Genomic DNA, 144,179 nt, shown 5'->3' with positions numbered 1-144,179 from the left:
TCTCTCAAGAGCCATACACCATTGCAGTCCTGTGGACTGGCATCTCTGACTTACACAAGTAAACAAAGGAATGCTGAAGCCCAAAGCCTGCAAACCCAAAATACACATATTCCTCAGCAAAGGTGCCAGGATGTTTCAAATGACCTGCTTCTTCAAAACCTTTCTTGTCTTGCTCCAGTCCACATGTTATGGTAAGAATGAGCATCAATATATCTTCATTTCAACAGCTTCATGGGGAGTGGCCTTGAAAGCAAATTATTTTTGCAACAAAATGAGAAATAATTGGATTAAAGAAGCAGTGTAATTGAAACACACACACAAAAAATATTCCATCACCTCTGGAATATCTTTTCAAATGGAATAGATGAAATTATATGCCCAGAAGTTCCTTTTTCCTTATATGATGAGTGGACTCTGGGATTTTTCTTTGGTTCTTAGCCAAATAAGCAACAATTCAAGATACTCTGATAAAATATGGCATTATTTCTAGGTGAAAAATTACTTTAAAGATGAAACTGAAATGTCTCTTTTACTGCATAAATCATTATAGTTCAGCATCCTGAATTTATCTTTTCCATGGAGAGGTTGGAGAGTCAGGCTCATTTTTAAAATAATCCTGGTCAAATGACGAATCCCAGAGGTTTAATGCTGTATTTCCTTAACGTCATTGGAATCTGGACCAAGCTCTATCCTAGATGAACTGTGGAAGTAGACCATCCTCAAATGCTTGTGCCTCCAAGAGAAGCCTGGAGTGAGCTTCTTAATGCAACAGACAATACCTGGAGTATCACAGCAGCAACTTGAGCACAGAGAAATCCTGGATGTAGCTGGAGATATTTTTACAATACAAATTAATGACTTTTTTTGCAAAGCACCTATAGAGTCTTGTCTTTCAGCAGATGTTCAGGTTCACTCGGTGATACTCGTCAAACGTTCCAAAGATTTTTAAGGGGCCAACATGTTTTTTGTTGTTTTGTCTTGTTTTCACAAGATTAATAGCTAGCTATCTGTTGGACTATGTATACCAATATGTTGGACTGGCAGCAGTGCACTAGGGAAGCCTACCTAGACTGACTGAACAAGCACTTTCCCAGGCTGTAGCATAAAAAATGAAAGTAAATTGTGTCTACAGCAAATGTGCCCTCTGACATACCAAACCTTCAAATTGAAGAATTTTACTTGCTTTATTTTCTTGCATCAGGCTGCCACTCCAGAAAAGGTGTATTGTAATTAAGGCAAAATCTGAGCAGAATTGAGCCTGTGCTGATTCAATACCACTCCACTTTGAAAATATTGTAGCCGTTATCACTGCAGCACCAGCTTTGTCAGGACATGGTGGATAATAAAAGACATAAGGTCCATCTTAGTGCCCTGCTGTAGTTTCCAGGGTGGTCTATCTGGCATTGGGCTGCCTTGGTGTGTGGGTAGGATGGGCACCTGACAATGCTCATGCAGGTAAGGTGTTCATGTACATCACCTCAGAGGCCTCTGGCAAGGCTGGCACAAGAAGTTGAGAAGACTAATTTCTATCTTTAAGGGATCAACTCCTGACTTCTTAGTCTAACACGGGAGAGGAGTGCAGCAAGGGCAGTAAAATGGCTCCTGCATAAGCCTATTCAACTGACATCATAGTACAACTAACAATATCTGGAACAGGTGTGTATGATTTTCAAGGCAGAAACAAGAGAAAATACAACACAGAGGAGCATATGACATATCCATTAAAAAACAATAAGTGGTAAACCTTTTACTAATAATGTTTTGTATCAATCTGCACATTTAGACATCTGAGAAGTAAAATGAGAGGCCAAAGTTTTGATTACATCTTAAGGCCCATCAGTTTTCTTAATTTACCAAAAACAAAAGGAACTTAGAATGCCTCAGACAACACTGTATATAGGTTGCAATACTTCCTTATTTTGTGTCATTGGGTTGTTTACCTTCCCATTATCAATGATTTTTACACTTGATATTCTACCATATAATATTACTCTCTTTTTTAAGTTTCATGCTTGCTTGTCACTGTTCATTCTCTGTTCAAAAGTAAATATCTGTTTTCTGACTACCTCGTTCCTTTGTACTTTTAAAGAAGGAAAATCTGTGGTTAAGTCATTTATAAGCAAAGTGGAAAGACTGCCTAGGGAACACACTTAAAATTATTATTTTTTAACCAAGAGGCTGCTCTTCATCAATCTGAAATACTGACTCAGAAATACGTGATTCATGCCATAATTTCAACACACCAGTGGTCCAAAGAGAAAGTGTCCTGAAGACATCCTATCCAACTCACAAGATCCCCTGGTTCACTGTGATTGGTACTATCATTAAGTCACCATACTGTGTCTTAGTAAACTGACCTCCGGAAGAAATACAATAAATGTCACTATGAAGTACTGTTTTTTTTATAGCAAAATTTTGAAAATGTCTGGATTCAACAGAGTCTGCTCCTCGTATACACTACCTACAGTTGTAAATTTTAGTCAGACAAAGAACTTCTGTGAGTGAACACGTACTGAAAAATGGTAACCACCATCCTACTACCCATATGTCCTCTTTTGCATTATTCCATATAAAAATTTTGCAAGGAGCAGTCTTTGCTTCAAACTAGCCACTGACATTTGTGTAATGCGTGTAATCTATCATTTCTATTTGCAAGACCACAGTCTTGCAAAAGAGTGAAAACAAACTCCTAAGTCTCCAACAGAAAGTTCTAATACAAATCTCCATGGATGCTTAAGTTCTGTTCATTACAAAAACTATTTCAGAGGACAGAGCAAATGCTTTACTTTATCAAAACTCAGCAGAAATAAGAAAAAAAAAATACAATCCGGTAAACAGGTTTTTTAATAGCCCTGATTCTTCTGGGTTGTCACTAGATTCACCTATTTCTGAGAGCCTATGAATGCCATAAATACTTCATAAATACTGATAATTTCCTTCGGAATTGCACACTAATCACAGTACCTTTTTTAATGCTTTGAAGATTTTTAACTGAATACTACTAATTATTGCATAATGATTTTTTTATTGACAAAGTATGTCTAAGAATCAATGCCATGTATTAGTAAATCATTAGACTACTCAACTGCCAATTGCAGCATTACATTGATTAAACTAACTCCTTGATATTTTCACTAAGTGTTTGTACCTAGAATCTCGACCCGTACGTTCTTGTTGTAATTTATTTTTTAAATTATTAAACCACATGTGTATACATGTTTGTATTTCTGCCCATAACACTTCAGTGATTAGGACTGTCACAATTAATATTCTGCAGTGACAGCTCACAGGAAAGAAATAGATAAACCTCTATTACACAGGACTGGAGCACCTCTCTTGTGAGGACAGTCTGAGCAAGTTGGGGTTCAGCCTGGAGAAGTCTCTGAACAGACCTTACAGCAGCCTTCTAGTACCTACAGGGGCCTACAAGAAAGCCAGAGAGTGACTTTTTATAAGTGTATGTAATGATAGGATAAGGGGTTATGGCTCCAAACTGAAAGAGGGTAGATTTAGATTAGATGCCAAGAAGAAGCTCTTCTCCATGAGAGTGGTAAGCCATCGGAACAGGTTGCCCAGAGAGGCTGTGGTTGCCCCATCCCTGGGAGTGTTCAAGGAGGTTGGATGGGGCTTTGAGCAACCATTAGAAAGTGTCCCTGCCCATGGCAGGGGACTTGGAAGTAGGGGATCTTTGAAGTCCCCTCCAATACAAACCATTCTATGATTCTATATTTCCGTGACATACATCATAAAAGCAATCACTTGGGCAAACTTGTGGCAATCAAAGGACAGATCAACCACTGACCAAATAAAGCCCCAAGAAAATAAAAATCCAGACAAAACAGTGACATTGTCTATCTTTAACGAGGTCTTAGGAGAAGTCAAACAAGTCAGAATGAGAGCTATTGCATTCCTGACAGCAGGAGGGGAACATTAACAATTTGTCACTCCTTCTACAGGAATCACTGGAGATGGATTTCTGTGGTTCATGTGGAGCCATCAGCAGCATTCCCAGATGAACACGGCTTTGGCAGACAGTTTCTGAAAAACACTTTGCAGGAGAAAAGGATGTAAACAGGAAAATGAGAACCAGTGGGGGCAGAGGAGAAGGCATAGTCACACTCCCCCAAGAAAAAGAAAAAAGCAAGCAGATCCCAACAACTGGCTGAACACTGGTCTTTCTAGAAGCAAGTTAATTACAGCAATTTTTTATTAATGTCATAAATAGCAACACTGACAGAATCAATCCTTACTGGAGGATTTTTTGTGTATTTTACATAAAAAATAAGGTTTCTAAAACTAATTTCAGTGAAAGCCTGTTGCTGAAAGCAATCTTTCCAGTTAAAAAAATAGGAAGTCAGATGTGAGAAGAGGAAAACAGAATGCTTACTATACCCTTGTGTTTCTCCTGGTTATTAAACTCCTTACAGACTCCAGTGCCAGGCAATTTCTGGCTGAGGTTTTTTACCTTTTACGTTTATCAATTGCGCTCATGTGAGGACCAACAAAAGATCTAATAGCAGAGTACTCAAAGGATGCTTAAAAACATAGTATAGGAGTTTTGAAAAGGTTTGTCTGTTGTTTGGCTGTCTCTGGGGTTGTGGGACTGTGCCCTGTCTGGCCTTGCTTGCCCCTACCTGGCTTGCCATATATCTACCCTCACCTCCTGGCTCTCCCTTCCCTGAGGAGCAGCCCATCTCTTGCTGTTCCTGAACAGAACTGTGTATGAGATTATTTTAAATATCCCTTTAAATGCCAAAGCATGTTCCCCAGCTGAACATGTTACATGTTCATGGTAATGCATTATTTCTTGGCCCTTGATTCAAGGCCAGATAGCACATTTTTATGGCCACTGTGGGAAAAGCAGCAAGAATTTTTTTTCCTGTTTTTTTCTCAGGTCTCTTTGCTCTGTAAAAAGAGCAATTACTGTCGTGCACCAGAGAGACCTCCCAGCTGTGGAAAGTCCCCCATGAGAATTTCTGAGGAAGAAAATGCCTCTGGAGTATTCTGCTAGAGGGCTGTTTTCTGCCCACTGCACTGCCAAGCATTTCTTGCTTCATGAAAGACACTACAGCACTGAACTCCAGATGTGACAGCTAGAAGGACATGGTAGCTTTTGTGCCATTCACATGCTATTCAATAAATGACCCTCAGGAATCTGATCTATCCCTGTATCTACATGGTACCAGGCCTGGCCACACCCATCTCAAGGAGGTCCAAATATAGGAGAAAAAAAGGCATGCTGCTAAAATGTTGAAAAAAGTCCCAAAGATGTTTCCAAGAAACCCATTAAATGCACAAGATGTATTAGGCTTCTGACAGCAGCCATCAGCATCAAGATGAAATAGGAGTGCAACTGTGCGCTGCTTTTGGCGGGGATAGAGTTAATTTTCTTCACAATAGCTAGGATGGGGCTCTGTTTTGGGTTTGTGCTAGAAACAGTCTTGGTAACACAGGGATGTTAACGCTGGGCAGTGCTTATACAGAATCAAGGCCTTCTCTGCTTCTCACACTGTCCTGACAGCAGATGAGCTGGGGGGGCCAAAGAAGTTGGGAGGTGACATAGCCAGGACAGCTGACCCTGACTGACCTAAGGGTTGTTACAGAAAATATGACATCAAGCTCAGCATATACAGCTGGGGGAAGAAGGAGGAAGTGTGGGACACTCAGAGTCATGGCGTTTGTCTCCCAAAATACCGTTTATGCAAGATGTAGCCATGCTGTCTTGGAGATGGCTGAGCCCCTTGCCTGCCCATGGGAAATGGCGAATGAATTCCTTGGTTTGCTTTGCTTGCATGTACAGTCTTTGCTTTACTGATTCAACTGTCTTTATCTCAGCCCAGGAGTTTTCTCACGTTTATTCCACTGGTTTTCTCCCCACCATCTCACCCCACTCTGTCCCCCATCAGGGACCTTATCCTACTGGGGTGCAGTAAGCAAGCAGCTGTGTGGTGCTTGTTTGTTGTCTGGGGTTAAACTACAACAAACCACTAGAATATTGGGATTGTATGACTTACAGAATGGTTTGGGGAATGTTCCAGCCTTGCATTCCATATTGATTTGTTGCCTGGCCAAAGAGTGGTGATCAGAGCAACAATTGACGTGTTTTTCTGAAGGCGTCTTGCTGTGGGACCATGACAACTCTTAATTAGGAGGTTTCCAGTGGGATTTGCCCAAAGTCCCTGTCAAAATATCTTGGCATTGCTCTATATAATGTTTAGTGGTATTGCAATGCTTTTTCATGCATCTACAGATAGATATATTCAGAAATATAGATATATCATCCAAATTTCTGGTGCTTGTAGCTTTGGTATCGATTGCAAAGCCTAGTGATAACATTAGATAGATATAATTTGTCACTCAACTCTTCACCCTGTACCTGCACTCAGATCGCTAACCCATCTGCCAGGGACACCACTAAGAGTTTCAAACCACTCAACAAACTCTAGCAGCTCCCATCCTTTCCAGAAACCCAGTTTGGAGAATCATGTTTTCTCCTGCTTCTCCAACTGTGCAATTCACACTCATCTACAGACTTGCTTTCCCTCAAAATCTCCTGGCACAAAGGCTGGATTCCATCCAGAAGCAACAGGAGGAGGAAGAATTACTGACCAAAGTGCAATTTTCTTGAAGTTTTCCATGCCCCTTAATTCCAACTGAGACTATGTGTCCTGTTATTTAGCAAAGGATGGCAGCAAAGGCAGTGAAATACTGGCAAGAGGAGAGAAAGGCAAGGGAAGGGCAATGGTACAACAAAAGCAATGATGCGATGAAGAGACCTAGCTCCTACTTTCCCTTTCTGTCTCCAGACACAGCCTCAAAACCTCTAAAGCAGCAGGACAAATGAAGTCCAGCAGTAATTTGCAAGGGAAATGCAATTAGTGCTTTAGGGTTATTTCAATAAATAATCCCTTTTGCTCCATCACAATAGTGCCTTCTGCTGAGCAGGACTGTAAACTCCACAGGAGACAGACTGAAAACCACCACTGACAGATACTCAAGGGCTGTTTTTCTGCACAGAAGCTCTGTTGGAGTACGGTGTCTTTGGAGTAAAAGAGGTGCACAGCTACCAGCCTTTTAACCTTTCAGAGAGGCTGTGGAGAAGGAAAGGCTGCCAGTAGGATATCTGAGCACTTTTCCACATCCCAAGGATACTGAGAATATTTTTTGCTGTTGGGAGTTCTTTTGGCTGTTTGTGGTTTGGGTTTGTTGGTTTTTTTTTTTCAAACTAAATTACTGCTAGATCTTTTATTTTGAGCTGGTAGCATGACCACAATTTACCTGACTTCGCCATCTAGTGCCCAAGTTCACAGCATGTGCTAACAGCAGCAAAAAGCGAGGGAGACACTAGAGCATACAACATTTAACAAAGAGAATACTACATCAAATTTGTGTTGTTTTGCACATCAAATCCATGTTGTCTTAAGACAACTTTGTCCTTGAGTTTATTGGCATAATCCAGAGATACTCCACTAGCTTTGTTGGAATAATTGTTCTAGAGGCAGTATCGATTTTTGAGAATTAAAATAATTGAATCTCACGTCTAGTGCACAGAAAGTTTCAGACTTTGTATGGGCATTTGACACTTTTTAAGGGAGTGTTCAAGAAGCGACTATGACCTTGAAAAGAGGTTGATGATAATACCTTTCCTCATACTACAGATACCAAAGATGATTATTTTCTTGTTGATAATTCTTTTTCACAAAAACATGGGAGGAATCAAAGAAGAAACTCTCTGAAGAAGTTCATTTGCAGATACTATCACTGTAAATACCAGTTCAGCTGTTGCTTATAGGATGCTACATACTATGTCTTTTTGTGACTGATGTCTGAACTTGCCACCAACTGCAAGTTTTCTACATGACTTTTTGAATTATCAGTTTACCTTATAAGAACTTTCAGAGTAAGATTTATTAAATCAACTTCATGAGAATTGATTTATCATAGCTACCTACCACCACTTCCTCTGCTGAAACACTGAAAAGGAGGAGAAAAACATTACAAATTCCAGCAGAAAGAATGTGAAAGCAGAAAACAAGCTGTCCTCAGTCACAGGAGTCCAACTGTGGTTGGTACAAAACCTTAGTATTTAATACATTCACTAAAGTTTTATGTTTGCTTACATTTTATACTGCTATTTAGTTAAATGTTAGTATTTTAAAACTGTATATTTACTTAATCTTTATTATTTAGCATATTTAGTATATTTATTTATTTAGTACAAGGTACAAAAGCTTAGTATTTCTGAGCTACAGTGAAAACTATTCCATTTTGTTACATAATTTCTATCGCAACCAAAGTAAAACTTATGAGTGACAATGCAGTCCCTTCCTACAACCCAATGCCAAAGAATCCATTCATCCATCCATCCATCCATCCACCCATCCATAGGTCCTTGCAAAAGCACGTTAACCCTCCCACTGGTTTCATGTTATGAATGCGTTACCTGGAAGGGCTGAGATACTAAATCCCAGATAACAACAAAACTTTAAGGGCAAAGAATATAAACTTCCCACAAAACTGAGTAAAGACTGGCATCAGTGACTACATGAATGCACCAATTCTTAACCTAAGGGAAATTTGAGAGAAAAGGAGTAAGGAGCAGTCTTCCCATCTTGTGTGTACTGCTGACTACAGGAGCATACTCAAATACTTACCAGGAAATTGTTAGCGTACTGCAGAGCTGCCTTTTTGTTTAGTTTATGGTTACTACTCACATAATCAAGCCATATGATAAATAGACCTGATGTTAACTCAAAGAAAATAGTTTACAACTAGTGTAAGACAAATAAAGGGGTCTCAGGTTTGCCTATACCTTGGGCTAGGACTCTAAAGCCCTTTGCTTTCTTACAGAATATGGTATTAAAAGGCTTTCTATGAGACAAAAAATTCATACTACATTTATTTTCATATTCATATTGTTTATATAGTACCTTAAAAAAATAGCACTTTAAGATTTTCCACAACAGAATCCTGAGAACTTACAGTACCTGTCAATACACAGTCCAATGCTGTACTGAACTGTTCAATGGGGACCTAAGAGGAGTCAGCCTTTCCCCAAGCTGTAAGATACTCTTTGTTTTTTAATTCCATGAAATTCTGGGAGGATACAGGGAACAAATGTAAGCTTCCTCTGTATTTCTTTCTCCAAATGTTTGAAGGAATAAATTGTGAATACTCATCCAAACACTACAGACACTAGAGGTCACTGGGTTTGCCATGGTAATGATATGGTAATTGCACAGTATGGTATGGCAATGAACACATGTGACCGTGGCTATAAACACTGAGATCACAGACACAGCTATACACATGGCCAAAGCAGCAAATCTTTGAAAATAGATCATTAACTTATCAATATAGACAACAAATAAATAATTTTCAGATATTTGAATAGAAATATTGATGGTGTTATAAGGCTTAATGTTTTCTATATTTATCAATAGTTTGTTCCAAGAGCCCAGAACAAATCTTTCATTACAGCAATGAACACAACACTAGAAAACTCCCCTAACAATGTACTTTAATGAATAGATATCACATGTTAAGAAGACAGAAAATAGCCAAAACTATATGCCAGATCAGTCTTTCAGATTTTGTAAGTTGTGATTGGTGATGTTCACTGAGCACAATCTCTGTGCAAGTAGTTGTTGAGAACTGCACCAATGAGAGATGTGTGCTGAGTAGACAGGAAAAGAACATAGATTAAAAAAGAAGAAAAAAAAATTAAAAGTAATACCTCACCTGACTTTAAGAGTTTTCTTATTGGCTCAGCTAGACAGTTCTAGCAATGAAAACCCAAAATTCATAAGCAACTTCCCCGGTCACTGAAATTTTAGGGTCAGGCCTGTTGCTGGGGTGAATTTGTCTCATTTGGATCACTCAAGGGAGGAACTACGTCGTTGCAAACCAGTGAGTCTCTTCCACTTAATGGAGTGGCAACAAGTCTCAGCTGCCAAAGCATTTTTTAATCTCTAATTGTTGGGTGAATTTTACAGAGGAGACGTCAGACTGCCTGGATTCCAGCAAACTTTCCCATATACTACTGAGTCCAACACTTGGGCCACAACAAACCTGTGCAATGATACAGGCTTGGGGAAAAGTGACTGGAAAGCTGTCTGGATGAAAAAGATCTGGGCTGTTAATCAACAGTCAACCTGAAGATGAGCCAGCAGTGTGCCCAAGTGGTCAAAAAGGCCAATGGTATTCCGACTTGTATCAGAAATAGTGTGACCAGTATGACCGGGGAAGTGATCATGTCACTCTACTCACCACTAGTGAGGCTGTACCTCAAATACTGTGTTCAATTTTGGGCCTCTCACTACAAGAATGACATTGAGGTGATGGAGCATGTCCAGAGATGTGCAACAAAGCTGGTGAAGGTTCTGGAGCACAAGTCTGATGAGGAGAAGTTGAGGGATCTGGGTATGTTTAGCCTGGAGAAGAGGAGGCTGAGAGGAGACCTGATTACTCTATACATTGAAATGAGGTTGTAGTGAGGTGGGGGGTCGATCTCTTCTCCCAAGTAACAAGTGATAGGGTAGGAAGAAATGGCCTCAAATTGCACCAGGGGAGGTTTAGACTGGAGATTAGGAAGAACTTTTTCATCGAGAGGGTTGTTAGATGTTGGAACAGGCTGCCCAGGGACGTGGTGGCGTGTTCATTCCTGGAGATATTTAAAAGCCATGTAGACAAAGTGCTGAGATATATGGTTTAGTGATGCGCCTGGCAGTGTGAGGTTAGTGGTTGGACTTGATGATCTTAAAGCTCTTTTCCTACCAAAACAATTCCATGATTTTAACTCAGTCAGAGTGCAGCTCAAGATAAAGGCACAGCAGCAGCCGTTATGATGTGATCCACAGTACCTGCAGCTCCTTCGCAGAGCTCTGGCAGTCAGGATCCATTTTGGGCTCTTAAGGCAAACTGAAAATGGACTAAAATGCATTTGGAGTCAACCCCAACCTTTTGCTCAGCCTGAAAATAAATATTTCACACCATTCTTTATACCTCATGTTTCAATCTTTCTTCCTGCACTTTTCTTCATGGAACTGAATAAAGTACACAAATATTTATAGATAAAATTTGTAAAGAAATATTTTTGTGTCCTCATTTTGGCCTTACTACATATTAATTTGAAGGAATTCAAAATTGCATTCTGATAATATGGTGAGTTGACCCGGCTCGATGCCAAGTGCCCACCAAAGGTGCTCTGTCACTTCCCCTCCTCAGCTGGATGGGAGAGAGAAAATATAATGAATGGCTCATGAGTCAAGATAAGGTGAGTGAGAGATCAGCAATTTGTCATGAGCAAGAGATTCGATTTGGGGAAAATTAATTTCATTTATTAGTAATTGAATCAGAGAACGTTAATAAGAAATAGGATGGGATACATCCTAGAGTGCTGAGGGAACTGGCAGGGGTGCTTGCCAAGCCACTGTTCATCATTTAGCAAAAATCCTGACTGACTGGAGAGGACCCATCTGATTGGAAGTCAGTCAATGTAACATCCATATATAAGAAGGGATGGATGGATGATTTGGGAAATTACAGGCCTGTCAGTTTGACTTCAGTGCCCGGGAAGCTGTGGAGCAAGATCATCAAAAGTTCTATTACGCAGCACATGCAGGACAACCAGGTGATCAGGCCCAGCATGGCTTTACGAAGGGCAGGTCCTGTTTAACAGACCTGATCTCCTTCTATGACAGGGTGACCCGCTTGTTCAATGAAGAAAAGGCTGTAGATGTTGTCTACCTTGACTTTAGTAAGGCATTTGACATTGTTTCCCACAGCATTCTCTTAGGGAAATTGTCTGTTCTTGGCTTGGATGGGCATACACTTTCCTGGGGGAAAAACTGGTTAGATGGTCGAGTCCAAAGAACTGTGGTCAATGGAGTTAAATCCAGTTGACAGCCAGTCACGAGTGGTGTCCCCCAGGGCTCAGTACTGGGGCCACTCCTGTTTAACATCTTTATTAATGATCTGGACAAGGGGATAGAGTGCAGCCTTAGTAAGTTTGCAGATGACAGCAAGCTGTGTGGAAGTGTTGATCTGCTTGAGAGTAGGGAAGCTTTACAGAGAGATCTAGACAGGCTGGATGGCTGGGCCAAGGCCAATGCCATGAGTTTCAATAAGGCCAAGTGCTGGGTCCTGCACTTGGGATACAACAACCTCCAGCAGTGCTACAGGCTTGGGGAGGAGTGGCTGGAAAGCTGTCAGGCAGAGAGGTGCCTGAGAGTGTTGGTTGACAGAGGCTGAACATGAGCCAGTAGTGTGCCCAGGAGGCCAAGAAGGCCGATGGCATCTTGGCCTGTATCAGAAATAGTGTTAGAACCAGGGAAGTGATTGTCCTCTGGTATTCAGCACTGGTGAGGCTGCACCCTGACTACTGTGTCAGTTCTAGGCCTCTCAAGGACACTGAGTTGCTGGAGTGTGTCCAAAGACAGGCAACAAAGCTGGTGAAGGGTCTTGAGAACAAGTCTGATGAGGAGTAGCTGAGTGATCTGGGGATGTTTAGCCTGGAGAAAAGAAGGCTCAGGGGAGACCTTATCACTCTTCACAACTACCTGAAAGGACACTGTAGCGAGGCAGGGGTCAGTCTGTTCTCTCTAGTAACAAACAATAGAACAAGAGGAAACAGTCTCAAGTTGCACGAGGAGAGGTTCAGGCTGGATATAAGGAGGAATTTCTTTACTGAAAGGGTTGTCAGGCATTGGAATGGGACGCCCAGGGAGGTGGTGGAGTCATCGTCCCTGAAGGTGTTAAAGAGACGAGTGGATATTGCATTTAGGGAAATGGTCTAGTGGTTGACAAGGCTAGGACAAAGACTGGACTTGATCTTAAAGGTCTCTTCCAGCTGAAACGATTTTACGATTTTAAGAAATAAAAAACCTTCCCTAAACCCCTGCCTTTTTCCCAGGCTTAACTTAACTCCTGAATTCTCTACATCCTCCCTGCCAGTGGCACATGGGAATGGGGAATGGTGGTTATGGTCAGTTTATCACACATTGTCTATGATGCTCCTTCCTCTCAGGGATTCCTCACATTTTTCTCCTGCTCCAGCAAGAGGTCCCTCCCGCAGGAGACAGTTCTCCATGAACTTCTCCAATATGGGTCCTTCCGACAGACTACGGTCCTTCACAAACTTCTCTAGCATAGGTCTCATCCACAGGGGAAACAGTCCTTCAGGAACAAACTGCTCCAGCATGTGTCCACCACGGGATCACAAGTCCTGACAGCAAACCTACTCCAGCACGGGTTTCTGTCTCCACAGGTTCACAGGTTTTGTCAGGATCTTGCTCTAGCATGGGCTTCCCACAGGGTCACAACCTCCTTTGGGTGTCCACCTGCTCCATCATGGGGTCCTCTCTGGTCTGTAGGTGGGTATCTGCTCATCTGACTTTGGTTCCATTGGATATAGGAGAAACTTCCATCAGATTCCCATTGAAGCCAGCTCCCGTAGCCTCTCCACTACCAAAACTTTGCCAGACAAACCCAATACAGATAACAAAAGTTTACATCTAGCACATTTTAACCAAGCTTATTAAAACCAGTCTTACTTGTGTACTAATCCTGATTTTTCTATAAATATATCATTTAAAATTTAAACTTAGAATTTTTTTCCTACTGCATCAAAAAAAAAAATGGTGAGGCTTTCTCTCCCAGAGAAACTAAAACATTTTTTTTGTATTATTTAAATAAATTATACAACTGTAGAAATTTTATTATGTTACAGTTTGGGAAGAAAGCAAGAAATACTGAAACCTCAAGGGAAATGCAGGTAGTGGAATGTATTTAGTTGCATTAGTGTCTGGCCAAAAGATGAGATTTTATATCTATACAATTACTAAAAGTTTTACTAAGTGATAGCAACTGGCAAAGATTTTCTAATTTTATCTAAAAGACAATCATTAAGACAATTGGTTATTGCATAATACTTTATACCAGGCACTGTATTTCTGAAATGCTGAGGAGACTTTGTGATGGGTCTCAAGTTAGGTCTTTGGAGCCAAAGCATCCTTTGAAAATCCAGGATTTATTCTTGAGCCACTCTGTTCTTCAGCAATAGTCTGATTTGTGATATCTGATGCACATGTGTAACTAACTCATAGGGAAGAAAAAAAAAAAAAGCCTTGTCCCAAAAAGAAACCCAAACCAAACCAAAAAGAATACTGTTCAAAACTTGTTTCCAATAAAGATACACAACACCCTACAACTGACCTCTGTTTATACCCATCACCACTCATTGCTTCTTCAGGAACTTCATTTCAACTGAGTGTAACAAACCACTAGAGAAGTAACCCTCACAGGTCATTTGCAGATAGACTTCAGACATTGCCTGCTAGTGATTATGTCCAAGTGTCACCTTGGCTCTTCCTCAGACCTCTTCTCCTGAAGGGAAGCTTTCATATTTACACCTTGGCAGACCACAGCAGTTCACACACGCTCATGGTCCAGCTGCATAAGGCTGTGGGAACTTTTCACCATGTGCTGGAAGGTCTTTCAGACACAGCATAGAGCTACCAAAACCCCTGCAGCTGCCTGTAGAGGTGTGATGGTCCTGAACACATTTTGAAAATATTTCTCAGCCTTATTCCCTGAACAGGATTGGAGAGCACTGGCAGAGTTCATTACAGAGCTGGCAAACAGCTTACACTCATAAAGTTTTTCTTTCCAAATTTCTTTCCAAATTTTGCTTTCATAGATTTCTCAATTTTCATTTATCCTGGTACATTAAGACCCAGTCTTAGGCAAATGTTTTGTTCTTGAACAGATGCCAGGAAGATACAGTAACTATTGGTAAGAAAGCCCTGCACAGAAAGAGACCTTTATTTTTTCATCATCCAAAGACTACAGGTCCACTTACCTGCTGAGTCTTCATCAGACCTGGATGGTACAGCTTTGTAGACTTTGAATTATTTGGAATAGCAGACGATTATTTTATAGACCTTTCTTCAAACTATAATAAATGTATAATGTATAATAAATGTGCTGAATGCAAAGGCAACCTTTGTAACTGGAGGTAAATGCTATTTAAAGTTGTACTATGAAGAAATATACAGTCAGTGTTGCTATCACTATTAAAAACATATGTATGACTCTCAATTGGAAAGAAATCAAATGAAAATTTATTTATGGTGTTTTAAGTATTGTAAGGATAAATTACCACAGCGTGTAAGACTAGTTTAGGCATTCAGACATTGATGCATTGTCTTGTCTTTTTTCAGAAATACAAGTTAAAAGAACAGCCTTAATAAATGCCAAACAATGAGTGCCCTACCAGAATTTCTTGAAATGCTATTGCATAGAATAATCAGATTGCCCTTATCTATTTGAAGAAAGTAAATTTCCTCCCCTGTGAGCAGAAGCTTAGAGGTGTTTTGTAGTCAGTATTAGAGTTCCCAAACAAATTACCAAGAGCAGCTATTCCTGCTGTATAACTCTCTGGCTTTTCCATGAACGTAGACAAAAATCCACGGTTAAGTCACCATTTCCCCAACTCATAGCTCTAGGCAGCAGTACTAAAATGAACTAATTTGAGCTAACTCTGTTACAGTATTTCAAGAAGAGAGGCTAAACTTTTTCCTCCTTTAGCAGGTTATTTTAAGGTGTCAATTAAAATTTTTGGAACCAACATCAAATCTTTCTGCAGAAAAGCTGTTCCTATTCTCCACAGGGCTCTTAAATGTAAAAGAAATAGACTTCACTCTTCACTAACTGCTATCCTATTACTATAATTTTCCAGCATGTTCTTGACAGCCTTGTTGGTTTCTGCCTTACCAGAAGAAAGGGGTCTATTTAGCTTGTTTTGTCTTGATGACATTTTATTCACAAAGGAGGAGGTGGTCTTCATTATGCAAGGCTTGCTTTGAAGCAGAGAGGAGTGGTAGCCATGGCTGTAACGTGAAAACATGTCTAGGTCCCAGCTGTATATTTCATGGGAAGAATAAATCTAATGACAGCAGTAGTAGTAGTAGTAGTAATAATAATAGTAATGATGACAATGCAGTAGGTTTTCCAGACCACTCTTGACTACAAGCATCCCTGCATGACACCAAAAAATGCCCCTGAATGGACCCTATCTAGAAATATCCTCCAAAGATGAATGAGGACTTTTCACAGACAGCTGTCTTACTGCAACAAATTCCTCTGTTTCACCATGTCTCTTTGTACAATAAGATGCTGCCAAACAGCAGTCACACTTCATAAGCTCAGGAAAGTAAGAGTAGTAATATATCAACATAAAGCAATTCACTGGAAAAATGCACAACGCATCAAAAACCTGTTCTTCATGTTTAAATGCCTCACTTCTCCTTAGTGCCTTACCCCAAGAACTGAACTGCAGTGGTACTTCAGGTAATCCCAGCAGGAGCAAGGCACTTGGGCACTTACCTTCCCTAAGGTAAGACTTCTGGCTTGAGCTGCACAGGATTCAGGCTCTGTGTCCAGCAACATTTCCTGTGCAGTATAAGTTATTCCTATTGTACGAGCTCAGGATGGTGGGAAAGCAAAATATGTAGAAAGAGGATGTCATTGTTAACTTTCCATCTTAAATATTTGGGAGGAAACAGCCAACTGCTCTGCTTTTTCTGTTCAGACAGAAATGAACTTGCCATTTGGTATTTTAAAAACCAATTAGTCATGGCTCCAATCAGTTTTGATCAGTAAGCAAATGTCTAATTCTGTTCCATCCATTGTATTACATTATAAAACAGGAAGCTGATGTTTAAGGTTATTTTGTTGGTTGGATGTTTGGTTTCTGTAGCCAGAGCCTTCCAGAGACAGCTGTGTTAGAGATTCACAGTGTGCTGACAAGGTTGAGCACAGTGAAGCTCACAGACAGTGAACTGCAACACCTGTCTAGGGAGGTGGTTGCTCTCCTAACCAAGCAGATCACTCTACCATTGTTTTTCTCAGATTGCCAGTCCTAGATAAAACCCTGAACTGTGGCCCTAAAAGAGGGCATCCTTCATCAGATGGCATTGGGACATATTACAGGAGAGATGGGACTGGTTTAACCTCAGACTCCTCAGCAAGGCAGTTTGAAAGATATTTGCAGAACTTTCTACAACTAGCAGCTCACAGCTAGTTCTTGTGTAAGGAGAACATTTTAACTTGTTTCCTTGCCTCTACATATGGCCAGGATTCAGAGCAGCTGGTAAGATTGCATACTTACCATTCCTTTCTTGCTACATCAACAGTTTTAGCCATCTATAGTGAGCTGCCTTAGCTTTACAACCTTCAGTATTATAGTTGTCTCTGGGAGCTGAGAGCAAGTGAAATGGTAGCCTTTACAAATGAGCATTTTCCAAATCACCATGCCATGAAACAGTTACTTAAGGTAACTAGGGGGGAAAAAGAATGGAAAAAAAATACCAATTCAGAAGTTCAGGTGAATCTAACAATGAAAGAGTAGATGAGAGGTCACACAATTATGTTGCAAATGGATCATTATATTCTATTGAACCCACACTTCAGTAGGACAAAAGGCTCAAAACTGTGCTAAAAAGCCTCACAAGAACCCATAATCTGTTCCAGATTCAGTTTATACTCATACTGAGCCTGATGAGAGTTTGCCTAAGCAATTAGCGCAGGGCCTCTTCAGTGGGCAGCTGCCTGGGAGGTCCTGCAACAGGGAAAGGGTGTTAGGCCAGCTTGAGAATAAGCTGCATGGAGAGCAGGACAGGTGGCAGCTCCACAGAAAGAGGCTTGCAACATTAATGGAAGATGGGAGTGCTCAGTTTTGACTTGTGTTTATAGCATAGTCAGTCAGCTCCCTTTTAAGGTCTGAAATAGCCATGCAAGATTGTAGAGTATTTAGTAAGACTGCTGTAAGAAGTAATGCTGTCACAACCTTTGAACAGCTTCATCTGTTCTTCTCATTCTTCTTGCTTTGAAAGAGGTCTGTGACAAGCAGAGGATGAGGCACCCTACATTTTGAAGCTGCAACTCAATTATCTGTGAAGCTTTTCAGAAATTGTCAGTGCTGCCACAAAATTGAGTGTGGATTAGCTTCCAACTGAGAAAATTATAGGTGGAAGTTTTGTTCCTTTATATATGGAAGAATAACTACACAGGTATTTCTACGTGAAACAGTAGCAGTTTCTTTTCTGTATATTAGCAGTTGCTGGTAACTTGATCTAAGGGAAGGAGCTAATGATTTTGCAACTCAGCCCTGTATCTACAACACTGGAAGCCTAAACTTTTGGCCTTGTTCACATTACTCCTTCAACTTTGAACCCTTTCTTGTTTACTGAGATTACGGACTAGAAGAGCAGAGAAGCAATTACAGTGAGCATTTTCTTTTGAAATCTCATTTCCAGGTTGCTGCAATAATTGCAGCACTATAACATTAGAAAGCACAATAAAGGCTTGGTGTTAAATTCCATGGCCTATTTCAGTCTTAGTAAAAAATAACTGAAGGTTAAAAAATGCTATGAATTACACTGTAAACATGGAAAAACAGCAAACTACCTTCCTCAGAAATTTGAAGTTGCATATAACACTGTCCTCTCACAAAGCTCTGAGAACTTTGTAGTAACCTCAAGGGTGTGATCCTTTTCCAAGATAAAACAGAAGAACAGCATGCAAGGTCATGAGCACCAAAGAAGTTTTACCTGTTGCTGTCAGTTGCAGCTTGGAGCAAATTAAGATTGGGGCAGGGGCCTTGCAGGTCCAACAATTTACAGCTGAGCAGGGGTTGAGTGGGACCCTGCACTGAGCTGCTTTGTTCTTTCAGCAAAAGAAGTCACAGAACCATATTTTCTTGTTGCACTTAGGGGGATGTATCATGGGTGTGTGCTGTTGAAAGCTTGGTCAGGTAAGGGAACACAATTTTTCTGTGACTTTTTTGGGTTTTAGTTGGGTTTGCAATCTTTGTAGCATGCTGATATACTTTAAGAGTCCTAACTTCTTGTGATGTCTGGGTTTTAGTGGTGTTCTAAGTGATATTCATATTGCTTACCAGCAAGTCAGTTTTACCTACCAATTGCCAGTGAGGAGCATTTTAAGTGATGTTCTGGGTCATTATATGATCAAGCTGGTGATTAAATTCTGGTTGCAGAAATCTTGTCAAGATGGTGATGAGGAAGGGGTGCAAAACAGCTTGGTTGTTGCTGAATGCTTAAGCACAGGTTTACTTGTTATGTAACCTGAGAATCACAGAATTATTTTGGTTGGAAAAGGCCTTTTAGATTTTAGGGTCCAATCAGTAACCTCACACTGCCAAGCCCACTGTAAACCACGTCCCTCAGCGCTTCTTCTATGCATCCTTTAAATATCTCTAGAGATGGTAACTCTACCACTTACCTGGGCAGCCCATTCCAATGCTTAACTACCTTCCTAGTGAAAATGTTCTTCCTAATCACCAATTGAAACCTTCCCTGGCACAACTTGAGGCCATTTCCTCTTGTCCTATCATTCATTACTGGAGAGATCAACCACCACCTCAGTACCTCCTTTCAGGTAACTGTAGAGAGTGATCATATCTCCTCTCAGCCTCCTCTTCTCCAGGCTAAATATCCCCAGCTCCCTCAGCTGCTCCTCATAAGACTTGTTCTCCAGACTTTTCATCAGCTTTGTTTCCAATCTCTGGACATGCTGCAGCACCTCAATGTCCTTCTTGTAGTGGGGAGTCCAAAGCTGAAATATTAATTTAGCTGAGAAAGGTGAAATGACCATGCTCTGCTTTTTATTTTAATGATTGTACTTTTTAAGCTGTTTTCCCAAGCTATTATGCTTGCACATGAAAGGTCGTGCTCTGCAGCAGGAGGCAGCTATAGGGAGAAAGAGGTCTGAAACATAATCCCCCTCTGTCAACACCTACAAGTTCTTTCAGTAGTTACAGAGAGCTCTACTACTGGGATTGAGAATTTTTTGTCAAACTGGGGTGAACACTGGAAAAAATAAAGTATCTGTGCAGAGAGAGGGGGAAAAGTAGTGAGTGAAACAATCCTTATATTTAAATTCTGAGACGAGGAAATGAATTATATTCTCCTATACCCTAGTTGATAGCAACACAGTGGTAGCTGATTAGAAGAGGAAACATCTATGCTAATGATCTTATTTTGTGATTCAATTTTCTTTCAACTTCTACAATCTGTTTTAAAATACATGTTTCTATTAGGACACTAACACATACATGTGGTATAATGCTGCATGCTAGTCACCAGTAGCTTTTACTGATTTAAATGCAAATTGTATTTTGCCTGGATTTGCTTTGCTAGATCTGGTCCCAGTTTGAATTACAGTTTCTGGGAAATGCTGAAGAAAGGGAAATATTTATGTAAATAAATGTCTCTTCTGCTTTATTTAGAAAAATATAGCTGAAGTTTATAATGTTTGGAATTATGTTTTGGGCCAGGGAAGTCCTTTTATAGCAGGCAAATGTCTGGCTGTCTTCATCAGTTGCTGCATGGCATTTTTCATCACTAAAGGTGGCACTGTTTGGGCACCTCTCTCAGTTATAAGTGACATTCATCTGGCTATAACTAAATACAAGACTTCTAACAAGGGGAGTTAATTTGGTGTAGTGTGAAGTTTCCTCCCAAGAAAAGAAGAAAGTCAGTGGTTTTGAACAGCTCAGTGAAGCTCTTATCAAAGGAGGAACAGTGAATGCTTTGCATTCAGGATTCATATGAAACTTTTAATACCTAAAACCTTCAAGGGCTGCGGCACAAAATTAGTCTGACAGTAGAAGTTTTCACACTTCTTCCCTCAAACTTGCGTGTTTACTATTTCATGTGACCCATTTCTGCTTCTTAATAGAAGAGCTTGTGTGAATGTGTTGTGTAAAGCATTCATTTATGTGTTTGTTCAAACTGATGGCATGTAATAGGCAGAGGAAAAGGGCAAATGTGGAGTCCTCAGCTCAGCCACAAAATGAAGATTTCTTTTTGCTGTTGTTGTTTCATCCATGTACAAGACCATTACTTTCCTCCCAGAGCCCATAAGAAGAAAACAACACAGACGAATGTTGAATTTGGCTGGATCCTGGCAATCTGTATGACTCACCTCTACTAAAATTAGCTAAGCTGAATTTGTAACTTGTTGCTCAGTGAATTAAATAAAAAAAAAAGAAAAACCCTAAAAGAACAATCAGGATCCAAGGGATGGGGTTGATTTTGCTTTCTCAAAGAAAAACTTGAAAATTAATACCACTCGCTGGTATTTCTGATCATGTGTATTCAGAGTATTGTGATGAATAATCACAGGATTAATTGTGAATGTATGAATTGTTGCAGTATTTTTCCGTTTCCCTGGTCTCACCTTAGCCTCACTGCTGCTGAGCAATGTGTGAGAATATAAATAGAAGTTAGTGTTGCAGGTTGGACTCTCACTAGAAAATATATTCTTGTTTTATAGCAGATGCTGGCCAGTGTAAAAAAGGGGAGTTAACATTAACCTTGCCATTTAAGCTTTGCCTTAGTGCCAGAGACATTATAGTCATTTTTACTTTAAATGAATTTAGCAAACTTCAATAAATCTATACTTTCAGTGTTAAGATCTTTATTGTGGTTGTTTTCTTGTGCAGTCTTTATTTCTTTGAAGATGGCTGGTAAGATGACAGTGTCTTCATCTGAAATGACAGCTGCACTAGCCAGGAGAATTATAACAGGTTTTGTGCTACCGAAAAATAGATACATCTTCCCAAAGTGGGGATTTTTTTTTCCTAAGAGATTGACCCTTAACTCAATTTTAAGTTGTTTGATTTTGCAGATGGGCATTAATACTAAACACATTAAGAATCCCTCTGGATTTGCATTTTTATATCTTTTTAGTTAAAAAAAATCATTATGACTAAGTTCATTTTTAGTGCAGTAATGAAACTTAATCAGAAATTACTGTCTTTTAATTCTAAATGTTATAAATCAAGTTTCATGTCTTAAAAATTTTATTTCCAAAGAGGATTAGACGAGATCTTCTAATCCTCATTCCATTTCATCTGTTTCACTAATAAACTATAAATACTTATTCTAATTATGTCATACTTGCCATGGGCCTGATCCTGAGAGATGATGAGTATCTGGACCACCATCAACACCCTGCTCCAGTATCCCTCCTGCTTTCTCATCAGCCTGCTTTAGCAAGAGCTGTTTTGTCCCCTCTGGTTCTGACTTTGGTTATTGTGCTGGTTTTGGCTGGTTGGACTAGATGATCTCTAAAGGTACCTTCCAACCCCTACCATTCTATGATTCTATGATTATCTTCACAGTAGTTTGTATGCTGCTATGTTTTTTATTCTTGGTGGAAGCAGTGTTGATAACACAGGGATGTTTTAATCACTGCTGAGCAGCACTTACACAGAGTCAAGGCCTTTTCTGCCTCTCATCCCACCCCACTGGCGAGTGGGCTGGAGGGCCAGCTGACCCCCACTGACCAAAGGCATATTCCACACCATATGGTGTCATGCTCAGCATATAAAGTTGTCAGAAGAAGAAAGAGGGGATGTTCAGTGTCATGGTGTTTGTCTCCCGAAGTACCTGCCATGTGTGATGGAGCCCTGCTGTTCTGGAGATGGCTGAGCGCTTTCCTGCCCATGGGAAGTGGTGAATGGATTCCTTGTTTTGCTTTGCTTGCATGTACAGTCTTTGCTTTACCTATTCAACTGTTTTCTCACTTTTACCCTTCTGATTCTCTCCCCTGTCCCACTGGGGGAAAGTGAGCAAGCGGCTGCATGGTGCTGAGCTGACAGCTGAGGTTAAACCACGACACTTACAGGCAGTCAGCGTTTCTCTCAGGCAGGATACCAGCATATTGCAATTCTTTAGTTGTCTATTCTAGAACAGGATGGTGTGGCTGCAGCAGATTTCACAGGACATCAAGCCTGCAGAGACATGCCTGTACTTATATTGTGTATTCCACTGGGCCTTACACATGTGCAAGTAATTGCATGGCTCGGGAAACATAATATTACATGGAGTAAGATAAAAATTGCTGGTGTTCATGTCCCTCTGGTTTATGGGGGTGATTACGTTGGGCAGGATGTGCTTGCACGCACAAGAGAAGAATGTGGAATTTTAACACTAGTATTGAGACATGCAAAGTTAAAATTTGTCCACTTGAGCTGTCATGACCCCCTGCCATTTAAGAATATATCATGTTGGTGAAATTGGTAAGAATTTTGCTTTTGCATTTGGCATGGTCAAGGGTTTGCACATCATTACTAATAATACTGTTATGAGGTGAGAGAGACTTGAAATGGACACAGGTGAGGAAATAGAGAAAAGGGACAATATATTGGGGACATCTAGCACAAATAGGAAAGCAATGGCATAAAATTACAATCCATTCATGCAGTTAACAGGAGTATTGAAACAAGCTGAACAGCACATTTCAGTAACTTCATCAAAGCGATTTTCCTTTTCCTGCTTTTTACAGTCCTACTGTGCAACATTATACAAATCAATTAGGCTGATAGCAGGTCTCCTGGGATCAGGGTGTCTCAGTAGTTATCCAGGACATCTTGCCTGTTTTCTTGGGATCTTCCAGGAGCAAGCTATGAGCCAGATGTGACTTCTTTGGTAGCAGCAGTATACTCCAGACCCTGGGGGGCTTCTGACTGGGCAGAAATGGGGGCACATCCAGTAATGGAGTGAGGAAGCTTGGGAAAGTCATGCTAGAAGAAGATGGTCAGAAGCTGTTTGCACTGAAGAACAGTTCACCAGATCTGTTATCTCCTATCTGTTCTCCAGTTGTCCCTGAGAAACTGGGAGCCATTGCTTGAGATGAGATGGACAGAATCACATGAGAAGTTGTGGTGATGGTCAATGGCTCTTTCTCGGGAACAAACTAGAGGTAGTCATAGGCTTGGTAAGTCTGAAGCTGTGCCCTCATTGACTGAAGCAGGTTGAATGAAATGGGACGGGGATCTTCCCTGTGTTCACATGTCTCTGCTGCTACATTTGACGGAATAGCTCTGCTCATACAACTCGTAAAGAGAAAGAGAGATGATCTTGGGAAGGTGGGAGGAGAACTAAATGGATGAAAAACACTGAGCCAGTCACATGTTTGTTAAACCATGCAATTTCTAACTTTCAACAACTACTTAAAGAAAACCCTGAAGCTTTCATTAACCCTCAAAATTGTGTACTTACCACAGTGTTACCAAACTCTTGAGACAGACACCTCAAAAAGCACTAAAATAACACACAGCGTGTTTTGTAGGGCTTGTTAAAAATGTATTGTCTCCTGGTTTTTGAGATGCCAGAGTTCCCCTGAGTCATACTTGCACATTTTCCTTTGAACTAGCGTCAGAAGAAAAACATCACTTCATTGGTTAGACTATTTTTTTCTTCCTCCAGCAGCTGGAGCTCAAAGTAAACCATATGACAAAAAGTTTCAACAAATTGATAAAAGCTGGTGGTGGTGGGATTTTAATCAGTGATGAATGCATTGGATAATACAAAGGTTAGCTCTTTCTTTTAGTAAAGTGGGGGAGGCAAGATTACTGCCTGTGAACTTCAGTGAATAAACAGCAGTGTAACTCAGAGAGTGACATCAGGAAAAGCACAGGAGCAGAACTGGTCACGAGTGAACCTTAGTTGGAAAATTTGAGAAAGCCCTAACTCAGAAGAACACAGCTCTGGGACAAGCCCTTGTCATACTAATGGGAGCAGCAGTGATGACCTTATAAAAGGAAGATGACCTGACTCACAGAAGGAATGAAGTTGGGTGCTCGTTTTTGTCTGTGAGCATCTTAAGTCTTTCTGGTCTTCCTAAAAAGAGAAACCTCTACTGTGGCAGCTCCTAGTGGTGCTTATCTGAAAAAAACAAAGTACTTCTAAAGCAAGTACAAAATGTTTTAACTATCTAATTTTAACTCCACAGTAAGAAATTGTAAAATTTTCTTTGAGGTATAAACCAATAACAACCTATACAGTACTTAATTATGTATCCAACAAAAGATCTAATTATCTATGTTAGATTGAGTCTTTTTGCTAACATCTCATAGCTTATACTGGCCAGGCATGATTTCAGGAGATGGAAAAAGGACCAAAGAAAAGTACATTGTTTAATTCTAACTTGTGGTTTTGATGTTGTTCTGTGTACAAAACATTAAATACTTCACGCTCTTTTTTTCCCCCTTTTCTGGTTACTTCAAACAAATTTTCTTTCTAACTTGTGAGAGAAGAAACAGGATTTGAACTGTGCCCTTTAAATGAAGACTTGTACAATCATTTCTTACAAATTGTAGTGGAGTAAAATGCAATTAATATTTTGATGTGACTCGAAAGTGACCTTTCCCAGTTTCCATCAGCAGGCTTGCTCTCACAAATGTACTGCTCTGAAAAGCTGATGTGTGTGCTGGGCATACTAAAATGAAAAATATGACTCTATTTCTCCCCCTCACCTGGTTCTCACTTCAGGTAGGTTTGACTAGATGATTTCTAAAGGTCCCTTCCAACCCCGACCATTCTGTGATTCTATGAAAAATACTGCAGGTCCTCAGACCTTCAGGATGAGGTGCACCGCTTGCTTGTGTACCGGCCTGCTGCAAGCCCACCCGGACACCTTTCTGCATTACACTCTTAGCTGGTAACTCTTCCACACAGACACCAACAGCACCATGTTACCAACTCTATCCCCTAGAGCAGTTAGGTAGGAATGACATTTTTAACTTTTTGGGTATATTAGAAGCAGTACACAGATGGGATTTTTACATGCTGTCTTTAGTTTGTATGTTATGAGACTCGTTTTAGTTCAAGCCAGGTTAAGATTAAAGCAAACAAAAAAATTTTATTTATGGACTTCAAACAGAGTTTACAGACATTTTTGAAGATATAGGACAGAAACAGAAGGAAACTGCATGAAATCAAGATGTTACATGATAGAACACTTAAAGGCTTCTCTTCCCATAGCCCAGTGAGAAGCAGACTTACCTGACATGCATTGCTGGAACTCCCACCATGATGAACATTCTCAGTCCTTGGGTAGCAACTACAGGAGATGTGTTCACATGTGCCTAATAGTTTCCCATGTCTTTGGTTCCTGGCTTGATGGGAGGGAGGAATGCAAGGGTGTCCTGCAATCTCAGGCCTTCCCGCTCTCACACGTTACGTATCCCAACCTAGTTACCCTCTGGAAATGCTGGTGAGGCCAGGCACAGACAGCCTTTATCGTCTCCTATCCATGCAAGTAATGGATTTTTGTTTGGCTTGCCCTGTGTTCTTTCTAGTTTCATAGCCTCATTCAAGTTGGATGAGACCTCTGGTGTTGTCTAGTCCAACCTTTGCTCCAGTGAGACCGGCATCTAAGTCAGATCAGACACTGGGGATTTCACCAAGGGGCATTTTAATGTCTGCAAATCAGAGATCTGACATCCTCTCCAGGCATCCTTTTGCAATGTTTATCCATCTTCATTTTGAGGAGGAGGAAAAGGAAAGGTCAGAATTTCCCTTGCTCCCACCCATGAGCATTGCTTCTTATGCTTTCACTGTGCACCTCTGTGAAGGATCTGCCTTCTGCTCAGCCCTCCCCACCACAGTGGTAGCAGCAGCCATTGGTTAGATCTTCCATCAGCCTCTACTTCTGGAGGCTGAGTATGCTCAGCTTCCTCTGTGTCTCATCCTGCATCACCTGCTCCAGACCATCACAGTACCTCTCCAATGAGCTCTTGTTCTCCTGTAATGGGGAAAACAACACTGTTTCAGGCTTTGAGTATTGGGTAGGCAGGCAAAAAACCTTTCCCTTGACTTGTTGGCTGTCACCTAAGCCCATATGCATCCTTCATCCCCACGAGCATGTACTGCTGACCTGTCTGCCTGACTGCGCTCCTCTGCAGAGATGGTCCCCAGCAAGTCCTGTGCTGCTTGCACAGCCAGCGTGCTGCAGCTACCCAGCAGGACAGTTTGTCTTCCAGTTTACCACAGAATCCTTTTACTCCCATGGTGAAGCCCATTTTGCATGAACTGCATTTTCACTAGTCACATATTACAATGCTGTGTAGATGAGATTAGTGCTGAGCTGTTGATAAAGATGACACTGGACAGTAAAGAAGTACAGTACAGAGTACTCCATCCTCTTGTTGGCATGCTATGTGTAAATAACATATATTATGTGTAAATAACATGTATTTGACATAGTATTCTTGTATACACTGGTTTGATAATGTTCCCCCAGTTGAATCACAGAATGGTAGGGGTTGGAAGGGACCTTTACAGATCATCCAGTCCAACACCTCTGTTAAAGCAAGTCCAGCTCAACCAGGTCACACAGGAACACGTCTAGGTGGATTTTCAAAAAAACCTCTAGAGAAGGAAACTCAAAAAGCTGTGACTAATCAAAAGCTGTGACCAAAAGCTGTGATCAAAAGCTAATTGAAAAGCTGCATCTCCTTCCACAGGTGTGTCTCCTTCCAGAGAAGAAGACTCAAAAAGCTGAGACTTAAACAAAAGGCTGATCAAAAAGCTGTGACTCAATCCTTTTCCAATTGTACTGAACCTTTGATAAGTTATGGATGAAGCTGAGCACTATTTATAGTTTGTTTCACTATGTAGATCTGAACTCCTGCCAACTAATGACAACACTGATACTGTACAACCATCTAGTACTTTTAAATACTATCTGGTAGGTCTCTCCTAACACTTTGACCTTTTTTTTTTTCATGAAGTAGTAAGAGGGAAGTTTAAAACAGTTGTTTCTTTCCCTTTTTTGGGGAAAAAATGCAAACCAAAACAAATACTGAAGAGCTTATTTCTAATCCAATGCCTGTTTAAAAAAGTGCTGCATAATAACAATTCCATATTAAAATATCAGCTCACTGGGATTTTTGTAAGCAATGTTGCTGAGCTTTCTTTACACCTTTCTTCTGCTGAAGGAAGAAGGTTAAATCAGTCACAATGGGAGTGCATTGTCTGTGGGAAATTCTGCTTATTATAATTCAGTGAAATTCTTCCTCAAGAACAAATTTCTGATTGTCTTGTCTCCTGTTTAAACACAATTTTTAGCCTATTTTAATTGCATACATAGACTGAAGTTGTGCAGGTGTGATACCAGAGGAATGCCTCCAGAGTAGCAATATTCCTTAGACCATAGGATGCTTCCACCAGTAAAAACCATTGTCACCACCGATGACACCTGATTGCTGTAACCCATTTCCTTAATAAGTTAGCAGCAGGTAGAGAAATACCACAGGATGAACCCAGCACTAGAAAGCAATGTCACTCCCTTTTCCTTGCCACTCACATCTCACAAGTGAACTCCTCCATGCTGCTGCAGTATCTGTCCTCTTCCACAACTGGAGGTACTGCAAGCCTGACAAGGCTGGACTAAGAAACAGGGAAAGGAAAAGAAGCAGGGAGATGCTTTGCCCCTCAGGGTACAACAGCTTGGATGGGTCTCCAGTAATCCATTTATGTCAGACTAAATGTGTAGGAGGGGAGGCAAGTTATCAAGGCCACTCAGCCAGCACTCACCAAGGTTACCTACATCAAAAGGCAGAATTTGCAACACCTGTGCTAAAACCTATTGATCAAATCTTTTTGGCTTGTGTAAGTATTCCTGATGAAATTTGAGAGGCAAGAGAAGCAGGAGATGGTGCCAACACTGTAGGGCTGCCCCTCTGGAGCTGCTGCATCCTCCTGCCAAAGGCAAGCTGGCACTCTGAGCCCAAGGGTGCCCCACAGCACTCACTAGTGCCTTGTTCTTCACATCACAGCCTGCTGAGGAATTATAGTTCATCTGTCTGGACTAATTAAGTCAAATAATTAAAATGGAGGATTTTTCCCTCTGACAGATTAATCTCTTAGCCATGGTGTTAGAATTATGACTTGTTTTATTAATCTTTTAAAAACTCATTTTCTGTGCCCATGTGTTGAGACTCTGGTTCAAAGTAACAGCAGTGTAACACAAAAAAAAAGGCAAGCTGTTCCTGTTGGAGAGAAGCCAGAGGAGCTATTCAAAATATACTGAGAACTGATAGGATCTGGCTGCCTCAGGGCCTTGAAAGGCAGTCTTCATTTCTTTTAAAACTGCCAAATCCCTGCCTCTGGAGCATGCTGTAGCTTATTGTATGGCTGGAAGAGGAGGTTTTGCATATTTACAGCCCTTTGTTGCCTGTGGTTCCCACTAAGGCAGGCTTTCCTGCAGAGTGGCCTTGGCTGCCTCAGAGACCTGGTGAGGACAGCACCCCCAGAACCTGCTCAGGAGGGCAGCCTCCTATTTCATGCCCTGGTTTTCACTTGTGTAGGTTAGGATGTTACTGGTAGTGTCCTGTCCATCAGCTATCTCTGTTAAACTTGCTTTCAACCAGCAGCAAAATAAATAAACTCCTCAAGCCAAGCCTTACTTCTTTCCCCTTTTCCTTAACCTGCCTGGGTACTTCAGGATATGAAAAGATAAGCATATGTCTGAGGTTTATTAGGTATGCACACCTTTCAAAGCCAGCTGCTATTTTAAACATTTGATACTGAGTTTTGTCTGTGGAGATGTCGTACTGAATGCAAGCTATGGTCCATCAGAGCTGAACAAAGCCAAGGGAGACTCAAGACTGATCTGTTTGTTGCTCTGTGATACCCATTCACTTGTAAAAAAACAATGAATTAGTTGCAGAACAGAGACTTTGTTCAGACAAAAATCTATTCTAAAAAGTTGTTATCACAGTGAGTGCCTTTGATTATGATAGCATGAATAAGTGCTTTGGAAAAAAAAAATACTAAATAAGAAGTTCATATTCAGACAAGAAATTGTGCCTTGAAAGCCTCTAAAATTCTTCACTTATTATGAGGTATTGCAAAGTTGGAGATAAAAGTAACTAATGTTAAAAAAAAAGAGTATCTTTCATTTTAAAAAGCTGTAAGTTAATTTCATAATCAGAGCCTTCATTTTCTCAATAATGTAAATTACCATTAGTTGTCTTGTAATCATCAGCTGATACGAGCAACAACTGTTACATATTGCTCTTAGCCTGGTACCTTGCACATACAAGGATTTACCGTGATACCACGTTTCACCTTTTATGTAACTGCTCTTATTAGTGCAATTATTGAGCTCAGCTGCCTTCAAAGCCTAACTTGAGCTACTGACTTTATTCCCTTGATTTCCAACAGGGAAATAGGGATAGCACAATGGTATCAGATATTCAGTTTCATGCCAATCACATTCTGAAAGCAGTGTTGACTGAAAAGTAGATGGGTTTTTCTCTTGTCAGGCTTCTGCTCGTGTTCTCCTCAGCTGAAGGGTAACATGCCTTACTCATGCAAGTCAGCATGTGGTGTGAAACTTCCAGTACCAATAAAACCTCACCAGGCACAGAAATTTCTAGAACAACCCAATCACAGAGATCACAAGCAAACTTTCACTTTTCCCTCCCTTGTTGTAGTTTAATTACTCAAGACTTTAAGGTCCTATTTAGATAGGATTTGATTGAGAACTGGCTTTAATGTTTTGATGGGATGTTTAAGAAATCGATGTCTTCATTTTGCTCTCCAAAATTCTGATGTGGATCTACTGGAGAATAAATTTCTTGGTGCTTTAAAAAATAACATTAACATTCTGTGAATTATATAGTTGTAGATTTATCTCTGGATCCCTTATTAAATTAGTCCTTTACCAAATATTCATATTTAGCTTTAATAATCCCATCTCAAGCACTTGTTTCTCCAGAACTACAGTCCCTTTGATGCTTTTCTGTGAGCTCCGTGTGAATGTCTTTGGCTTGGATTATTTTTCACATTTCCAAGCCAAAAAATCATGTTACTGTCTGTCCTGGAACTGTCCATGTCTCTCATCAGTCACTGGAATGTTTCCAGACTGAGGGCATTTTGCAACTCTAATTTATTTTTCAATATAGGTCAGGATTTAAGACACATATGTTGGCAAATACATGCACCAAATATTTATTCCTGGTTTGGTGTGGTGTTTGCTTTAAATGTTACTTGTTTACAGCCCTTTTGGTTCTCCACTCCTAACTTACTTGGTGGAAAATTACAGAGGCCAATCTACCTTGAAGGCTGATAAGGGCTTTGCAGACCCTCTGTTATCTCCTTCAGCAGGAGATCTGGGATTATTCCATCTCCTCGGCACCCTGCCTTTCCTGCAGTCAGATGTTTGAAACCTCTCTCTCCCATTCTTTGAATTCAATGCATATCAGGGACTGTGTCCAACCAGGTCCAGGTAACCTAACTTAATGCCTCTGGGTCTCAGCGAGAATCAGACAAATCCAAAAAGATTGGAAGCTAAAAATTAAAATGTAGAGGCAAACAAATGTGTGTCTCAGTGTATATTGACTTCTCAATTTGTACTTTAAAAATAAATAATCCTACTCTAATTGTCCATCGTGCAGGAATGTAAATGACATACTGTGGAGGAGAACACTGCTGCCCTTGACCCGGCTAAGCAAGAGGCTGGCAGAGGCTTTTACAATGTGGTAGGGACAGCTCTGGCAGCTGAAACGCTGCAGGATGGAAGGGAAATCACCACTATGCTTTCCCTCTTCCATGAACAAGAAAGATCCAGCCCTATGGTTATAACCCTCTGTCTGCTTTTAAAGAACTTCAATTGACTACCACTTAGACACTAGTTATACAGGAATGAAGTTTCCAATACCAAAACTAACCTTTTTTTTTCTGTTACAAGTTTTATTAAGATGGATAGTCCTGAGAGTTCACTGAAAGTTCTTCAAGTACTTAGTGAACTGTGTTTGCACACTTGAAGTGATTCTACGAAGATACTGTACTACTACAGTACCTCTTTATTAGATGTATTAACATAAAATATATGCAAGGATCACGTGGGACCATTTTACCACTGAGTAGGTATCTTCTTGCCAAAGAATTGGAGATGTGGTAGAAATACTGATCTCCCTCTGTAAAACAACATCTATAACAGATTACTTATCATTATAAGAACTGAGATAATGTAACTAGTCACAGCAACAGCTGAGCTGGCAGAAGCCCGTGTGCTAGTGATGCTGAATCCATACTCAAGGTGATATTCTGGCATCTTGTCTCAAAAGCACCCTTAAAGATAGACATAGTCTACTTGGAAATAGTCCAGAAATACACAAGAGGATAATATTTTAATATCCAACACTGCAACTGAGAGCAGTCATCACTTTTTAAAGTAAAAGAACCAGAACAGACATGCTTGAGGGGTTTGCTGGGTTTTTGATTTCTTTTTAAAGAAAAACAAAGTGAGCTGACAAGGGAAAAACAGGTAATAGTTTTTGCTTAAAATAAATAGTAGTAGACTAAAGCCTACTGTAGAAGAATAATCGATGACCAAGGTCAGGTTGGACGGGGCTCAGAGCAACCTGATCTAGTTGAAGATGTCTGCGTTCATTTCATGGGGGCTGCCAACTATATGACCTTGAAAGGTCCTTTCCAACCCAAACTATTCTATGTTCCTACAACATTAGAAAAATATTTGAGGATGGAAAAATGCCACGCATGGGTCACAAAATGATGAAGTAGCAATGAAGCGAGAAGAATCTAAAGAAAGATGATAGGAAAGGCAGTAGTGTGAGATACAGCTTGCTGAACTGTCTTGGAAATTAGGCCAAAAAGAGCAAACATACAATATAGTGAAAAAGTTTACTTTCAGGAGCTGTACTCCATCTAAGTCTTATCTACAGAGACTAAGATTGTTTAGGTAGGATATTCCCATTTACAGTCAAATATCTGCTTACCCTAGCTTTATGAATTCTAATAATCCAACAAGTTTTTAAAAGTTATAAAAGTTATCCACATAATGCTATCAAAAATGTCTGCTGGTACTTAGATCTTTATCCCTACCTTTCTCATCTTCTCTGCAACTCCCTCCCATGCTACAGTAATAAAATTGTCCTATTATTTTTTTAAGGAACTATTAAATTGGTGAGAGTCAGAATAAATGTAAAGTGAATTTTTACAAACATTTCCTAAAAGTTCTTTATAAACCTTCAAACATGATACTGACTGATAGCTTCCTCAAGTTATGGTGGTTTTCAGGCTGCTGGTACATTCTTCCTTAGTTAGACGCCTCCTATCTCTGCTGGCTCCTGTTTGACAAACAGTGCACTAGGATGTGAGCACATAAAATCTCTCTACTCTGTCTTTTAAATTACTACTGGCTAGCTTGCAATAATGAGCCTGTGGAAACTCTGGGAGAGTTATCAGGTTATGCTCTGCGCAGAGGGCTATCCCTATGTAGAATTTTCTAATGTCCTGGAACTTCAACACATATTCACTTCTGTCTGAAGCAGGAAAACTGCAGAAGTAGTATAGCACAAGGAAGCGATGCGGAAGGCTTAGCTTCCCCCCTACACTAGAAAAAGAACCCTCAAATATGCTTATTTTTTTTTCCTGTTTTCTTGCCATGATGTGTTATTATCCCTGTCCCAGTGAACTGTTGAAAAGTTAAGGAAGAATAGCTTTGAAAAAGTCAAGTCATACCTATACAACAGAACAGCTTCTTTCCATTTTGAAATACTGGTATGTCATGCAACTGAAATAGATTTTACAAGCACAAATCCAGCAGAGAAAAACTGGATTTTCTGGCAAACAACTCTAGAGTGGGACAGCAAAACTTTGTCAGATGCTCTACTACTGTAGGATTCTTGTGATAGCTTTTCATCAGTACCTATAAAAGCAGTTAGGCCTGCTTGTTTTTATCAGGGTTTGAAATATGAGGGAGGAAAACAGGAAGCTGAGCTTCCAAAAAGCCATAGCATGAATCCATTAGCTAGCTTTGTGCAAAAACACTTGAGACTTCACTACATGCCTGCCCTCACTAGTATAGCATGCTCTGTACATCCTTTACCCCTAGTGTCAGTAGAATTGTTTCCAAAAATGACAAGATCTGATGCTCCTAAAGATCTCCAGTTATACTTTAGGATTAAAATATTTCACATATTGTTAGATTTATATTTGGCCAGATGATCCCTGAAAGACTTTCTCTGACAGACACACAATCCTTCTGTGAATACTTGTATCCGCATTTGCCTCTAAACACCCCCATGAGAGCGTCTCACTTTAGCTATTCTCAGAATCTCGAGACCTGTGGTTCAGCAGCAGCTCAGCTCCAAGGGCCCTGTGTATTGAAGTCCTTGTCTCTCCTCCACATCACATAAACCAAAATTGGGGGAGTGAGGTCAGCTGTGGAACAGGAGCAGCTCATGGGCTCTGTTACACAGGTTCACCAGAGAGAGCTGAACTCCACATGCTTCACAGCTCCCTGGAGTCCTCCTATAATGTCATTCATACAGTTACTCAGTAGTTGTTGAAATATTACACATGAGGTCGTGAAAGAGAAGCAGGGAAATACAGATGATAATTATTAATAGGGACAAGCTGTTACCAGTATGTAGAGCCGGTAGGTAGCTTTGCAAATTCCTTGAGCTCAAAGCAAGATGAGACATAAAGAGCTTAGGAAATACCCTTTATATGTGGTTTTTTGCAATAAAGCACTGTGTCTGTTTAAGGTTAGGAAACACTGATCCAATTAAGTTGCAAGATTTGACACCTTGTGGACTTTGATGCCTTTCTGGAAGATGTGTTTTCGCCAGCTGTTATTGGGCTTGCTTCAGGGACATGTAACGAAATTCAGTGATGTGTTTGGACTGCTGGACAACACAGTATGATATTACTGTTTCCTTTGGTCTTAACCTACCACTTTTGGAGCTTAAATCCATGACTAGGACAAATGGACAAAATAAATAGGATTTCAATGTAGCTGAAAACCATATGCTTTTTAAGGAAAAATACGTAGTCAAAGTTTCATCAAAAGATATGTCATAGTGTTAAAGACAGTTCAGGTACCTTTGTCTCTTGAATGTTGCTTTAGATAGTAGAGGTGGGGTTTTGGCAGGTGGTTTGTCTAGTTTAAGAAAAAAAACCAAAGCTTTCAGTCTTTCAGTGTTCCTATGATCAGTTTTCACTATTAGACCTCATGTGTGAGTGCTGCTCTCCACCCCTCCTTAGAAAGCTCATGCAAACAAGCTGTCATCCATTTTCATCCATTTTCTGAACCACCTCTACTCTCTGCATAAAAAGAACATATTAAAAAACAAACATCTCCCTGGATTTCATTAAGAATTTGAACTTTAGCTATAATTCTGTACAAGAAGAGTGAATTGACATTGGGCATTTTGACCTTGTTGAGTGGTCCTCAAAATTTTGTGTCACCCTAGGGACATATTGAGTTGATTTAGGGTTTTGTTGGGCACTTACCCAGCCCCTTTGCTGCTACTGAAGTTTCTGAAGCATCTCCTCTTCATATAGAGCCACTTAATTCCTGAAAGGTCATGACAGCTTCCTGCCCTGAGCAGACACAGATCTCCCCAATATATAATTCTGCCTCATCTTCCCGAGCATCTTGAACTATGCTAAAGCTGCGTATGTTAAAGTATGTACTTAAAAACAACACAATGAACCTTGTCACTTAAAAAGAAAATGGGGAGTAGGAGAGGGTCAAAAGTATCATCCCTCATCTGTCTGAATCCAACCTACTACTCTGTCTTCTCTAGGAGTGTGTTGCAAATACTGTCTATGAAAAGGTACTGGAAAAGAGAACTAATTGTTCTTCTCCTCCCTTGCTGTTGAATCTGTAAAGCAGAGCAAGGGAGACATCAGGATTTGGGACAGAAAGGCTATTTTACTGCAGGCAGCAGCCGAGGCACTCGGCACAGGTAGGGAAGGTCCAAGATGCTACTTCAGGAATGCCTGCCCACGTCAGAACAGCCTGGGATCCAGGATAGCCCAGGAGTTACCTCTTCAAATACAAGAGACAAATCAGTTTTGGTAGAAGGAATACAGAGCTGAGATGGAAGCTCTGCACCACAGAAAAACAGGAACCTCCAGAGCCATTCTTCTTTAAATATACTTTTTTCTTCTCCATTAAAGTAACCTCAGCACTGCAGCCCAGAGGCAAGCTCCTAAATCATAAAGGGGTGAGATTTAGGATGCTTCTTTTATACTTCCCATTGATTTGATAAGCTCCTTTTGCTCAGAGAGCTATTTTATCACTTGAAATATTCTGACTCCTCCTAAAAAACTGCATATACCATTCAGACATTCTAAGTCTTTTGCTCTTTGCTCACACATAGAGACATGTCCAGCTCTGATAAAGATCATTTCACTCAGCAGTTCTTTGTTATGCACAGTAAAGGTGCTAAGAGATTCACTGTAAGAGGAGAGGTTAACAGCTGACTTCCTGGGAACTGCTTTTACCTCAACAGTATGTTAACCTAGTAACTCCCACCTGACTTGATCTTCAATACTGTTTCCTAGTAAGGGAAACTCCCATTACTTAGTAACTCTTGCTTGTACTGTTACATAGGATGCCAGCTCTTGGTGACAAACAGCCTTAGTTCCCCCCATCTCATCTCCTGCTTTTTCCCCCATGAAAAAACAGGGGTTGGAGGACAATTCATAACATGCCTCCTTCCTAACGCTGGCTTTAGCACCTGTCACCAACCACAACGTAGTAAAAGGCAAGCAAAGAGATGGAAAATGTAACTGTAAGAATATGGACCACCTTTTCTTATTTAGGACGAGGTTTTAGTACAGTAGGTTTAGTGCAAGGGAACAAAATGCTGCTTCACTGCTTCCTCTACTTTCAGCAGGATGTGTAGTTTCTAAACCAATTACAGAGTATATGGATTAACTTTTATCAATTATACAGCAGTACTGTAAAAAACACACAACATCTTCTCTGTCACAACATTTTAAGAAGAAATACATGGTTTGGGTTCGTTGGTTAGTTGGGTTTTTTTCAAAGGTTAACAAGCTCCAGTGAGACTTTGGTAAATATGAAAAATATGCTTGCAATTTTTCACACTGATTGGAAATTTTTTAATGATGTGTTCTAAATAAACTTCAAAACCCCTGAATTACAGCTACAGAGAATTACTGCTGCTTCAGCTGCTTATTCCTTACACCTTTGTTCTTATCTGCAAAACAAAGATAAAACAAAGAGTTGCTAGTTTGCAGCACAACTGCTTTTTGCACAAGACTGCTTCAAAGATGGGAGCCCAGTTTGAAATCTGAACAAGAAGGAAGTTATGCATCTGAAGACCACAACCCCGTGGCCTTCTGCAGTACCAATCAGGTCAGGGCCTCCTTTTGCTCCCTGGGCCAATTAGTTCTGCCACACCTGTGCATTTGAATGCTACACCATCAGTGTGCTGCCTTGAAGTAGTAACACCACCAATTCTACCCAGGTTTGGTTGGCCCAGATTTTCATTAGAAGTATTACAGAATATTGCTTTACCAAGTCCTCCTTGCTCATGCAAAAAAGTCTACCATATTCTCGAGGAGTCAATAAAAGTGTCTACACACATATTAAAACAAATTAAAATCTTTCATTAAAAATTGGGTCTTGATGAAGACACCTGAAAAATAAAGCTCATTTCAGCAGTCTGTAATCTAGAGTTGTCATGCTGCCAGGCACTAATACTTTTTAATTAGTTCCCCCATATCTTATCGGCATTATACTGTACTATTTCATCTCAAAACACTGATTTTTGTCTTGGCCTCAGGGACCACTTTGTTTAAACCTGAAGTAAAGCTAACTTCCTCTTCCTTCCTCCCAACAGTTTCTTAGGAAATCGTAACAGTTCAACAACTTTCAAACGTGACAGAAGCTACTAAGCAAATTTGCTTTTTAAAAGTGACTTTTCTTTCTACAAGTTTTAACTAAGACATTCAATTACGCTGCCTCTGTTCAGCAAAGCACCTGCATTGGAGCCTCTGGCTAAAGCTTGCTACTAGAGAAAGCAAATGAATCCTGCAAAATTAGGTTTGTGAAGATACCACATGTAAAATAATTAAGTTGGGGGGTTTTGGAGGGGGGGGAAGTTGTTTGTTTGGTTTTTTACACACACCAAATAGTAACAGCATAACTTTAATACAAATGTCATTCAAGTACAGAAGTCAAACACATGATTTCAACATTAAATAATAAAATATTTAAAACAATTACTATGTAGCTAGTATCAAATTCAAATAAAATCAAACTCTTATAACTGCACTTAACAACAAAAAAAAATATGGTGATGAAACATGAATTAAAACATGTAATAGATCACAATAGTGACTGCTTTTAAGAAAAATTATTCAGCTTTACATTTGTCTAATGCATCGTTTTCTGTGTACATAATATTCCTTTTCTGACAAACACTTTTCAGACAAAAAGCTTACAACCACTGCTTTAATAGGTGAGGCCTTCAGACTCTAACATATGCTAACTGGCCTACTCCTTGACCAGGAACTCAAACTATATACCAAGTTCAAAAAGAAGGATGAACTATTCTATTAGTTTCAGATTGAAAAAAGAAAAAAAAGGAGGAAAAAAAGCGCCTGAGAAACAGTAAATAGTCACAATGAAAAGAAAGATGACTCACTCAAAACTAATTACACGAACCCGATTTAAAAAATTGAAAATTATTTTCAGTTTCATGCTAAACAACTGTTTCTAAGAACAACATGCCCTGATTAGAACATGAGCAAGACGTTCAACATGGCTACTGTGGGCAAGTGGAAGTGCTTGGTTACGAGCAATAGCCTGGATAAGAGTTAAGGCCTTGGCAAACATAGAAGAACACACACGTCCCTTCAGAGTGGTGCTAACAACAGGAAATGCAACTTAGGAGCAGTACATAAAAGTACATGTCATTTGCATCTGTCAAGATTTTTTTTGCCCATTTTTGTCTCAAAAATTGAGCTTCAAGGTTCTGGCTATGGCAATATGATGATAGGTTGACATAAAGCCCTTTGAAATAACACTTCTCTGTTGATGTAATGCTATACCAGAAGCAAAGATTTTACTGGACATGTTCTTCCTATAAAATTTTCCATCAAGTTACAGAAATAAATCCAAGTCTGGTATTTAAGTTTCATATTACATGTATTTGTGTATAAGAAAACAGAATTTCCAGGGTGGTGTCTACTTTTGTTGGGACTTCTTTTGTTGTTTGCTAAGATTTATTATTTACAGCAGAAGCTGTAAAAATTCCGCATGAAACTCAAAATACAAGCACATGTATTGTAGCAAATTATTGCTACACTGAAAATGAGCTACTGTTGTACAAACTATTAGAGGTAATAGAAATCTTTTAAACAATCTATCTTTTCAAAACAAATTTAATCAAGCTAACCAAAACATTTAAACATTCAATTCCACTAATCTTTAAAGTCTAATACACACAGGTGCTTTATTCTATGTTCTACGTTCTCATGTTCTATGAATTTCCAGTAATTATGTATCAGTGTGGTGTTCGTTTGTCTTTCATGGCAAGATCCAAAGTACGAAATTCCAAACTTTTCTTCTTCAGTGCAATTCAAGCCAAATAGGGTGTACAGCTGGCTGCAGAAAAAAAAAGGGGAGGAGGGGGGAAAAAAAGAGACTTTTATTTCAATAAAGCAGACTGTATTACCTGTTCCAAGATGGACTTAAAAGTTAAAGAATTTAAGATGATGCTGTAAATAAACCCTTCACAGCCTTATGCCAATGCTTCTTCCCTTTTCTCTGCACCCCTAACTGAAATCATTAAGAAATTAATCTTAATGTTCAAGCAACATCAGAAAGAATCTACTAAAATAGAGCATTGAAGAATGAACTATTAATCTCTGAGGGTTCTTTTCTGCCCCAGAAGCCTTATATTTAAAAAAAAAAAAAAGAAACAAAACAAAGCAATATTCTTCGGTACTGACCGTAAGTATTTTCTCAGCCTACATATATACACATATATACTCTTTTTAACCACACTTTACAGTAATGACCCTTTGTTTCACCTTCATTGAACATAAAATATTAATGAAGTTAATTGTAATGTGCATAATAAATCATTGTTCTGAGCTGTATTCATTTGTTACATACATTATATATATCATAGCAGCAGTCCATCTTGCATATTTAAAACTCTAGCTGGGAGTGTACTGCTAACTATGTACCAAGTTCTGCCACACATACATTGCACAAACAAAACCCAATTTCATTCAGGTCATCAATGGACCAGAAAAAGGTACGAAATTCAGTCCTGTTTTGAAGTGACTGATTCTACTGAAGTCAGTCAAGCTATTTCACGGATTAACAGAATCCAACATTTTTTCTCCAAGTTCTCGGACACAGGCCCAGATTTACAAATTTATGTTCCCTGCTTGTAAGTAGCAGCAAAAAGTAACTGAATTTTCAGGACAAATTCAGGGTGACTCAGAATAGAAGCTTCCAGCAATAAACTTAACACTGAGCAAGGATTTAATGCTATTTTCAAACTGCCTTATAAGCTTTTAAAAACCAATCTCACAACACTCAGAGAAGATAGTAATCCACATTTTAAAAAATGAAAGAGGCCTCAGAAGTGACAGATATCCACACTTAAATTTATCCACAATAGCATATTCAAAAAAAGAGAATATTTACCCTTAAAGCATTAAATGCAGAAAGTTAAAAATAACACTTTTTGCAAATCAGGGGAGGAGACATTAGTCTCTCTTTACACGAATCTGACTACCCAAAGAAATAGCCCAAGTCACCAGTGTAGTAAGAACTTCACTTCTGAACATAAATTTAAACTCAAGCCGGAAATGTAAATAATTCAGAAATTACTGAAAAATGAGTCAGTTGTTTTAGAACTAAAAACCAAAACCTTCCTTTGTGGTGCATAATCAGCAGGTCTACAGCAGCAAAGCTACAGTCTCCTCAGGAAAAAAACCAAACCTGGAGAGAATATTTCTACAAACTTTCTCACAGGTGTGCGCAGGGAAATAACCCTGAGACCAACTTCTCTAACAAACAGCACAGCTAAGACAATGTCTTTGAGGAAGCAAAAACCTGCATCAACCACAATCCTGGGAGGTTTACTCACCTCTACTATCCCCCTATACTGCATTCTGGGACAGCAAAGTTATATACCCTTGCTCAGGGGCAAAAATCATTATGTGTAAGTCATCTGATAAATACTTAAGACTTCTAAATTCATACTGTTAAGAAACATCTTATACTACATTCTGAGCCTTTCTAAAAATCCCTAAAAAGAACATCCCACCAATTAATGCTTATCATCAGTATTTGCTAAACAAAGCTAGCAATTTCTGTATTTTTTTTAAACATCTTACATTTTGTACCAGGCTGTTGCTTGTTCCAACAGCAATATCGTTAATTTTGGTAAAGCAAACCAAGGCGGCGTTGAAGTAAAGTAATTCCCTACAAGGAAACAGTAAAATAAATACATTTCACTTGAACTCTGAGTAAGCTTAATGTTCAAAACCTAGGACAGCAGACTACTGATAGATTTGTTGCAAGACTCAGATGCTGAGTTCAGACTCTTGAACTAGTTCATACAAGTCTTATCCTTGACTTGTAAATTGCTAGTGCATGCAGTATTTTAAAAGCTTAAATAAGTGAATTCATAGTACTGAAATATAATGCTTGCTCCACCTGTTTAAGTACTGTTTATTATATACATTCTACATGGTGGACTGGAATTAAACTCTATAGTTGGTTATTAAAAGACACTACAGTTTGTTATTAAAATGCTTTTCCTTAATTCAGAGATTTATGAGTATATTGTTCTTTTAAATATTTTCTGTTAAGTATTTTTAAATACTTTCTTCTACCTAAAAATAATTTCTTAAATAGTGTCTCAGAGAAATGCCACACAGTATAGCATATGTGGGTAAAAAAAGAACATTCTGTTGTGGAATACAAGTCTGAAACCTGGCAGATACTCAATAATGAGGAAACTATCGAAACTTCTTCCCTTCTTCCCCAGCACCCTTAAGACAGAAGTCCAGGACTCAGCCTTTGCAAGAAAGGGCACTATCTTAAAACTAGAAGGAGGTTCTGATATCTTCAGGTATTTCATTAAACCAGTGGAATTCCAACAGCAGTAAATAAGAAAAAAGAAACAAACAAAACATAATAAAAAAAATACCCAGTCATTTTCAGAAGATTGTTCTGCTTTTCCAGGCTTCAGATGTTTACTCTTACTAAAGAAAGGGAGGTGGAAGCTCTCCTACAATTCAGAGCACATCTATGCAACTTCATGTTTTCTTCTGCCTATACTTTGAAGTCATCCGAGGAGCCAACTTGATCCCATAAGCTAAAAAGCTACACTACTGTTGCATAAATAACATTAACACTGCGTCTGGACCAGAGGTGGAATACAGAGCCTAGGTTAACTAATTAGCACAACTAAACAGCCTCCAAAGTGGAGCTCCCTCCCATCTACTCAAGCCTCCAGGACAGATAAGAGTAGGAAGACTTACATATTTTTATAACTGGATATCATATTTAACAGCCAAATACCATTGTGCAACCTCTAAAGATTTAGATGTACTTGTGTTGAAATGATATTCAAATTAATGGAAAATGTATTAATTCAGGTTTTTTCCAATTCTATTTCCCTGCCCTCTGCCGCCCCCCACCCTTCAAACATTCACCTCCTGGAACTTAAACATGCAGCTGCTTTGCTCCCCTTCTCACAAGTGGTCACCCAGACATGAAATTTCTATATACTTAAAGAAATTTTAGTTTTTTCACTCCCCTTACCTCTTCATGATTTACCTAGTAACATTAAAATATAGCTTATTCACCTTTCGGTGAAATCACAGCTTTCTGTATTTGTTCTCCAAGCATGGTTTTCAAACTACGCAGGTGACACCAAGTGGTTAATTGTTGTACTACTCTTTGTTCAGGACTACTGCTTGCAGTAACAACCAAGTATTCTGTCATGTAAAAGCAAATACCTATCATCCTCCCCCACCCCCGCAAAAAGCCAAGGGAGTACTTTGAGATTATTAACCTTAACAGTCTGATTTTAAAATTCTATCAAAGCAGCCCTTTCTCATTCACTTACCTTAGTCTCCTTGCTTTAAAAAAAAAAAAAAACAAAAAACCACAAAAAAACCCCTGTATACATCATCAAAAATTAAATGGGCAAACAAGTTTCTGTAAGTGAAGTTACTCAACAGAAGAAATTATTCCCTGTGTCATCTTTGTACACTCATGCTTATATCAAATTGCTTCCAAGAGGAAACACATTCAGACTTCTCATCATCACTGCTACATGTAAAAAAACCAACCAAACAAAAAAACAAACACCACCACATGCATCCATGCTGCATCATTTAACATGCCAAATGTACAACAGACACTTCAGTGAGGAGGGATCCTCTGTCACATCTAGCAACTCTCCTTGAGCTTCAGATGTTTTGTTCCAACTTACTATATAGACTATGTTGCAAGAAAACAACTTCTGTAGATTAGATGGGAAAAAAAAAAATCTGTTTCTAGGCTCCTTAGGGCTACATTTCAGAATCACACCAATGTTAATATTAAAAAGATAGTTGTTATCAACATGAAACAGATGTATCTTTGAAAAGTCAGACATGTCTGTTTTGAAAGAGAGATCTACATGCTCAATGAACAGTCAAATCCTCAAAAACAAGAATGCGTGGAGGCCATAAAAAAAAAAAAAAAGCTTCCCAGTTAAAAAAAGACACCATTACTAGCACTAGGCCATTGTGTGGTAGCTTTTAAAAGCCAGCTCTGGGATTTGGGAATTCTGTTAAGAATTCACACTGGTACTGATCATATGGCACACTGAAGTGATAAAAAGCTTTAAAATACTGTTAATTTTAATTGACATTAGTGTACAGTCTCATTGTGCTTCTATCCAGGACCACCAAGCCTGATGCTTCAGACACTGCCTGGCCCACACACAGTAGACACTACCCACTGAGAACGACACTCCTTTCAAACCTGGAAGCCTATGGCTTAAGAAAGCCAATACTCTAAACTAAAATGTGAAAAAACACAGCAGTCTATTAATAAACAGAAGTAACAGTAATTGAACCACAACCTATTTGAACTTCCTAGATATTAATAAAAAATTCGAAAGAACTTGCCTACCACCACTCTAAAAAACAGAACACTGTCCCCCAAAAAATCTGACATTGCTTCAATTCCAAATTAAAGAAACAAAAATAAATCCCACAACCCAAAAAAAAATCCCTCAACTTTCTACACACAATTATACAAGAAACTAGACTGCATTTGCTGAACAAGCCTAGCATCTCCCACATAATTCTTCACAGAAAGAATTCCACATAGAAAGGAAGTTTTTAAAAAAAAACATGACAAACACAACCTTCTGGCTCAAAAATTCATTAGAAACTTTTTTTTTTGTAATGACAGAAAATATTTATGTTGTTCCACAAAAGACCTGCAACAATTCCTTTCATGATGCAGCTTATACTGATCTAATCATGCTGAAAGAAACCAAGCAACAAATTTTCAAGAACATTAATCAGCAGATCAGAGAAACTGCATGATGGCTCATAATACTTGCAAATTATAAAGATTAATCCTATCTTATTTTCAAATATACCAGTAGATAAAGGCCAGAAAGAGAAAAAAGAAATAACTAAGCAGAAGAGAAACTGTTCACAAGAACAACTGGAATAAATTACACACAGCTTTGCCTGGAAGCATGAGGAGTTTTCAAATCATTACGGTATGTACAGTTCTGTAATAGCCTTCAAATGTGAGCACCAAAGAGCCAAAATTCTAATCTCTTTGAGGATGAAGTTAGATCAGATGATGACTAGAATTACTACTGAAACAACCTGGAACTAGAATCAGTTCTCTGTTCTGAATGCTGTGTGCTAAATGCTCTGAAAAAGGCTGAGCAGGAACTAGATGGCAAAAATGTTACATTTTGTATTATATATGCATTTCACTTTATAGAGCATCAAGGGATAATGCCTTCAGAACCACAGTGAAGATCAGTCTTCTTAATCATTAAATCATTAAAAGAACAGATTTTACCATGGCTTTTTAGAATATAAAAACTGTCCTTCTCTAGAAGTTGCACTCTAAGACATGGAATACATATAAAGAAAGATGCTAGACTTAGAAAGTAATTAAGAATAACGGCATTTCTATTTTCTCCCATTTTCCATCTAAAAAATCCCAACCAAACACAAAATCCCAAACACTAAATGACATCACTCTTTATCCAAAGATAATACGAGTCATGTAATGATACTCTGCTATAGCCTTAAGAATGTCTAGAAAGAGGATTCAAAGAAATCTTCCAAACCTATTTATTTCTCCAAATACGGATCTACCACTTCTGTCTCCTCTAGCAGTAATAAACTGAGAGCAAAGACATCCTTTCAAATAGACATTCAGCACCATAATCACCACACAGATGACCTTATACATAAGTAACTTGTCACCTGGTTCTTCCTTCTAAATCTTTACAGTAGATAAGCTACACAGTGTTTTTTCAGTGCTCTCACCTGATGATCCAGACTCAGCTGACTACACAAAAACAGTTCTTCTGTAGACTAGCTTATACTTTACATAAAGATACAAGCACAAGCCAAGATATATACACAAATAACAACTTTTAAGTAATTTTTCTAGGTTAAGTAATTGAAAGCCTTTATGCTTACCTAGATGTAGAAGTGTGAACTGTGCTGCCAATTCTTTTGCACCTTCTACTGTTGTACAGAGTTTGTCTGGCATGAAATAAGTCTGGGAACCACCTGTAATACTAGGAATAAGCACCTTGTACACCAAGAGTACCTTCCCATCCTGACTTGTGGTTGAATACAAATAGTATTCTGGCGGTGTCCAGTTATTTTTATTGCAAAAGTAATCAAGATGCATTGCTGCAGAACTGAAGTGATTGAATTTTAAAGAATACATGCTAATTGGAGTAAGCTTTATTCCTGGAAAAAATGGGTAAGTGCACCTTTCAGCTTCAGGGGGGCCCAGACTTTGCTGACCATTAAGACGAACTGGAAGACTTGATGGTTTCCCTAGGGATTTTTGATTGCCATCTTCTTTGTTTGGAAAACCTAAGAGATTTTCAGAATTGGGACTCATCTGACCATTAAAATGTTGCTTCCAAGTACTTTCTTTGCTAACTGGCTTCGCCAGCGTTACCTCAATACTAGCTCCATCAATGCACTTTCCATTCATTTCAGACATAGCAGCAACTGCATCTTCTCGGTGAAAAAAATGAACAAAAGCATAGTCTCTCAGCTTCTTTACACGTTCAACTACTCCTGGCTTGAACCTGTTGAATTCAGCTTTAATTGTGTCCTCTGTAGTAGATATCATTAAGTTTCTTACATACAATACTTTAACTCTCTGCATTGTTTCTTCATCAACTTCTTTTTCAGGGTCTGCCCAGTCTACTTGAATAGTATGACCCCAGAGCTGGAATGTTCCTACAGAAAAGCAGCATTACATCAGTAATAAATAATCGACTACTTCCACAAAAAGCAAGAATTATTCATAGCACATGACTTAGCTTTTGTTGCCTGCATCTATTTAAGCAAAATATGTAAATACTGCTACTTGAAATTATTGAAGAAAATAGAACTCTGCAAAAATACAGTGTTCTATCCGTACCCTTTGGATTCATCAAGCACCACAAACTGTTCAAAACACAGACTTCCTGATTTCATGACATGCATATACAGGCATATATAAAGCAACCATAAGCAACACTATTTTACAAGTTAATAAACCCAGCCTCTTCAGTAATATCATCACTTTAAAAAGTAAGGTCAACACCTGGAAAAAGTGATCTAAACGTGTACACGGCAGCACAAGCCTTAGTCTATGTTGCAGCAGACACAGAAACCATAAACTCAAAAAACCTCTCACCTGTTTCTCATCTCAAGCTAACATTTTGCATATCACACAATTCATTTATTTTACAGTCAGTAATCTGGCCATAGTTCTCCCATTGCTTTGCAAGGCCTATAAAAGCCTCAGGTAAAGCTCCTTCCTAACACTGTCAGCAATTGATGCGAGATATGCCTACATTTTAGCCTTAACAAATACAGGAACTTTTGTCATTCATTTAAGCAAGGCAAATGCTGTATCATCTTTTTTATGACTTTGCTTCCACAACTATATTCTTTCATTTCCTCCCTATTTTTCTTACAGAATTTCCCTTTTTACCTGCACCTTTACTGATTCCCACCTCTTTCAGTATATGTAATCCCTTCTACGATCCTTTCCTCAAAGCATGTACAATGAGATGCAAAGAAAAAGTTATTTTTGACTTGTTAAACTCTCAAAACTATTTTCTAGTAAGAGATTAGAGACCTACTTTCAAACATTTTTAAAATAAGAAACATCAATAACATCACTCATGTCACTCAAGAAAATAAGGGACACGTTCTAAGTGTTACATTTTTTAAGCTCAGCTTTAACAGAGTCCATGTTCAAGGAGCAGTACACGCAGATGAAAACTGGATGTGTGCCCAAGCAAACACATATCTTGGTGTAAATTACAGTTAACTTGTATTTATAAAATAGATTGTCTGAGCTTTCCTTCTCAAAACTGCTTAAATTTCATCTTTAAAAAAACAAAACAAAACACAATACCAACAAAAAAATCTGATTCAGGAACTGAAAGAAAAAACCCTCTTTAGATGAAAGGCACTGCTGCAGGTTTATAATTCCTAAAATACCTTAAGGAAAAGCAGGATGATCCACCATCCCATCTCCCACAAAACGGAGACAAATACTACCCCAAAACAATGTTTATGGGATTTTTATGGGTTTACCTGGGATTAGCTTTCTTCTAGCCATCGCAGCTGCTCTGTGAGATTCATATTCTACAAAGGCAAAGCCACGATTTTTAGTTTTGTCAGTGGCATTTGGATAAACAATGACATCCACCACTCCTTCTGTAACTTTTTTCATTTCACTCAGTATTTCTTCTTTCTTCTTTTCTTTCGGAATTGCTCCAATAAATAGCCTGCAGTTGTCCAAGCTTACACAGACACCAATACATTTCCCTGGACGAATTTCATAATTATTAAGAATCTTGATGGCTAGTTGGGCTTCCTCTTTAGTAGTGTACATCACAAAAGCATAGCCTCGATTCTCACCACTGAATTCCATCATCAGCCTGAACTCATAGATCTTCCCAGCTCTCTCAAAAACAGGAACCAGTTCATCTTCATACATATCACGTGGAATCTTACCCACAAAAACTTCACATCCACGAGGTGGCGGAGGACCCTCCCAACCTTAAAATAAATTAGCAGACAACAAATATTAGTACAAAAGCCAGACAGGCACATTCTACCCCCAACTCCCTAATTTGAAGGTGGTAGTTATTAATTTATTTTTAGTCTTAATTTAAAACTAGCATATTCTCATCCATTACTTATTTCTTGTTTGTGTATAATTAAAATTTTAAATGCCATAAGCCCACAATGTGGTTGTGGATTTATTTTTTTATTTCATCTTCTAGTTTTAGAATCATAGAATCATTACAGTTGGAAAAGACGTTTAAGATCATCGAGTCCAACCAGTCACCTCACACTGCCTAGCCCATCACTAAACCATATCCCTCGGTATTTCATCTCTGCATCTTTTGAATATTTCCAGGGATGGTGACTCCACCAGCTACCTGAGCAGCCTGTTCCAATGCTTAATAACCCCCTTGGTGAAAATATTTTTCCTAATGCCCAATCTAAAACTCCCCTGGCACAACTTAAATTCATTTCCTTATGTTCTGTTATTCATTACTACAGAGAAGAAATCGGTCTTCACCTCACTACAACTCCCCTTCAGGTAATTGTAGAGAGTGATCATATCTCCTCTCAGCCTCCTCTAAATGATCTTCCCAGGTCCCTTCCAGTGATTCTCTAGGCTAGAACAGTCTACAGTTAACTATAGTCCATATGATGACCCACGGAATCTAGTATTATTTAAAACATGGATAGGTTTGCCATGCGAATCTACATTTCAATCATTATTTGCCTCTTAAAATGAGATGTTAGTTATTAATACAATTTAAGTGACAACTAAGAAAGAGCTCAAGTTGTATTTTTTACTCTAACTAAAGTCGCAAACGTTTCTCTGCACTTCTTGCCCATATTTATCAACTAGACAAACTCCTACCATCAATCACCCCCAGCCCGGTAGGTGATTAAACAATGGTTCTCAGCAAGTAAAAGCTGTCTATCACCCAAAATTCCCCTTCTAGTCATAAAGCTGCATACTGACTTAGTATTACAGCATGTTACTGCCAACTGGGAGCTAGTTACGACTCCCAACTTAAAAGCTGGTCTGTGCCACATTTGCTAATGCGCAACATGTGTTTAACAGAGGACACATAAAATCATGGGATGGTAGGGCACATAGAAGCACTTAACCAATAGCACTATTCCTCAAGTAGCTTTTCACTGGCCAGAGAGTTGCCTTGACTGTCATCACTGGACAACAGATTATGAGATCTTTTTTTTGCAGCAGTTCAAGTAAACTAACTTCTATCAACATATAATCCCCCCACTGTTACTAAGATCCTTGCCACCTCAAATTCTTTGCCATGTAATTCTAACAAATTCCATACCTAATAACACATATCATTATGTCTGCAGTAATCTAAGCACTCTACTGGTGCATCTTCCATGAGTGTCATAAGCTGAACAAGAACTGTGCCGCTGCCAATTGAGGCAGAAACAAAAAAATACATATTTTTAGGTCAATTTTGAGTCAGATCAGTTGCTTGCTTTGGGTAATGTGCCAATCCGATATACAACATGTTAACAGGAAAACAGAGCTGATGAGACTAAGTCCTTTGGCAGCAACACAAGCTTATAGAAACCACATCTCAAAAAATCAAAATTTACAGTGAAACTCTTAATTTACAAACAATTATTGTAATTTCTTACAAGCCATCTCAAACATTCAAGTCTCATCTGGCCTAGAAAACCACTTCTAGAAACTCAGGGTTATTTCCAGCCTATGCAAGTATGAAAATACATGAAAATGTAAAGAAGAGTTACATAATTTATGTCAATGAGCAAAATGTAAATATGTAAGATACACAGAAGTTCAAAGTAAATGATCTAGAAGCCATTTATTTTCTTAATGTATTCTTGAGAAGAATATAACTATATCTTGGTAGGGAAGAAACCCCAACACAAGTTACTCTTGAATAGGGGAATAATCATAGAATGGTAGGGGTTGGAAGGGACCTTTAGAGATCATCTAGTCCAACCCCCCTGCAGAAGCAGGTACACCTAGATGGGGTCACACAGGAACATGTCCAGGCAGGCCTTGAAGACTTCCGAGGAAGGAGACTCCACAACCCCTCTGGGCAGCCTGTGCCACTGCTCCATCACTCTCACAGTGAAATAGTTTTTTCTTATGTTTAAGTGGAACTTTTTGTGTTCCAGCTTCATCCCATTACCCCTTGTCTTGTTGCTAGCTACTACAGAAAAAAAGGGATGCCCAAATCTCCTGACACCCACCATTTAGATATTTCTATTTCTTAATAAGAACTCCCCTCAGTCTCCTCCAGACTAAACAGCCCCAGATCCCGCAGCTTTTCCTCGTATAAAAGATGTTCCAGTCCCCTGATCATCTTGGTGGCCCTGTGCCACCTCTCTCCAGCACTTCCCTGTCCCTCTTGAGCTGAGGAGCCCAGAACTGGACTGGACAGATGAGGCCTCACCAGGGCAGAGTAGAGGGGAAGAACCTCCCTCGACTTGCTGGCCACACTCTTCTTGATTATCCAAAAGAGAATATAATTCATGAAAAAAAAATACTGAACTTCCTTATGTTCAGGTGTCTTCACTTAAAAAAGGAACAAATTCATTAATTTGTGTTTTGTTCATTCACTTCCCAAACTTCAGCCTCCACAGCACATGATAAACCAAATAGTTTCCAGCATTCATACGACCATGGATTAAAGTTGAATGATCCTGCAACAGCTTCCAACAAAACCACCCTTTACTAGTCCTACTTAAAACTTAGATTTAGTTTGCAAAGCAAATATAAAGTGCTGACCAAAGGCTTTTCCATGCGTTACTCATTTTCTGTAAACTGGAGCAGCAGTTTCAGCAGAAGTGTTTTAGCAGGGGATAGAGCTATTTCAAGAGATGTATAATTTCTAAATTACTTAATCACGGTATCAGATATGTTTTTGAAAGAGCATTTAATATACAAGAAAAATTAAGTCTTACAATGCAGTAACATCATGAAAAGTGTGTACATACTCCATATACTTCAGGAATTAATTCTACTATTTTTTTTGTTGTCAGTGATTTTTATGTAGTGGAAATATAATTGAGCACACAGGACAATATTTTAATGAAAAAGGTTGTTTTCCCTGCAGCAATGACTTTTGCATTCAAATGCATAAATCTCCCATTTTCACTGTGACAATAAATCCCGAGACACTATAAATTAACCAAAACGACTGAGGTTTTTACACTGTCAGTATAATCTCTGCTATTCTCTGGCATTTTAATCAACTGTTGTAAGTTGAAGTACAATTGTGCTTCACTGCTACAAACTGATCCAATGAATGATAAAAGCTCCAGAAGCGCCACACTTATTTTTTTCTTCTCAGAGTGAAACAAAAAACAAAACAAACAAATAAAAAACCCACAAAAAAAACCCACCAAAAAATAAAACCAAAAAAAAAAAAAAGCTTTGGCCAATGCAAGTGGTTAAACAAGAAATAAAGAAGGTTAATCCTGCTACCACCAACTTGTTTTTCCCCTCTGTATCACTAAACATTTTCAAGACGGATCTCAGGCATATGGAACACAGTATTTTCAGCTCCACATTTGTTTAGCTACCTGTCAACTTCAGCTACTTCTAAAGCTGTGACTTCCTAAATTCACCAGGAGCAAACACAGTCTAGCACAAGGGATCCCAAACTGCTGTCAACTGTAAAGCGTATCAGGACTCTGTATGTGTTGTGTTTCTTGCAGTCTTTCCCTAAGCATCTGCTACCGGTCACTGTCAGGATACAGGACACGGGGCTACAAAAATTTTCACTCTGATTCACTCTAGCTTTCCTTACAGAAAAAAACCTACAACTTCATAATCTCAAAAGAAACACTTACCTGGTGGAGGACCACCAAATTTTCTTTGCCCGTTTTCTTGAACCATGCTGTACCCAGTCTTCTCCATCAGGGCAAGTAAAGCAGCCTCATTCTGAGTGCCACTTCGGATTTTGCCACATCCATTTGCTGCAGCTTTGTTTTCCTCATGCATATCTGCAATAGCTGCAACAGAACATTGCAGATACTACAATTCAGATAATTCTAAGTCGTTATACACATACTGAAGCTACCAAATCACAGAAAAATGACTTCTGCTATATTTGCCTATTTAGTTTACTATGACTTTGTTTAGCAAAAAGAGTTCAATCTCACATTTAAACGCTGTTATCTGGCTTTGCTTTCAAAATGTTATTCAGCAGCTGTGATCATCTTGAACTTTAACCAGCAACTACATATTCTACACTAAAACTTTCGTAAGTGGTATCACAACTACATATTCTCTACATATGCTGCCCTTCATGTAGAATAGCAAATTCTTTTACAAATCATGTCATCACAGTTGTGTGGAGACCTATATGCTAGTTAAAGTGACAAGTTCCATTTCCTTATTAATACATTTTCTAGAAATACCAATGATTTTAAACCTGTATTTTAGTACAAAAAATACTTAAGAAATAAATTAAGTCCAAAAGAAAGAATTCAAAGAATTCATGAAAAAAAAAGTAATTTAATTAAAACCAATAGGTAATAAAACTAGGCAGAACTGTCTGGCAAGACTAAGTGACTGAAATAACCCCACTTCTTAGGTCCTGATTTTCATTAACTTCATCCATTTTCACAATTTTCCAAACTTAAAAGTTTACCAATATAGTGGTTGCTGTTCTATCCACTATTTCCCTGGCATGTCAAGATGTCAAATAACAGCTTTAGGTTCCTGTCATCCAGGTCATGCAAAACAATCACATCAAGGAATCCATTTTGTAATTACTTACTTTTCTAGTCAAGCCCCTACAAAAGGTAACTTTCAAATAAGATTTCTTTTTTCACTTTTTTCCTTCCCCAGTCTATGTCTTTTCTCAAGATTCTCTGCCTTAAAGTCTACAATACTTAGACAAGCAATGTTCTTCAACCCTTCAATTCTTTGCATGAATGGTATGTGCACATCCTGTGTCCCTCATTCTCCAAAAGAAATGCTGCTGAAAATAAACCACTACCAGAAAAATAGCTACAACCTGCTGTTTGTTCATTAGCATGCCTTATATTTTCAGCTTGCTTTGTCTTCAGGATCACGCTCCAGTAAATAATCTCCTATCACATTTCTTTTTTCCAAGAAAAAGAGTTCAAAACATTTCACACAGATGTTTCTTGTCAACCCACTATATTAGCTGAACAATGAGACTTCAAGCAGAGAATAACGGAAATTAAACTAAAGTCAGTAAAGAGTGTAAAAGCATTTACATGTCTGCCTGTTCATTGCCACTACCCACGTGCTAGAAAACAAATCATCTCAAGTACTGCAGTGAACTCAAACATGCTGCACCGAAAACAGCACCAAAAGGGAGGGAAGACGAGTTCAAAACAGCTACAATTGCATCCTTGTTCCACAGTCTGAAGCTGAAGCCACCTTCCCCTCTTCAGTTTGTCACTTCCATTGGCTTTGTACTAATTAAAGTATTGCTTTTAGCTCAATTATCCCAAGGAGCATCACTGTCTACAGACACTATTTATTTTACCTGACAACTGCCTATAACTCCCTACCATTAACAGAGACAAAGATTTGTAAAATTAAAGCCATGCATAATAGTTATGTACCCATTTTTAAAAATAAAGGTTTTCAGATCATTGCTGGTCACATTAGGAAGTTTTTGCCTTCATACTCAAAATAGTAACCATCTCCATGGTTGTTATCTTTTTATTTTTCACTTCCACATTCCACTGAAAACCACCCTAGTCTCTCAAAAGATTTTGCATAAATTGGATTTTTCAAAAGATTATACACTATAGTATAGGATTAAATCCTTTACAACATTTATGTATGTTATGCAACGACACTACTGTCCAATGGTGGACATTCAACCTGGTAACAGCTCAGTCATTTCAAATCACTGAATCATAGAATGTGCTTTGAATCAAAGTAATAATGAAACTATTCAGTGCATTCTTCTCACAATCGTCTTCATATGACACTGTAACAGATTCTATGTATCTTTTAATTAGAACATTTCTTTTCCTTCCTATAAAATGACGAATTTTGGTAGAGACACAAGTATTTTGTCTTCTCTGTTATGCTGTGATTCATTTTGGGGCAGGAATCCATGCAAGCAACCACTACGGAGAAGTTTATATGGCACTGGTCACTAAAAAAAAGCCAAATCCCAAACAACTCTAGGCTTCATCAATATGAGATTCCAGAAAGGAAGCAAGGTAGAGCACATAGCATGACTCCTATCTGCTACAAATGCTGTCCCATCTCCTTTCAGTGCCAGCCTACAAGCTGTGCGGAGGTTCCATAATCAGGAGGTCCCTCAGCAGCGCCAGGCCTAACAAGGTATGGAAACAGACAGCAAAATCGGGGGAAGGGAGAGGTAAACTAAATTTTCCCTTGTCTCAATAAGCTCAAACATCCAGCCAAAAAACCTGTTATCCATAAGAGGACTCCTGATTAAAACCGTGAGTCGATGAGAGTGACCACTGCACTCCCAGAGCAGCTGAGACACCTGGGGATGAGTACAAGAAACCAGGGAAGGCAGGGAGGAAGAGAAGAAGGAAAGAAGGAAGCCGTCCAAGGACGGGCCCTCGAACGAAAATGCCATCTGAAAACGTCATATGGGACATGGAGAGAAGACAGGAGAAACGACAGCCTCGGAAATACCCTGTGCTCCTCTCGTCGACTTGTACGTTGAGGGCGGCCGCCGCGGCCTTCTCCTCGCGACCCCTTCTCCGCACGCGCTCGGCTGTCACGCCGCCTCTCCCTTTCCCCACAGCACAGGGAAGGCCGGAACCCGCCGTTACCCCCAGAGAGGTGAGGCCGCGGCACGACTTCGACGTCGCCCGTGCCGAGCCCTGCGCCACAGCGCCAGACCGCTCCGTAGGCCGCCGCCCCCTGCCGCACCTCCCACAGACACCTCGCTCCACCCAACCTGGCCCTGACCCCAGCCCTGCCGCCGCCGCTTTCCCTCGCTCTTCCCTCAACTAGCCAATCAGCAGGAGGGCAGGGTGGGCACGGACATAACTGACAAGCAACACTAACCAATTATAGCAAGGGAAAGGGCGGTGCCCGGCACGCGAGCTGCCTTAAAAGAGGCGACGGTTAGCCGCCAGGATGTCGTGGGCGCGCGTGGTGGCGCGGAGCTTCTGAGGGAACCTGCTGCCAGCCAGTCCGAAATGCAGTTGTCAGACATCACCATTAGCTTCTCCAAACCTGGCTCGTGGATCTTTTTTTTTCTGCCTTTCAGCTGATACCCCCTTGTAAAAGGTGTGATTCAGACCTTTAGGGCATCTTCTGATGTGCCCTTGTGCTTTATGCAGCACTGTTTTACCAGGTCTATGTTGACCAGTAATGCCAAAGTGTCTGAGGTCCATTTCTGATCCCTGTCATTTCAATTACTGTTTCAGAAATGGAGAAGGTGCTTCTTCAGCCTTGTTGGGTGGGAGGCCTTGCAGTTTCTAGTGCTGCTTGCAAACTCTCATTGAAACTCCTTAGGAGCCACACACCAATTGCACCGGGGTCAATAATAAATATAGGGTCAGTTTCTGAGGTTTCAGTCTGTTTCTGTCAAAAAGGTTGTGGCTCATTTTTCCCTACCTAGCAAATGAAAGTCTCTCAAAGCCAAAATATTTTCATCAAAAGTTTCTTCCCTTTTTCTTAAGATTTATTTAGCAAGCTGTACTTACTAATAACACACAGAATTCCAGAAATTTTAACTTGGAGAAATGCAAATTAATCCTTGTTACAAATATGTTCCAGAGCTTTTGGCAATCTAATTTTAAATATGTACTACCATAAAATTGTCACAACATCATATTAGACATTTGCCTGTCTTTCAAGGAGAAAGCTTATTATCCCTTTATTAATAATAGCATGGTACACAAATTGTGGTTTACAAATCATATGTCTGCATTTAAAAGTTCTAAATGGCCAATGTACCAAAGCTATGGCCTTCAAGAGGAAATTTCATCACCTTTTCATTTCAAGTGTCCACTTGTTTTTTGACCATGTCTACATCAGCTGCAAGGCCCATAATAGGAATGAATTGGGGGTATATTAAGTTAAATGAAGTCTGAGGCATTTTGACTGCAGCTCAGTATCACTGTTACCTTGGAGACTGCTCACTCCCTAGCAGAAAACTCCTTATGTCGCACTTGTTATTGCTGGTGGAAAGTACTGAAAGAATGCAGACAATCTCTTCTAAGTGGAAAAAGACAAAAGATAAACACAACTCCTCAGCATTTTCTTTGTAATTCACCTAAGTGACATCTTATTGGGTGGGTTACCATGTGCAGCCATTTCTGGAGTACAAATGACATTTTGCTACTCTGAGACAGAGGAACTGAACAGCTGCTCAGCCGGAAATGTGACTCCGTTTCAGCACTTAACAGCAGAAGATCTCAAGAAAAACACAGAAATTTGCCACCAGGTTTTTCACTTTGTCACATGACATGAATAAAACAGAACATCAACATAACCAAAGAGTATTCAAGGTCTCTTATTACACATCAAAGCCAGACATGGGAAATCATTTGGTTTTCTCGCTGACCCCTGCCTCTATAAAAGAAATTAATGATCTTCTTCTTCCTTTGTTCCCCACGTGCTAATTGGGTATCAGAGTTCTCGCCACCCCCATGCCCACAGGTGCTAGCTGCTTTTTTCTCTCTAACAGTCTAAATGTTCAGTATAATTAGGTTCTACTAAGAACTGTTTCTAAGGTGTATTTGCCTTGGATTTCGCTGTGACTGGTGATTAAAGTCAGAGCTGAGTATTTCTTTTCTAACAAGACAAGATTTGCAGGGGCATACAATATTTGTATTAAATCAAGTAATATGTTTGATTATAACTTCAAGTCTTCAAAAAGTCTGCATACCTGAAAGCTTCTCACAGATAAATCAGAACTTGTTATTCACCTCAGCACCCTCTGAAAAGTTGCTTTTCTTGTATTATGACAAGCAGAATCCTCACCAAGCAAACCCTTCAGTTAGTCTCCCCTTTTAAAAAAGTCGGGTTTAGTTACTCGTAACTTTTTGCACATTATGTAATTCTGTCCAGTTGGAACAGTTGTAGGGGATAAGCTGCCTCCTCCTCCAGGCAGGCACTGCCCCCAGTGAATTCCACCTTGTTTTAAATCCTTCCCTTTTCTCTCACATAGTACTTGATAGCACTGCGCATTCAAAAGACAGATCTCATTCATCAGCAGTCATCATTTAGGTAAGTGTGGTAGAAGGTGAAGAACGAGTAACATTTTAAATCTCATTTCTAGGAGTGACAACTTTGCAGCCAAGGAACAGTTTCTCATGGTTGTAATTTCTTTCTCTCTCCCCATACATATATAAATTAATGCCATATTTTAATTCACTTATTTTATCAAAGATTTAATAAAGGATGGGAAACAAGATAGGCCCAGAACAACGTTATTTATCAGAGTATTTAGTTTTTTACTGCTTTATTGAGTAAATATGTTAGTACATAACTGTTCAACTTCTAAACATGATAACAAGAAACCTATTTTAGGATTATTTTACAAGAGTTACAGCGTAATTTACAAAAAGCATTTGGCACAAATTCTGGTTAGAAACTTACTTCAAATTGCAAATAATGTGATATTTGCCCTAAAGCTTTATGCAGTTCCTATTAACACTGAGCCAGTTTCCTCACACATGTCTTTGAAATTGTCACCAGTCTGATGGATGAGGAATGAGGGCAGAATCCTGCCAAGATTATGGCATTTATTCCTTTGGCTAAATTTGAAAATATGAAAGACGCCTTTTTTTTTACACACTTTATTTTATAGCACTGTACCAGACAGTTGCTTTTCTTTTCCTGCTAAGTTATTTTAGGTAGCTATAACACAGAAGTCCTTGATGTTTTTCAACTTCTGTTTCACTGGAATGCTAGCAAGCCCCAGCATATATATTCCTGGTGTGGGCTATTACTGCAGTTGTAATATACTTTAATAGAAGCACGAGGTTTTTTTTCTCAGTGTAAATTTTACTGTGGCCTGGAGCGGGTAAAGAGTGTATGTAGTATTTCTACACCCTGACAGGTTTGATATGTAGGTAGTGGAAATACTTTAAAAGGAAGCAGACATCCTTTGAAGTGTAGACAAAAGTCTCTGTAGAAAACCTAGACATAATGTGATTGTAAATCTAATTATAGTGAGCTGTCTAGAAAGACTTAATTTCAGTCAATCAGTCCATTTTACTTTGGGTTTCATTTTACCAAGTGGCTGCAATGCCTGTTCAGTAGGATCCTCCTAACAAAGCATCCTAGTGCCTAAAGGGTCTTTTTTTTTTCCCTTGTGAAAGGTGTTGTTTGCTCTCATTCAGCTGTCTGCCTTAAAGGAGTTGGAAATTATAAAACTACAAACCTGGTATCACTGAACAGACGTGTGGGGGAACAGAACTTTATTTGTAGAGAAAACCGTACATAACTACTTTCTCTTTTTTTGTGAAGCACTGAGACACATAGGCCACAGGATTTTAACATGCTGATAGGCAGTGAATATGAAAAAATAGATCCTGAAGCATCTTCTGTCTTTGCTTGGTATGAATAGCAACAATTTCACTGATGTAAAATGAACTAAATCCACTTGAAGCCAAAATTGCTGAGTGCAGAGTGATGTAAAACATGCACAACAAAGTGTCCCTTCGCTTATTTTTCCGCTCATTACCTCCAAAACTATTGCTTTCTGGTCCCTCTGTAGCTCACCCTCAAAACTCAGACCCCATGGGACAAAGCCTTAGCTGTACTTACTGAGAGAAACAGCCATTGTCTGGCAATACCCAGATAACACCCAGAGGAAAGGAGTGGTTGGGAATTGCTGAAAAATTAACACTGAGCAAAGGCTTGGTGGAAGAAGACGTGAGCAGCAGGAAACGGGAGGGAAGAAAGGACAGGAAGGAGAGAAGGGCCAAGGGAGATAGAGAATCCTGTCCTGCAGTACTGTGGTCTTTTGATGCCACACTGTTACAGAACACTTTTTAGGCAGAGGTTTTGAAGCGCGTTCCGAAATGTCAGCACATCCTCAGCACATGGGCAAAGCAGCTCCTAAAGAGGTGTTGCAGTTTTTAGTGCATCTGAACGTGGCAGCTGTTCTAAAAACCTTGAGAGCAGTTTTCTTTCCACAGGGATGTGAAGCACAAGCAGCTACAGAGCTTCCTTTTGTCACACCACCCGTGTCTCAGTCCTGACCAGAGGACTTGGAAAGATCAGAGACTGTCCCCCTCTCAGCTACTTCTCAGTTTTTTATTTATCTGCAAGTGTTGCCAGAATTTGCGGTAGCTTCTGTGAAAGTCTTGGAGCACGTTTCAGTGTTGGAACCAAACGGGCATCAGACAACAAACAAACTGTAAAGCCTTTGGTCATACCTGATCTGACCTGAACATTGACAGGAAGTTTACGAGGAATGCTCAAGACTTTTATATCACATTACTGTTTGAACATTTAACCATTCTGCAAATAAACTACACCAAGCGCAACAATGGAGAACAAGATTCAGTGTTTACATTTTCTAGATTTAAACATTGAAATACCCTAACTGTAGTTTGAAAAGTGGAAAGAGCCCACTCTTTCTCTAGGTTGTTCATACTCAGCTTTGAATTCCAGCTTGTTCTGAGAATCCTAAAAGGCATCAATTCATCAGGATCATATACTTTCAATTTATAATCCAGCTGGTGTGAGCTGCTAACTAGCTTTTAAGTTGGGGAACTCTGGAACTCTATCATGACAATTACAGTTAAGCAACTTACAATGTTTACACGTAATTTTCTTTACAGTTTTCCTGAGGCTTTAATGATACAGTGCTATGCTTTGAGACACAGTTAAGAAAGGTCTGAAGCAATATAACTGTCGTTTTCTGTGTTTGTTTCATTTTTACATATACACGTGTATTATACACAAAGAATTCTGTAAGTTATCTTTGAGGGGTTTTTTGTAGAATTCAATTAGTATGACTACTGAATGATTTTTAAATGCCTTTCCTTATGTAGCTGTTGTCTTTGCTACAAAGCCTAGTGACACAACCAAAACTGTTATGTGAAAAATACAACAAGAACCACTACAGTGGGAGCAACGATAAACAAAAGCAGCACTACGCAGTGCAATGATTCTTTCCTGATTTCTGGTTAGATGTCACAACAGTGAAACGGGAATTCAAAATCAAGAGTTTTCAATCTAGCGAGCAGTTACAGCGACTCAGTAAACATCTAACTTGCTGGGGTTTTAAATGTGAGTTCCATAGGTAACTGTTCCCAGTTTGCTGACGCAGCGCGTTTCCCCGAATGCCCGAGAGCCACTAGGTGGGAGTGTGTTATCTAAAAACAAGGCTCGTCACCCCCGGCTGGTTTTTAGTTCAGAGGAGCCCTGCACCTCCCTTTTCCTAACGTGATGCAGGACCATCCACGCCACGCCAAGTTAGTGATGGAGCTAGGATTCTTCGGTGCTCGTGTTCACGCTGGGCCCTGGGGAGATGTTGCCTGCCTCGCTGCTCCTTCAGCCCAGGAGAGCTTAAGCTGGGGTAAAGCAGAGGCAAAGGCTTAATAGAAGTTACACCCTCCAAAAAGCAGATCTCATATCCAAACAAGGACCACAGTCTGCATAAGCTAGTGAAGTAGAAAGCCCCAAGGACCTAGGCTAAAAGAGATTCAGAAGATCACCTACCTTACTAACCTACAAGATACTAATTTTTTTAAAGCCTTGCTAAAATATACCCAAAGCCAGGCATTTGCCAGAGAGAGATCTGACAGATGACAAAGATATAGAAAGGGCCTTTCGGGGAAGGTTAGACTGTAGCAAAAACTGCACGCTTTTTTGTTGTTTTCCACAATATTCAATACAAAAGTCATAGAGAAGTTTTCAAAGTAAGCCCATTCTTTTCTACAGGAAGTACATCAACACATTAGTCCTAACCTGAGAGATGAATAAAAGGACTGATGAAGTACAAACAAACTGACAAGTCTGGGTGTGTACTCAAGTCTGAAGAAACTCCAGGATGATATTGTTGGACCGAGAGGGGTAACGTGTTATAAATTTCTGAGGGCAGCCATGGTACCAGAAGGATGGTGCCAAATGAGCTGCTTCCAAATTGATTTCATAATAAATCTGTGGAAACTGCAAAAAATCTGACTTCCACATCAGGAATATCTGAGAGTTGTAAGAATGTAAGTGGAAAAAATGAACACAAAATGAGTATTCATTGTTCCCTGTAGTACAAGAAGGGGAGGAACAACTAATGTAGTCAGCAGGCAGCAAATTTAAAATAAAGTGCTTTTTCATATGTCATCATTAACCTTGCCTTAGAACCTTTCAGAGGCCAGACAGATAACTAAGTCCAGTTCACGTACGGCAAGAGTATTAAACATGATGAAATAAATACCAAAAAAAGCTGAAAGTTTGTGAGTTGCAGCATACAGAAACTTTTGAGAACGTATCAAGACTCTGTGTTCATACTCTGTCCCCAAGTGCTCACTGTTCCTCATCAGTGGAGAATGATATGGGGCTAAACCGACCTTCGGATACTGCCAAGTTCATTGCTGTGTTCCTGCGATGCTGAAAAATTTGGCCCTCATCTATAAGCTGAAGGCTCTCAAAGGTAGTTAAGCTGTTAACAGCATCTGGTTGTCTTGCTGCAGCTCTGGATAGAGAGTCAAGTTTTCCTAAACATTACTGGGAGCAGTTGAAGCCAGATGAAGCATATTGCCAAACAGCTAGGTAGTAACACCAGTGGTGGCAGTGCAGTAGCAGCCATCTGTAGGCAGCTGTCTGAACAGATTTGAAGAAATACCAAAAGTCTGTGACCTATAAGATTCTTCAAATCATAATTCAGTGTGACATTCATAGTCATTGGGGCTTCATTTCTGAATATCGTGATTAAATTTCCATGGGTGCAAGGTTTTGGGGAGGTGGGAGAATAGGTGGGAATACTTCATACTTAGTCTTGCTCTCTATGAATACGGTGACAAAGCTCCTTGGTTGGTTTTAGCTGGAAGAAACATAGCCCAGAGATGATACTGTAATAAAGAAGTCTTGAGTACTATGTACTCAGGGGCAGACCTGGTGGATTACTGAGAACCTGGGGTAATTTTTAAATATGCAGTGCTAGTAAAGTGATTGGGTTTTTTAAATAACTTCTCTTACTTTGTTTTTCTTTTTATTAGGATCAAATATTTTTAATAAACAAATGTCTTACTCACATCTCAGGTTCCTTTCCTGCTCAATTATACAGTGAGCTCACAATTTATGTCACAAACCAAGCGCCCTTCCCATCAGAACAGACGGCTGTTGCAAGTACAAATGTGTATTTAATCACAGGATCAAGAACTGTCTATAAGAGAGCTTTTAACATAAACGTTCCCCAAACTGCAAAATGCAAACTAGAAAGTCACTGAGGGAAAATAATTTCTGTAACTGGTTTGGGTGGATATTTTCACTTTGCTTGTAAAAAACCCTCTTGCAAGTCATAAAAACCTCATTATAATTTTGAAGCACATTTCATGACACATTTCATATCAGTCTACTGCCTGTGCACTTACTTCTCTATGCTGTAACAGCATTAGAGTTACTGGAATTGCTCAAAGACATCAGAAATAGAAACACTCCTTTCCTCACTGGAATTTCAATTCATTGGCCAAGCAGAACTACTGCTTTCACAGAATCTCAGAATCTTAAGGGTTGGAAAGGACCTCGAAAGATCATCTAGTCTGACTCCCCTGCCAGAGCAGGACCACCTAGGGTAGGTCACACAGGAACTCGTCCAGATGGGTTTTGAATGTCTCCAGAGAAGGAGAATCCACAATCCATCTGGGCAGCCTGTTCCAGTGCTCTGTCACCCTCACAGTGAAGAAATTCTGCCTTGTGCTTCTTTGGAACCTCTTATGTTCCAGCTCGTACCCCTTGCCCCTTGTCCTATCATTGGACATCACTGAGCTCCTTCCTCACTCCATCCACCTGACACCTGTCATTTACATATCTGTAAACATTAATGAGGTCACTCCTCAGTCTCCTCTTCTCCAAGCTGAAGAGCCCCAGCTCCCTCAGCCTTTAATCAGAAGGGAGATGCTCCACTCCTTTCATCATCTTGGTGGCCCTGTGCTGAACTCTCTCCAGCAGCTCCCTGACCTTGAACTGAGAGGCCCTGAACTGGACACAATATTCCAGATGTGGTCTCACGAGGGCAGAGTAGAGGGGAAGGAGAACCTCTCTCCACCAGTAGTAGTGGAGCCCTTCTAATACACTCCAGGATGCCATTGGCCTTCTTGGGCAAGAGGGCACATTGCTGGCTCATGGTCATCCTGGCTGTCCACTAAGACCCCCAGGTCCCTTTCCCCTATACTACTCTCTAAGAGTTCATTCCCCAACTTATACTGGTTCATGGGGTTATTCTTTCCCAGATGCAAGACACTTGTCCTTGTTGAATCTCATTAGATTTCTCCTTGCCCAACCCTCCAGCCTGTGCAGTCTCCTTGAATGGCAGCACAGCTTTCTCCAAGCAAGTCTTTGAAAAGGCATTATTCCCAGTCTACGCCCTGCCTATCACTACATGATCAAATTGTCATTCTAAAATAGTTGCTTGTATGACAGAGTGGTTCTTCCTTATACACAGTGTGGCCAAACCTACATACTGTCAGAAACTGGGGATAATAACTACAGGAAAATAAAAAGCTTGCTTTACTATGTGATTGTCAGTGCTAAATGGCTGATGTACTAGATGAAGAGATGTTACTTTTGTCTCTTTGCCAAGGCCCAGTCCTAGTTTATTACACATTTGGATTTCTAGAGAAGCTGAGTTTTATGGCCTTCCTGAGCTTGATGAAAGGCTGAGGAATGGGACATGGCAATGTGACTACGGGTGTCATAGGCTGCATCTTCGTGCATGCTTTAGACATTTCATCCTTGTACACTTGCCGATCTGAGGTGATTCTCAGCCCTGAGTGAAGCCTTCAGGCTCTTCTTCCAAAGCTTGGGAAGAGTTAGATACTTCATGAGGGACTTGGGAAACCGGCAAAGCTGGAACCTGTGTAAGATAGCCTGGGAATAAAATGAGGCTTGGGATGGAATTTAAACAGTCTGGGGCATGATCTGCGTGATCATAAGGTGCTATCTGTTCAGGCTCCAAAAGCGACAGAGCAGTGATAGCAGGGTGCCGAACCAAGCAGCCGTCTTTCCTCTGGAGCTAAATCCTATCCGACACTTTATGGTTCTAGGGACAACAAAGTCATTGTTGGTGCCAGGACCCTCATACAGCATGCTACCACGGCCTTAGAGAGACTCTGAAGGAACGTGGTTGAATCCAGCTGCTTCCTTCCTCCTGAGCATTCACTTGGAGCTATGTACAATCTTGTCTGCAAACAGAAACAGCAAAAGTTACTCTAACATCTAACTCTAATCTTTCCACCAGGAGTGCAGGAAACATGTCATTATCTTCACACTCACATTTCTTCACTTTATATTTGAAGTATTTACTAACTTTTCACCTACTGTATGGCAGCAGCAGACCCAGCCCTCCCTGTGCTTCTGTGCAGTACTAAATGAAAATGTGCAGGTACTTTCTGCAAACCTGCAAGGAACACAGGTGCAAACCTGTGTTGGGTCTAAGTCTATACAGAAGCAGGAGATCAGGTGGCTTGGCAAGTTCAGCAGAGCATAACCCTTCCTTGGCATGTATTCTGAATTATATAAAATAGTACTTATCTCCTTAGCCTCACAGAAAACTGGTTTTACAGGCAGAGAAGTTGCCTTCTGGTAAGGAATTCTGCATTTTATTTATTTGGTACATCCAATGCAAGGAACCCACAACCTTATGAAAATGTTAACCAAATCTTGCAACTGGCCAGAAAATAGACAATTATTGCCTGTTACAGAACAGGGGAAAAACTAAAAAAGAGAAACTGTAGGCAAGAGTTTAAGAGGTACAGCAGGTTTCTGCTTTAACTAGAAGTGTGTGCTTTGAAACAACACTGCAGCAAAGCAGCAAATCCATGATCCAACCTGATCGTTTCTCACTTATTTCTACCTGAAAGTTTCTGTTAGTGTTGTGTTCAAGTCAGAAATGTCATAATCTTAACATTTCTAGTTCCTGGCTGGATCCAAAGATCTAGTTCCCACTCAGAACCTCACTGGGGCATATAGACCATGGGAAGTGACACGTCCCTTGGAGGGGGGTGAATATGCAGAGCCTAAACAGAGCCTGTTCCAACACAGAGTGGCCAGAGAGGCATTTTCTCTGTCTAATTCTGAGCAATAGGTATTGGCCGACTTGAAATAAATAAATAAATAAATAATCACTGTCCTACTCATGAGATAAAATTAGAAAAGGTGAAGAGTATCCACCTCATAGCCCTATCCAAAGTGTGGCGAGTCCCCTGCAGGATGGGATGAGAAGGTCCTAGGAACAAGCCTACATTCTGTAACATCACATTTTTTGCACTCTACAAAATAGTATTGCTCTTTCCATTCCATGTGCTGCTTAAAGTGACTCAAAGTTTTGGGTAACAAATGGGGATGCCTACCTTAAAATTCTGGCTGGGTGAATCAGGTAAACAAGGTCACAAGCTAAGTTTCTGTGTTTCACAGAATGATAAAATGGTAGGGGTTGGAAGGGATCTCTAGAGACCATCTAGTCCAACCTCCCTGTTAAAGCAGGTCCACCTCAATCCAGTCACACAGGATCATGTCCAGGTGGATTTTGAAAGTGTCCAGAGAAGGAGACTCCACACCCTCCCTCCACACCCACAGCCTGTGCCAGGGCTCCCTCACCCTCACAGTGAAAAAGTTTTTCCCCATGTTTAAGTGGAACTTTTTGTGTTCCAGTTTGTGTCCATTACTCCTAGTCCTGTTACTGGACACCAGAAAAAAAAAAAAAAAGTCACCCCATCCTCTTAACATGATGCTTGGAAGTATTAATGAGGTCTCCCCTCAGTCTCCTCCAGGCTGAACAGCCCCAGTTCTCACAGCCTTTCCTCATAAGGAAGATGCTCCAGTCCCTTCATCATCTTGGTGGCCCTGCGCTGGACTCTCTCCAGAAGTTCTCTGTCCCTCTTGAGCTGAGGAGCCCAGAACTGGACACAGGACTCCAGATGAGGCCTCACCAGGGCATAGTAGAGGGGGAGAAGAACCTCCCTCGACCTGCTGGCCACACTCTTGATGCATCCCAGGATGCCATTGGCCTTTTGTTTGCACATGGTCATCTGTGTTTGCATGGATGCTGTTTGCATGATTCCAGCTGCACCCCTGGCAACTAGTGCTCTCCTGGAATGTGCCATGGGGCAAGCCAGGAAGTGTGACAACTTGCCACCAGCAGTAAAGCTCCGCCATGGTGGTGAAGGAGTTTAGCGGTACAGACACCAGTCATAGCGTGCCACCCCATTGTCAGAATGTGGACTCCAGCCTCTTGTACATGCAAGGGTAGATTACAGCCTGTGGCATTAATGGCACACCTCTTAATTTAAGGGAAGGCAAGTTAATCCATTTCATCTCAGCCCTAACCTGCAAGCTCATCTCAAGCCCCTTAAACTCCAGCTGGGGACAGGAGACCAGACACACTACTGTGCCCAATCCAGCAGGTGTTGTGATGGGAGTTGTAGGGGACTATGCAGCTCATTTGCTCTAAATCACGCTATCACAGAGCAGCCACCAACTGTTCTCCAAGTCACGGATATGCCATAGAAAAGTGACAACTACTAAAATAAGGTCATGGGGATAAATAAAGTTCCCTAATAAACAGGGAACACATTGAAAAGCTACAAAAGATATTACAGAAAAATTTCTATGCAGTGAGACACAGAAACAATAAGCATAAATAATCAGTTTTATCACAGATGGAACTGGGCTACTGCAATCAATGTAATTCTGATTTCAATCTCCTGAAGATCTCCCACTTCCCCCCCTTCTCCCACAGTCTCTTAGCACTCAGGACCATTTCCCAAGTGCTCCCTTGACTTCAGAGTGAAGCTAAGTCACAAAATACAGCACATAATCATTGTTTAAGAAATTATGCCAAAAATATCCCTCAAGTGCTTTCAGTGATCTATTCCTACAGCAAAGGAGATTGTTTATTTTACCAACACAGCATTCTGAAAGATTCCCATGTGGCTTACAGGAGAGTGCAATGAACTACAGCAAAGAGCTTAAAAACTGCTAAGCTTTCAGATCTTCATTTCCCATCAGCAAGCCCATTCATGACAGTTACGTGCTCAGAGGAATCAGATCCTAAGCTATTATGAAGCGTGAGGGCCAAATGGCTCCTCGAGTCACCTGGGAACCCTTTTCCTTTTTTCAATGTTGATGGATAAAGGAGATGCCAAGTACCGACTGCCTCACACTGCTCTGTGTCATTCAGCGGTGTGTGGTGTTTATTTAATGTGAGAACATGCAATAAATAATACACCACCACATCATTTCTAGACAATAACGTATCTGGTTGCTGCAGCTTGCTTTCTAAAGCCTGTCTGGATGATGTCAAGTCACACACAGGTTTAATTCCCTCTTCCCCACCCCCTTGGACTTCAAGAAGTATTGCTATGATTTTGTTTTCATTAAAAGCCTCAACGGTATTTCTATGTAGCGTTCTCCTTCGGCACAGGAGGACCCAAAGGTGAAATCAAGCAGCAGATGACTGTTCACCACAAAATGAGTAATCATTTATGTTCCAAGCTAAAATAAATACAAACAGAAAGCTCACTGTTCTAATGTCTTCATTTAGGAACTTTCTTTTTTTTAAAACACACACTTTGTAAAAACATTTCCAGCCTTGTGAATGCTCATTTTATTTGTGTTTTCTTTGGAAAGCCTGACGTGAAACATCTATCCTGCTAACTTGATGTCTTCACTACTTTCCCTTCCCAGTGGCACAGGGGTGATGGTTACACTCCTCCATTACATGTTCTGGTTTAACCACACAGCTTTTCCAAACAGCCCCAGCGCTTACATGAGCTGCAGCTCTAGATTTACGCTCCTCACCACCATCACTTACAGTTACTGATGAAGCTTTTTACTTTTCTAAGCACCCACACTTCCAAACAGCTGAACCACTCCACAGTTTTCTGTGTTTTTCTTGATATAGCTAGCTCCTTCACTTCAATGGCATCACAGTGGAGCTCAAGCCTGAAATGCAACACTCCACCTAGGGCAAGTGCTTATTTTTACTCAAGTAATTACAGAAAAAAAAATTGATGCTGACATTTACCTAAAATATTTCAGAGCACAAGCACCACCCACTGAGCTGAACACGAGAATTCATGCCTGCTAGTCTTGTTTTTCCCCCCTCAGAGTACGACTGATTTGACTCATGCCTAACTTGAACAAAATTTCCAGATCTCTGCTAGAATTATAGTTGGTAGGAAAACCTCTTGAACACACAGCTGAATTCATGTTCGTATGCCCACATTACTCCTTGCCTTTGATAAAAGGATACAGCATGACAGGATAAGATAGGATGAAGCTGGAACACAAAAAGTTCCATTTAAACATAAGAAAAAACTATTTTACTGTTTATTTTACAGGGAGGGTGTGGAGTCTCCTTCTCTGGAGGTTTTCAAAACCCACCTGGATGCGTTCCTGTGTGGCCTGATTAAGTGGACCTGCTCTAGCAGGGGGGTTGGACTAGATGATCTCTAGAGGTCCCTTCCAACCCCTACCATTTTATGATCCTATGACATTCCAGACCATCTAATAGTATTTCATAAGCTTAAAAACTTTATACATTGAAGGAAAATTCTCTACTAATAGAGCTGGAAATCTGCAAGGAACAGCTTTCATCTCTTTCACAGACACTTGTGAAGATCCCAGCTTAGTCCCCCTGTTGAATTTGGATGCTTCTTGCTCAACAGTATTAGCAAAGGCACGGGAGCCGTGGTCCTTTGATATTGAAGCTAGAGCAGAAATGTTTCTCTGCCTTCCAACAATCCCACTTAAATTTGGTTACCGGTCATGACCCTGTTGTTTATTGTGTAAGTGAATCATAAGAATTGCTGGAATTCTTATAAATCCCAAGTAAATAAAGGGGAAAAGAAAAGCCCACCTGTAATCAGACACCATGTAACTGCATGTTAACAGACTGTTCAGTGCCCTACTGGGATATGTTAAAGAAATGCTATAGCATTATGCTCAATTTCAAGAGGCCGGCAGACATTTTCAAATGAATAAACTCTATTTATGTAATTACAGTAATGACTACAGTTCATACCTTAGGCAGAGCAAGTAAAAAAACCACACTGGAATTTATGTAAATATCCCTAACGCATACACTATGAAAAAGCAAGTCGTGTTAATTAAAAAGCACCGTAATTTCAAAAGTTTACCAGAAAGTTACACTGAGCATTGCAATCTTCGAAAGCACAACAGAAGTTCTTTACAAGGACCCAACAGTAACCGACAGCCATTTGCCTGGGGCCAGGCTGCAGACTGAATGTGTCCGGAAAGCTGGGCTGAAGACCCCTTCAGTTGGTGGCAGCAGCAGCCATGCTGCCATTTCCTAAGAGCTCAGAATTTCACCCCAGTCTTTACATTCTTTGTCGGTTAGAGTGGAGCAGCCAGAAGAAGAAAGATGATTAGAGTGCAGCCAAGTCAACTCACAGATCAAGAACCCAATCCTCAAGTAGCTGTAGGTCTAGGGGAAGCAAAAGCGGGCTTAGAGCACAGGTAAAATGAGTCTCTCAAAAAAGGGGGAAAGCAGCCACTTCAGTAGCAGAGCTGGTGACAGGAAGCTGAACACCACTCACAGAAAGAAGCAACTCTGAGGCTCAGTCCTTGGTGAAGACATCATTGTATCTGCCCTCCACTAGAAGGTAAGGTGAACACAGCATGTGGATGCCTCAGTGCATGGATCATGTGCAACATGCTTCATGAACTGAACAATTTCTCTGCATACATCAAGACCTTAACACAAATACATCAAGTTTTTAGCACTCAATTGGCTAGATTAACTTGATTGCAAATCCAGCTTTACACATTCTTGATACACAGAGAGGCCTCAATGTTGAAGATGCAACATTTTTAGCACCAGCTGCTGGCTTGCAAGTGAATACTCATTTGCAAGAAACAAAGAAAGACACGTTGTCTTTCAGCAAAAGGCATCTTAGGCTAAGGCAATATCCAAAATAGCCACCACAGAAACTACTCCAATTCTCCCTGATACCTTATGGCATACACAGGGGTCCCATTGCTGAGGGAAAGTAGGAACAAAACTGGTGTCTGTTCTCCTCCTCCTCCCTGCCTTGCACCCTGCAATATTTCCAACATTTGTCACTAGTTGTCACAAAGCAAGCCAGTTTCTTCCTGTATCCCCTAAAATTTTCTGTAGTAGCCATTTATATTAGCCATGCTAACCCCTGTAGCAAAGAAAATGCAGAGGAACTGCCATCCTTCCTTACCACTAAGCCAGTTAAAAAGTTGTTCAGTACAGTGGCCGGTGTTTACACGACGAATATGAATGAGAGATTTTGTGAACATTTCCCAGAAGGGGAATGGCTGTAGTCAGTCTGGCCAGGTGTGCTCCTGCAGCTCCCAGCACACAGCATAGGGTGTGTTTTTCCTCTTTGCTATCAAAAGGAGTCAGTTTACTTGCTTGTATCTCCACCAAAGAGTATTTTAGAAATGGAGGTGGTAGCTTCTGAATATATGCTACATCTGTCAAAGGAGGAGGTAAGTACTTTGCTCTCAGTATCCATCATTTTGTGGAACTCCATTATCCATTTTTATTAATGGTTACAGCACCTGGGTATGCAGCTAAGAAACTGAAGAAGGGTGTTACTAGAATGACTGAGGGCTAAAGGCAAGGAGCAGAACCCCATCACAATCCTACGTTTTCATGATTTAAAAGTGTGCTAAAATGTACCAACTGAGATTTTCAGGAAATCTATTATTTGGCTTACATAGTAAGCTATGCCTTGTGCACTGTGCTCTAGACAATGTTGTATTTGAAATGGCACACAAGGTTAAGAAACTTTACACGATGTCGATGAGTAATCTGTGTTTTCATAAATACAGTAGTATACATCCTATGTACAGACAGGGCCTCCAGGAAGGCCGTTAGCCAGCCATCCACAGAAAGAAGGGAATAAAGATAGTGGGGAGCGTGGTGGAGGGTGCCCAGCCGAGGCAGAATATCGATGCTAATCCCACAAGCACTGAAGCAAGAACGCTCCTCTGGTCCCGAATAATCATCTTCAGTGTCTCACAGAACTGGAGAAAGAGAAGAAAAAAGACAAAAACAAACCCAAAAACAAAAAGGGAAAATGAGGGTTAAAGAGGAAGTCGTTAAGCTGCCAGTCCCGCGGCTGCTGCCCGGCTCCCGGACAGCTCTCCGGGACACGACCCGGGGGGCAGAGGCGGGGCTGGCACTGGCTCACGACCCACGGACCCGAGCTTTACCCCCAGCACCGCCCGCGGCTCTAGTGGGAACGCGCATTTTGAGAGTTGTCGTGGGAAATTAATCTCCCTCGCTTTCCTCGCCACCCGACGCCCGTCCGCTGCCCCCGGGGCCCCGCACGGCACAGTGCCCGCGGCGGGAAGCGCGGCTGTCGGCTCCGGCGCCAGCTCCCGCAGCCTCGGCTGACTCCATCGCCCCCCCCGCCGCCCCCCCGGCTGCCCCGCGGGGCTCCCCAGGGCCGGGCCGTACCTTGTCGGTCTGGAAGCTGACCGCGGCTCCGTATCGGCAGTAGGTGACGAAGTGCTCGCAGTTGTTCCAGAGGAGGCTGTAGGCCGTGGTGCCCACCAGTTTCTCCGCCCGGCGCGCCGCCTCCTCGCTGCTCAGCACCTGGTCCTCGAAGAGCCGGTCCATGTGGTTGACCAGGATGCTGCCGCCGTAGGCGAAGTCCTCCACCGTGTCCACGCGGATGCTGGCCGTCTTGGTGATGACGCCCAGGATAAGCCGCTTGTTCGTCACCACTCGCTGGATCTGCCGGCGGTCGGCGGTGATGGCGGGCAGGATGTCGGGCATCAGGTGTGCGACGCGGTTCTCGCCCAGATAGATGCCGAAGTGGATGAAGAGAGTGCGGGGCACCTCCAGCAGGTCTCCCCGCCTGAAGCAGCTGGTGTCGTAGTAGCCGGGGGCCGCCGCCTGCGACCGTTCCCCGCCGGAGCCCTCGGGCAGGGCCCGTACGTGGACAAGGAGCAGCAGCTTCTCCAGCAGCAGCGAGGCCGCCTGCGGCACCGAGTTCTTCATAGTCGACGGGGTAGGTCCTCGCTGCCACCGAACAGCCCCCGCCGCCGCCCGGTCCCGCTTTTCTAGGCTACCGGGCGGGGCGGGGCGGGCACCCGGGACAGCCCACCGGGTGAGCGGCGGCCGGCCGGCCCCCGCCCCAGCACCGGACGGGCTTTAGCGGGTAGCGCGGCGGGCGCGCTGAGGTGAGCTAACCCGGCGCGGCCCCCGGGACGGCGCGGTGCCCGCAGCCCTCCGCGCTCCTCCCCCGCGTGCCCTCGACGCTGCACAGGTAGAAGGGCAAGAAAAACTGCGTTGGAAGCCTTTCATCCGCCCCGGGAAGCGCAGCGGAGAGCCGCCGGGGCCGCAGCTCTTCCTTCACAGTCCTCCGTCGATGGGAAGCTCAGGGGTTGCGGGCCGCGCCGCCGCGGGGCAAGGGGGGCGAGCGGCACAGAGGCGGGGGAGTGGCGAAGGCTGCCGCGATGCTCGATCGGCCGCGGGAGCAGGGCGCGGAGCGGAGACTGCCGGGCGCGCCTTTCTTCCTCGGATGAAAACAGGTCTGAGAGGGAAGTCACATTTAGAAATTAACTCGCTCGAGAGGTCCACCAGCTCCAAAGGAGTGGGAAAAGGGGGAGAGGCATTCCCGTGCGTTTTGTTTCACGCTAATCCATTATGTAAATGGGTAAATCCTGGCGACAGAACCCACAAAAGAGCAGCCCCGTCAGGTCAACAAAGCCGCCCCGTCTGAGGCTAATAAGTTTCAGTAGCCGAGCAAATTCCCGCCCCCGCAGGGTCTGCGGGATGATGAATGGGATAGACATTCATCTTACCTGGAAGATGACAGGGCCTGGAGAGCGGCAGGGGTGGGAGGGTGGGCTGCGGGCTGCTCCTGCAGCCTTTCACCGAGTCCCCGCCACCGCCTCGCTCCGGCTGCAGCGTGAGCGGAGGGAAAGATGCGCTGGAGAGGAAGTAGTTTGTTTGAGCATCTTCCCCCAAAGCCCGGCTCTGCAGCTGCCCGCTTGCCTGATCTTCCCTTCTGCAGGTTACAGGGGCAGAGGCAAACGCCACAGCATCACGCTGCCAAGTACAAGGCAGGGAAGGACGAAGAGGAGCAGTAGGGTGATGGCTTGACCCCTTTGTACCGGCACACCATATTGGAAACAAGTTGCTTTTCATTCTTCAGTCAGTTTTAAGCCTGAGAGCCTGTGACACAAGAATGAGATCTCTAAACCACCCTCGAGCTGCAAACACCTTTGGTCACACCAACAAAAAAGAGAAAAGGTTCACCATCCCATTTCTTACCATCAGGGAACAGCTCTGTACAAACAGAAAGGCAAAGGCGATGTGACGGTCCCAACAAGTGAGAGTTCCAACCAGCATGGATACTGAACCAAAGATCAGGCAGGAACTTGTGCACTGGGAAAACGAGGCTTATCAATGACCCAAAGCAAGTTTTCTACTCCTCAGTGAAGAAAATACTTGAAGTGAAGCAGGTTACCTCACTGCTTGCCAACAACAGAAAAATGATGGCTGGTGTTGCCCTCCCGTCTCTTGCTCAGAGCAGAGAGCAGCTTCCTGGGGAACTGAAGATTATCCTCACCATGCTTCATCTACAAAGAGGCCCACCATAGCCTCTTGTTTGGTGGCTGATTACAGGCCAGAGCCCCAGTACTTCTTATCAGACAGATCAGGCATTTGGGATTTTCTCTGGAGAAGTCTCAGCCAAATTTTTATGCAACAGAGGCTTAGCCCTCTCAAGCTCCCTACTTAAATCGTGTCACTTACAAAAGAGAAAATACCTTATAGATGTGTCTTATGATGCTGGTAGGAACCCTGTGGATCAGCCACGAGCCACACTCAGTTATATAATTATAACAGCAGCTTTTCACATCCAGATGTTTAAACATGTTTGGAAAGTTTGAAGCTTCATCTACTGGTAAATAAAAACAGTGGAAGGCAGGGGAGCTTTTCTCATTTTTAATTAGTCCATTACTTTTAAGGGACGGGAAAAAAAATTAAAACCCCTCATATCATGACAGAGTCTCACCCATTTAGCGATGGTCTCAGCAGCTGGCCAAGAGCTGGAGCATTGTGCCACAGCCAGACAGCTAACGAAGACTGCACCAGTCCTGGCACAGAAAGGTTCCCACGAGGATGAGCACTGGTCCTTCCCTGAGCTGCTATCTCAAGACATCCTCCCCCTTCTCCAAAGCTGTCAAGGGACAATCTAGGTGGTCTTTGTTGAAACAGGTGTTAGCGATGCTTCACTCCATCTCAGATTTCTGTCCCCTGCCCAAAGGCAGACAGAGGAATTCAGCCAAACTCCCTGGCAGAAACAGACAGTGCCCAATGGGATCTCTTACTTAGAAGCAAATTTTGTTTGCTTTCTGAATGCCAGTGAGCTGTAATCCCCAAACCACTAGGGTCCACGTCTAGTAAATTTGGAAAGGAAACCAGTATGAAACCAAAGAGGGATTGCCCTGAAGAGGAGGCTCAAAGCATGGGAAGGTTTCAAAGGAGGAAGGTGAGAGGCGTGTCATTTCTGCAGTATAATTTCCTCATACCTGATGCACTAACAAGCCTCCTCTCTCTCTGTCCCCTAAACCACTCGCTCAATCTTAGGACCTAAAACCCCAAGGGAACATGCACAAAAGGCACTGCAGAGCAGACAAGTCTGCAAGTCCTTGCTCCTCCAGCCAACCAACCAGCACACATATCAGATCGCAGCAAATGAAATCCACCCAGGTAATGGCTTCCTCGCTCCTTTGCAACTGCTGCGAGCATTTCTGTGTGCAAAGCACTTAATAAGGCCTAGCAGAGTAGTTTCTGAATGAAACCTTCAGAGTCTTGAAAGGCAACTTCGAACCCAACGTTTTCTGCTTTCAAACCATAAGGGCTGCAATCCTGTTACTTTCCAACTACCACAATGCAAAATAAAATTAAAGTGGTATACTTACAATTATTTTACCTCTGCTCTGAAGAGGGACCCCCCCCCCCCCATATTTTAGTGGAAACATAGCTTCACTTGAGATGGCTAAAATGAAAATACATATTTTGACTCAGGCACTCTGGCACATCCTTCATCTTGGGTCACTTGCGTGCAATAACTTTAGTACCTTCAAAACACAAACTGCAGTGGGAAAAATCACTTTGAAATACTGAATATAAGCCAAATATATAATATATATTATAATATATAAGTCAAAAGGATTTGCTTGGACTGATCACCACCATAGAGTAACTCAATGATAAATCCCACAATTTGCTTTCACGAGTTAGGTGACTTTGCAGCACAAAAGTTGCGAGAGGCAAGAGAAGGCAGCCTTTGTTTTAGCATGCAGAGGAGCCACATGAGCACTTCCCAGGTTAAAGGGGTGAGCCAGTTTCCATTACACTGAAACTCATGTATTAGATGGAGCCTTACTGGACAGGCTAGGCATTCCCATTTCCACCCTGCTGGCACGTCTGACACAGGAGGAGAAAGCTGGAAGAGGAGGCACTTGGCAAGGGAAGCTCTTGCCTACAGGAGGAGCAGCCCTGGTTTAACAAGCAGGCAAAACACATTTCTCAGCTGACGGCACTCAAAGCAATGCTGACTGCACTCATGCTCACCTTCCCGTACAATCTACATTTTGCCAAACCTTTCTCAATCGCTCAGCCTCTACTGTGGATTAAGAAACAAATGCAGCTTTAACAAGCTTTCAGGTCAGCTTGGACTGCTGGAACAAGTACAGGTTCACAAATTCAAAACATATTAAGGAGGTCAAAGAGAATAAAATCTTTGGACAGGGATTTTTGAAGGCTGTAATTTGTGAGAAAAGTATCTGAAAAGCAACGCCACTTGGTTTAAGCTGCTCTACAGAAAGAAATAATGGATGGGAAACATGTTTGTGAAGGACAGTTTCACAGCATCCAAAAGGGAGATTCCAGAGATGAAAAAATACTGCCTTTGTATTCCCATATTAAAGCCTGCAACATTCTTTTCAGCAAGTTACAGCTTTCATTGTAAAGCTGTAAATGACCAGCTCTCTAGAAAACAGTATCATTTACTTTTTCAGGTTTTGTATTTAACAAAGACCAGGGATAGAACAGACAGAGTCTGAAGGAAGAAAGGAACCAGCAAGACAATGCACAAAATTGCAGGCAAGTGAAACAACCCCAAAACAAAGAACCTTTGAACTAAGTATCACTTTTTCCAGCAGAAGAAACAATGTAAATGACTGAAACAAATGTATACTTTATAAATGTTCATTTTTATTCAAAAATTATGGCATACACATTTACAGAGTCTCTTAAGCAGCATACTGAGTGAACCGTAAATCTTTACTGTAGCCTTTTCAACCTTGTAGGTTTGCTACTGAGGTGTTTGCTAGTTTTTTACTTCCTCTCAATACCTTTGTCTGCTTTGCTAAACTAACAGGCTTCCAAATAATTAACAAGTTTGCTAATGAACGACTCTAAACACAATAAAAATGAAGTAACGACTCATTTTTGAAACTAGGCAGAACCATGCTGCATACACGGGTAGTACTTATGCGTCACTAGGAAAGTAACATGTTTAGATGGATAAAGCTGATGTTATCCTCCATTCAAATGAACAAAGCCACAAATGTAGTCCTCATTAACAAGGAAGACACTAGGAAATGAGTAAGAACAGTGACACACATTGGGATTTAGGGACAACTAACAAATAGTTTTGGTGATGACTACAAAATCCCTATTTTCATTATTTTACTTGATATCAGTAATGTCCCATATTGTCAGCATTAAACAATTAATATAATCCCTCCAAAATAAAGGAAAAAAAAATTCTGAATATAAAATGCCTGAACATGTGGAGTAACATTCATATAGCTTCTGTGAGGACATACAGACAGTTATTGTCTCAGTAAGTACGATACTTGTAAGACTCTGCTTAAATCAGGTGAAGTAGTTCAGGAGTAACCCAATTTAAGCATGCCAGTAATATTTTGCAGGCAGGGAGATGGGGAGGGGCAGCTGGGAGGCAGAAGATGGCCAAAGCGCACTACATTCAACATGGTATTCCTTCACAGCAGTAGGCAGACCTCCCCAAGAAAAGTTAGTGGGCCTTTCTGTGGGAAGAGTGATGCAAACTACAGTCAAATGAACTTAATCCTGGCAGGACTCTACTGCACAGTGTGAGTGTTTAACAGCCCTGAAACATGAGGAGGCAGCCCTCCAGCACCAGCCCTTCCTCCCTGCCAAGGCTGCGTTGTAGGGTGAGCAGACAGCCTCCCTCACAGCACTCCCTCCCACCCTCATCTTCAAATCCATTTGCACCCCAAGATCTGCAGATTCACCACTAGTCAATGCTTTCAACTGATGGACTAAGTGCTAAGAGAAGTTGGAAACTATGATAATGAAGTCTTTCATTAACTGGACAAGGTGCTGGAAGTCTGGTGGATGGTGATCAAAGGTCAGCACATCCTGCCAGCCCCACTATAACGCTAACAGCCGTGACCCGACTGCCCCATAGGTAAGGCTGTTCCCCTGCAGCAGACAGGGCTGACTCCACTGCGATGCACGGCAGGTTACCCAGCCTCACTCTAGGCACAGGACAAACAAAGCTGACAGGAATGCAACTCTCTTGGTCCATTTCATTTTCCAATGAAGATTGAGAGAAGGAAGAGAGAGGTGGACTGAACAGGAGGCAACTTCCATCTCAGAACAAAGACTATCTAATCTCATAATTGAGTGTTATGTTGCAATTTGATTAATTCTATTTTACAGGAAATAAATTAATTCTTCATCCAATGTATTATCTAGACAGGAAATGTTATCAGTCACAGACAAAGCTATTAGTCTGCTATTACTCAAAACATTTGCTGATCTGTGCCATATAGCTAAGCCTCTGAGAGATAACTGTCACTAATTTCTAACTTAAAAAAAAAATCTCACTCAATAAGCCAGTTTTTGTTTATAACACGTTTTTATACCACAGTGTTAAAAGCATATGTGTTAAACACCTGTTACTCTATAAGTGATTTTAAATCAGGAACATTTTTAATCTGGAAATCCAACAGCATCTGTCCAAATGCTTTACCCTGTAAGAAAAAACATCAACAAAGCAACATTTCATTTTACCATCTTAATATACAATCTTTGCAAATTAAATTTCAAAAATAGTTTAATAGGTTATTTTTCCTGCATTCAGTGTCAGAATTCAGTTAAGTTTTCTGAGTATTTATGTCCACATACATCTTCATATAAATTTTGGGTGAGTTTTACCAAGCCTTCAATTGTGTGCTATCCAAAGTTACAGTTACCTTTTCCACTGATTGGCTTCTTAATATTGGTTTTCCCATTTGTGAATTCATATAATTAAGGAAAACTATGCTGTTGGCTTTTCAAGCATCTAAACCTAAATAGAGTAAATACTTTCATTTAACTCATTAGGTACCTAGTGCTAAAATCAATTTATTTGTGGTTCAGTTCTTCTCTCTGATTCATATATAGCATCATCTTATTTTGTGAACAGTCTTCTTGACTATGCTGAGATGATTTGGACACGCAAACATTTCTCAGCCTACAGTGGCAGACCCGTGCTTTGCTGTAGCCACAGGATTCCCACATTAAGGGATCTCATCTTCAGGTTTAGATATTTCAAATATTTAATATTCTAACTGTACACTTGCAAAAAATCAGATCCACATAATGTAGTCAATTGTTCTCTCTCAGATTTATATTAATCATCAGCATTTTAACTATATGAGTAACAAGCTAAGCCATAGGAGTTGTATGTACTAAGAAACAATCAGAATTGTCTAGTATACTCTTATTTTCCATCATGTGACAGTCTTTTTGAGAAGGTATTTTTGGTGGTGCATCTAAAAACCAGAAATTATTTGAAGACTCTCTTAATAGTGTTTCTTATTCACCAGATCTTTTCATCAAATAATCTAAATGAACTTTCTACTTCCCTATTTTGTTTTCAGACCTTAAAAAAATGAAGTAGATACTGTGTATTAGCAGGAAATTACAAGGAACTAGGGTAAAAACCAAAAGCTTACAGTTCCATCCCAAAATCTGGTTATAAAGACACTGTGTAATACACAGTTACAAAAAATATCTACATTAAAATCAATGCTTTGATACGTGCCTGTGGGTCACTTCTTAGAGATGCTATGCCTCCACCACCAAGGGAATTCTTCAGAACAAAATTTAATCCATGGATTCCTGGCAACTCATATCTGTAAAATAAAATCCACATGTTGTTTCTCACAAGATTTTTAAAGAAACACTTGTACAAAGCACCAAGATAAAGACAGTGTGCAAAAAACTTCATGTTTCTGATGGCATCCCCCACTGCTGAGTCGAGCCTAAAAGCTCATGAGGATTAACCCATGGCCTTCTCTGTCTTATTCCTTCCTCTAACTCCAACAGTCCTCTACAGTTTTAAAGTAGGACCATAAATTCATCATTTTCCTGTTCTCCAACTTCAATATTCATTAATTTCTGACGAGATCATTTCAAAAAAGAAAAGATAGAAAAAAATATTAAAGCTGATTTGGAATGCTCTGCAGGCAAGAGGTTCAAGATCATATAATCATTATGGTTGGAAAGACCTTTAAGATCCAATCACTAACCTAACACTGTGAGGCCCATCACTAAACTAAACCATATCCCTCAGCACCTCATCTATGTCTCCATTCTAAATGTCTCCAGGGATGGTGACTCCACCAACTCCCTGGGCAGCCCCCGTAGCAATGCTTAATAACCCTCTCAGTGAAAAAGTTCTTCTTAATGTTCAATCTAAACCTCCCCCAGTGCAATTAGAGCCCATTTCCTCTTGTCCTGTCATTCATTACTGGAGATGAGAGACTGACTCCCACCTCCCTTTCAGGTAGCTGTACAAAGTGATCATACCTCCTCTCAGTCTCCTCTTCTCTAGCCTAAACATCCCCAGCTCCCTCGTCAGACTTGTTCTCCAGATCCTTAACCAGCTTCAGTGCCCACCTCTGGACACACTCCAGCGCCTCACTGTCCTTGTAGTCAGGGGCCCAGAACTGGACACAGTATTCAAGGTGCAGCCTCACCAGCACTGAGTACGGGGGGACAATCACTTCCTTGGCCCTGCTATTCCTGATCCAGGCCAGGACACCATTGGCCTTCTTGGCCACCTGAGCACACTGCTGGCTCATGATCAGATGGCTGTTGACCAACACCTCTGGGTCCTTTCCCTCTGGGCAATCTTCCAGCCACTCTGCCCCAAGCCTGTAGCATTGCATAGGGTTGTTGTGGCCCAAATGCAGTACCAAAATATCAGACACAAACTCAGAGAACACAATGGGCAGGGGGAAGCATTTTTAATATTACAATCGCTTAACTCCTGGAACCCATTTTTGCCAGCAAATGGTGCCAGTTAATTGGGAAGGCATCCTCTTTATTACTGAGAAATAACTATCAGTCACTAGATGAAACTCTTACAACCAACTACAGAGCATTTAATAGCAAATGAAAATTAGAGTTACATTTCAATACATTTCTGGAGTTAGGTACTCTGTTCAGAAGAAAAAAAACCAAAACAACATTTTAGCACAATAGACCTATTTTTCTGTTCCATTACTACTGTAAGACTTTTTCCATTCTTGCTTTTATCTGGTGCAATTCCAATTTGGAAACTTTTGTAGAAGTTTGGCAAATGGCTCCATGGTTTCCTAACAAAGCGTTTCCAATTCTATAAATAGGTCTATAGCATATTTCCATTTGCCTCTCCTGGCAGATTTTCAGTATTTTTGTTTTCTTCTCTGTATTCTGATTTTGCTTTGGTTTTGCCTTCTACCAACACTTCCTTTGTCTAAGGGCTTGATGGCTTTCTGTTTTACCTTAGGAAAAGATTTCATCTGAACAACAGTAAGACATGAAGAGTAACAGAAAAACCATATCCAGTCCTTGCTCTGTCTCTGTGTGTTTGATGGCTGCAGTTTAAATCACACTTCCTCCAACACTGCCTATTTTTCTTTAGCCATCTATCTGATCTCAAGAGGGACAGAGAACTTCTGGAGAGAGTCCAGTGCAGGGCCACCAAGATGATCAGGGGACTGGAACATCTTTCATACGAGAAAAGGCTGCAGGAACTGGGGCTGTTTAGCCTGGAGAAGAGGAGACTGAGGGGAGACATTATTAACATCTACAAATATCTAAAGGGTGGTTGTCAGGAGGCTGGGACATCCCTTTTTTCTATAGTAGCTAGCAACAGGACAAGGGGTAATGGGATGAAGCTGGAACACAAAAAGTTCCACTTAAATGTAAGAAAAAAACTATTTCACTGTGAGGGTGAGGGAGCCCTGGCACAGGCTGCCCAGAGGGGTTGTGGAGTCTCCTTCCTTGGAGGTCTTCAAGACCCGCCTGGACATGTTCCTATGCGACCTGATCTAGGTGACCCTGCTTCTGCAGGGGGGTTGGACTGGATGATTTCTGGAGGTCCCTTCCAACCCCTGTCATTCTATGATTCTATGATCTTCATCTGTTTGTGACAGATTCTTCAAATCTGTCCTCCAAAATAGCTGGAATTTCTCACAGTGCTCTTGTACTACCATGGTTTGTTTGTTTGTTTTTTTTACTTTGAGGTTTATCCTTTTCACAATCCCTTTATGGCCATTGCTGACATTCACAGCTCTGTATGCCCTTTTACCTTGGGCAGATGACCCAAACCTTTTGTGGAAGAAGATATGATCAGCCTATGATTCTGCTGAGCAGCCTGGCAAACGCTTTAGTTCTTGTTAAGCTCTTGCAAGCAGTAGCCATGGAATGTCTGTGCCTGTCTGCCAGGCAAGGATTTTTCCCTGTTCCTTCTACTCGTTCATTACCACACCCTATTTTTGCATTAACATAGTTGCTATTAAGAAGAAAACTTATGTTAGCATTCTGATGACTTTCCTTGAGAACTAGCTGCCAGACAACATTGTCACATTTCAAGGTAAATCCATTGGGAAGGCAGGAAAATTTGATCAATCCAACAATGATCTTACTAAGCAACATGAATATGAAGAATAAAGCAAATTCCACAAGAAGTCATCTACATAATTGACTAAACCACCCAGCAGAATCAGAGAACCTCAGAATTTTCAACTAAAAATTGTCAATATAAATTACCAACAACCACATATCAGATGACTACAATGTAAATTTTAGCCCAAAAAAACTGTCAGAAACTTCCAGGCAGCAAACGATTTCACAACTGGCAGATGTCTCCACAAGAACTAGACTAGTGGAATATGCATTCCTGAAGCTAATACCTCAGCTCACAAACGTCATGACAATCAATCATTTAAACAAATCAGGAGAGAAACTGAAGAGCATATGAAAACAGAAGCAAATGACAAAAAGAGTGGAAGAATTGAATTTCACTTTCTGCAGTAATTCTGGGACAAAGGAGTATGTAACAGAGGCAACAGATCTTCATTTGGAAGATCCCAGAATGGCACATTCACTTCAAGCACCTAGAGGATTTATTTACAACACAATATTCCACCTAAATACTAGGATTATAAAATAATATACGAGGGCTGTATTTTCAGTATTTTAAGGCCTGTTTGAAGCATCTGAGCATACAAAATATTTTTGCACAGAATATATGCTCCCACAATAAAAAGATAAATCACTATAAGCATCATAAGAATTCTAAGGAGCAACAATATGACAAACAAAATGTTGCCAAGCATTTATTCACCATAATTAAACAATTTAATTAACTGAGATTTAAAAGGAAGAAAATATTACCTAATTGCACAATTCAATCGAAAGTTTTAAGAGCTGCTTTTAAAAAGCACAGAAAACAAATAAACCCTTCAAAGAATACTACAGCTGTGACAGACACCAATAACACAAAAATTCATTGGTCTAGCAGATCCCCTATGCTTATGCACAATGGGGTGCCTGCTTAACTACTTCCTTTAAAGTGCTGTCTGTGCATATTCAAAGAAGTCAGCTTTCCCAAGTTTCCTGCTAAAATGCAGGGTAATAATAATGGTACAAAAATTGGTTAGTGCATTTAAATCAAGAAAAAGCCAGAATTCCTCCCATCAGAGGAAAGCAGGAACTGAATCTATAGGCTAAAAGAGGTATTTGCATATGAGATATACTGTAAATAAGGTTTTTTTCATCCCTTGTAATATATACAAAATTATTAAAAAAAAAAGCCATCTAGAAACATCAGTATCTACGTTTCTTGTTCTTCATCTCTATATCCCATTAGAAGAAAGCAGCTGTCGTCATTTTTATTTCTGAGCATTAGAATGCTCTCAAAACAAAGATGATGAAACCAGCAAGCTCTCACAGGACAATTTAACTATCCTTAAATGACTGAACTAATATCACTGAATGAAAAGTTTCTTAGTCCGTATTTTAAGACTCTCAGATCTCAATTTATAACACCTTGTACATAAAAAGCCACACAGCTAACCTAGTACTGACACTAATGGGGGTAAAATGGCTAAAGGAAACTGCGATTAACTGTTAAGAATGTGCTCTACATAGTGGGGTAAGCAATTACCTAGGTTTCGGGGAACAGGGCAGGGAGTTGAAGGCCATCTTTTGTTACTACGTTACCTGAAAAATCTGGAAGTTTATGAGTTTTCAGTGTTCTCTGTCAAAAAGAATCCCACCTTTTCCATTCAGATCACCTATTTAATAGCCTTAGTAAACGAGAATGAAAGGCAACTGGCTGACCACCTCTGTTCTGTAGTGAGGGAAAGCTATGGTTGGTATGCCTTTAGTAGCAAAATGAATACATATTTTTTAACCACAAAATGAATATGTATTTTTTCACCTAGATTTTAAATAAAGAAAACGAAGGAAAAATGAAGGAGTAAGGTCACTCTTTTTATGACAGTTAAAACTAAAAATAAACAAGTAATTTAAAAAGTAAGTATACAATCTGAAGCACATGAGCATAATCCTTATAATCCTAAATATTTTCACAAAAGGATTTATTCTTTTCCCCCAGTAGTATTTCAATTCACTCACAGAGCTCCATTATCACATCATTAAAGGAAGCCAAACTCACGAACAGATAATCTAATTAATGAAACTAAATTGGCTTCATCCAGACACAGCAGATTTCAACTTTTATTTATGAACAAAAACAGCATTAGGGAACCACAATGAATCGACTTCTAGAAGTATCATTAGGAGGCATGCCATCTTTTATTTCTTCCCTTCTCTTCCCTGTTTCGTAGAAAATTCAATTACATTTCTTTATATCAGAATTTATTCGATACACAGACTTGTTAGCACTTATGAAACAGTGGGCAAGATCTGCACTGAGCCACTTAGGAAGACAAAGAACAGCACTTACAACTCAAAGAGCAGTACTTAAATTAACTCCAAGCACACTCTGAGCTTTTAGCTGCCACCTTTCTGACTTAAATTTTCTGAACATGCAAAAAGACAACAGTTTATCTGTATTTTGATAAAATAAACTTGCTGTGTTTTTTTTTTTTTTCCCTTTAGAGTTCTGGCTTGGTGCATGTGGTGAAAAAGTGGGTGAGGAGGTACTTAAAGGAATACTTCCTATAAAGTGAGTGAACTTAATAAAAATTAAAATGTTTTGCCAAGATAGTTATAGGATGAAGCATGTTTCTGATGAGAGATCAGGCACGTTTGGGCTCCAGTCTATACTGACTGTACACATCTCTTCCAAGTAGTGTTTTAAGGACTTCAGACACCCAGTTCTGAAGATCTGAGGCTTGAGAAGCTTCCGCTACTTAGGCTCCTGCAATCCAAACAGTTCAAAACCACTGAAAAGATAAATTTCCCAAAGAACACTTTACTTCTATTCTACAGAGAGATTCTGTACTGGAACAAACCAAAGAAATAGCCCCAACGCTAATGTGCTAATTCACATTATTTAAATACCATCACTAAACCAACTCACTGCCTTTGTCCAGCTTCAGGAGATGCCTAAGTTCATGGCCTTTTTCAGTCACTATTGCTCAAGTTGTTATTTAAAAAAGCAAGGGAAGATACATAAAAATATCAAAGACAATACACTTTGGTCTGCAATATTAATGTTAACATATTTGAAGTTCTTAATACCATCATGTATCTACAATACAACTGTGGACTGAGCAGCAAGCTACTCACCTTGTTACTAGTCCTTCTTTGGGTTTTTCTTGCTCTAAAAGGTGCTGGAAGTAGTTCTCCAAGGCTTGGGCAGTTAAAGTTTTCTTTAGGTATGGATAGTAGAGGGGATGCCGCGCTACCACACCTGTTGGGTATAACTGGTGTTAGTTGGAACAGGGGTATTAAAACCAATTTGTATTTATCCTTTCAAAACTGATTTGAGATTCTCCTCTTAACTCAAACTGTACACATGGATCCTCTTTAATGAGCTCCTAAATAAAAAATAATAGTATGACAGCTTTCCTTTTGTCACTAGAGAGGTAGCTGGAGTTTGACATGAAGGAATGCTCCCAGATTCAGTGACCATTGGCCATTCTCTGGATGTAAACCATCCCTGCCTCTGAAAGACATCTAAAGAACAACATCACAACAAACATCCCACAGACGGTCCCTTTCCCCTAGATGGTCTGCCAGACTTACACAAGTAATCACAATTGGCAAGGTCAATTACGAGTGAGTGAAGGTTTGCCTCCTTCCTTGCACAAGATCCTGATGTAAATGTGAGAAGTCACAATTATGTTTTTATTGCTGTAAATATACTTTTTGTAAGCCTCAAGTAACTTCATGTTGTAGTTGATGTTCCACAGCAAGATCAGGAAAGTAGATTTGTGTCACAGCGATCTTTTTATCTGTGGACTTCAAAGCTAATTTTATCTTCGAGGTCAAGTTTGTTGTTGTTATTGTTGTTCCTTAATAAAGCAGTGCTGTCTTTGTATCTGAGGAAGTCTCTAATCTATGCATCATTCATGACTTGGCAACGCTACATTGTAACAGTTGCCAACCATGGGGAAAGGAAAAAATGAAAATTAGAAAAAGTCCACATTCCTTCATCCTTGATCCCCACAAAGTTTCACAAACAGTAGCAAGAAAACTGCATTTCTAAGTAAAAGTGAACAAAATTAATCCATTTTAGTGTGACAGCTAATAGCAAATCAAATCCCAAACGCACCTTTAAGTCATATTGAGCTTTGAACACCACACGCTCTCATCTTCCAACAAGTAAGAGAGCCAATTGTTGCATGCAGAAGTAAGGAATAGAAGGAATTATTACACAATGCAAGAAGCAGCATAATCAACGTAAAGAGACTGCACACTGAAATATACCACTGGATTAACAATAACATTTAAAAAAACCTGTCTTACATGCAAGAACAGCTCTGGTACTTCCTAACACTGTCAACATTTTAGCTGTATACAACTTCAAAAATTAATGTATGGAAATATTATACATGATTAGGTAACCAAGAAATATATTACAAAACACGTACACACGAAGGGGTAGCAATTGATGTGTAAAGGAAACCTTAAAAAAGCATTTCTTAACTTCACGGAGCTCAACTTTGATCCCTGAACAAAGGCATTTCTTGGTAGTATGACACAAAAGTATTTTTTTCAGTACCTCAGATTTCAATAGGTGCTAAACAGAGAACTATAGATACTTAATCAGCAAAACTCTTTGTTCCTACAGATTTTGGAGTTTTTTCAGTACAGAGACAATTGAAAAAAAAGAACTGAGTCATGTAAGGGTTTTAAAAAACAATTAAGAAGAGCACCTGATACATAACTCTTAACTGAAAAACTGACATCGTTCCAGAAAACAAGAAAAATACCTATGTTGGCAGAGTTGCCTTTGTCTCCACTTCTAGTGTAGGCCAGATCTTCTAAGCGGTAAGTATGTGGACCACTCGGCAGATCTACACAACACAAAACCAAACACATTTTAATGATGGCTACAATAGCACGTTTTGAAGAACTGTCTTTTTTAAAGTGTATACTTTCTGCATTATTTGTAGAGCTCCTGGAAACATTTCCAAAGCTTTCTTCCCATATGAACAACTCCAAACAAAATCAATCCCTCCTTCTCCCAAATCCCTTTTACTTTTTTACAGCCCACTGCTGTGCTAGGCATCCCCTCTTCCACCACCCTTGAAAAGCAGTATCTCTGAAGGAGGCATAGCAGCTACTTGTCATTTCTTAATTGGCTGACAACTTTTATCCCCTTAACACAGAGATCTCTCTGCTTCTAGTGCAGATGCTAATGTCCTGATAATTTTGTAACATCTCTTTATCCTGATGACTGCAAAAAGCAACCACACTTTAAAATATCTTTTCAAGATGACTGCCTCCTACACCCATACACACTGTTATAAGTCACTTAAGCAGATGCACAGAAGAAATCCAAGATATCTTTTTCAAAGTACTAATTTTGTAAAACTCTTTATTACATATTAAGAGATCATAAATTACCAGAAACAAATGCTCTACAGGAAGCCAATCTTCATTTTTTAACTTGTCAGTGTCTGGGCATTGGCCTTTCAAGCCTTTAGGAACACAAAAGATAGCTGTGCTTCACTGAACAAAGTTCATATTAAGTACAATTTCTACCTATTTACATTATCAAAAAAAGCAAACCCAGTCCTGTCCAAATCCAGAAATTCGGTCTTATAGAGTACACACAGTTTCTAAGTGAGGTCTGACAGCTAAGTTACACAGCACAGGCCTCTCATAATCATAGATTACTAAGAGTAGTAGGCTGTCATCATCAAGGTTCTGCTCCCCAAAGCTTACTTTGCCACTGAGCTTTAGTTATTTGCTGACAGTAGCACAATACTGAAACTTATATGACAAAATTGGTCATATCCCAGTTTTTAGACAGTGAGACTCTAATAATTTCCAGGCAGTTTTGCTTCTATTTTAACTTCCCTATAGCTACACCAGCTCTCCCGGCATCCCTGGCTTTTCAGTCTCAGCAGCCTCAACAGCCTCAACTATGCTCCTGACTCACAGAATACATTTCACCCCTCAGTTGCCCTCTTCTCTGTCCCCTTCCTGTCCTTTTCTCCTTCTACTGACAAGTGGCAGCCCTTTCCGCTCTGCTCCTTGGACACCAGCAGAGGGAACATGCAGAGCAGGGAAGTGACATCCTTCTGCCTTTGCTTTCTGTGTCAGCTTCAGGGCAGGAGCTGCTGGTGGCAGCCACAGAAAGCAAAAGGCAAATGTCCACATTTTTTTTATTTTGTAAAACACCACGTAACTGAGCCCTGGGCACATGCTTGTCTTGGAAAATTCTACTCTAATGTGGAAAAAACAACCTGTCAGATTTAAAGGAAGTGAAGAAAGGGTCTTGAACACCAATTCCGTTGGCAAACTTCACCTTGCCAGACACAATGAAATCTGAAAATGAATCAGTCTCATTTCTGTATTGTTATAAGGCTTCTGCTGAAGACATCAAACTATTGTGCCATTTTTAATGGTTTTGTTTCTAATTTCAGGGAGTAAAAGGCTCACTACTGAATGATGTTATGCTCTAAATGCTGGCCAAAGACAGAATGTATTAAGTAGTGGTAACTGTACTGATTTAAATTCACCCTCAAGATACAAATTAATGTTTATTAATTTTAAACTGTACTTAAAACCAAAATGATCACTGTGGTAAGTTCAAGCATGATTTAAATTAAAGTGCACCTACCTTTAAGGCATGGGTAGATGTGTACTCTGTGAACTGTGTCAGGGTGATCAGGTAATCCCAGCTTTACCCAAATCATCCCCACCTTCAACTCCTTCCTCCTCATGGAGGACTCCCAACTTCTCAAGACAAGAGACAGGTTGAACTAAAGAGCTTTAGAAAAGCTGGGTGAGAAAGAAACCATGTCCAGATCTTACTGGCTGCAGTTTTCCCTGTCCCTATCAGAAAGGGAGGCTGCAAGTCTATGTCAGTGGCAGCTGGACAGATCACAAAAGTTAATTTGAGTATGGCGTGGGAGTTACTGTTGATGACAAAAATGCCTTACTACAGCATGACACATAATTTGTAGAGTGTATCTTAGTTCACAGTACTTATTTGGTTGAAACAGATCAGGCAACACTTAAAGAGTAGCTTTGCTGGTACATCCGAGCAGCAGTAACAGGGAAAACAGTAATGAACAACTAGGAGCTGACTGCAGCAACCCTTCTACTGGCACAGCTGGAACACAAAGAGGACATCTGTTCACATCCCCCCAAAAAAACGTATCAGTGTTAAACTGCCTTAACTAAGACCTGAAGTTTTATAACATATCAGGCCACTGTCAAAGACGAGCTTAAACAGTGGTGGTGGTGTAGTGCAGCACAATGGTTCTTGATTGGTAGTAAGTCACAGTAGAACAAAATGTCAAATGGCAGAAGCATATGATAAAAGAGTCAACACAGTAGGTTTATTCTGAGCTTCATGCTCACTGTCTTTTCCATATTCACTCCCATAGAAGTTGCAAGCAGAAATGTGCCATGAAACTTGGCAGAAAATGTTAAAGGGTGTATTGAGAGAGGATCTGAGAGTCCAGCTAAAGCTCATTTCTCCTTTGGACAAGACTACCATGCTCCACATGCCACAGACATCACTATATTTTTCATAATTTAATACAGAATTGAGGAAAAAAATGTAGTGCTTCTTCAAAGGGTGAAGTATAACAATGTTTAAATTGTATAAGCTGCAGCAATCTTTCCTCCATCAGACATTTTACACAGACAGTCTTTGACAGTTTCTCTTTAAACAAAACCAGTTCAAGACAGTATTCTGGTATTCTCATTTATTATTACCCTAATTGATTTATCGTTCATGATCTGTTTATCTGGAAATTGTTTTCATTTAATAAAAATCTTAAACAAATGTACAAAAGAATTCCTTTCAAAGATAGGGCAAATGGTAAATTCAAATTCCACCCCCCCCCAGAACCGTATCTAGTAGCATTTTTGAAATCCATTTTTACATATTTCTCTTATCTATTTCAAGACAACTAACAGTCCCTCACACTTGAGATAACCATGAAACTAGGAAAAATACTTCTCTTTCACTAAATGGTGACAGAAAACGTTTTAGCAGAAGTTACTCCTTTTACAGTCTAATCCATTTGTCTATTTCTCATCCATGCTGTCCATGCATTACGCCACAGAAGTAGGTAAGTATTTAGTCACATACAGAAAACATTTATATTTACAACTAAGGGCAAAAGTTTAGAGATCATTCTCAGAGGAAACAAACACAGGAGCTCTGCTGTCCCTCAAAAGTGGTGTTTTGCTTTAATAAAGCCTGAAGAATTCAGTACTTAAATGCTCATGTCAGGCACCTCAGAAAGTTTTCTCAAATGTTAAGAAAGCAACAAGGAGTATAATAGCTTTTTGTTTCTCCAATATTTAGCATTGTAGCCACATTGATAAATACTAGGACCTTTGCTAACTCCTTTATTACACAGAATAATGACTTCCTACTCCTTAACTTGTCCAGTCTGATGGTGTGAATCAATACCTGGGAACTCCCAGGTATCAGAGAGATTAAGGTGTGACATTAGATTTGCAACAGATATAAGAGCTGAAAACATACTTAAGAGAGTTTATCTTGTTTCTGTGGGATACAGAACTTATCAGTTCTTATCAGGCATAGCAATCAGACATCTACTATTAGCTTTCAAATGGCAATAAACACATCACAGAATCACAGAATCCTTACAGTTGGAAAAAACCTTTAAGATCATCAGGTTCAACCACTAAACTCACACTGCCAGGCCCATCACTAACTAAACTGTATCCCTCAGCACCTCATCTACGTTTCTTCTAAATGTCTTCAGCAATGGTGACTCCACCACCACCCTGGGCAGCCTGTTCCAATGCTAAATAAACATCTGAGTGAAAAAGTTCTTCTTAATGTTCTTCCTGATATTCTTCCTGATTCCCTGGCACAATTTGAGCCCATTTCCTCAAGTTCTATCATTCATTATTGCAGAGAAGAGACTGACCCGCACATCATAACAACTCCCCTTCAGTAGCTGTAGAGTGATCATATCTCCTCTCAGTCTCTTCTCTAGCCTAAACATCTCCAGCTCCCTCAGCTGCTCCTCATAAGACCTGTGCTCTAGACCCTTTGCCAGCTTCATTGTCCATCTCTGGACACGCTCCAGCGCCTCAAATGTCCATCTTGTAGTGAGGGGCCCAGAACTGGACATAGTATTTGAGCTGCAGCCTCAGCAGCATCAAGTATAGGGGGACAATTACTCCCCTGGTCCTGCTGGTCACACTATTGCTGATACAAGCCAGGATGCCATTGGCCTTCTTGGCTACCTGGGCACACTGCTGGCTCATGTTCAGCTGGATGTCAATTAACATCCCCAGGTCTTTTTCCACAAGACAGCTCTCACGGCACTCTGCTCCAAGCCTGTAGTGCTACTGGGAGTTGTGTCCCAAGTGCAAAACCAGGCCGTGTTGAACCTCATGCAATTGGCCTCAGCCCATTGCTCCCACCTGTCCAGGTCCCTCTGAAGGGCCCCCCACCCTTAATCAGGTCTACACACCCACCCAGTTTGGTGTCATCAGCAAGTTTACTGAGGGTGCCCTCAATCCCCTCATTGAGATAATTGATAAAGATGTGAAACAAAACAGGCCCCAGCACTGAGCTCTGGGGAACACCACTGGTGACTGGCCACCAACTGGATTTAACTCCATTCACTTTGACTCTCTGGGCCTGGCCACCCAGCCAGTTTTCCACCCATCTCAGAGTAGGTCCACTCATACCATGGGCAGTCACTTTCTCCAGGAGAATGTTGTGGGAGACTGTGTCAAAGGCCTTACTGAAGTCCAGGACGACCATATTCACAGCCTTTCCTTCATCCACCAAGTGAGTCATCTTGTCATAGAAGGATATGAGATTGGTCAAACAGGATCTACCCTTCATAAAGCCATGTTGGCTGGGCCTGAACCCTTGGTTATCCTGTATGTGCCTCAGGATAATCTGTTGCATAACCTTTCCTAGCATCACGGTCAAGCTAACAGGCCTGTACTTGCCAGGATCTTCCTTCCAGCCCTTCTTGTAGATGGGGGTCATAGTAATCACCCTCCAGCCCTCTGGAACCTCCCTGGTGAACCAGGACTGCTGGTAGTGGGCTGGTGAGCACTTCTGCCAGCTCCCTCAGATGGACACCATCTGGCCTTACTGACTCACGTGCATCAAGGTGGAGCAGCAGGTCACACACTACTTCCCTTTGGACTAAGGTGGCCTCATTCCATCCCTTGTCTCTGTCTTCTGACTCAGGTGGACAGGTGCCCAGAGAAGAGTTGATTTTACTATAGAAGACTGAGGCAAAGAAGGCATTAAATACCTCAGCCTTTTTCACTCAGTTTCCCCCTTCCTCCATTAAAGGGTGAAGATTCCCTTAAGCCTTTCTTTTATTGCTAATATATTTGTAGAAACTTTTCTTATTGTTCAAGTTGAGCCTTAGCCCTTCTGATTTTCTCCCTACATGATCTCACAACATCCTTATTGTTCTCCTGGGCTGCCTGACCTTTCTTCCAAAGATCATCAATTCTCTTTTTCCTCCTGAGCTCCAGCATAAGCCAGAACAGTTTTGTGCCCCGCCAGCTCATCTTCTTGCACATGGGAACAGCTTGATCTTGCACCTTGAAGATGTCCTTCTTGAAGAATATCCATCTTTCCTGGACTCCTTTTGCTCTTTAGGACTGTCTCCTAAAGGACAATAGCTATCAACTTCCTAAACAATTCAAAGTCTCCCCTCTGGAAATACAAGCTGACAGTTCTGCTGATCTCCCTCCTTGCTTCTCAGTATTGAGAACTCTTATCATTTCATGATCACTATGTCCTTGGCAGCTTCCAACCATCACATCCCACACCAAATCTTCGTCTGTGAACACCAGGTCCATCAAGGTGCCTCCCCTTGCTGGCTCTCTCACCAGCTGCCTGAGAGAGTTAGATTCCACACACTCCTGGACTGTCTCATCTCCGCTGTGTTGTATTCCCAGCAGACACCTGGGAATCTGGTTGAAGTTCCCTATGAGAATGAGGGCCAGCGACCCCAAGAGTTTTCCCACTTGCTTAAAGAACATCTCATCTATCTCCTCATCCTGAATGGGCAGCCTAAAACAGACTCCTACCATGACATCCCCTTGTTGTCCTTTCCCCTGATTTTTACCTACAAACACTACACTATCCTCACCATCACTGACCTCAAAACAGTCAAGGTACTCCCTAACATAAAGGCCTACCCCTCTGTCTCTCCTGCCTTGCCTGACCCTTCTGAAGAGTCTGTAGTCATCCCGTGCAGCACTCCAGCCATGTGACCCATCTGACCACATTTCTGTAACAGCAATGATGTCCCAATTTCCTTAGTGCACAATGGCTTCAAGCTCTTCCTGTTTGTTGCCCATGCTGTGTGCATTGGTGTAGATGCATTGCAGATGGGTTACCAATTCTGTCACCTCTCGGGAGGAAGATGTCCTGTCTTCCACATGATCATTTCCAGATGTTTCTGTGGCCTTGATACACAGTCATACATGTATTTCAAAATTTTTCTACATGCTATAGAACATTCCCTACTAACTTATGAGTTGCTACACTATTCTAATACCAGTTTTGAGAAGTACTACTCACCCGTATCAGGAATCCAGAATAAATCTTAACATACTGGCACCTTCATAGCATTTTTTTTTTTATATATGCAGACATAAATACCTGAATTACTCTTTCAGCATTAGTATTACTTTTAGAAATATTCCTAGCAAATGATCTTTAGGAACAGTCACTTGATTCAGATTTGACAATATTTAGCCACAGATTTAATTTAATTCTCCGATTTATCTGCTGACCAGGAATAAGGTAATAAAGACCTTGTTTGGACCAAAAGGAAATTATGAAGTGTGCTGCCCAGAGGGGTTGTGGAGTCTCCTTCCTTGGAGTTCTTCAAGATCCACCTGGACATGTTCCAATGTGACCTGATCTAGGTGAACCTGCTTCTGCAGGGGGGTTGGACTAGATGATCTCTAAAGGTCCCTTCCAATCCTACCATTCTATGATTTTATGATTCTATGTTAAGAATACTGTATAGCCAATAGAAAGAACGTAAAATTGTTCAAGTGTCTAGCACTTTCAGTAACCAGCTAGTACCTAGTGGCTGGCTCGGATGAGTGACTCTGATTGAACATTTCCTTTTCTTTGCAGCTACCCTGACCTGCTCCATTCAGCTCACTCTTTTGCCCTTATCAAGCTTCTTCTGCTCTTTCTGCAGAGAATTTGGTTAGACAAGTCTAACAGAAATGCAGGAATTTTCATGTACATCCAACTCCTATAATTCTGTGATTCTATGTTTTCCTTAAAAGTCACCACTTCAGGTTGGTCCCTTTCTTGTTCCTTTTGTGAAGACTTCCATATGGAACAGGGCCAAATTTTAATTATCTAAATGCTAAGCATTCTCTAAGTCTGCTCTCCATTCTGAACACAACTATTCTAATGTAAGATAAAGCCATCTATCTCTAGGGTTAATAAAGCAATATTGCAGTATACTTTGAAAACATGGTTCAATTTCAAGCCAGCATTCAAGCGTCTTCAGTTGTGTCTAAGGCTTAGGTTAACAATTTATTTAATACACGTTAAGAGTCTCAAACACATTTTCTGCTGTGTAATGCTAAACTCTTTCAAGAAAATTAGCTTAAGTGTTTTGCAACAGACTTAACAATATATGGTGTAAAGAGGTAAAATATACTTCACAGATGAAATCCAGAACATGATTTTTCAGGACAAAGACAGTAAATGATACATTCACAAATAAAAAGATTAACATACCTTTCAATTCACTGCTAATCTTAGGTGGATCAACTGAAACAACCTCATCTGATGTAAATGTGAGATCCTCCTCAAATGTCTCAACATGCTGCCCATTTAAAAAGAGGTTGATCTGGAAAGAAATATCCATTTTCAAAATGTCAAATTAGAAATCCAGTGTGATGTGAATAAATAAAGCACATTCCCAATTAAGTATTCATCTGGCACATTTTCATAACAGTTTTACAGATAAGATTTTGCTGCTCCCTTTTTAAAATTCACAATAATGAGCCATTATAAACCTAAAAGAAATATTTATGTAGGGCAATGACATAAAAATCAAAGAAACGTACTATCCAGTTGGGTATGTTTTAAAGGAAGACAAATATCTCTCATTTCCCTCTATATACAGCAGCACTATATAGTATTTTGTGTCACAATTCTTGGCAGCTGGATCCCAAAACTTGAAAGCTTACAGCTCTTCCATGCTATAACCCCCTTTCTTCGTAATATCACTGTATATATTAATAACAAACTTCTCTTTGGATTCTATATTCATGCTCAAGTAAATTTTGTGAAAGAAATTTGTAAAAAATAAACTAATATTTATTTTGAGTTAATGTTGATACGAAAAACACAAAATAAAAAAAGTACCATACTATTCACCTTGCACGATGATCTTCCCCTGACAATGAAATCTGAAAAAATACATAGTCAAGTGTGCTATTTCATTAGCTGATTTGGCTGTTCGTTGAAGAGGTAAGCAAAGTTTTCTCTCGCTAAAAAAACCCAACTCTGTAAAAAAAATTAACTGAATCCATTTCATCTGTATTGGAGGACTCCCAGTACTAAAGGCCCAGGCATACAATCAGGTTACATACACTATTACAAAGAAACAACACCAACTTAGCTGCAGCAGCTATCAGTGCTCACTTGTCAGCAAATGCAAGACAATTCTCCTCAGCCCTCTTTCTTAAGATTAAAGAATAGCTAATAGTGACAAAGGCTCCAGTGATTATGTAAGAGCAAGATTTAAAAAAAAAATAGAAAAACTGTTCTTGCCTTCAGCAGATTTATTAGAATTTTTCTCTCTAGGGAAAAGTTTTAGGTTATTTTTAAACATGAAAAAGCACACATAGGAAGTAACTACTGTTTGCACTGTAAAACCACTGGTAACATGCAATAAAATTTGGACAATTGCATAAGAGCAGTGGAAACAAATAAGATATTGAAACCCAACTGACACCCAAAAAGGAGTTAAACACAAAACAAAAGAACCCACTGTGTCAATGTTAACATATCTGAAAATCTCCTTATGCAGTTTCCTTGGTTTTGGGTCAAATGCTGAACTAGAGCAATTAGACTCTTTGTCACTGAACTTCCAATCTAGAAAAGCAGTTAACTCACACCGTAATTCATCTGTAATCTCCAGCTAGACCATTGTTAACATGTGGATAAACCTTCAATAAAGGACTCAAATCACTTACACCCCAATTTTATGTAACCTTTAATATTATTGCAGTACAACAATGACAGGTCCTGTGGCATTTTGTTAACAGCGTTTCAGTGCATCCACTCAATTAGTTACACACAGCAAGGACTTTTGTCTTCTGTATTGGGAAGAGTAGATGAGACACTGCTTTCTTTCCCTGCTACATTAGGTTACTATTTAATCCCAACAGCATTTTACCAAGTCTGTAAGACAGTGCTAATTAGTAAGTTATACATTTAATTTGATGAACAGAACAGAGCTAGGCTAAAAGAGATAATTTTATATTAAACTTGGCAATGACAAGCTATTTGTACAAAGCAAATGTAAGTGACAATAAAAATAAGTACTTCAACTTCTTTAACCAAGAAAGGGGGGGGGAGGTTAATGCTTTTCCACTAGGCACAGTTTATAAATTTAGTTTTAACAACTAAATAGCACCTTCTCTCTGTAAAATTAGTCTTACATTATTTCCCACTAATGCAGAGTACTATTCAAAGAAAAAATGTAAAATCTGGGCTTATTTGTGCAAAGTAGTGGATGCATGTTAAAAAATTAAAATTAAACCAGTCTTTTTTTGAAATGCTTAGAGCGTGTACATTGACTGCTGATAATCATTTTACAAAGTTGGTTTTTTGTTCTATTGCTCTCCCTGACATTTCCCCACTCTCCCTCTTTTCACTTGCAACCTCTGCACTAAGGCTTCCCATCACCACCCTAAGTAGAAGCCTGTCACAATACTTGTGGTAACAGACCAATGTTTCAGATTTCAGCCACTTTTGTCATGGTGAATGAGTGAAAAAGCTCTTACTGACTGAGAAGCATCATTACTAGGATGTCTTTGCATGAGATGCGTGCAATAACTACAAGTCAGTTAAATGCCTTGAAAAGGAAGGGCATAAGGGCCTATTTTTATATCAGTCTCCGAAGGATAAATTTCTCATCATGTCTCTGGTGACATGCAGGAAGGCATAAACAAATATTTATAAATCCAAACATTTTATGTCTTTAACAAACCCATTTTCTTCAAGTTTTCTTATAGACTTCAATCTAGTCACAGGTATGTGCATAATGGAAAAGGAGGGCTCTAGCTCAATGTTTCACCCTACACTGTAATTTCTCCCCTAGGACTGCCTAGTCACCTGAACCCTAACTTATCAGACTGAAAGAAACTATTGCTATGAACCGAGTAGGGCTACAGAGATAGACTTCATTCACAGGTTTCTCCATGTGATACTCACCCCAATAGTTGCACAGGCTTTCACAATTTTACAGATTTTGCAATATAGGCAAGTGCAGAAATTACTACTCCTATTTTTATAGACAGGGTCTAATTCTCAAAGTAAAACTTGTGTAAATCTGAGGAAATTCACCGATTTTAATATCACTTTCCAGTTGTATGTACAAAATGTAGACATCTCAAAAAGTCAGATGTGTCCAAGTTCACATGATTAATGCTTAACTGGCTGAACACTCAATTGTCTTCTCTTTAAAGAGAGACTATTAATTTTCAAAAAGAAAAAAAAAAATCCTAAGCAGTCTTTGCAAATGCAGTAAAATTAATTCACACCTACAGTTCTAAGAACCTGAACAGAGAAGTTCAGTTTTGATGCAAGATATTTCAAAATTCACAGCAGTTAAAATGCAAGATGGGCAAGATTCAACTGTTGTAAAGTGCTCTTTGTGAATAATATTAGTCTATGGGAAAATATTTTCAGTCCAAGTTACCAGGATACTTTGCAGTTTTAGGACTTAAAGTTACTGAAAAATGCCAAAGTCGGCAGAATTTTTCCAATGACTTCAAAGAGAATAGAGCAGGCTTTAAGCGCCAAGTCTTACCTGAACATTGCTTTTGGGATAACAGAAGAAAAATGGCTTCAAAACTGGAGACCTAGACACACAAAACAAGCATAAACACATTTAACCAGAAATTAATTAAAATGTCAGAACACGTATCTTTAGACTATTCATATGCCAGACAAACACTTGGAAAATTAAAAGCTGTTTTGCCATGATTAGCAACAATTTTCCAAACAATTTTGGAAAGCCCAGTAAGTGTAGAAATGCCTTCATTTCACTATTAAGAAGTAACACTTTGTGGATTTTTAAGAAAAAACAAAGCAACACAAAACAAGAAAATTTAACACAAAAGAAATTAAGTCAAAATACTGAAACTATTTTCTTGACAAAGGATGCACTTCATGACACTGAAGTCTACTGCACCGTCATCAGCTCCATATTGATACCTAGGCTGGCTACACAGAACTACTAGAGATGTATCTAGTTTCTGTCCCCATCTCCATTGCAAGACAGGCATACCAAAGCATTTGCATAGGGACAGGAAATTCTTAGATGCCCTCACAAAAAAAAGTACAGAAAAGGTGAGCACATAAATCACCAGCAGGTTTTAGCCATATCTAGAAAAATATTGAATGAAAAATTTTTTTATATGCTCAACATGATTTTCTTCAGGTTGCTCACATAAAGGGTTCAAGCTAACATTTTGTGGGATGTTCTGGGACACTGGGCCTCACATTTCTTGCTGAAGTGGGCTGGCACAGATATAAATTTGCTGTACCCGTATTCCAAACTAATAGGTAGAAGAAAAATGTGGTCCATAAATGTGTGTAGTAGCACAGGTTTGAGGCTACTGCCCTGCCATAAAATCATATTTGAAGTTCTCCCTACAGGTCATTAACACATTATTATGAGCTGAGCAGAGACTACGTAAGTAATATTCAACAATTTAATAAAGAATTTTACTATTTGCATTCATTTGTAGCACTCGCTACTAACTTGTCAGGAGGTATTAAGCATGCTGTGCAACAACAGACTTCAGTTGCTTCTGCTGTTTCAAGGTGGTGAAGCTTGTGATGGCAAGTGGTAGAACACTACCATCACATATTACGAGAAGTTAACAACCAGGAGTTAACTTACACTCTGGGGCGCCCTCCAACAATTCCAGTGAGGCCGGGTGCTGGAAATGGAAAATAAATTCACAAAAGAACTGTTAAAGGCATCTTCAAAACACTACAGCTCGTAGTTTACTGTATCTTAAATAATTTCTAAAATGCACATGTAGTAATACTGAGAAATATCTCACAAATCACAGATGTTCTTATAAATTAATAGAACTGAACATTTTAGACAACATTTTAAAAGGCAAAGCATGTAAAGGGTATAGTGACTTTAAAAAAAAATATTTCCAAATGTTCCAAGCATAAACTAAATCTTTAGTCCCTTCTGAATTATTTTGTATACCAATGGCAGTCAGGCACAACATATTTGACATAAAAATAACTTTGCTTTGCATTTTTTGTTGCTGCTGTTTTATTTCCTTTTAAGGAGAGCAGAGAAAAAAATTCTGATCTGAGTCATGGTTTGTTTAATACTTGTTTGATGCGACTTCTTATTAGATTAACTGTTTCAGATTAACTTGCACTTTTCTCTTTTATCATTTTCACTGGCTAACTTCACTTTTTTTAAGGTGCTGCACACTGCAGATATCAATCTCTTTGATACACAGGTAACTTAATGCCTTAAGATACTTCATGATCCAAGATTTGCAGTAAGATATCACTGTGATTAGACTCTTCTTTATCCTCAATATCAGATTATCATAAACCCATCTGCCTAGCTCAGTATTTCTGAAAGAAATAGTTGTGTTCTCATCTTGAGCACAACTTCTCATCCTTCTTTCTGGCACAGATAGCATGCATACATTACATCTCAGAGCTCCATATAATATTGCAGGGGAAAGAAACAGTAAGGTGAATATATTATATCAGTCTAGGAATTAAACACATGTATTAAGCAGTCCCTTAAAAATGAATGCTATGGCAAGCTGCCCATATAGCGTATTTAACTAAATTAATCCTGGCTAAAATGGGCTTCACACTTCCTCGAGGTGTCAATTCTCTGTGCTCCAAACACACTAAGCTCACGCTGCTAACCTCCACTTCTCAGCAGGCTATTTTAGCTTGGATTCAGTGCCTTGGTAAGGTGGACACATACTAGTGGCAGCACAGGTGGTACAATATAGCATAGATAACAGAGTCTTTCCATATTCACATTGACTGGAAGCGCTTTCCCTGAAATAGGGGATAACAAGTTGTTTTAATGAAGTTCTTGAATATGCTGTTATGTCATCCTTATCTTGATCATGCTGCTCCATAATCAGAGACACATTCAGAATCAACAAAACTAAAATTGTGTGCACATCTGAATGACTGATTCAGATATGGTAACTGCAATAAATAAAGCTAAAATTATGGAAAAGGTCTTTGTCGTAAGGTTAGTCCATAATGTCATGGTTTGACATGACAGTGTTCTCTGGTAAGGGGGAAGGGGCTGTAAAGATGGCTCCTGTAAGTAGTTGCTCGCAACTCTCCCCAGTTCTGAGCCAGACCCACTGCTGGGGCTGAGCTAATTAGATGCCTCCACAATCACTTTTTAATAAGAAGCCAGAAGAGGAGGCTTTTTCCTCCTTCTTCTTCCTGTTTCTTCCTTCTTCTGTCCTTTCTTCTTTTTCTGACTGGTGGAGGTGCAAGGAATAGGAACAGTGAGAGAGACAGCCATGCAGACTCCAAGGTCAGTGAGGAAAGAGAGGAGGAGGTGTGCTGGAGCAGAGACACCCCTGCATTCTATGGAGAGGACTGGTGAAGCTGAGATCTATTTTCATTTCTTTAAAGACCCCGCATCAGCGGTAGAGACTCATTTTGATAATGACCCTGTATCAGGGGTAGAGACTCATGTTGCTAGAGCTGGCCTCAGACCAGGGGCAGCTTCATTAAAGGCCCCGAGCCCAGTACAGTGACTAGGGCCAGAGGAGGCTGTGTCCCATGGGAAGGACCCACTCACTTCACTACAGACCCCAAGCCAGGGGCTGTGATTTTGTTCTTTAAAACTATGGCCGGAAGAGGCCGTGTTTCGAGGGAGGGACCCTTTATCACTATAACTGGAGCTGGCCGTGTCCTGAGGACGGGACCCAATATCCACAGCTGTAACTGTGGGGAGGAACCCACGACAAATCAACTCATTAAACTTATGCCCAGAAAAGGCCTTGTCCTGAGAGAGGGACCCTATAACTGCAGAAACTGCAGCCATGGCGAAGAACTCATGCCAGAGATATTCACCAAGGACTGCGTCCCGTGTGAGGGAACTTTGTCTCGGCAGAAGCCGCAGCTGTTGGGAGCAACTCACACCAGAGAAGTTCGTTAAGGACTGTGTCCCAGGGGAGGAACCCTGTGTTGGAGCAGGGGAAGAATGCCAGGACTCGTCCTCATCTGAGCAGAGAGAAGCAGCAGAGCCCATCTGTGAGAGACTGACTACATCCCCCACTCCCTACTCCTCGAGCCATTTAGTGGGGAGGAAGCAGAGATATCAGGAGCAGTGAGCTAGGCCCGAGAAGAAATGAGGGATGGGGAGGGAGATCTTAAAGTGCTGGTTGTAATTTTCTCATCATCCTACTCTCTTTTTGCTTTTATTCCATTCTGTTTCTTATAGAATAAACTTTCCTACTTTTCTCTATAAGTCAAGTACTGGAGTCTGTTTTGCCTGGAACCGCAATTGGCAGCGAGCCCTCCCTGCCCTTGTCTCAATCCACAACAACATTGCTTATCTTTTTACTCCCTTTTCGCTGGGGCCTCTGTCATCCTAATGAGGGTGGTGGTGAATAGGGGCATGGAGCGAGACACTGTCGTGGTGCTGCTGTGCTAGCTGGGCCAAACCACGACACATAATCACTCCTGCCAGCTTGGCCAGTGTGCCAGCACAGTACTTGCACATTGTAACTAATTCTAACAATAAGACAGACTTCAACAACTGTATTTTTATTGAGAGCTTGAAAAAACAAACCAGCCTCTAAACACAACAATCTCTAGAAGGTGCTACAGTCAAGAACAATTGGAAGGGACTAGAGGTACTAGTGTTAACTTTCCTAGTGAAAGAATCTCTTACATTAATGTTACACAACTTTAAATAATCCAGTGAAGATTCAGCCCTACACAGCCCAATTACTTGCATGTTCATTCAAGAAGACAACTGTCATTTGACAATATAACCAACTGCAGTTATTTTACTGAATTATGTGCCTAGTTTAAGTTTTTGGGAGAGGAGGCTGGATAGGATAAGGTCATGTTGAAAATATACATTCATGAAGTTAGTTAATTTAAGCTATCTGTTGATTGTCCCATGGCTCACTTCCTGCTAGGCAGCTGATCTGCTCATTAAGGACACCAGATTTTGCTCTGACATCAGTTTCAACTTCCTGAAAGTCCTCAAAGAAAGCTGTTCACTTGCCTGCTCTCAGACAGTGGAACTTGGCTCCTACAACAAAGCAATTCTCTAAACACTGAGGAGAAAACAATCCAAGAGCAATCCCTGCTCATACCTTGAGGCTACGGTAATTGCTACTTGCTATTAGTAGTCTTCTAATGTTCTCCAGCACAAGCTACCCTAACAGAAGATCTGCCTCAGATCCTATAGCACAGATACCCCGCAGATAAATGGGACTGCACAGCAAAGCCACACCAGTTATTAATCTATGTCTTACCATTGTCTGGATTCATTGTGTATGTAAACATAATAAGACAGGAGTGCTTGTAAGTACATTTTATCTATATGAAATTCCTATTTAGACTTCAGGCAGAGAAGATGAAGCAAATCTTCAATTGATTATGCCTTACAATCACTCACTTGTTTCTGAGTAAACAGCACTGGAGCACAACATCCCATCTCAACCCAAGTCTCACGTGCCCAACACTTCTCCAGTAAAACAGAAGGAAGGCAGGGGAAGGTAAAGCACAACCAGGTAACAGTGTGCTTGTCACTGTGACCAGACCTACTTCTGCACAGTTAATTGTAATCTCATTATATCAGCTGTTGTCCCAAGACACCTTCTTTACAACCTACTAATGTTTGCGGTTTTTTTACTTTATGCATAGCATGCTTAAATATTTGCATAGATGCTCTCCTTCCCCTCTTTCTGTAAGATGACTTCTCTGTATCTACAATGACATGAATAACTTCTCACACTTGTTGAGAGAACCAATCCGCCTGCAGTATCAATTTAAGATCACCAGCTAAATTTAAGCTGGTGATCTCCTTTCCCAGAAACTTTAATAACTACTTTTTTCTATGACACCATCATTCATTAGCTCCTCAAGGCAAATAAGTATTACTAAGCACAGTGTCATCCTATCTGCCACTAGTCACCCTCTTGAATAAATTGCTTCACCTCAAGTTGACAGACAAGTTGCCACCATCTGCCAACTTCTGTGCCTTGGAATGTCACAAAATCAATGCATTGCAAATGAGCTAAATGTCTTTAAATTCATGACCATCCTTTCCATCTACTTATAATCTGCTCATCTATAGGTTCAGTATTTGTCTGTTGTAATCATCATACTGAATATCATGATATTTATTTTGCTTCAAGTGTACACAATCCAAAAGCCAACCATTTCCAAGAATGTTTTCCCTCTCAGTGCCTGAGGATCCAAACTGCTAAGCATGAGTTCTCCAGGTAGCTGGGCATTTAAAAGCAACGAGTCAATACTGCGGACTATATCCCTTGCGTTCCACTGATTTCATTAATCTCCAAATACATGGCATAACTGGAGAAACGTCAGGTACTAAGGTCACAAAATGTATGTCTTTCTAGGTGACTAAGCACCAGAACAGGAACTTTTCTTTGGATTCTTTGCATAAGGGTTTGAATCTACAATCAATTAGTATTTAGCCAGTACTTCTCTTTGATTAATCTGCACATTTCTTCATACAGCTTTTATGTATCTTTTTATTTATGACTCTTCCCTCCAGCATATTTTTTCTTGCCCATTGTCCCATCAATTACTTTAGGAAAAACAAGCCATCAACTTCTGTGTGCGTGTGTATGTGTATTTAAGTTTTTCAGTTTTTTTCCTTTGTGTTCATGATTCTTTCAGCATAGCAAGTTTCACCCAAATCTGAATGATGGAAAGGAACTTCAAGAATATCAAAGCATGCTAACACCCCACAATCATCACCATCTTGAGATTCGGCAGCAATGTACTGTCAAATGTGCATGTAGATAATACGAGATACACCCTCTTGTTACAGCAGGTCTGCTACTTCTGATACTCTGATTTAACTCTCCAGCTGCCTCTCAATCTTTTTTTCCCCCCCATCACCCTACAAACTCATCTGAGGATGGTCTTGCAATACTTTTAAAGCTCATGCTGGAAAAGATGTCAGGTTTCTGATAAATTTCATGATCACTGGTATCAGGCAAACAAACAAAATCAACATTGCTCTCAGCAGAGGCTGTCACAGCTCCTCCCTCCTCATCTTTTGGCACTCTTCTCTCTTGCCTTGCACCAGCTCAGAGAGTAGATCCTGTAAAAACCATCCCTACCAAAAAGAATCCTTAAAATCAGCCCAAACACACATCTATTTCAATATGTAGAACTATCATGTTCTAATACATTATAATCTATGCCATTATCTATGCCACAGATAGAACACTCTGTAAAATGTCCGATGGCAGGAAAAGCTCTGGAACTTCCAATTTGCCTATGAGATGCAAATTCCCAGTAAAGCAAGCTTTATTCCTTCCAGCTCATATAATTTGCCACTGGATTTTCTGATGGTGGGAAAGCCTCATGTTTTGCCTTCTTAGTAGTATCCTCCACCCTGTTCAAATATTACTTTAATGGCCACATCCAGTTTTGGCTTATTACTTCTTTAATCTACTTCTGTAGAAAAAAAAATTAATCTGTACAAATCTGTCTATTTTCAACAGAACATTACACAAGATATGAAAGAAAGATGTTAGACTGCCTGAAACATTTTGTAAAATGTTTTGGAGTAAAGAAAATGCCCTGAGTAGTGAAAAAACTAAAAAGGTTTAAGTACTTGAAATTCAACAAGTGATGCTGCCTTCTTTGAAACTTACACCGAGTTCCAAAATACAATGATATCTCTTGCCCACCAACTTCAAAGAAATTCACTTCTCAAGCATTATTGTTTTATGTGATCAAACCAGATAAATCTGAAATCCAAAGTTTTATACTCAATAGATCTTACAATATAATTGAGTAGAAAAATACATACAATCTTTCTTTACAGAGGTCAAGTATATGATCTTAATTATTCTATCTATGTGCTCCAAATATAGCATATAAACTATCTTCTGCAATATTAGTCTCAAAAAAATGGGGACTGCAGTAATCTGTTAGAACAAGGACATTTCTGGAAGTATCTTCCAACACACTAAGGAGATCAGTCATAATATTTACATATACTCAAGCACTTTAAAATCTCAAGTTGTATTAACCAGCTGTCATCTTAGTGTCAAACTCCGGTCATTTTAATGTGAAATAAGGGTCAGCACATGATTTCAGCTATTAGTGAAACATTACTTAGCTACTGAACCCCTATTAAACTACAAATGTCAGTTTCCCACAGGAAGGCTCTTCTCCAGCCTCTTCTACACTGCATTTTATTAAGAAAAAATACCTGAAGAACAGCAAATGAATACAATGCACAAGTTATTTAAATAAGACACAAGTTATTTAAATGCTAACCATATAGTGAAGGCACTTTCACTGAGAAGTAAGAATCTGATCTGTGATTCCTAGCTTTTATGAAATGAGAGTGAATTTCTGTAGAGTGAGCAATACAGAACTGCTGCAGAACTGCACTGAGCTCCCACAGGCTACTATAGACTTAAGAATCCTAGACACACAGATTTTTAACTGCTGACATAGAAAAGCTCACTTTATAGAACAGGAAAATAGATCCAAAGACCCTGCTTTCAAGACTGAACATTACAGATAACATTTAAAGTTATGTCTTTTACAGAAGAGTGTATGGGTACAAAACCAAACAAATTTGCTAGGTGCTGTTAAAAAAACTGACTATTAATCAACTTTCAAAGTAATGACAAATAAACAAAGCATACTTTTATCAATTCAAAGTTTAACAGTTTAAGTGTAAGAAAGATTAAACGATTGGATTAGGTGTTGGGGTGGGTTTTTGTGGTTTTTCTTTTTGGTTGGTTGTTTTTTTGTGCAAGCTATTTTTAATAGTTTGTATCCCTTTAAGCCCATCAGAACAGCACAGTCCAAATGAAAACTAATTAAATGTTAGAAAAGGCAAAGTAAACATCACACTCAACAGAAGTTTACAGTAAAAGCCTTGCATTCAAAACAAAATAAACAACAAATCACTCTCTAACATATGGCCTGTTTTTATATAGAGTAACTTCAAATTCTTCTCTGGGCTTAAGAATCCTATCTGCAACTTCAGTAATACTTCAGAAAATTTTTGTGCAAGGACACTCATATGCTCCACTGGTCTTCGAATACAATGTCAATTATGCATTAGGAAAAAAAATAGGGAATAGCTATGAAAATCTTAAGTCTTTCACTCTTGATTGTGGAAGCTTTAAAAAAAAAAATCTTTTTAAAAGATGCCACCTTCTCTAACTTCTCTCTTGCACATCTAAATCCTTAGCTATATTTCAGAGCCGAAACACACTTTAGCCCATTCCAACATTTGGGTAGCATTCCTTTATCTTTTCTTTCTGACAGACAATGAGACTTCATAGAAACTGGGAATTTCAAAGCAGCACAACACCTTGAGATGGTTGTCTTTTTACTAATTTTCAGAAGGTCTATGATAAATGGGGGGAAATCATCATTCACATTGATCAGAAATTACACAGCGCTTGCTTCTTACGAGGCCTAAGCTCTGTTATACTTTACATCTAGAAATACACACAAAAAATGTATCAAAAAATGTTTGAAATTATCAAAATTGCAAAATGAGTCAACAGTTAAGAAATACTGATATTAAGATTTTAAATTCACAAGACGAGCTACAAAGCACAGCTCTGACATTCAAGACAACATTCAATGATTTAAGTCTGCTGTGAAGCATTAGGAAAAAAGAAATCACTCCTTAACAACACAGTTGTAATAAGATTTTTAATGACAGGAATTTACTTTTATTTTTATTTACTTTTATCTTACTCTTTTCCCCTGCGATGTCTAAATACTATAACTGAAAACTCTCAAAAAAAAATGTGTATCATGCAAATATCTCAAAAAATTTTGACTCAATTTATTCAAATTTAGTCTAAATGAAAGCCACCAAACCTGGCTATTAAATAAGTCAATATTTATTTTTCCTACAACTTGTAATTCTCATGATACTGTTACTAAAATAAAACTGCCTACTATGTCTAGCCTGAGGCTCCAAAAATAGTAACTAGCATGCAGAAACAATCCAACAAAATACCAAGAGTGACAGTGCTCCTGGATTTCATCTCAGGTGTAGCTGATAAACACAGGTAGATCTAAAAGTCTAAGTTTGGTGCTGCCTCCTTCTCACATACATGAGTACCGGAAAAATCCCAAGGACCAGAGATGGAGCTCACAGGACTCACCACTACTATTCTAAACTATCAGATTCTCGTTCTGTACCTCTCTTCTCTACTCCCCATTCCTAAATTCCCGGTTCCCATAAATACTGGTGGAATGCCTTTCTAGCATTTCTTAAAGAGGAAAGCAGAAACAGGCCTTGATTTAAATTTTGCATGGTTTTGCTTCCTTCCACTTTCTCAGGAAATCATCTGTAAAGGAAACAAAATACTTTACAGTGTTACTAGATGTTAGAAAGCCGAGTCAATGGTGTTTACACAGCTTGCTAAAAGATTCATGGATGATGCTATATATGAAAATCATGACGTGTACACACACTAGTAGTATGTATGGACAGGTAGTGTCCACACACTACTTACATAGTAAACCAAATTGCTACTGAAGTGAAAGAAGATTACATTTAAAAATTATAATTCACGATCACTGGACATGGTCCAAGCAGAAGAGCTTTCTCGTTTTTGTCTGGTACAGATTGAATAAGTGTTCTTTGTTTCTTAAAAGTCACTCTCAAAATGTCAAAAAAAAATAATGGAATGAAGTATTTCAGTTCAGGTGACATCCATCTACAAGTCAACAACTCCCCCTTTCTCTTTGCTGCTGGTTATGAAGGACTTACAATTTGTTCCTGTTTTTCCTCTGTTTCTTATTAAAAGAATACTCTAAGTAAGAATGAAGCATTATTTGCAATCACACTCACAGTCACAGCCTCTCCTAAATCTGGGGGGTAGGTCATGACCAGGCTGGCAATCCTTGAAACACAGGATTTTACTGCTTAAAGGATGCTTTTGTTTTTACCAGGAAAAGTCACACATGTCTAAAACCTCACTTGCCCTCATTTTAGCAGAATAAAGCCACATAGGTTACATCATGTGGGATATGCAAAATTCACATCTGATAGGTATGCTCCATCCACCTAAGAGACAGCAGCCACAGCTGTTTTCACTCAATGCCCAGCAAGAAGCTGTGCACTGTACAAGAAGGGATCTCAGGTGCTCATTGCCTGGAACTCTTACTCAGCATATGAGAGGTTCAAGCTCTGCACTGTTCTCTGCCTATGGAAACTCCAGCCCTCCCATAAGTGTGGCCAAACTCCCACAGAGCGTGCTCTGCTTTTTGCTGAAGCTGCTAAACTTTGGGGAAGAGCAATCATTTGCAAAAATGGCCCAGTGAAACACAGTGAGAGGAAAAAGCAGAGGGAGAAGGGGGCAGCAAATGAACATCCTGTGCTGTTATTACAAAATTAATCTAGGACAACAACAATCATCTTAACTGTGGCTTCTTTTCCCAAGATGGCTTAACATATCTCCAACAAGAGTTTCAATCTAAGCCTTGTCTATGGAGCTCTCTGTTTTAAGACTGCTAAGTAGTGAGCGTATCCCTTGTTCTGCTCTTCGCAGCAAGTTCTGGCCCTCTATGCCACTGGCAGAAATTAAGCATCATTAAACTGATTCAGTTATTAGTACATTGCTAATTACTCTTTGGTGGTATCGTGCAATTGATTTTTTAAATAAGTTTCACTGAACGGAGTAAGAAAAAAAAAGACTCTTCATAACCACTGCCTTAAAAGCACTCCACATCAACAAGCAGCCTGCTAAGCCTTAAGATCCCAAACCTGACCCTTATCTACATTCACATAGTTCATTTGTGCAGGTAATACAGAAATATACCACAAGACAGCAACTGAGAGAAGTGATTGCATGAAGCAATCTCAACATTTCATCAAAGTTAAAAAATTACTATTTTTGGGGTTGTTCACGCACTCGGAAGCATATCAATAAACAGCTCTGATATCTCCTGACAATACTAATGTACATCTTGGAGGCCAAAAGTCTTTCTTCAGTCTTGTACCTGGCATGCAGAAGTGCTATTTATCTCTGAATGCTCCAGACGATTCCAGAAATATGCTCTTTCCCACTGCTGCTCATTAGCAGTGCTTCTATGAATTGTAACAGCTGGTTTTGGTTGTTTTTTTTTTGTTTGTGATTTGTTTTGTTTTTTTCAGAAAAAGTGTTACAGGATGTTAAAAAACATTTAAGTTGTTCTGTCAGGAACCTAAACTAGCATCCCCACATTCGTCCACACAGACTGCTTTACCTGCATCTACATGGGAAGGTATCTGTTTCACCACTAGGAGTCCTGATAACATGAACTGAAACCTGGACAGTCACCTTAAGACACAGATGTTCACATATTCTATTTACTCAATTCTGATATTGAACATACTCTATCCAACCCAGGTAGCACAGATCTTTTACTTTTTTCATTCTGTGAAGAATGGTGTCAAAATGACAAAATTGTAACCTTAATAAACCTAGAACTTCCAGGCTTTATAAAATAGGTTTATATACACATAGCAGTTGCTGTTTGAATGAAGAGGCACAGATTAAGAATTTGGAGAGACAACTTATACGTCCATTAGCTTTGGATCTTACAAAGAAGTAACGGTTTAAAATCCACCCAGCTTTTATTTGTTGAGATATACTTTCTATGGGATTATCTCTACCCATATAAAATAAATAATAAGTATAGTTCTTTTAGGTATGTTACATCATCTGCTTGAATAAAGAAAGAGGAGAAACTGGATCAATTATGAATCCTTAACTTTTTATAGAAAAGGCAGTTCCAACTGTGAAAATACCATCTTTCATTCATTAGAAAAAACAGTCTTCAGAAGCAACTTACACCTATGCTCAATGCTGAACTACCAACCAGCCTTCAAAATTGTGAAAAATCTTCAAAAATTATCACAATTAATATTCATGATTAGTTCTACTTGATCATATTTGGTCTTGGGCAGGGGAAAGGATAACTATGCACTGATCTTACTTCTATAAACATAACTTTAAAAAAACCAAAATCTACCCTGCAATAACTGTATCTCTGCTACCACTGTAAAGACTGCCACTCAGCATGTGCACACTTCCATAAAATTTTGTATCTATTGAAAATGTGTATTAGTTCCTTATCTGCAAGGCAACACCTACTCACTCCTCCATTAATCACGATTCTAGATTTCCAATGGAAGTTGGGAGAATCAGGTTAAGCTCATGGAATTTAATTTTGAAGATCTATGTAAATCCTCGATATATTCTTCCATAAGATACTTTGAAGCCATTACCAAATAGTCCTTAAAATAAGCTATTGAAATTTTAAATGGATAATAAAACGCAATGAGTACCCATAATGTAAGCAGCAACTCATGACATATGAGCACGTTACAAGTGAGATGGATAGTCACTTAAGTGACTTGGGAGGAAGACAGAATTAAAAAAGGAAGTATAAGGAGTTTGCACAAAATAATCAAACAGTAAGTCTTCCTAGCAAGTGAAGAGAATCCAATGAGACAAAGAACAGATGTGAAACGTTTTGAACAAACATTTGGCAAACAGTAGAAGAACAGATCACATGACACTAGGTGACCCCTCTGCAAATACTTAAAATATACACTCAAAACAAAGACGGCATAATTAAACCCTAGTATTTTGACTTTACCTTACAAGTCTAATAAAAAATAAATCTTACAGCAGTAGAGCACAAATTCATACAAAATGAAACATTAAAGACAGATTACCTTGAGGTTATGCTTAATAGTGCAGAATCAGATTTTAAGTTGGGTAGTTAATATATACAAGAATTAGATGCAGGTCATTAGCATTCTCATCTCACAATCATATTTAAAAGTTTTGAATTGTATCTGAAAGCTGTAATCACCTACACAAGCAGCTACACATTAAAGAAGCACGGTAGTATCTATAAAAATCCTTTGCTGTAACAACAGACAACTAAGTGCTGAAGAGATCCTTTAAAAACCCTCACACTGTACAACTCTTCATGAACTGTCACGTTATAGTCAGATGCTGCAATAAGGTTTTGTCATCCAAATAACATTCTTCATGTTTACTGACAGTGAGATCTAATAGCATTACTAAGTTTTAAAAACACAGTAAAACAACGACACTTGCACGTTGGTGTAACCATGGGTTGGGAAACAAAGACAAATGAAGAAAAGGAAAAATGACAAGAAGAGACAGCAGCAGCAACAGAAGGATAAAGTGTCTCAACAGAACAAAAATGTGGACTTCTAAAACTTAATCGTTTTGATAATGGCCGCAGGTCCCATTTCTATTCTAAACATGAATACCTTTAAGAAAACATTACGATTTCACTGTGCACAGCACAATGAAAGTAAACGCATATATGTGGCTACCAGTAACAGTCAAGAAAAAAAAAAAAACAAATTTTAATGAAAAGACGATGTGAATATTTACCCATGCCAGTTCCAGCTGGTGCAATCTCTCTGGAGAAGATTTCTACAGCTTCTTTTTGTTTATGGTGTACAGCAAGCCAAATAACAGCTTCCCGAGGACCCTGCTTCAAATAGTAGAGATTAGATTAGCTTAGACTCAGAACGTCATCTAAATTTACCAAATTGAAAAATAACTGTTGCTCAGCCTTTGAGTTAAATTTAATGGAAATATTTAATTTTCATTCAGCAACTTTTGATTACAATTTTCTGTTAGTGTTTCATTATCTTTATTTTGCTACCATGAAACCAGCTATTGGATATTTGAGACTGCTAAGACACCATGCTACTTCTTTAGCATCCTCAAAGAATCAAATACTATAACTAACAGTACTTTACAAGAAACTAAGTACTTGGCTTGACTCTCAATGGAATTGGCAAACAAACTTTCCTCTTATTTTAAGTGCACTGATAATACCTTGGGGACAATCAGCATCAAGCAGTAAGCTGATCGGCTCCCAGGAAAGAATGAAAATCTAATCCTTGGGAGTTAAATAAGAGAATAGAACTTGTAAAAGGCATCACATTGCCAGAGAAGAGAGCAGACATTCCTCTGAAAGGTAAACTCAGTCAGACAGTACTCTGCTCTCTACTCTACAACTTAAACACCTGCACTTGCAGATAAGCATTTTCATTTTACTTCTCTTAAAGAAAAAAAAAAATTTAAAAAAAATCTCTTTTCTGCCACTGAAATAGCTACCACTGGAATCAATAACCTGGCAAAAGCCTTCAAATAAACATTACACCTCACTGATGGCAAAAACTACTTATTCTAGAACTTGCATCCACCAGTAAGAACCACCTTTGATCTACCTTTGCATCTCAAAGTGTGAAAACTGCTCAAAACACAAATCTGTCCTTAAGTGTCTTACTTGTCTCAAAGCACAAGCACAACCACCTTCATCACACACATGAAACTGGACTGCACAAGATCCCAAAATCTACTGGTCAGGAACCAAAGCCTAGGGAGTTGTTTGGTTTTTATTGTTATTGTTGGGTTTTTTTGTTTGGTTGTTTTTTTGCTTTTCTACAGACTCAGAGGACTTCATAACCCTCTAAATGTCCCGTCTAAAAATTCTTGTAGATTTGGTAGGTGTTATACTAAAAGTGTAGAAAAAAGCAAAGGAAAACTGAACATATAGCTATTTAAGATATTGAAGATGACAATTTCCTAGAAAAAAAGAGTAATTGTTTTTTGAAAGCTCCAAGCCCTTCTTAATCTATGCCAGACATCTGCTATACCACAAAAGTATACACATGACTAAATAACTCATTTTTGGTTTACTCCTTTTTTTTTTACCCCTAATATATAATAATAACTGAAGTACCTAATAGCTTCCCAATTGTGCATAAAATCATGAAGAATATTTTTAAATCACGTTTTTCCTCCTAAGAGATTTCAGCAAAAAGTCTATTTATTTACAACTAGAGAAACCAGTGACAGTCTTTGAAAGCATTCGAGCTTAAATACGCTGTAGACAGGAAGGACATGGATGCCGCTACAATTCAACAGCCCCAACTTCAAAATGCAGGGGTTGAGGTATGGAGCAAAAGGGACTTTTTCTTTTGGTCAGATGAAAAGAATGGAGCCATGACTCCTTGAAAGAGTCTCTTCTCCTCTGAGCTAAGGAACAGCATTATACTACGCAGCATGAAATTCTTTATGACTTAACAGTAAGAAGAGAGAAGAACCTGTCTTCATGTTGACAGTATCTTCAATATATAGAACAAGAGAGAAAAGATAAACACCTTGAAGTTGTTACTACGTGCAAGTAGTTGTTAGATGAACTGAATTAAAGTTGTGACCAAACCAAACCAGAGCAAGTGTCTCATCTTTATTGTTTCATGTTTTGATGCTTATTCACTACTCAAAATTGAATGGGTGTCCCTGATTTCAAGTTCATGTCAAAAACAATTCTAAAATTACTTCAAGCAACTGTCCATTTATACAGTTGGCAGTGAAAAATGCTGGATTATTATGCTTAAAGATATAAATTTACTCATCAGAATTCTAGTAAATGTAACAGTATCATAATAAAACGGTTCTGCCCCTCAAATTTTAAGACTTGACTAAACATTTTAAACTCAAAATCACAACTAATTTTTCCTCTTCAAAATAACCCAAGAAAGCATGTGAGGGATCTGAAATTCTAAACTGCCTGTCTTTTAACACATCTCCTAACTCTAGTGCTATTTATTTTAATTGCCCCCAATTTTGTAAAGCTGCATTCTTTAAAAACATTACATAAGCCAGCAAACTGAGTATCAATGTTTGAAATATTGGTGGCTTTAATACTAATAATACTAATATACTTTTCCTATGTGTATACAGTAAGCAATACTGTTGAGCATGTCAACATTCGAAAATCTCAAGTCCATTTCAGGAATTTAAGCAATGTAGGAACTTGGATGTACTTAGTGGCAGCTGCTGAAAGGGTGTTTATCGTAAGTGTTGTAATATGCTGCACCAAGCATTCTGGCTACTGTAAGAGCATCCCAGGGAGACTATTATGTAAACATACTACTAAATCCTCTATTCCAACTCAAATACATGACAAAACAAACACAGACAAGCTCACTTAGGCCAGGTTATACTAAGAGAGGAAATCTTCCTGATTTTATAGCTGGTGATCAGCTAAAAACCCAATAATGAAGGGCCTTCTTGTTTTAGTATGTTTATACGTAAGTCCTAAATATTCATAAAGTTGAAATATTATTTTTCTCTACTTCCTATTCTAGTGGCATATCCACATAGAGGTACTCTGAAGTACCATAATGGTAAGCCTAATTGCTTTCCTCTTTCTTAAGTATCCCTATGTAGATATACTCTCAGTGAGACACATGTAGTTCATTTCTCAGTCTCCAAACTTCCAGTCTGGAAAATAACTCCCACAATACTGTCATGTAGGAAATCCTGCAAACTTGCTTCACATTTTTATTGGTTTATCTTGACACCCATGTAGGCAAACACTAAAATAAATGTTTAGCAGAGACAAGGTAGGGGAAGTTATATTATGTCATCACATCACATATGACTGCAATGATAGAAATTTCCTTCTATAAATACAGAAACAGATGCCCCAATCAAAATAATATAAATAAGAAACCAATCAGTTCTTACAGTTTAAAAGTTTCACTAGATTGTTATAAAAATTGCTGCTATACAGAAAATATGCAGCCGTACCACAAAAACTCAACAAATGCCTTTTTTTTCCTTCAACATTCAGTGCTCCCAAAGCTACCAAAAAATTAAATTACTACAAATAATAATTAATAGGAAATACTCCTGCAGAAAACAGTACACTTATGCATTCACATCTGTTTCCTGGTTCTAAACTGTACCACATCTTCAATAATTCATTTAAGTTCATAGCTTACTTCCTTGCCCATAGACACAAGATATGAAAATAAGCCAAATCCTATTCTGAGTGGGTGAATCCATTATTTAAAACTGGATATGTAAACTATTCTAAGTAATTTATCTTACAGGGTCATAATTAAGTAAAAAAAATAGCAAAACAAAGTTGTATTTCTTGAAGTCTATACAATGTGTTGTAAACTGGCTAACAGCAGTTTTATACAGCAAACTCTAATAACTGATGTACTTTCAACAGGTACCTCTCACATGAACACATCCAGTATTTTTGAACCATGAACTCACTGACACTGTGACACTGTCATAACCCCTTCTTCCTCCCCAACAAAAAAACGTAGAGTAGGAGACATTAAAAACACCACTAGGGTTAAGAGATGATTCAGGTCCCTTTCTTGTGCATGCTGGGCTGCTATTAACAAAGCAAGCTCTTAACCGTGGCAAGCAACAACTACACAAGCAAGAGGGTAAGACTGAGAAAGCAAAGGAAGCCAACATTTCTTACTATCTTCAGGACATTTTGTGTTGTCAGGAACAGTCAACACTCCACATCGCAGCCCAGGCTATAGAATACAGGCCTACATAAGCCCAGAATATACAATGATTGCACAGCTGCAAAGGCAAACTTTTGCACCCAAATTGACAGACCTGTGTGAGAATTAGTCCAGCCACACCAGACACCTACACCAAGCTCGAAATATTGTTCAACTTATCCTGCCTTGCTATTCATATACATATTTGCTTCTCCTCTTTAGATCTAGATGGCAGAATCTTCAAAGTAGCAACCGTTTTCCCTGTATGTTAATATGCTACCTAACATAACGTGGCTCCATTGAGCACGGTCACTTGTAACCTGAAGTGTCATGTCCAATTTTGTATGGAAAGATACGGTAGGAGAAAGCATTTAAGAGACTATATTATTTCTATTTAAAACCCCAATAAGAAGACAATTTCCTTAGGATTCTACAATTTGTATTTTAAATGGAAAAAGCAAACTCCATTTCCCACCCTTCTTTCTCAAGACGCTATGGCTGCTTTCCAGACAAAAACTCCTCTGCTTAGTTTCTTCTAAACTGTAAGAGGAACCAGGTGAAGGAAGAAGACAATAGTGTTTTCCTGTATTTCAGCCTTTGCTCTCTCATCCTGTTTCAGGCATGTATGGGAACAACATACAATGGAGATAACACTCCAAAGAAAACGGAACAATAAGGAATGAGAAACTGCTCTTTTTCAAATAATTATTCACTCCATACGATGAGACAGAAAACTTTCTATGTAAGGATTTAATTAAACAATGTATTACAACACATATTCTTAAGGAGCTGGTACAAACAGAACACAGATAAGTTCAACATCTGGAACATCTGTTCCTATGTTTCAATATTTTGATTCTGCAATCTCAGTAACAAACTTAACAACATTGCAGAGTTTATGGGTCTAAAAGCAAAAAGACCGCATTATAAAACTTACCCCTCAGGACGCAACTGAAACTGAAGCTCAAGCATTAAAATGAAGAACTGCAGATACAACTTGGCAAATTTCTAGAAAACTTAACTTCTTACTATAGAAGTTTACTGTCTTTCTCAATATCATGTCCTTGTTTCCTGTACATGCATATTGTCAGCTATTTTGAGTGCTGGTACTCTTAACATCAAACTCAGAGCTGAGTTTTGCCATGTGTAGCTTAAGACTATCATTGACAAAGAATTAAATGCTACTGGTTTGGAGCAAAGTAAACTGTCCAAATATTTAAAGTGCAAGTAATTGTGGGCAAGATTTACTGTCCTTTTTCTTTAAAAAGGACTTTCATAACCTAGATTAGGAAAACAGATCATGGATATCACAGCTGTGGTGCCTATGGCCATCATCCATATACTAACATAGGAATTTATTGTCACAAAATACAATGTAGAATTACATAGCTGAAGATAATACTCACAGTTTCTGAACAGGCAACAATAACTCTGCCATTTTCTCACTCTTCATTCTTTATAATGAGGTCTTACAGAACTACATCTAATGCAATTTAAATCTACATTGTAAGAACTTCTATAAGAAGATATTTCTTTAGATGAATGATATTAGAACAGATTACAAAAACATTTTTTTAAGACTTCATACTGGTCCTTCTAGAAGGCCCAACAATGTAAAGGCCTTGTCAGTGTTTATTTTGTACACCAAAGTGTACAGTGACACTGAATTCTTTGCAAGATGATGGGTGAAATTCCCAAGATGACTGTGAATTCCTTCAAAGTTGTGGAAAAGATAACATTATGGAGAGATTACAAGAGGTCAGTAAAAGTTCAAGAACACTCCACTGAATACTTACACCATCTATACTCCTTCTAGCATGAGGTCCATATGTATCTTCAGACCCTAAAACCTGTATGTTAACTGCACTGTAATCTTCATACCCAAGCTGACTGAAAATAAGACGAGTCCTGCAACAAATGATTTTTTTTATTAGTAAACTGCCTCAAAATGATTACCTGAAGTAGCCCTGTGTGGTCCACAGGAGTTAGCTGTCATGCAAATTGACTATGAATACTTTACACTAAACAAATATATCAGAATACTAGAAATCACATGATTACTGGCAAGAAAGTTATACTTCTGAATGAATTTCTAGGTTTCAAACTAAGTCTTTTGTTTATTCAAATTATTTGATAGACAACAAGCAAACATAAATAAATGGATTTCAGCTCTTGCTTTCTCTTTAAAACAAAGAGAGCTTGAAATGTTAATTACAGTACATGTAACCTTCCTGGTCTTCATACTGATAATTCAGTACTTAACTCTGTTTCTGCTACAAGGCCTTATGAACTACAAAAAAAATACGTGAAATTACTTCATTGTATCACAGGCATCAATGGACAAAAATTGAACTGAAAAAGGAATTTTTATTCAAACCTCAAATGTATTCCTTTGGGATTAGTAACATAGGACTCAAAATACCAAAAAGTACATAAAAGTTTTTAAAGAGAGTTTCTTGATTACTCACAACTTTTCAGTCTGGCAGTGAAATCCCTCAAACTCTTTTTGTAAGGATATTTCCACTAAAAGCACATTGTGTCAAGTGTGCCTATTTTGTCTATCACAATTAATAATGGGGATCACTTTCTTTTCATACACCATGAAAACACACATACTGGTTTAACAGAGGCAGCAATTAACACTGGGTTTTGACAAATATTAAATTTGGATTACATAGACTGTTTGCAACTAATCTTAGAAAAACGAGCCCAACATTCAAATACCAATACTGAAAAGGACCACTATAGTTTTTAAAGAATAATAATGTGAAGTCCAAATTAATTTTTAAAAAAAGTCACAAGAAAAAAGTTGTGAAAAAAGTTTTAAAGTAATCAAACCATTAAAAAGAGCCCAATTTACTAACATGCAGATTCTGAAGCACCTAAACTAGCTTCCCAATAATCTTGGTCTCACACCCTTCTAGATGTATAAAAGATTAATCAATTGAAACACTGGAATCATCAGGATGAGAAAAATACTTTGCATCAGCAGAACACCTTGAAGACACTATTAATGTATCATCACTGCTGTAAATATTAGCATAATATCTGAAAAAAATTAAGCAGGACTTAAATACAAAATACAATTTTGTAACTGTTGTAAAGAGATGAAGGTGGTTGATGTACCACAAAATGTTTTACCACAGTAAAACAGACACATGATTTACGGTACCTAAATTTGCAAAGTGTGTCTGCAGTAAGTTATTTTACATTATTTATTTACAAACATTACAATTAGAGATACTAAGAGTTCAAAATACATTTATTTTGTGTGTATTCTTTGCCCTTTTCAGTTGCCTTGGTAGTAGAACCGAGAACCAGGAAAAATAAAATGAGAACAAATACTGCTCCAAAGTGACTTCTTCACACTCATACTGCCAAATCTCTCCTGCTTACAAAAATGAGTAAGCAAATAAAGGAGAAGCATGCAAGAAGGAAGAAGTCAATACTACAAACTGACAAGACTGCTTAATGTCTTAGGCTGCCAACTAATTTGACCTGTATATTTGAAGCACCTTAAATTTGTGCACCTTATTCTGTAGTTGTTGGTATTAGACTACTGAACAGAATTACAATGGACTGGAAGCTGGTTGGCTGAAATACCATGTCTTTACAACACTTCCTTGCAACAGGAATTGGTGGAAAGATTGAAGATAGAGCGTCCTAAAGAGACGTAGTTACTGGTAGAGCCTTCTCTGACAGTGACCAGACTAGCTAAACTCTTATTCTACATCTGGGTTGACACAGACAAATCTTCTGAACGTGTTGAACAGCTTAATTCCATGCATTAAGACAGCCTCATCTGCTGTCTCCTGAGGGAAGTCACAGAGCTTGTCCTTCATCACAGTGCCATACATAGGCATATGGGCAGTAAGTCCCTAAGTCCACAGTAAACCCTGTATTTCTGACAGGTGAATAGGTGTCTATTCTAGTGTATTTGCTGCATGGGTATATAATAGAATGAGAAGGAAGTTTTATATAAAACATGGCACAAAGGAATGGATCTCATAACTAGAAATGTTGAGGCTATTGGAGTAAATGCTCAGACTTCCATGAGGGTATGAAATTATATTTTAGATGAATCTCATCTCACACAAATACATTGGCATGACAATAAGACTGAAGGTTTATCAGTTTGAGTTCTATCAAACAAAATCATTAGTCAAATTTTACGAAGTACTAAGATAATTTTATTTCAAACAGAAACTTGGTAAACTGCCTACATTTCATAGTACTAAGATTTTTTTATAAGTAAGTTCTGTGAAAGTCAATGAATACTAGCTTTATGGGGTTCTCTCTGACACCTAACAAATTTTAATCTGAACCCCCTTATCTAGTATCCAGCCATCTATTTTCAACAGTATTTGCGACCTTTCTCACTCTGTCAAATGTAGCTATAGTTATGTGCTGAAAACAGGTTTCCTGAACAGGCCACTTAAGTCTTTAAATGTCCTCCCAATTGGAAGACTATAATCTTTTAGAGTTCTTACAAGGTTAATATGGTTACCATCACGTGTCATAGTCCTATTTTCATCATCTCTGCAAAAAGAAAAAAAAAACAAAACCCCTTTAAGACTCAAATACCAACCTTTGCAGAATGCTTTCTGCCGTGCGTTTTGCTTTTTGTACTGCTTTTGGACCTCCCACTGGACAAACAGCAGTAGCTCTGAAGCCATCAAGATAAGTGGCATTTACCTAATGATAAAGGGATTCTGAAATTACATGAGATTCAGTGCAGATAGGCTATAAATACTTCCCTGACAGTCACTATCCATACACTAAGGAGAAACAGAACAGCAAGAAACTAATCATCATTGTCACAAAAATTTAGTCTATTATTTAAAACTCTAACTTCTATTGCAGGAAGATCCAAATCTGCAAAACTGTGAGACTCCTGAATCACTTCTCATGATCATACTTCAGTTCTCCTGTGCTTATCTATTTTGGTACAGAAGACACATTCTGATGTTTAAAAGTTGAATCACAGTCAAATAGCCTAGTCCTAGGTTTCCCAGAAATCTTAAACGTTCAAACATATTTACATGCATACACAAAAGAACATGCTATAACATTGCAAACGTTTAATTAATAAGCATTTTACTACACTTCTAGTGCTTTAGCTGCTTAACAAAGCCCTAATATAGTAAAAGTAACGGCTATAAATGGTAGGAAAGCCTTAATGAAAACTTTAACATTTGTTACCAAATAGAAATTGAAGAACCTGGTAAGACATTCAGCATAACTCTCTGTAAGCAGAAATGTTTTCCTACAGTAAATTTTCAAACACTTTATCTAGTCTACTTTTGTCCCAGAAAATAGTGTTTCAGCTTTTTCTTTGAGAAACTATTTCACAGATAATGGATTTCTCATTATCTTCCCTGAAACTTACCTTGTATCTCACTATGTTATCACTGTTTTACTAACTACACTTCACCATTAAAGCAGCAATATTTCTTCTACATTTACAGTAAAATTACAGAAAGACCTACCATACCCTTAAAATACTTCTAGCTAGTTACAATGCCCATCAGTCACTTCCTTGTCAACATCTGAAGTTTGTTTCAAAAAATTCTAAAACAGGCATACAAAGCATATGTCCATTCATCACTGACAGCAATTAAAAAAATACAAATATGTCACAAAAAGTCTAACTTAAATATTTTAGAATATCATTACACTGTTTAATACACCAAAAAAAATTTTTAAATATTCCTAAACATACGTATTTCAAATGCCCTACTTAAGACATAACAATAAATAAATTTAAACTTCTGGTTTATTGCTATGTAAAAAACTAACCATTATTCTGATTTGTTTATTTAATTTCAGGCTTCATCGACTGAAAAACTAAAATGTCAGTTATTTCCTTTAGACATACAGAAGTGTGCAAATGTAAAGTCAAGAAAACTGCAGGAGGACAAGGCTGCTACCAAAACAGTCACTGAAAATTGTTGAGAAGTTGTAAAACATTCTGCTTCAAACCACACACTTGGATCAAGGAAGAAACAGTAGTTCCTACTTTGTACATTCCCTGTCTTCTGTTTTTGCTTGTATCAAATTCCCCTATTCACTACAGGAATAATAAGAGCATTAGCATAGCTATAAATTCACTTGATGGAATCTGATGTTTTGTACAAAAGCATACTCTTTATGTCATTTTTAGGAATTACCTCTAAATTGACTTCTCCATCAGTTATACAGTCTCATTTTTATAACTAAACATATTTTAATAATGTGCTTATAATTTATGTTTTAAATACAACAAAAAAAATGTATCTTCAGACAAAAGAAGAACAGGTATTCCCAGATACAGATAATGCAGTCACAGATCACAGAAAAGGGAAATTTATAGTTCTGGCAATAGAAGTGTCAAACTAGTAATTAAGACATTCAGGAAATGCAAAATCTGACAAGACAATATTATACTGAAATTGCAAGCTGCCTGTAAAAATCAATACTTCGTTATATTAGGCGAAAGTTTAGAAGAAGTCATGTTCAGATTATACTCCCCCAGTTTTACAGTATTGAACACCTTTCTCATAAAGCTGACACAAACATGATTACTAGAAAGCTGATAGAAGTGAAAAACTAAAGGCATGAGCAAAATGAACTGTGGTATACAATTTGATTCTAGAAATGCTTTGTCAGTATGCTTCAATTATGGAGCCTTTATGGAGCTCTTCAATTCTGACTTTATAACTCATTAAAACCAAACCTACTTTGGTGATATTTATCTTTCAAATACCTTTTAAAAACTGATACTCTATCTTACATAAAACTGGATTTATAAGTGTCAGAAATGTTTAAAAAAATGAAGTAAAATTCCAAATAAAAATAATGCTCAGATATATGTTAAAAGAAATATTAGCACAACTCTCTGCTTGGGTTAACTCCCTTTTCATACTGCTGTGCTAAACACTTAATTTCTGGTCTCAGTCTTGCATCCATATAAGTCAGACTTGCCATCAGTTTAAATAGGAAAAGGATCCAGTCCTACTGGCACTTCACCAGACATTTATTAGCTTAACATCCACTCGGGAAATAGAGACCACTAGAAGACTACAGAAGCAAATATAAAATCTCACAATTTTACCAGAGTTTGGGTTTCTTTCCACAGAATATTAACTAACAAGAATGAAGGTGCTAATGGGATAATTTTTTTTTTTTAATAGCAATAATAATAATTTTTAAAACCCTTCTGGCTTTCTCTGAAGGTTTGTGGATAAGCCTGTTAAACATGTTTTTATGTATCAAATAAGGCTTGTCTTTTTTCCTTTTTCCCCCACCTCTTTCTTTTACTATCAGAGCAGGGAGAATGAGAATTTTAAACTGGTAACAGTTTTTGGCAGAAAATATTTACTGTCTTATCCAAAATATAAAATTTTGTAAGTCAAAAATACCTTACACTCCACAGAAAAGAGATAATACCTTATAAAATGTTGAAGGAGGTGATCCTTTTGCTCCATGAACTTTTACTGCTCCACCATCAAAACCTGCAGTGGTTAAAAAAATCAGTATTTAAGCTTCTTCAGTGTAACTTCGAAGACATTCTTTTGTGATACATATTAATCAAATGCACTTAATTAAAAAACAAATCATTGATAGCTGTACTACAACAGAAGAGAACCTTTCACAAAACAGTCCTCCTTGCCTCAGAAACATAAACAGCTACTTGGTGACTAAATTTATGACATGAATGAGCTTTTTAATATAATGCTTAAAATGTTTATTCATGTATTTAAGAAATATTTAACAGAGAAAGCAGCCTTAGGACTTCAGACTCACTTATTTTCCACTTAACAGACAGTTACTGTGCGTACACACAGAGCATACAATTTTCTGTAGCTGGCTGGAGTGGACTGCAGCCCTTCACTCATTAAAGAAACAAAACAAAAAAGATGAGAAACTACTGAGACCTTATTTGCTGGTAAGTTAGTAAGTGAAGGGATAACTTAACTTTATCCTTCTTGTCAATAACAACAAAACAGTCTGAATATATGTTCCAGGGCAACTACCATGTTCACAATTAGGAAAATTAATGCCAAAATAAAAATTGGAGAAAATTGTTGCCATGGCATGAGGTTCAAGCTTGAACTGAAGAAAATCAATAGGTGCAACTCATTGAAAATGAGGACTGCAAGATCAGGACCTAATGTCAGACAGAATTTTATTGTAACTCACCTGTACCTAACCTGTGCTTGAAAACATTTAGGAAGCAGTTCAAAGCTTCACACAAATACTCTGAAGGGATTTAAAAAAGTGAATGTGACTAGCAGAAATTTTATGTGTCACTTAAATAACTTCATCGCTCTCTGGAAGATCGACAGAAGGTTAATTTAACTCTTTCAATACAGAACAACATCCCTATAGTGTCAGGGTCAAGACCTGGAAGAGTTTAATGTTCCAGGTGAAGGAATAATATAAAGAAAAAATCCACAAAACAAAATGTATAGCATCCATTGACAAAAAAAAAAAAAAAAAGAAAAGAAAATAGAAGCATCTCTCAGTTCAAACACTGCAAGTAATCCAGCAGGACAATAAAATCAGCAGTGTAAACAGCAAACATAGATAGCCTGCCTGTTCTTGCTGGTGTACGTGTCAAAGCACTTCAAACTTAAAATATTTAAGAAATCTGCCCATTTTCCATCTGTTATATTTCTAAAAGGGCTAACTGAAAGTTCATGTGAAAGTTCATTTTAAGTTCAAACATGTCATATTGGGTCATTTGCAAGCTAAAAGTTCACAGGAAGGTTAGGGTTTCTTTTTTTTAAGAAAGACTAGTGGCTAAGAGCAGCAAGCTGGCCTTATCAGACTGCCATTTGGTTATGCTGCCTGAGCAGAGGGTTCACTGTACAATTACAGTACTTTTATTATAGAAGTAAAATATTTCTGATGCTGTGGTGCTTTGAGTTTATCACAGTAAGTTTTTAATTTGAAATTTCAATTGTTTCAAGTTTTTTAAAACACTTGGCATACTGTCACAGATAAGTTCCAACAATGAAAAAGGATATACAACACACATGCAGGAAAAAACAAACTTGAAATGACTGTAAACAAACATTTATTTTCAAGCTGTTTTATCCAACCTACAGATTTGAAATCTGTTATGCTTGGGTAGTTTGTTTTGACTCTAAAGCTAAATCCTGAACAAGCATTATATACATCTTTAGTCTACTGGCTTTTTAGAGTTTTGAGGATAGCAAATGGGACTTTTTCTAATAGAGATTCCCTAGTAGAAATTCTGTACCTAAGCACCCTTCTACCACTTAAGGTGATCCACCTAAACATTCAAGAAAAACACCACTAACAGGCACTGTTTTGAAAGCCACAGCTTTCCATTGTTACTAACACTTCAAATTCCATCTGAGGAAACACGTATGTATCTTTTTGAGCAAAGAAATTGAACTGCAGTTTAAAAAAAACCCACTGACATCATGGCAGAAATGTCTCAATATTGCTCACACAGAATACATAGTTTAAAGACTTGGTATGTGCAAGGCATGCATTATGAAGTAAAACAAAAGAAGCAGCAACCAAAGATTTACCTTAGGCCACTAGTAAGATAAACAAGAGTACAGATAAAACTTTTACAGGAATTTCTAGCAGAATTCTTGAATAAAATCAATTTAATACAGTATCACATTCTAAGGAGCTTATTTAGCATGAAATATGCACAGAAACATGGAAATTAGAGTAAGTGTTTTAGTTTGATAATTCATCAACACATCTCTTAACATGTAAGACAACTAACCTGGAATTTCAGTGATGGAGACTTGGGAAAAGTCACATGTGACATCTGGTAAAAGATAGCGCTGAGGATTGCCCAATTCATACACCAACTGTTCAGCCACAGTGCCAAAAGAGATTAGTCCCCCTGTGTCTGGTGGTTTGGAAAGAATAAAGTCTCCTTCAGAGGAACACTCTACAATGGGAAAGCCTATGTTGTGCCTAGAATATGAAAAAAAAAACCCAAACTATAAATACAAAGGGAAAGTGAAAAGGAAAAAAAGAGTAATCTTATACCAGAATTTTATGGCATTGACTAATTAAATTAAACTGATCAAGAGTTACACATCTGGTTGTTTCTGCAGAAACACACACAAGAAAGAGCAGTGAACAAACTGCTCAATCAACATAAGAAGAGGATGCCCTTAGTGCCTGGCAATGGAGTGCAGATGTAACAACAGATACCAACAGCAGATAACAAGTGTGGAAGGGAATGGAGAAGGACACTAACAGAAATGGTCACAATAAAAAGAAGTTGAAAGAATTAAGAGGACTATGATTAAAGAGGTAAATTGAGGAGGAAAGCCATGATTGCTAAGTCTAGCCTAGCTTGGTTTACAGCAGCACACATAGCATGAAGACACACAGATACATCCTGCCCTCTGAATTTTTAGAAGTGCACTCAGAAAAGGAAGAACAGACTCTGCTGGAGAAAAAAAAAAAAATCACAGATGAAGAGAAGTAAGAAACAGGAATAATCACACCTGTTAAGGACAATTTCACATGCTAGTAAGTTACAAACAGAAAAGTTATAATCAGAAAACAGAAAGAAATGAAATGTTAAGATCTTCAGCCCAGAACAATAATAGAAGACAAAGCAAACAAAAAATTATGAGACACTGCAAAAAGCAAAGCAGTAAACCAGAAGCTTATAGATATGTCTGAATGAACATACAGGAATGATAAACAGAAAGTAATGCTGGTCGTTACAGTAGCAAGGCAGAATTTTCAGTTATGTGGATGAGATCTAGATATTTGCTTTCCCAGCTAAAGGCTTTAATTTTATTTACAGGAATTTGAGCAAAAGTTAACTTAAAAAAAAATTTAAAATAACCTGAAAATTAAATTAGAGCCTAAATATTATTCTAAAAGTGCTACCTGGATTACTCGTCTCTCATAGGAATTTGGAAATTTATACAAGTGTCTCAAAGACACAAAAAGAACACAGAAAGTGGAGTTGTCCACTTACAGTCCCTTGCAAGAGCAAAGATGTTCTAAAAAGGTTCTAATAACAGAAGGTGGTGAACATCACTGTTCTCATTAAAATCAGTGACCATCAGGTCCTTCATACATAAACCCAGCCCATCCCTGAAACTGATTATTTTTGGGTGCTAGTAGTAACACTGTGCTCAACATACAATCAAATTGGTTAATCAGCAAAGGTTAGATGAACATAGTTTGTATAACATAAATCCACAAAGTTTTGAAGGAAGGAAGCAAAGAAACCAGTGAACTCTTAAGTAACATTTGTAAAAGTTCATGGGAGTTTGAACAGATTCCTTATCATCAGGAAGCTTTAAACATAACCTCATTATTTTAAAAAAGGATTAAGAGACAGGCTCTTTTACAAAAGATCAGCAACTTTAATACCAATAGGGTAGAAAATTTGGTAAGCATGGTAGCAGGAGGACACCTAGAAAATCTTGCAGTGAACCAGTAAAGATTATATGTAATTACACTGGTCTTTACTAAATAGATCAAGAGAAACAAAAAACCTCCTCATTCTGGTGAATAAAAAGAATTTAATGGAATTGATAATTTTTTTATACAAGTTATTCTCAATTTTTTTTTTGAGAGGAAAAGAAAGGAGAAAAGATGGTGGTAAGAGCTACACAACATTCAACATTTTAAAATGTAGCATAGGGAAAAACCCAACACTCAAAAAACCTCTCAATTCTTGGTCTTGAACATTGATGTGGGGTAACAGAGTAACATATGTAATTATCCCAACTTTACAGGCAAGGAGACAAAGAAAGCATCAAGATTTGATCAGTGTTAAACAGCATGATTGGTGACTGAACAAGGCTAGAATTAGGGAGCCTTTACCCTCCTGGTACCATGCTTGTGTACTTTGACCCTAATATGTGTCTGCTTTGTCTTCATGCAAAAGCACCGAGTGCCTTGCAAGCATACTCAACACTGCTTATCCTAATCACCTATCCAAAAGTGAAATCACTTCCATAAAGACAGAGTATCCAGTGCAGATTATCCCACTGCAGAGACAGCTGGTATCTTTGCTGCAGCCCACTTACATCCAAGTCATCAGCACGCGCAACTCTTCAAACACATTCCTGCACATACTCTCCAGGGATCTTTGTTCTGAAGGAAGAGGTGACTTGTAGACACTCAACTTTCTGCTCTGAACCACTGAGTCTACCAACATCGATTAAACTTCAGTTTACCCAAGCTTTACTCTCAAAAGATCCAAACCATTAAAAATCAAAACCTAACAACAAAGAGAGAACATCTTCTAAAAGTCTTAAAATCTGACGAACACTTAAGTCATTAAAAGCAGACTCATCATGGAAAACAGCAGGTAAATAGTATTGGTATGAACAAAACTACTCAAGTCCCTTAGTATAAAAAAGGAAGGACAGACTCTGATTTTCCTGTCATGTTGGGACTACAGAGGATCTTTATGGTAGAATTCTTTATGCTGACAAAGTAGCTGGAAGGAGACCACACAGGTACGAATATAGTTTCTGGAACAGCTTCTAAATAGCCTCCAAGGTTGAGACATACTTGTTATATAAAAATCACTCAGCTCTTACCACTTGCAGTAAGTGTTGACAAAAAGCTTGTAAAAAAATTATATGGAGAAGACAGTCCTAGCATGAGAATGAGAGGACATTTAAACTATTCTGAAATCCATGACCCCAGGTAGTCAATGAAAAGAACATCACAATCAGTGGCACTCTCTGGCCATCTCATTCATTGCTAATCTGTTTCAACAGATAATGAAGACTTTTTGCCTTTGTGATAAGCTCCAGGTATGTTCCCTGCTTAAGGTACCAACATCACCCAACAAACTTTCCTGAACAGTTGGTTAGTTGCAGAACATGTGCATCCTCCCAGGTCATATTAGCTCTGAAAGCTGCCCTCACTTTTTATCCACTCAAAACATAGAGATGCAATGAATTGTTCAAGAAGTTCCTGGATTCCATCTGAGTTGTAACTGGATGACTGGAAAAATAAATACATCCTACACTACCTCATAGCAGATGACAATAACAATCTACATTAACATATGCATGCTTAAGAGAAAAATGTATTACATACATTGCCAAAAGGCATGACTTAAAATTAACTTTCAGCTTGGAAACAGACTGAGCTAAGTCACCCCTATGGCATGATTCAATTAAGTGACAGCTACTTATACTTGTTATCAAAGCTCCCCAGGAGCAATAGCTAACTGTGTGGAGTATTCTAGCATATACCACAAGTACTACAATCACACTATCCCCTTGATCAGTAATTCCACTGGAAGAAGTAACTCTTGTCCAATTCACTAGGTTTTGCTGAATGGCTGCACACCTTATCAGATCTGCTCTGTCACATGCTAACTTTATGCTGGCCATAATCCACAGCTAAGTTGTAATTTTGTACAGTGTAGCAGATCAGTTAAACCACAGAACTATAAACTTGAACTTGAGCAGCAACTACAGTCATTGCATCCAAAGTGTCACTGTGGTCAAGTGGCACCCTTCAATAATAAAAGAATTGCACCAGTTTAGTGATAAAATCCCCTAGTAGGCTAGGGCAATATCAAGCAATGTAAACAGTTCTAATGTTTAGATTTTGCAAGAAAAAAAACCAACTAAACAAAAAAAAGCGCCACAGCAATGCATGTGACATGGAAGTGAACCAGGGTCGAAGTAAGCTGTGGTATAAACTTTTAGCTTTACAGCTAATACAGTCTCCTGGGATGTGACTCCACAAATGTCATGCTGAGGAGAGCTCTAAGCTAAGCTTTTTAAGTCCCTTGGCATTTACTTTTAACCACAATGCTATTAGGCAAAAAAGTAGGAAAAGCACTGCTAGAAGTGATAGCAGTTTCTATCAATTCAGAACTGCTAAAATGTGTCAGGAAAGATGAGCACAAATTTATAGTAGTGTACACACATCTTACATGTAGGTACCTACATCTTTCCTAACTTTTGCTGCAATTCCAATTTAGGCACAACTTATTGATTGCATCACTTATCTTCTCTGACTGGGGCATTCTGGAGTATACTTTGCAAGTAAACTCCTAATGCCTAGACAATTTCAGGCCAATGATAGAGAATGCCCGGTGTTTTCAGCTGCCTGGAACAGATGGTGCTACGGAGGAAAAGGCATTCCACATTGCTGATTGGGACTTGTGTGATGGATTCTGTTCAAGTCCTAAATTAAGCAATCTGGGTACAGCCCTTAAGGGACTACGACTATTGACTTACCCTTTTGGACATCCCAGGCCAGAGGATTATGCAGTCTCAACCATTGTACACTCTTGGCTGGGAGCAAAATGTCAGTGTTTATCATCTCCTCAAAATGATTACTCTAGTGATCAGCATTAGTTTATTCTTTCCTGCATTTCAAAACAAAACAAAACAATGTACTAATCACCCACGGGCACTACATAATATTAAGACACAGCAATGTTGGGGGTTAAATGAAAATTAACTGCAGATCTGTGCATTATCAATATAGTTGTGGCATCACAGTTTCTTTTGACACAGTGTGTGAAGTCCCTATTTAGGGCTGTGCACTAGACATTAAATAGGGAGCAGTAATGTATTATCATTTATTTTGATCATCTGCTGACATTGACTTCTACATGAGTAACAGAAGGAGTAAGTGCCTTTTTTGATAACATTTACTTAAAATCAGTCAACTAAGAATGCTCATTAGTTTTCTATAAGCTGTGACCTAATGGTTTCTTGCATTTTCTCTGCTAAATGTCAGAGAATTCACACAAATGAGTGGGCTGAGCAGCCTTCCTCTCCCTGGAAAAGTAAACAGCATCTATTTCCTCTACCTGTTTGCCTGTTTTCATGAAAACTGGACAAAACCTTACAGCTCCAAGATTCCTGAAAATACATCATGGAGACACAACCAGTATAACTATAGAAATCCTAGTACTTTAGGTCAAAAGACAGAAATCAACTAAATCTAGCTTCTATAAATTAAAGTAATTAGAAAGTCACAGGTTGGAACAGGCACTTTACTTGTCTTACATTAAAAACTTACCGATACAACAGAGAAAAAGAAAGAATAGCTTAGATTCCATTCAGTTGCCATGATATACTCCCATGAACATTCCTGAGACTTAAAGCACCCTTCTGCAGAGGCACTGAGTTCCCAGAAGTGGTCTACCACCTCCTTATGTTGGATGAATAGTGGATTCAACCTACTGCCTGAGTACTCATAGACATGACCATATATGCATAGAATTTGAGCTCTGAATCTGATTTGCCTTGCTTGAAGTGCTTTTCTTCATATAGCTAATTATTTTTACTTATGCATAAACTATAGGCGGATACAGTTTATAGGCCTAACATTTGATAAATTCCTTTTGTCTTTACAAGTTCAAAAAACGTACCCATTAGTCCATCTTAGCAGTACACTTACATCAGTTTCAGCAGCCAAAACCAGAAAAGCAACATGTACTACTGTTTTCAGGGAGAAAAAAAACCCCAAAACGTAAAGACAGTAAAAAAATTACTGAAATCTAATAAATAACCAAACTTACCCTCTGCAATGAGAGAAAAAGAGATACTGCCCTCTAGTGTTTAATTACCAGAGAACAGCAAAAATGCTGTGAAAGATTTTCTTAAGCTTTAAAGGTCCAATAAATGTTTGCAGAGCTGAATGGTAAATACTTTCGGCTGCATGAACCCACTCATGGCAGTGATAAATTGATATGTGAAAGGTACGTTAACAAAAAGCACGGAGATTTGACCTAGCTGCTTCTCCATTTACTACCTTTGTTGTACTGGTTTGGATTTAACATTATGCATCACACACATTACCATAGAATGATAGGGTTGGAAGGGACCTCGAGAGATCATCTAGTCCAACCACTTTGATTTATTGAGATCTAAATTACACATATTTACTTTCAGGAGATTGCTAAAAATGGAACTCATCCTAAATAAGGAAGAAATCATTAGTAGATTAAAGTGTGTAACATCTGCAAACTCTGTCAGAGCTCTCTTGACCTACTGGCAATATAACTAATGTTGGTGGCAGAAGGTATTGCATGTTTTGATCATTTGTGAGACCATGAATTATCGTATTATTATTATTGTGCATTATTATGCAATGCATTATCTCCATACATCACAAATTGATTAACAGAAAGCCCATGCCATCAAGTTTCTTTAACTTAGGGACTCAACAGGTTACTACTAAACTATCACACGGAAAAAGCATTTTTCTGCAGCCCAAAAGCTTTCATAATATTTCCCCCTTCATGCATTTAGGCCTAAATGTAGTGAACAACTATTTATCAGAGCAGCAGGGGAAAGCAGCAAAGCCACCAAATCTCCCCTCTTTCCTTCTAACCGCATCCTAAATGGATACACTGGACTACAAGTCAACTTTAATCAGTCTTCTACTCTGCCTCTCCAAATATAAAAGTAACACTTACATATTATTTTGGTTTTGAGTAGTTTCTCATACGGACTGACATGTAACCTGCTTTTATTTCAATAATTTAATGAATACCTCAGTTTTTTAATCTGCAAACAAAAATCTTAGTTCTAAGGTATGGCAATTAATTCTTTAGTAAACTTAACCTGAAGGTAGATAAATTACTGTTATATCAGCACAAATGGAATCACACCCAGTTCAGAAGTACACGTGCAGATTGATCGGGATGAAGTAACAGAGCAGCATTGGCTGCTAACCTCTAGATTCTTTAGCAGTCATTAGCTGCAAGTCACAAGACTACTATGACTTTAGACACAGTTATATTCTTTTTTTATATATATACATGAGTATTAGCTATGCATATATAATGTTATGTATACTTGTCTGTAGAATTAGCTACTCCCACTCCAGTAGCTAATACCTTAATATTTTCTAACTTTAAACATTTTTTTAAACCAGAATGGTATTTGTCAAGAGAAAAATCTTTTAAAATAAAGAACTAAAACATTTTAATAAGAAACCTAGTATTCTGCTTTTATTCTGTCATTTTCTAAAGTGAGGTTTTTTTCAAGTCATGGTTACAGGAGATTTTACAAAGTTTCATGATACAGCACAATAAAACCATTGTGAGATACATCAGAATAAAAGTAAGATAAGCAGTTACAAATTTCCAATCTGAACAGAGTGTCTTGTTACTATAAATCCTCTCATTTGATTTCCCATTAAACACAACAGTGAAGGAGGTTTGTTCAGGGATAGTAGCTTTCTAATAGGTGAAAAGAAATGCCTGACCCTGTTTCTTTCAATGCCTTGTGTGACTTCATCTGTAAATGAGAAGGGCTCAGGAACTCAAAAAAGCAGAATGTATCTTTCAGATTGCATTCTGAATTACAAAAAGAGACTCTACAAGGAAAAGAAAAAAATCTTGGCAGCTCAGGGAACTAATTCAGGAGAGCAGCTCTTCAGACCACAGAGTGCAATGTTCCGCTAGTTCATTCACACCGACTACAGGCTGCCCCTGGTGGCCTCGTTTCCAGAGTCAATTTCAGAGCATGAGCATGTGTAGTGGTTTTGCCTGGGCCACGTTTTTTGGAAGCAGAGGATGGTTTCAATTCATCAACCTCTGGGTTATGGGCCCAGGTATCTATAAGGTCATTTTTGAAATGCCTCCCGTTGTCTGACCCGATCCTTTCTGATTTGGTGGACACTGGGCTAAACCACCACAAACATGCCTAATGACAATCACTCCTCTCTCCAACATCTCTCCCACTGCTCTTCAGCCCTCCGCTCCAACTAAAAGGAAGCACTGCCTTTCTCACGGTGCTGCACATGACAAGATTTCTCCTCATTCCAAGGAAAACAGAAATAAATTGCAGCCAGAATCACCAATCCTATACAAAACATGTTCTTTGACACTTTTAAACTATTCTTAAAAGCAGGCTACATTAGTCCTTCCTTGTCGTACTTCCCAGCAGGTAGAAGGACCTACCTGCATGGAAGTCTAAGTAAGTCTGAACATAAGATACACACATAACTTTAAAGGACCGACAACTCACCACATTTGTGGAGATGAGCAGGAGGGGACTGTGGCACACATTCATCTCTACCAAAGCAAATTATATAACATTTGTAACTCTGATTTAACTGAAGACTGATGAAAGAGCAACCAAAATACATCCCTTGTCTTTTGCACTACACTCATAGAGGAAAGCCTGTAACAAATTTTTCCAAAAGGCTGATGATAAAGGAAACAGGAAAAAATAATCTAAACCAAAAAATAATTAAAGGGATATTTTTTTTTTTCAAATCATCTGCTTCTGAAGTTAAAGTAAGCTCCCAGACAACCAGAAAAGAAAACTGCAATAGGGAGTGTGGACCCTGTAGAAGAGTAACATTATGGTGGAAAAATATCAAGAATAAAGAAGTAGTTTTTGCAACACAGATATTGTAGGAAACCTCGTCATTGATCCACTACAAACATACATGCTGATGTCACAGTTACCTACCAGTCTGGTACTTCATGCCAATCAGTGAATATTCCACCTGTACACTGAGCACCACATTCAATGAGATGACCTGCAAGGCTGGAAAAATGGCATTCAAATAACTAAATATTCTGTAAAGCCAAGTTTCGCAAATCCAGCATTAAAATATAATAGTACACTAGAAACATAGCTAAATAACAGAACATGCTATTTTTTCCTTCCCTAGGCATCTACTGTATTTATAACTTACGCATTAAATGTAACAAGGGATTCTGAAAGATGAACATAAGAATTGAAAGGAGTAAGAAATGAACACCTAAAAGATGCCCTAACACAAAAAAAAAAGTTCATTGGTCATTTTGAGAAGACTTGATCTAAATTCAGCATCTTAGCAGTCTGCACTGTGTCTAATTAGATATGAGAAGTGCACTTTTAAACCAAGAGATGTAAGGTCTCACTTCCAATGTGAGGAACAGAATGTATTATGACTTTCAAGTCCGACTGTGCTAGTCCATAAACACTCAATAGAATTACAGGGAAAATCCTCATCTCTCTCTTCCCCAATTCAGTGGAGGCAGAACTTCTCTCCACGTTTTCTTCCTCAAGCAGCAGAAGATCAAAGCATACTACTACTAGGTGTACTCAGGTGACCAAAGTATTCACTTGTTTTTATAGGCTTCACCACAGTCAGATGAGACAAAAAGCTAAATGAGGTGAAAGAATTCTACCCTATGCTTTCTGCATCAAATTCCCAACCTTAGGACTTACAGCTGGGATTTGCAAATGGGAGTACTAATACTTAGCATCTGTAAAACCATACAAGGATGCTGACCTCTGACTGAATCTTCTTCTGTGCATCTTTGAGGATAAGACCTGCTACCATCTCAACTATCAACAGTGATGGTAAATCAAAAAGCAGAGAATCACGGGTCTATACTGTAAGATTTCATCTCTTGACAAAAAACAGACAGGAAGAGAAAGTTAAGCTGTTAAATAAAATAATTCACTTCCCTCCTCATTTTTTTAAGTTTCAATTAAGTTTCAATTCCAAATGACTAAGTACTAAGCAAGCCTTAAAAATAATGCTAAACCTAACAAAACATTCAAACACATGAATTCAACAACAATATGCAAAATCACTAAGTGCTTAAAAAGTTATCCTGTCATTTTAAGATATGAAATATAAATTTACCCATTTCTTCCTAAATAATTTACCTTCCCGCAGCGAGTAAGTCAAATTCATCCCTATTCCAGCCAAACTAGAAGAAAAAATACAGATATGTTATACATAAATAAGTTTCTTACAGTACAGAATATTGCATACAGTGTGTGTGCTGCTTTGAGCAACAGTGCACTGGATATATTTTTACTTAACTGCAGAAATCTAAAGAATAATAACTGGCAGGTGCTGTATGTGTATTTGAGTTGCTATACAGTAAATTAGTAGAAGGACTGTGATTTATTTCATAGAATCATAAAATGGCAGGCATTGGCAGGGACCTCTAAAGATTATCTAAGCCAACTCCCCTACTCAAGCAGCTCTGCCTAGATTAGGTCACTCAGTTTTCCTCTTATTAATACACTCAAACAAATATAAGCACTTAAAGTCACAATTTCTTAAAAACGTTAGAAGTACAATACTCACATTATTCAAAACTTGCATAACCCAGAGGTTTAAGTCTAGCGCTTATTTTGTGTCAGGTAAAGAAAACACTGTGTTTTTTCAACTTTTGAAAATTATCAGTTCCAGAAGTACTACCAGTGGTCCTTAAAATTGGAAGTATGTTTTCTGTTTAACTAGAAAATCTTTTCCCCATGTTCAAACACAGTGCAAGCAATATACTTACTGTTTCTTATTTAGAACTTAGCAGAAATTTCCCTAAAACCCTTCAGTAAATTAGATAAGGCCTTCCTGGAGTAAACAATACACACTGAGAACTATTTTGAGAATGTTAACAGTTAGGAATAAAATAACAATTCATAATGACAGTTATAAATGGGAAAGTTTAATTCTAGATTAGGCAATGTTTGATATGCATAAAGTCAGAAAAGCATGGAGTTTTAGAAAAGATGTTTGTAGCCAGCCCTTAACACATACTGTCATTTTCCTCCTTTAAAAATGCACCAAAAGAAAGCTTCCATATTTCACAGTGTGTGGTTATTCACAGAAATGTACAACCTATTCAAAATAATTCAGAAAACCACATATCCTGCTTGTATAATTTTCTGAAATTCAAGGTATTTGAGAAATGTTGCACTGAAACCCAGCTACCTAAAATAAAACTGCTTACCCACCAAAACAGATCAGTGTTTTAAGTTCACCTTATGTGCCCCTCCCTCCCAGAATCAAAGCGAGCTCTACCATCGCCACCTCGTGGTAAAGATTGATGTACTTGTTTCTTAACCTTCCACAGGAAATTTTAAAGAGCACTTGAAAAACAAACGGAAAGACTTCTTTGTGCTTCGCTGAAATGCTTTGTATTTTTTTTTGTATCATGAAATGCTTCATGATACAAAAGTTCATAAATATCCCTGCTGGAAATTCAGGAGAAGTAAAAGCTGGCATTCACACACGTTCATTATCATATGGAAAGTAACTCGTACTTACAGAATGAATGAGTGGTCCTAATACAATCCCACTGTCAACACATCTACCCGTCACAACGATATCAGCTCCGAGGTCAAGGGCCCTGCTTATTGGTCTTGCACTAAGCATGACAAAACACAACAGTAAGTACTTCTGCTTTTTAAAGCATCACTTAAAAAAAACCAAAAAAAACCCAATTCCCTGCCACACACAGGATAAAACCACTTTAAATTCAATCCCATAGGAAAGCAATGAAATTGATGTTAACAATCAGTTATTTTTAAAAAGCAGTCATCAGAATATCCTATCACAGAATCGCAGAGGTTGAAAAGGACCTTTGGAGATCACCTAGTCCAACCCCCCTGCAGAAGCAGGTTCACCTAGATCAGGTCGCATAGGAACATGTCCAGACGGGTCTTGAAGACCTCCAAGGAAGGAGACTCCACAACCCCTCTGGGCAGCCTGTGCCAGGGCTCCCTCACCCTCACAGTGAAATAGTAAAATAGTTTTTTCTTATTCAGGTACCTAAATGACAAAATGGAAACACTTCTCTTGATGCTCACAGAAACTGTCTTGAACGCAGTGCATAAAGTGTCACTATCATTATCAGTAACAGAAAACATAAAGTGTTTTTCAGAGATTCATTACTCTTCCTTCATTTGCAGTTGTGTGAATAAAGATCAATACTCTTCCTAGAGAAAATATGGTAACTTTGCCCTCCAACTTTAAGCCTTTTGGGTCAATTTGCGTAACTGTTTTTACAACCTCAGGTATCAATCAACTTCAAGAAGAACGCTATACAGTCACTCTTTTCAAAGAAACTCAGGCAACAGATTTTCCAAGTTGGTCAGGTAAGAGTCATCCCAGTTTTAAAATATTCCCCCAGGTGAACCACGCGAGTTCACACACTTTACTGAACATGATTTGACCAGAGTGTGTGGCTCCTGGCTTCTAAACCCATGCTATCTGCTGGATCTTTCTGCTCTTCATGAAATAGGTGGCTTGAAAACAGAACAAAACCAAGAGCAGTATTTTTCTATAGTTTCTATACACTTAGTCCTGTTTTTGTCAAAAGGTAAGTTAGAAGACACAAAAGTTCTTTCAGTGATTTCAACAAAAAATGCAAGTATATTTTTTCCTAACGTTATCTGTATACACAGGAATAGAAAAAGCTGTAACTACCTTTTAAAAAGCAGTAAATAAAGCTTGACTTTTATTGTTAAAAATACATGTGAACTCAGTCCACAGAACTAATATCCTAAAATCAAGAGACGCAGAAGAAGCACTTCAGGATTGATACCTCAGTGCAAATTTTTCAGATGGAGCTTTCACACTTGATTCAAGAACCAAACTATAAGCAGCATCAGATTTGGGAAATTAAAAGTGTCAGTTCTACAGAACTCACAGATTTTACACAGTACATTCTGATGTTGGCTTGTTTTGCAATTTATACATTTGTAATAATTATATAATTTGCTTTACAAATAAGCATCCACTGCTGCTGCTGTTGAGGAAAAATGTAACTTATGAAACAACTAACTTGAGAGACTGATAATAGCTTTACATTTCAATGCAAATGAGATTAAGGAGCCCATAATGATTTCTGACATTATCAGAAAATGGAGAGGAAGAATCTGCTGTTCTAGAATCTGTTAGTGAAGTAGAGACAGAGGTAATGCATTTTTAAATATCTCATTCTCATACCAGCCTGCTTTTGTCCTCTGTTTTGATTTGCATTGCTTTTTTAAATTCATGAATACACCAGAATTGGCATGAATACTTTCACACAATTACAAATCTTAAACGTTACTTCTTAGATTTCATTTACAGTTACTGACGATCTGCAAATGTTGCAAATTAAACAGAAAATCCAGTAACAAAACACTAAAGATCATTTTAACAGACTCATCTATTAAAAGGTTCTTGTTTTACAGACAAAAAACATGCTGTGTTAGGCACAGCCGTACCCTGCTCTCTGCCAGTGATGCACTTTTGAAAAGCGCAATGATAATAAAAGAGAGAGCATGAGAGTTTTTCAACAAAGATTGATGTAAAGTAAGGGGACTCTGTGCACAGACTTTAGAAATAAACCAAAGTACGGGAGAGATTATACGTATGGCATAGAGGATGGAAAAGCAAAACCAGGATCACTGGGATCAGCAGCCAGAAGAGATGCTGGCTTTTGGGAACACCTGACCATTGTCCTTCCTCTTTGAACGGCTTGTTTGATATTGATTCATCTGAAGTTGATAGTGATAATGAAAATGTCACTATCAAACAGGTAGCTAGAATACTCAAATGTGGAGATTTATGAGTGGCCTTTACTATCATAAAGTAGGCAAGTGAGATCTTTCACAAAACCTGGAAAGCCAGTTTCCAAAATTTCAACAGTACTAAGCCTGAAACATAATTCAGTGTAGACTAATGGAATCTCCAACAGCATTCAGACATTTCCCAGTACTTTAGTTACTCAGTTGCATTTCTCTAGTGACAACGTTCTAAACAACTGCTCCATGCAGCAACCTACTACATATTAAACAAAGATTTTTGTGATTGTTATGATTAAACTATTTTGGCTTGAACCAATACTTGAGGATTCACAGGAGACAACTTGCTAAAGGAGTCACAACTGGCAAGGTTCTAAATTAAAAGGCTATTCACAAGTTACAACTTTTTTTTTTCTGGTTGTATAAATAATGCAAAGGTGAGCCTCACATACAAGGTGGTTCTACTTGCAAAACAAACCAGTATCATACAGTCAACATGTTAAAATTGTTTTTCCACAATAAAACCAAATGGTTTTAAAATAACTCACCCAAGATATGCATTCATGCTGTGAACACTCTCTGGAAACTGTTTGCCACTCTCTAAATCGGTGATACCAGCTCCTTTTATGATCTCTTTCTGAGAGAAAACAAACAAAACAGCAAACATATTGAGTATTTTTTACTATCTACTGTCAGATTTTTATTAGAATCAGACAACAGATCCACTTCATAGCAATGCTAAGCAAAGTACTAACATTAAAATTAGCAACAATACTAGCAACATACAGTGTAATGGCCAAAAGTTCTAGACACACTTTTAACCATAGTTTTCCAGCACACAGAAAGATAAGTTCGTCTTTAAAGAACGTTACTCCATTCACAAATTATCAACTACAATGAATTGGTATATTCCCTAGGCTTTTAAAAGGTAGGCAAGGGAGTGAGTGTTTTTGACCATGCATTAAGTGGCCTGGGAAACCTGGAGTGCACAGACTCAATGTCTACTGCTAATTACCAGGAGGATTACCAAAAAAAACCAACTTTCCACACTGAATTAATTTGATGTTCTAAAATAAGGATTGAAATCCTCCAAACCACACATAACATTTATTAGTGTAACTTATGATGTTTGGTACCAATAGCAAAGGTAAATGTAGAGAATAAAAGTTGTCTCTTTTTTGTTCCTCATTTAAGTTATGTACTGACAGCAGCACAGAAAATAAACCATTTCAGATCAGAAATGTCCACATCAAGATCAAGTCATGACCATTTGTCACACCAGTAATGAAATTCTGGACCTCTGATACTAACATAATTTCAGCAAGACAGAAGTTTTTTGAGGGGATGTCCAAGCACTGCACATAATTTGCAAATACAGAATCTCACTTGATTATCTTCAACATTCGAGACTAAGCATGTAGTAACAGAGCCTACACAGATAAACGATTTTCCAAGTTACAGGCAGAGATTTAGCAACAGAGCAAACTTATCCTCTCTTAATCACTATCAACGTATAAATTGTTTTCATATTATCTCTTCAGGTATGCCCAATGTTTTTTCTGGAGCCAGACTTGATACATAAAGCAGCAGCCTTTAAATAAAAAAAAGTGTGCCATGTTTTTCATCTCTAGATTTCAAGATTATTTTTCTTTTGTTAATATTAAAGCTTCAGGACTCCCACTTAACATTACGTTACTGGCAATAAACTAATTACTTAAAACACAGAAAACTAGCTACCTGAAAACAAAATAACAGAAAAGGCCTGTAAGCTACTGCAACCAGCTAGAACGGATGAATACTTGAACATGTGGTAACTACACCACATTTAATAGATTCAATATTCAGGATTATTTCCTTCAGATAGAAACAGTAAGTAACAGCACATCCTAGCTTCTGCTGAAGACTAATCAGACTTTAGATAAAATTCACAGTTTGCTTCAAGAAGATGAACAACAGACCCACAGTCTTAAAACACTCACTCCTATCATCCTAAAATATAATAATGTGTCAAGAATTGTTTTCATGCTTTAAAAAAAACCCAAAAAACCAAAAAACACATAAAAACCTGGTTTTAGATGCTTTTAACTGTAGGAGGCTACTGTAGGAAGACACAAAATATTCCTATAGGACAGTAAATACCACCATTGTGCTATATAGACTAAAATTATTTCCACAATGCTACTAAGCCTTAAGAAGTAAACTACCTCACTCATTAGGTCATCGCCAGCAACAACAGCTATTTTCAAATCAACATCTGCTTTCTTTGCCACCTCCTGAAGGGCAGATGCACATGCAAGTGGATTAATTCCACCAGCATTACTGATGACACGAACACCTAACCAAAAAAGAGAAATTATGTTCAGCAGCATCAACAATCGCTTGTATTTCAAGAACTTAAAGCATGTTGTAACATAAGCAAGGTATCATCTTTGCAAGGTGTCAGGACATCTAATCTAGTAAAGTACTAAAATCACATTGAAATATGAACACTATTTAGTTTGTGAAAGGATCAGAATAAGACAATGCAAAATTGTTTCTACAAAAATAACTGTTACATGATAATTGCTACTGTCATATTTTATACACATATATGAGAATTTACTTCTCATCTTTCCTATATGGATGGAAGGAAAAAGTGACCAAAAAGACATATACGGTAAAGACTGGTAATATATGTATATATTTATAATTAGAGCAAACATTTCAAATGAACTCATTTCAAATGTCACTGTCAGATCTGCACTTCATGTCTATGGAATGACATTTCAAACATTATTCCTAGCTGCCAGCAAAACACTGGGGTAAAAAACAGTTATTTATAAGAATGGAAGCATACGAAACTCATCTAAGAAAGTGAACTTATTAACATACAAATTAAAACAGAGAATAGCATACCTTTCCGGTGAATATCTTTTACATAGGGAGCCATGGCAGCAGAGACAAAATCTGTAGCATAACCTAAATCCTGAAAGAATTAAAAGCTGTAGCCATTTGTTATGGTTAAATCAAGCCAATTCCTTTTCTTGATTAAGAGAACAGAGAAAACAGAGAACAACTAATTGAATAATGCTATAAAAAAAAGACATGAATGCTTCTACTAGACTGAAGTGAAAATACAAAAATAAACAAAGAGATGCAAGTAAACAACTCCATGCACCAGTACGGACTGTGGGTTGTCCTGCTAGAGAGCAGCTCTGCAGAGGAAGACCTAGGAGTTCTGGTCGACAGTAAACTAAGCATAAGCCAGCAATGTGCCTTTTTGGCCAAGGCAGCCAATGGTATCCTGGTGCATATTAAGAAGAGTGTGTCCAGCAGGTTTAGGGAAGTTCTCCTCCTCCTCTACTCTGCCCTGGCCACATCTAGAGCACTGTGTCCAGTTCTGGGCTCCCCAGTTCAAGAGTGACAGAGAACTTCTGGAGAGAGTCCAGTGGGGGGCTATCACGATAATTAGGAGACTGGAACATCTCTCTGACAAGGAAAGGCTGCAAATCTTGAGGCTGTTCAGACTGGAGAAGACTGAGAAAGTGTGAAAGGATCAGGCGAGTCTTCTTTCTATAGTATTCAGTGACAGGACGGGGGTAATGGGCAAAGGCTGGAACACAGGAAGTTCCATTTGAACACGAGGAGAATCTTATTTACGGATGAGGGAGCACTGATACATGTTACCCAGAGAGGTTGTGAGGCTGGACAGCGGCTCCCGGCTGCTACTTACAGGAGATTGGGCTTTGGCGGCCGTCAACAACGACATGGTGATCTCGGAGAGATAATCGAAGACGAGGAAATCCAGCTTTCCCCCGTATAGCAGCTGCGGCACTGGCGGGGCAAGGAAGAACTCGCCGTCAGCACAGTCGTACTCGCGGTCCGGCCCGCCCCGCCCTTGCCCTTGGCGCCGGCCTCTGCAGGCGGCCCGCCCCGCCCGGGCATGCGGCGACAGCCCCAGATCGGCCGCTTACGCAACGGTGGTGTTCGCGGTGTTAGCAATAAGCCGCCGCCCGTCCGCCCGGCGGCCGCGCCCGCCGGCCTCGCCAGGCCTCGGCGCCCCAGCGACCGCCCCTGCCGCCCGGGGCTCCCTGCCGCCCTCGCGGGCAACCGCCGCTGGCGCCCTCGCAGTACCTACCCGAGGCCGCTGTATCACCCCAAAAGCCCGAGGCGCAGCCGATGCGCACGGCGGCCCCTGCCGGGGGCTCGCAGCCGCCACTGCGCCGCCTGCTCCAGCGAGGCGGGCGGGCAGCGGCCCCTAGGAGCCGCGGTCCCCGGAGTCCCAGCAGCGCGGCGCAGCTCATGGTGGCGACAGGCGGGCTCGCGGGCACCGCCCCTGGATGAGGCCCGGACCCGCCCCGCGACCCGCCCCGGCCCGGCCCGGCCGCGTCAGCGGCCTATCGGGTTGCCGGAGAGACCCCGGCCGTAATTGTAGTAGCGTTCGTAGCATATCAGATAGCGTGGTCGCGTTTTTTTTTTTTTAATGAAACCATTGTCTACTCCCCTAAATAATAAATGCATTTATTGAAAAGCAAGGCTTTCTGTGGGAGTCCATAGCTCAGATTTGACAGGAAGCATCTCTCAGGTCGCAGACTGAATTTCCAGTCGGTGGACATGAGGCACATGTCACCAAACCAAATTCCCCAGGATATAAAGAGGAACGTTTTCCTAGTACTGGCATCTAAACCGACGGGCTTTGAACGTCTCCTCAGAGAGCCAATCACATAGAGTTTCTTCAGGGATTCCCAGCCTACAGAAAATCACAGAATCATAGAATAGTAGGGGTTGGAAGAGACCTCTAAAGATCAACTAGTCCAACCCCGTGCTAAAGCAGGACCACTTAGATCATGTCACACAGAAACGTTTCCATATAGGGTTTGAAAACCTCCAGAGAAGGAGACTCCACACTCTCCCTGCGCAGCCTGTGCCAGGGCTACTCACCCTCACAGTGAAATAGTTTTTCCTTACTTTTAAGCAGAACTTTTTGTG

The 144,179-nt window shown here is 39.3% G+C and overlaps 3 protein-coding genes across 8 annotated transcripts; all 3 read right to left on the bottom strand.

Moving 5' to 3' along the window:
- Positions 1 to 44,178: 44,178 nt before the first annotated feature.
- RBM46 (RNA binding motif protein 46) lies at positions 44,179 to 54,703 on the bottom strand. Its single transcript, XM_010203455.2, has 5 exons — positions 54,631 to 54,703; positions 51,819 to 51,980; positions 47,511 to 47,978; positions 45,375 to 46,157; positions 44,179 to 44,183 (listed from the first exon to the last, which is right to left on the bottom strand). Exons 2-5 carry the CDS (start codon positions 51,967 to 51,969, stop codon positions 44,179 to 44,181), a joined length of 1,407 nt encoding a protein of 468 aa, XP_010201757.2. The 5' UTR covers positions 51,970 to 51,980; positions 54,631 to 54,703.
- A 16,270-nt stretch (positions 54,704 to 70,973) lies between these two features.
- On the bottom strand, positions 70,974 to 72,130 carry LRAT (lecithin retinol acyltransferase). Its single transcript, XM_061994025.1, has 2 exons — positions 71,585 to 72,130; positions 70,974 to 71,148 (listed from the first exon to the last, which is right to left on the bottom strand). Exons 1-2 carry the CDS (start codon positions 72,128 to 72,130, stop codon positions 70,996 to 70,998), a joined length of 699 nt encoding a protein of 232 aa, XP_061850009.1. The 3' UTR covers positions 70,974 to 70,995.
- Positions 72,131 to 76,357: 4,227 nt separating this feature from the next.
- On the bottom strand, positions 76,358 to 143,509 carry LOC133625223 (uncharacterized). 6 transcript variants are annotated; one of them, XM_061994026.1, is made up of 20 exons: positions 143,329 to 143,509; positions 142,924 to 143,024; positions 142,107 to 142,176; positions 141,416 to 141,546; positions 139,760 to 139,848; positions 136,966 to 137,065; positions 135,573 to 135,616; positions 134,379 to 134,456; positions 125,705 to 125,901; positions 123,382 to 123,446; positions 120,542 to 120,648; positions 117,750 to 117,861; positions 112,013 to 112,115; positions 99,256 to 99,295; positions 98,158 to 98,209; positions 94,851 to 94,962; positions 86,863 to 86,946; positions 85,214 to 85,337; positions 79,227 to 79,317; positions 76,358 to 78,171 (listed from the first exon to the last, which is right to left on the bottom strand). In XM_061994026.1, the coding sequence occupies exons 1-20, from the start codon at positions 143,492 to 143,494 to the stop codon at positions 78,097 to 78,099; spliced, it is 1,941 nt and encodes a 646-aa protein (XP_061850010.1). In that variant the 5' UTR covers positions 143,495 to 143,509; the 3' UTR covers positions 76,358 to 78,096. The 6 variants fall into 6 exon arrangements, with proteins under 6 accessions (XP_061850010.1, XP_061850011.1, XP_061850016.1 ...); XM_061994027.1 differs by having other exon boundaries at positions 112,013 to 112,112; XM_061994032.1 differs by lacking the exon at positions 143,329 to 143,509 and having other exon boundaries at positions 142,107 to 142,192; positions 142,924 to 142,990.
- Between the last annotated feature and the right edge of the window lie 670 nt (positions 143,510 to 144,179).

The sequence above is a fragment of the Colius striatus genome, chromosome 3 (genome assembly GCF_028858725.1).
Source record: "Colius striatus isolate bColStr4 chromosome 3, bColStr4.1.hap1, whole genome shotgun sequence".
Lineage (NCBI taxonomy): Eukaryota > Metazoa > Chordata > Aves > Coliiformes > Coliidae > Colius > Colius striatus.
Note: the sequence above shows the minus strand (reverse complement) of the source record. Positions and strands in the feature narration are given on the sequence as shown.

Excerpts from the sequence above, each read along its gene's own strand:
- LOC133625223 (XM_061994026.1), bottom strand. The coding sequence starts at position 143,494 with ATGAGCTGCGCCGCGCTGCTGGGACTCCGGGGACCGCGGCTCCTAGGG. Across the intron at positions 139,849-141,415 it reads GCGATGACCTAATGAGTGAG|AAAGAGATCATAAAAGGAGC; the intron begins GTAGTTTACTTC and ends GTTTTCTCTCAG. Across the intron at positions 99,296-112,012 it reads ACCAGCTGGAACTGGCATGG|CACCCGGCCTCACTGGAATT; the intron begins GTAAATATTCAC and ends TTCCATTTCCAG.
- RBM46 (XM_010203455.2), bottom strand. The coding sequence starts at position 51,969 with ATGCATGAGGAAAACAAAGCTGCAGCAAATGGATGTGGCAAAATCCGA. Across the intron at positions 47,979-51,818 it reads ATTTGGTGGTCCTCCACCAG|GTTGGGAGGGTCCTCCGCCA; the intron begins GTAAGTGTTTCT and ends ATTTATTTTAAG. Across the intron at positions 46,158-47,510 it reads TAGAAGAAAGCTAATCCCAG|GAACATTCCAGCTCTGGGGT; the intron begins GTAAACCCATAA and ends GCTTTTCTGTAG.
- LRAT (XM_061994025.1), bottom strand. The coding sequence starts at position 72,130 with ATGAAGAACTCGGTGCCGCAGGCGGCCTCGCTGCTGCTGGAGAAGCTG. Across the intron at positions 71,149-71,584 it reads TCAGCTTCCAGACCGACAAG|TTCTGTGAGACACTGAAGAT; the intron begins GTACGGCCCGGC and ends CTCTTTCTCCAG.